Genomic DNA, 143323 nt, shown 5'->3' with positions numbered 1-143323 from the left:
TCTTCGATCTTGTGTGATCCCATTAAAAGCATTGTGACATCTCAGCTTGATCACTGCCCTCCTGACAGAACAAGGAAAGGTCCCTTTCCTCATTTAGCCTTTTGTCTACAACTGATTACCCAATGTAAATTGTCAATATGGTTTTGTATTGTATGTTCTTCAGTTATATAATATCATTATTTGCAGTCCTAAAGCCACATTGGTGATGTGTCCAAATTTGTACCCACATCAACAGTATTGGGTACTATAAGGGGACAAGGCTACAAGTGAAGTCCAGTGTCACCCCTAATAAAATAGGGGTGCATACTTTGCTAATTGTCTTGGCTAAAGAATCAGTAGGAGATTGGATATTATAACAATTCAGGATTCAAATGACAAGCCGGAAAAATGGCATTGTAGAACACACTGATACTGTATGTATGTTTTGGTTGTTTGAAAAACAGGTCAGGCTGAAGCATTTGGAGAACCGTTTAAAAGGGGTTGCCATAATAGCATAACTCATCTGTAACTAATCAAACAAAGTAACAACAGGGAACATAACACATCAACAGGAAAGAGAAAACAACGAGCGACAGGCAACACATGAGCCCAAATTACCTAGCAACCATTTTTCCCTCACTGCAGTTACATGCAAGTATTAACATGTCAGGAATAAATTCTGTTTATTATATGTCTATTATATGTCAACCCTTTCATCAGTATGATGATTTCCCTATATTTTTCTTTTATCGGTTCCTCATGATGAATCCTAAGGTTCCCAGTTGGACAGTATTGCAGTTCCATAATTCTTTTTTCTTGTAAGTCATTCAAAAGCTGGTACTTCACATCCAGAGTTGGATTTAAGGATCAGACTGTTAAGGCATATGTTCTGAGGTTCTACCATGATTACAGATCCCACTTGCAGAGTGGTTTGCCTATAGCAGTACCCTTTCCTGGAACTACAATCATCCACTAGTATTCAGTGGCTCCCAGGACTTCAACTCTAAGTAGTGTAAGCTCAAGATCACAGACATATACTGCAGAGGCAGAACTCTAGGAGGCAACGGAGTCATCTGCCGCCGGGCTCCTGCTCTGAAGGGGGGCACCTCTTCTCCCATTCTGTTGCACCATTGAATTAAGTTAATTGATAGCTGCTGCTGTCTTTTCAGTGGCCGACTATCTCACTGGTCCCTGCACCTTACAAATCACACCCTCTTTATTATACAGAATATACACATTTTACAAGTGTCACACCCAGGATTACAAACCACAACCTATTACGTTGTAAGCAGACACCTTACTGATGAAGCTGTTTGCTCCTGTATAAGAAATATGAGAATTTTAACTATATGAAGATACTTCTTTGACAATTACACGTAACTTCATATAGTTAGAATTCTCATGCTTCCTCTACAGGAGCAAATAACTCCATCAGTAAAGTGTCTGCCGTTAGTGTAACAGGTCATGGGTTCTAATCCTGGGTACGACTGCTAAGAAATGTGTGATTTTAAATAAGACAATTAAATGAAGAAATACAGTATATCATTTTTTTCAGAACACTCCATATACGCACACACACACGCATGCATACATACATACATACATACATACATACATATATTTATCTTAATATAGGAAATAGGGGGCACCAATATTTATCTTGCCTCCGGGCGACTTTGACAAACTTACGCCACTGATATACTGTATATATAAAGGGAACAGGACACCTAAAAACAATACAGAAAATAGCATACCAGATCCTCAGAATAGCACGGCCAATATGACTAGAGAGTATGCTCACCAGTTTTCTAGATAACACTAAAAAATGTTTTGCTGGATAATTCTCTAAAATATTACAAGTCTTTTTCACAACAGAAAACTGATGAGATGTAACAGATTTTTTGGCATGTATAGGTAAATGCCTTGTAGAGAAATATTGCAGAATTCGTTACAATAGCACAAGTAACTTGCACAGCAGCAATCTATTTAGCAGATCTTCACAACACTCCAGATTAATTTCATGATAACGAAATGCGACACAGTTCTATTCAATATGCACAAATCATATCACTGTAGAGAGATACTCAGCAGATCATTCACAGATTTGATGTTAATTTCACCATAGATAAATATCATCAGGTAACGGGCTTTCTAAATGATACAGGCAGATGAACTTTGCTGAGCAGCTCCAAGCATGCATCAGGGCAAGACAGAATCAGACTGATTGCAACCATCAACCATTTCCAAAAATACTCCCTATGAGGGCCTAGATATCCACCGTCGGTATTCTGACAGGACCCTGATACCATCCCATTCAGCAAGCCAATCCACTTGATAAGGCTGGATCTGTTTTTATTCCAATTTGAACTGCATCAGGAAAAATCACTGAACCTGTGTGTTTTCGGAAAAAAGGGCATTTTTAAATAGGCCGATGTCTTACCGCGGCTAATAGGATACGACCTTATGTCTTTTACTAAAGTAATGATCTCAGTTAATAGCATTTCTCTAGTCCTTCTGTAAGTATTTTTTTTTTATATAACTGAGATGCATGAAGAACCATAACTAAATATAATATTATAATGTGTTAGTGTGCAGTTAATATACCATCTGTAAGGTATATCATATGTACTCCAATGTGTTCTATGAGTATAACCCTAAGAAAATTATTCTTTGTCTGTTTAGACATAACATGACTGTGGGGAGCATCAATGGATGGGACCGATGTTTGGGGGGTATGCTAGTTCCGGTAGTGCCATTTGGAGATGCCAGGGGTATCTTCAGATAAGTTAGCTCTCAATTTAGATACATATGTTTAGATGCCATTATTATGTGGCATTATATTTCTTGGAAGGGTTGTTGTTGTTATTATTATTATTAGTACCTACGGTGAGTCTGGGGTGCGGTTCCCCCTGGATTGGTGGGGCTGGGCTGCTTTGGGGTAGAACACTGTGAGAGCTTATTTAGCACCCCCTTAACACTTTAATTAATCCTTAAGGTCTTTTAATTACACCTTCACTAGTATATCACCTTTCATATATAGATTTTGCTTCTTCTTTTTTTATTAACACCTACTAACACGTTATTTCTCACATGTGTGCTGCCCTGGGGTAGCTGGCCTTTGCCCGACTTGTAGGGTTCTGCACCCCAGGCTTAAACCTAGTATTAGGGACAGTGCCGTAACTAGGCATTTTAGCGCTGTGTGCAAGAAACGACAGTGGCGCCCCCCCCCCCCATGTAAGATAGGGGCAGTGCAAAAACATTATAGGGGCGTGGCTTCACGGGAAAGGGGCGTGGTCACAAAATAATAGCAATTCATACTACGGCGCACAGTAGTCTACATTATTCAAATTACGCTGCACAGTAGCGCCACTACACCAGATAGAGCCCCTTTTATACATTACAGCAGACAGTGTCCCCCTTTTTACACATTGCAGCAGCCAGTCCCCCTTTTTACACATTGCGGCAGATAGACCCTTTTTACACATTGCGGCAGCCAGGCCCCCTTTTTACACATTGCAACAGCCAGTCCCCCTTTTTACACATTGCGGCAGCCAGGACCCCTTTTTACACATTGCGGCAGCCAGGACCCCTTTTTATACATTGCAGCAGCCAGGCCCCCTTTTTACACATTGCGGCAGCCAGGACCCCTTTTTATACATTGCAGCAGCCAGGCCCCCTTTTTACACATTGCGGCAGCCAGGACCCCTTTTTACACATTGCGGCAGCCAGTCCCATTTTTTACACATTGCGGCAGCCAGTCCCCCTTTTTAAACATTGCGGCAGCCAGTCCCCCTTTTTACACATTGCGGCAGCCAGTCCCCCTTTTTACACATTGCAGCAGCCAGGCCCCCTTTTTACACATTGCAGCAGCCAGTCCCATTTTTTACACATTGCGGCAGCCAGTCCCATTTTTTACACATTGCGGCAGCCAGTCCCATTTTACACATTGCGGCAGCCAGTCCCATTTTTTACACATTGCGGCAGGCGGTGTCCGAGAGAGAGAGAGAGAGAGAGAAAGAGAGAGAGGGATATACTTACCTTCTCCCCGCTGACAGGCTCCTCGTGCAGCTCCCTCGGTGCAGGCAGTGAGGTGAGAAGAAGGAGGAGGGAGGGGGAGCAGGGAGCCGCAGCAGCGCTATGTTATTGGTAGTAAGCTCCGCTGCAGCATCCCCCTCTCCTTCCGTATTGGCTGCCCGGCAGCCAATACGGAAGGAGAGGGGGATGCTGCAGCGGCGCTTACTACCAATAACATAGCGCTGCTGCGGCTCCCTGCTCCCCCTCCCTCCTCCTTCTCCGCTGCCCGGCGCAGATGTCTTCTATCCTCACAGCGCGGCGCACGGTGCAGAGACTTAGAGACGGCATGTAATGAGTCAATTTGACTCAATACATGCCGCTGGCCGTGCGTCCTCAGGGCAACTGCGCTGTGTGCCAAGCCCACTTGGCACACACGTAGTTACGGCTCTGATTAGGGATCACCAGTATTAGAGGAGTCGTGTCAGGGCCTGGTGGCTTATCATATATTTGCAAATGTATGTAACTGAGACCTCTGAATTTCTATTATATATAGTTTTCAAGTCATGTTACAGGTACAGCTTGGTGTGCTAGGGGACCAGGGGGTTAATCCCTATTCTATTTCTTGCTTAGACTAACCCCTTCCTTCCAAGCACCTGTAGAGTATTTTCTAATGAATATGAGCAACTGATATTTTGTTTCACTGTCATAGAGGTAACTGTTTTTACATATTACAAATGAGTAATGACCCCTGCTGAACCACTTTCACTGAATGCACTCAAGGAGACTGAAGTACTGGAAGTAGAATGTAGCACAGTTATAACATTAAAATTAACATCTTATTATTCAAAGTGCCTGAGAAGAGCTCCCTATTAACACCTAGGCTTTAAATTTTTCTGACTTCTTAGGGCACTTTTTGACCCAATGGGCTTTATTTCTGCACTATAGACATATGCTGGTTTCAGATCGCAAATGCCGGATCCCACCCGGTAAGAGAAACGTGTCCTTACCGGGTGGGATCCGGCATTTGCACTCCTTTGCTGGCTTTCCGACCCGGCAATATACCGGGTCGGTTGCCATAGCAGCGGGGGGCGCAGCAGCAGCAGGGGCGGGGGTGGAGGCGGCGCTGGGAGATGAGCTCATCTCCTGCGCCGCCTCTGCCTATGCTGTGAATGGGAGCCGGAACGGCTCCCATTCACACTGCACCTGACCCGGTATTCAACCGGTAATAACCCTTCTTTTTTACCGGGTTGAATTACCGGGTCAGGCGACCCGCTAATTCAGCAAAGGACCTTTCACATCGCACACTGACCCGTTTCGACACGGCAATATGCCGTGTCGATACCGGGTTATTTGTGCGATGTGAAAGGGGCAATAGGGGCAGATGTACTAAGCCTGGTGAAGTGATAAAGTGGAAGATGATAACGCACCAGCCAATCAGATCCTAACTCTCAAGTTACAGGCTGGGTTTAAAAAATGACAGGAGCTGACTGATTGGTGCGTTATCACCTTCCACTTTATCACTTCAGTTCACTTAATATATCTGCCCCATAGTCCTACACTCTGGCTCCTTCTCTTCTCCTCCAGAGATAATTGTATTGTTCTTCCTGATTCGTGGTTCCTATCACTTGAGAGTAGGGAGGCCAATTTCCGGGCCACTTTTGCAATCCCGGGTATTGGGATTGAAAAATGGTCAATCCCGGGGGATTCCCGAGATACCCAGGATTGGCTTTCTGCTTGTGTGTCCGTCTGGCCGCCCCACCTCTCCCCACCCGCCCCACACATAAATCAACTCACCAAACTGCTGGAGCGCGTGGGAGGGAAACTTCCATCAGCCGCGGTGACTGCAGGGGAAGCCGGGAGGAGGCGGAGGGTGACAGCCGCCTTACCAGCAGCCTCAGCGGCAGGTGACTGCGCAGCATGACCTCACAGTCAGAGGTCACGCTCTGCCGGGGTGCCAAGAGGATGGGGCCAGGCAGCATAGAGCGTCCTGAGGACGCTCAACGCTGCCTGGCATTAAAGGGCCGCCTGATCCCGCAATTCCCAGGATTGGAGCTTCCGATCCCGGGATTGAATCCCGGCCTATTTTTGGCCTAAATCTTGGGATCCTGCCGAGTGACCTTGGATAGGGATGATGATGAGTGTTTATCAATGTTGGTTGTGATAAGACGATAAAACTCTACAACACCCATGAGCATATCACTATTATTGACAGGAGTAAATTTAAAAGGCAATATAATTTCTATTCCCTTACCCAGAGATGTCCTACCATCCAGCTATTTAAAAAAATAAAATAATGCCCTGAAAGATTTTCAAGATCTTTGTAAAAAAACAAAAAAAACAAATAAAGATCTAGGGATACGAAACTTGCTACATGTGTGAAAGAACTGCTCTAAAACAACTCCAGGATAACGATTCCATGATTAGAAAACTGGCTGATAAAGACAGTGGAGTCGTGATCCTGGTCAGACCAGATTATGTTCATGAAGCCTGAGACAGTTAATTGATCCCACTTTTTACTGTATTATACCAAAAGACCCATCATGTATTTTTCTGAAAGAATTGATATCATTACTGGATACTGCACTGGTGAATGTTGTTAATAATTTTTTTATTTTTTTTATTTGTATGACATTCTGTTACCTTGGTGTTTTATTATTTTCCGAAAATGTTCAAGTCTTTAATTTAACCACTGGGGCATCCTATTATTTCAGGTATTTGGTTCAACTAATTTATATTTTTATGTTGATCACTTTCTACAAACTTACGTTGTGTCTCAGATGTCCCATATCCAGGACACCACACATTTATTAAAAAAGTTAGAGAGAATTTCCTGGTGTCCTAGGAATGGGTTCCTTCCCCTTGACATCCAGGCTCTTTACGCTAACATCCTTCCTGAGCCTGGAATTATTGCCTTAAAAAACACACTAGATAAAGATCTGGAAATTTCTGAGACAAAGCATAATTTACTTTTGGATTTGATTAAATAATTTTTGACTAAAAATTATTTTTAACACCACTTACTATTAACATATTCACCATACAACCATGGGCACAAGATACGTCCCAAGCTTTGCTGATTTATATATAGACCGATGTCAGGAATCGACTCACCAAGCTGACATCTGTCCGCCGCTGCGGACTCCGTCCTGGGTCCCTGCGTTCATCTGTCATCCGCGTCTCTGCCATCAGACGCCATCCTGGGCCTGGGAGCGCTCCTGTGATAGCGGGCGTGTAGCACGCCGCGTTCCCGCTAGGCCGCGGCATGGGCGCCGCCATGACAGCCTCCAGCAGTCAGTATACGGCGGCCAATCCGGTGCTTGGCCGCACCAACTTTTCCTCACTCCACCAATGACTGTTCAACAAGGGGTATATATGAAGCTGCAGGATCAGTCTGCAGGCATCCTGAATTTTGTGTCACTCCTGCGACTCATGTGTAAGGATCTGGTTACTGTTTCCTCCGTGTACCTGGATACCTACCTGCTGTTCCGTGTTCCTGGCTTTCTACCTGAGACTTTGTACTCCTGGTTACTTTTCACAGCTCCGTGGAACTTCAAGCCCCAGCAATACCTGCTTCCATCTACAGGCTTCACACTCATCACCATCTCTGTGTGCTTCAGCCTAGCAGTAGAGACTGACTCCAGGTGTGTTCCATCTCTCCACCTGTGATACAGCTTGCTTGCTGCCAGTGCCTCATCACCTGCACTGTGAGTCAGACTCCTGCCTCTGCTACCAGGTTTGCTATACAACACCATCTCTGCTGGTTCCATGTTTTAATCTGCTCTGGTTCCCATACCAGAATATTCTCTGCCAAATTATCACTCATCTGTTATCATCACTACCGGTTATTATTTCATCAGTCACCATTCATTCTGTTACCATAGACTTTCAGCTGTCACGCTGTACAATTGACATTTGCATTTCCTACTGTTATTTTCTGCTGCCGTTTTGTGAACCATCTGTTTAATAAATATCATTGCGCTCATGCGCAGAAACATAATCCAGCCTCCTCGTTTTCTCCCATCCACCTCCACTGACCCACTAGCGCCCCCTCCGGGGACACAGACAAAACCAAGTCTGACAGTAAGTTCAGGATCGATGGACTCGGATGGTGGACGGAGTGTGGGGTCAGAGGCCTTGCAAAATCTGGTCTCCCGTCTGGATGGTCAAGAGGCTGCGCAGCAGCAGATGTTCCAGTTCCTGCAAGGGATGTCCTCCCGGATAGATACACTACAGCAATCCCTGCCTAGTGTACACACTTCTACAGTTCCTGTTACTCCAGCACCTGCCAGTACTGTGAGTTCCTCTATACCGGCTGCATCAGCTCCAGTGTCACGTCTGCACCTGCCCGTGCCAAGCAAGTATGATGGCAGCCCAAAGTTATGTCGCGGGTTTCTCAACCAATGTGAAATCCAGTTTGAATTGTTGTCACATAATTTCCCCACGTCAAGATCCAAGGTTGCCTACATCATCTCTCTACTTTCTGGATCTGCTTTGAGTTGGGTGTCTCCTCTGTGGGAACGTGCCGACCCTCTGATTAACAACTATACAGAATTCGTGTCAACCTTCAGACGGATCTTTGACGAGCCTGGTCGTGCAACATCAGCTTCTGCAGACCTAATCCAACTTCGTCAAGGTACCCGTAGTATGGGACAATATGTCATCCAGTTCCAGACGTTGGCCGCAGAGATTCAGTGGAACAATCAAGCCCTGGTAGCAGCTTTCTGGCATGGACTCTCTGATCGGATCAAGGACGAACTGGCAACCCGCGATCTTCCTGTACAATTGTCTGATTTAATTTCCCTGTGCATCAAGTTGGACTCTCGCATCCGCGAACGCAACAATGAACGTGCTCGGAGTGAGCCACGCAGAGCAAGGATGATACCTTCCGTACAGTTCCAGTCTCCACCTTCTGATGAGCCTATGCAAATAAATAGGTCCCGCCTAACTCCTGAGGAGCGGTCAAGAAGACTTCGTGAGAGACTTTGTCTTTATTGTGCGGCTGCAGGTCACCAGATTAATTCCTGCACAGTGCGTTCGGGAAACGCCAGATCCTGACTTGTAAAGGAGGAGTCAAGTTGGGATCTTCTAGACAAGCTCCTTCTAATCAAGACCTTATCCTTCCTGTGACTTTAGAGACTTCAGTTGGGCTTCAGTCTGCATCAGCATTAGTGGACTGTGGAGCCGCAGGAAATTTCATCACCCAAGCTGCGGTAAATAAATTTTGCTTGCCTGTATGTGAACTTTCTTACCCAGTCTACATTACCGCCGTGGATGGTAGCCGAATCTCCAAGGGGAATATTTCTCACCAAACTGCACCAGTGGTTTTGGGAGTTGGGTTCCTACACTCAGAATTAATAAAGTTCTTAGTCATTCCTCAAGCCACCCAGGAGATCGTTTTGGGCATGCCCTGGCTCCAGCTACACAATCCACAGTTTGACTGGTCAACGTTACAACTTACTTCATGGGGTTCACATTGCCATCAGTCCTGTTTAGCCCAAGTTTGTCCAATCAAGTCTACTGAAGTAAAAACCCAGTCAAGTCTTCCTGCGGCTTATCAAGATTTCTCTGATGTCTTCAGTGAAAAGGCCGCGGATGTCCTGCCGCCCCATAGAGAATGGGATTGTCCCATCGATCTCCTTCCTGGCAAGAAGCCACCTAGGGGGCGTACCTACCCGTTATCTGTTCCTGAAACTGAAGCGATGAGCGATTACATCCGGGAAAATTTACAGAAGGGATTCATCCGTCCTTCATCATCACCCGCTGGTGCAGGCTTCTTCTTTGTTAAAAAGAAGGATGGAGGACTGCGTCCATGCATTGACTACCGGGGTCTCAATGACATTACCATTAAAAATAGTTATCCATTACCACTCATTACCGAATTATTTGACAGAGTTAAAGGAGCCCGCATCTTCACCAAGCTAGATCTCCGCGGTGCCTACAACCTCATCAGAATCCGGAGTGGTGACGAATGGAAGACAGCTTTTAACACTCGAGATGGTCATTACGAGTACCTGGTAATGCCATTCGGGTTGAGTAATGCCCCAGCAGTGTTCCAACACTTTGTGAACGAAATCTTCCGTGACGTTCTGTATAAATACCTCGTTGTTTATCTGGATGATATCCTCATCTTCTCCCAAGATCTTCCCTCTCATCGTCTACAAGTCCGTGAAGTCCTCCGACGTCTTCGTGAGAACCGGCTCTACGGTAAACTATCCAAGTGTACCTTTGAAGTTTCCTCTATACCCTTCCTGGGTTATATAATTTCCGGATCGGATCTCCAGATGGACCCGACAAAGTTGGAAGCCATTGCCAATTGGTCCATTCCAAATTCTCTCAAGTCTATTCAGCGGTTCCTGGGATTTGCCAACTACTATAGGAAATTTATTCGGGGATTCTCCACTCTCATCGCTCCTATTACCAACTTAACTCGGAAAGGGGCAGACCATTCCAACTGGTCAGAAGAGGCTTTAGCGGCCTTCCAGAAGATCAAGCTGGCCTTTATGTCTGCTCCAGTTCTGTCCCAGCCAGATGTAAACAGGCCGTTCGAGTTGGAGGTGGATGCCTCTACAGTTGGAGTTGGAGCTGTTCTCTCCCAGAAGGGAACCGATGGGAAAATCCACCCCTGTGGATTTTATTCTCGTAAATTCCTCCCTGCAGAAGCTAACTACTCCGTTGGAGATCAAGAACTACTGGCGATTAAGCTGGCCCTCGAGGAATGGAGGTATCTCCTGGAAGGGGCCAAACATCCGTTCAACATCTACACGGATCATAAAAATCTGCTATATTTAAAGGCAGCCCAGTGCCTTAATCCTCGCCAGTCCAGGTGGGCTATGTTTTTCTCACGTTTTAACTTTAAGCTTCATTTCCGCCCAGGTTCGCAGAATGTTAAAGCTGACGCCTTATCCCGATCTATGGAATCCGAAGAGGAAACGCCTGACTCAGTTCCACATTCCATCCTGAGTCCAGTGGTATTTGCTGCATCTCAAGTCTCCCCAGCTCCTCCTCCTGGTAAGACTTTTGTTTCCCCAGAACTCCGTCCCAAGTTGCTGTCTTGGGCCCATCAATCCAAGTTCACTGGTCATCCCGGTGTCCTGAAAACCTTCAAGTTCCTCTCTGAGACATACTGGTGGCCAAAGATGAAAGCTGACATCAAGGATTTCGTAGCATCCTGTCCTAAGTGTGTGCAGCATAAGACTCCTCGTCAGTCTCCAGCAGGTCAGTTACAACCATTGTCTATTCCTAGTCGCCCTTGGTCACACCTGTCCATGGACTTTATCTCCGACCTTCCTCCTTCTCAAGGATACAATACCATCTGGGTTGTAGTGGACAGATTTACCAAGATGGCCCATTTTGTTCCTCTCCAGGGTCTCCCTTCTGCCCCAAAACTCGCCCAAATCTTCCTACGGGAGATTTTCCGCTTACATGGTCTACCCTCAGAAATAATATCCGACCGAGGTGTACAGTTTGTAGCGAGGTTTTGGAGGGCTCTCTGTTCTGCCATGCAGGTTAAACTGAAGTTCTCGTCATCTTACCACCCTCAGACGAATGGGCAGACAGAGAGGGTAAATCAAGAACTAGAGACATTTTTAAGATTGTATGTTTCATCTTCTCAGGATGACTGGTTTGATCTGCTCCCATGGGCCGAGTTTGCCCACAACTTCCGCTACCACACTGCTACTGAGACAACTCCATTCTTTGCAGTATATGGGCAACATCCTCGTGTTCCAGACTTCCAAGAACTCCCTCACATGGATGTTCCTGCTGCCACTACTGCCCTGAGTCAGTTTTCTTCAATCTGGAGGAAGATTCACATTTCTCTCAAAAAGGCCTCCAGCCGGTATAAATACTTTGCTGATCGCAAAAGACGCGCAGTTCCTAGCCTGAAACCTGGGGACAAGGTTTGGCTGTCTACCCGGAACCTCCGTCTTAGGGTCCCGTCTATGAAATTTGCACCACGTTTCATTGGCCCCTTTCCTGTCGAAAGAGTCATCAACCCTGTGGCCTACAAGCTGAAGTTACCACCTTCTCTGCGAATACCTAATGCTTTTCATGTTTCTCTCCTCAGACCTTTAGTCCTGAATCATTTCCAAAGAGCTCTTCCAGTTGGCCCCAAAGTTCGAACTCAGCGGGGCGTGGAGTTCGAGATTGGCAAGATTCTGGATTCCCGTTGCCGGTATGGACGTCTTCAATACCTTGTCGATTGGTCCGGTTATGGCCCAGAGGAGAGAAGTTGGGTGAATTCGTTGGATGTCCATGCTCCAAGGTTGGTCCGTGTCTTCCATAACACTCATCCTTCCAAGCCACGTAGGTGTTCGGTGCCCACCCTTAAAGGGGGGGGTACTGTCAGGAATCGACTCACCAAGCTGACATCTGTCCGCCGCTGCGGACTCCGTCCTGGGTCCCTGCGTTCATCTGTCATCCGCGTCTCTGCCATCAGACGCCATCCTGGGCCTGGGAGCGCTCCTGTGATAGCGGGCGTGTAGCACGCCGCGTTCCCGCTAGGCCGCGGCATGGGCGCCGCCATGACAGCCTCCAGCAGTCAGTATACGGCGGCCAATCCGGTGCTTGGCCGCACCCACTTTTCCTCACTCCACCAATGACTGTTCAACAAGGGGTATATATGAAGCTGCAGGATCAGTCTGCAGGCATCCTGAACTTTGTGTCACTCCTGCGACTCATGTGTAAGGATCTGGTTCCTGTTTCCTCCGTGTACCTGGATACCTACCTGCTGTTCCGTGTTCCTGGCTTTCTACCTGAGACTTTGTACTCCTGGTTACTTTTCACAGCTCCGTGGAACTTCAAGCCCCAGCAATACCTGCTTCCATCTACAGGCTTCACACTCATCACCATCTCTGTGTGCTTCAGCCTAGCAGTAGAGACTGACTCCAGGTGTGTTCCATCTCTCCACCTGTGATACAGCTTGCTTGCTGCCAGTGCCTCATCACCTGCACTGTGAGTCAGACTCCTGCCTCTGCTACCAGGTTTGCTATACAACACCATCTCTGCTGGTTCCATGTTTTAATCTGCTCTGGTTCCCATACCAGAATATTCTCTGCCAAATTATCACTCATCTGTTATCATCACTACCGGTTATTATTTCATCAGTCACCATTCATTCTGTTACCATAGACTTTCAGCTGTCACGCTGTACAATTGACATTTGCATTTCCTACTGTTATTTTCTGCTGCCGTTTTGTGAACCATCTGTTTAATAAATATCATTGCGCTCATGCGCAGAAACATAATCCAGCCTCCTCGTTTTCTCCCATCCACCTCCACTGACCCACTAGCGCCCCCTCCGGGGACACAGACAAAACCAAGTCTGACAACCGATTTGAATATCAGTATATTTGGAATGGTACAGGGAGAATCTTGTGTTCTTGGCTAGTATATTGATGATTTGGTTATGATTTTTAATGGAGAATCTTTTTCTCTCACTTCTTTCATGGATTTTTTAAAAAATATGAATTTACAGTTCATCTCACAATTCAGTCATGTATCCACAAAATTTTTTACAAAACCAGTTGACTGCTGCTCCTATCTGCTCTATATTAGGGCACACTATCATCCTTGGATCCACTATATCTCCAAAGGTCACTTGATCTGGTCTTCATTCTTTCCCTCCCTGCTTGACTCATTTCAATCTGTCTTATATCTTCTTCACTCCACTGAAACTATCCTCATGAAAGACAGTCAAAATCTCCATGCTACCAAATCCTAAGGTTACTACTCTGATCATTCATCTTGACCTATCTGCTGCTTTTGACACTGTGGAATACCTTCTCCTCCTGCAAATCATTCAATCCCCTGGTCTACATGAGACTGGCCTCTTCTGGCTATCCACCTACCTATCTGACTGCTTCTTCTCTGTCTCTTCTCATGACACAAATTACCCCTCTCTTCAGCTAATGGTAGTTGTTCCCCAAGGGTCTGTTCTTTGACCTCTCCTACTCTCCCTCTAAAGGTTCTCTATAGGTCAACTCGCGGTTGCACTGCTCACCCGCCGCAAGAAATGGCACTGCCCAAGGGTGTTCGGTAAGGCAGGGCCTAACCTGCTAGTAACAGCCTGTAGGAGCGGCCGGAGGAGCGGCCTGGCCTGGAGTGAAAGCAGAGGGTGGAGCGAGTGCAGCAATCCTGGTAAGGGAAGGAGGCAGTCGGGAGGCAAGGTCAGAGGCGGACCCAGGCGGAGCTTTTGTAAAAAGGCCAGCTTTCCCTTCCCCAGCTCCTGGTGACAGCAGAGAGGACAGCTGCTGGAGACAGAGAGAGAAGATGAGAAGGTTTCCCTGTTAAATGCTGCCAATTCCGGATGTACAGCACAGCTTCTGGAGAGGTCTATAAATCCCCAGTGACAGCACTTCCTACACTGACATCACTCCAGCTGGGTTATATTAGCGTGCAGTCTAGCCCTGTTCGAGTATGCTCCAAGTCACCTGATGTTAGCATATGGGCTAGTATGACCTATCACAGTGATGGCTAACCTTGACTCTCCAGCTGTTGAACTACACATCCCAGCATGCCCTGCATCAGTTTTGCTATTTGGCCATGCTAAAACTGATTCAGGGCATGCTGGGATGTGTACTGTAGTTCAACAACAGCTGGAGTGTCAAGGTTATCAATCACTGACCTATCAGTATAAACTAAGCCGCTAAGTATTATATACTAGACTGGTCGTTCAGGGACACATAGGGGTATATTCAACTAGGGTCGGATCCATTCCGACATGCATTTGTCCTATTCAATCTCATCTCAATTTGACTTTATAAAAGTTGAATTGAGATGAGGGACCCAGAGGAGGAGAGGAGGGGGGGGAAGCTGCGGGGAGACCAGCGGGGACAGCCACGGGCAGATGGAGGAGAGCAGCGCTACAGCAGCTCCACAGAAGGATGTCTCAGAGCCGCCAGACCTCACGGCAGTGTCCACCCGGCTACAGCAAGCATGACCTCACTTGAGCGCCGCGGCTGTGTGACATCCTGCTGTAGCGCTGGGCTGTAGCGCTGCTCTCCCCTGTCTGCCCGCGGCTGTCCCCATCTCCCTGCACCCTCCACCCCCCCTCTCCTCCTCTGGGTCCCACATCTCAGTCCAACTTTTTTTTAATGTCAGACTGAGATGGTCGGAAACGGGGCCAAATCCTGTCAAACTTGGCCCTGTTTCACTCAAAAGTACGTGAATCGGCAGCTATACCGCCGATTCACGTACTATTCAACAAGTCGAATTCCATGACTTGTCGTATAAAAACTGCAGGGATTGAATAGGTCGAATCACGATTCGACCTTAAAAAGTCAAAAACTGCCGTCTTTTTGACAGACGCCAGTTTTCGACCCTAATTGAATATACCCCATAGTCTACATCACTAATGGACAGCTACAGTTGATCAACAGTGGAAGGAATCATCAGCATAGCAGAGAGCACATTAACACATAAGCAGTGATCATGCACTGAGGCTGGAGGGGGGGAGGTTCAGGGGAAATTTGCGGAAAAATTATTTCACAGAAAGAGTAGTGGACAAGTGGAATAGCCTCCCATCGGAGGTGGTAGAGGCTAAGACAGTAGAGCAATTTAAACATGCATGGGATAGACATAAGGATATCCTTACAAAGAAATAAGGATCAAATAAGGTTAGAGATAAAAATAATGTAAAAAAAAAAAAAAGGGGCAGACAAGATGGGCCAAGTGGTTCTTATCTGCCGACAAATTCTATGTTTCTATGTTTCTATGATCTAAAGTGTCCTTCTCCTGAAGGGGATTTAGCACATCACCTCTTAATTCAGTATTTACTCAACTTAAAGTGAAATTCATTAAGCAAACCTAACAATATAAGCTGCCTGGGCTGAATAAAATAGTACTTCACCCTGCAAAGGAGATATATTTAGTCAGCAGAACACTGTACTTTTGACACCCCGAGAGACAGACTTACTGCCGCCGCAGCGCAGACATAGTACTTACTAGTTATCTAAGACGTCCATTTCAGCTGGCTTGTCATCCTCCTTCCAGTACAGCAAGCTAAATTGGATAAAAATACTTGATGTCAGTTCACCAGTTACCCCTAAGGAGTGATAGCCGCTTTCAGCACAGTATAGCCCTAGTTAGACTAATTGCAGTTAATTAAAGCATACTTGCCGACTTTCTGGCTGCTCTCTCCGGGAGAGAGCAGCCAGGTCGGCTCAGCAGGGGGGTGGGCAGTGATGGGACGTGCAGAGGGGGCGGGCCAGAGCTGTGACGGAGGCAGAACGGGGCGTGGCTGCGGGATCGCGTCACGTAAGCCACGCCCCTGCTGTGTAATGCTGCTATTACCGGCATTATACAGCAGGGGGCGTGGCTATGATGACGCGATTCAACAATCGTTGAATCGCGTCATCGCCTGCCTGGACCGCCCACTTTACTCGCTAAGTGGGCGGCCGGGCAGTGGGGAACCCCTGAAATCGGGAGACTTGCCTGTTCTTCCGAGGGGCCGGGAGGGTGACCCGATTTTCGGGAGCCACCAGGCAATTCTGGGAGAGTAGGCAAGTCTGAATTAAAGACATGTGCACACAAGTCACCGCAGATTAGATCTCAGCTACCAAGGGCCTCAGTTAGGGCTCAGTTCTTCCTGGATTTGAGCCATACTTGCCAACCTGACCCTCTCCATGAGGGAGAAAATGCTCTGTTCCTGGACTTTCCTGGTAATGTATGATTGCCAGGGGCGGATCCAGAAGAAAATGATAGGTGGGACACCATGGAAGGGGCAAGTACATTTGCGTGTGGCTTCGGTGCATGTGAAGTGCAGTGTGCAGGGGGCAGCGTTTGAGGGTCAGGGTGCAGTGTGTGAGGTGCTGGGTACAGGGGGCAGTGTATGAGAAGCAGGGGGCAGAGTGTGAGGGGCAGGGTATAGGGGGCAGTGTGTGAGCGGCAGGGGGCAGGGTGTGAGGGGCAGGGGGCAGCGTGTTAGGTGCAGGGGGCAGAAGGCAGCGTGTGGGGGCAGGGGGCAGCGTGTGAGGAACAGGGTGTGAGAGGCAGGGTGCAGTGTGTGAGGGGCAGGGGGCTGTGTGTGAGTGTGGGGTTGAAGAGAACTCTCATGTGTGGGCTGCAGCCAGGGAAGTGAGTAGTGAATTGGTCACAGGGGCTGCCTCTCAGCAGCAAAGCTGGCCAGCCCCCCTCCTGCTTACCTAAGCCTGCTTCCTGGCACCAGTGTCCAGTCTCAGCAGCTGAGGTCGGAAGCTGTTTCTCAGCCATCATACCCGCCGCACTCCGCAGCAGCTCCGGTCTTCAATGTGAGGCGCTCCGTGGTAGGTTGGACTAGTACCAGCAGGATGCCGCCCACTATGCAAATACTCCAGCCGCAGCAGCGCAGTGAGAGGCTGCCAGCCTGGATATGTGGGATGCCCGGCCCCTCACTGCTCTGGCTGCGGCCGGAGTACTTGCATAGTGGGCGGGCGGCAGTGCTTAAAGTGGTCCTAGAGAGGTGGTGGAACTCACCCCCCTCCCCACGGCGCCCAAGTAATAAAGGTATTGCGCGTGCGCCGCAAAAAAGGGGCGTGGTCTCCAAAAGAATGGGGCGTGGTCACACAATAGTAGTAATGCCCATAGTAGTAGCACCCCGCAATACACATAATGCCCACCACAGTAGCGCTTCTTATACAATGCCCACAGTTGTAGCGCAATGTCCACTGTACTGGTAGTGCCCCTTATATAGACCCCATAGTAGTGGTGCCCCTTATGCAATGCCCGTATTGCCCCCAGTAGCAATGTTGCCTGTAGTAATGCCCCCAGTCATTTAGCGCCCTAGTCGTTATGCCCCCAGTGGTAATGCCCCTGCAGTTATGACCCCAGTAGTTTACCCCCCTTTTTAGTTTAGCCTCCCAGTGGTAATGCCCCCAGTAGTTTGCATGCTTGTAGTTTAGGCACCAGTAGTAATGCCCCCCTGTAGTTTGCCCCATTGTAGTTTAGCCCCTGTAGTTAAGCCCCCCTTGTAGTTTAGCCCCCAGCAGTAATGCCCCCAGTAGTTTGGCCCCTGTAGTTATGTATGCCCCCAGTAGTTTGGCCCCCAAGTACTAATGCCCCTGTAGTTACGCCGCCAGTAGTAATGCCCTCCTGTAGTTTGCCCCCAGTAGTTAGCCCTTTGTAGTTTGCCCCCTTGTAGCTTACCCCTAGTAGTTTGCCCCCTTGTAGTTGGCCCCCAGTAATAATGTCCCCCAGTAGTTTGCCCCCAGTAGATGCCCCCCAGTAATAATGTCCCCTAGTAGTTTGCCCCAGTAGATGCCCCCCAGTAATAATGTCCTCCAGTAGTTTGCCCCCAGTAGTAATGCCCCCCAGGAGTTTGCCCCCAATAGATGACCCCCCAGTAGTAATGCCCCCCAGTAATAATGCCCCCCAGTAGTTTGCCCCAGTAGATGCCCCCTCAGTAAAAATGTCCCCCAGTAGCTGCCCCCAGTAGTAATGCCCCAAATAGATGACCCCCCCAGTAGTAATGCCCCCAGTAGATGCCCCCTAGTAGTAATGCCCCCCAGTAGTAATGCTGCTTGTTGATGCCCCCCCGCAGTAGTAATGTCCCTCCGTAGTTTGCCCCCAGTAGATGCCCCTGCTGCACTAAGAAAGAAAAAAAACATCATACTTACCAATCCCCGTTCCCGCTTCCAGACCGCTGCAGTCCTCTCTTGGCATCCACTCCTCAGCACTATGAGAGAGACGTCATGACTGACGTCTCTCCCATAGCGCACGCCGCACAGTGACAGCGCCGGAAGCCGGAGCTCAGTACTGAGCTCCTGTCTCCGGCTTTAGGTGAGGAGAGACGGGCGCCCGCTGGTAACACAATCTCAGCAGGCGCCCGTCATCTCCCTGTGCGGCGCCAGCGCCGGGGGACGGACGGACGGACGGAGGGAGAACTGCCACAAATGACAGGCGGGGCACGGGCCCGAGTGCCCCCCCCCCTGGATCCGCCACTGATGATTGCCATCACCTGTGGTGAGCTAGTTAATTGATAAGAAAGGTGTTTCATTTTCATTTGATTTGATTTTCACCCATTTTAAATCGAGCATAATCGATCTAACTTGACCTTTAGTAAATTTACCCCCCAGTCTCATAAATCCATTTGAGAATGTTGCACTCTTTGCAGAACTTGTCACAGCCTCATAAAACCTTTTGGCACTGGTTACAGTGCAGCGTTAGTCACACAGTCCCATAAATTCCTGCGACATCATTCACAGTTTCATAATTCCTTTTCAGTACTGGTTGTATCATAAATCCCTGCAGCACTGAATATAGGGCGTGATCTATATTTGTAAGCAAACCCCATGGTTATATTAAAGGGTCTGTGCAGGCACTAAACCCATTCTGCAGATGTGCAGAACGGGTCTTCCAATGACATTCTCATCCCCTTCATAGCCGCTACATGATTTTACATGCTGCTGCAATTGGGGGGCATCACCCGGCACCGTTCTTCAAAACAGGGGCGTGGCACACCATTTTGAAGGCACAACGGGTCCAGGATCTTCTCCGGCGGATGCAGAATACCTGGATACGGGTCTCCATACCTGATGGCCAGTCTGAGTAAGTTTCAGCTTGCACAGGCTGGCCAGTTCCTAAAACCTTCAGGAATGTGATCCAGGGCTGTGTCCTCAGATGTAGCACTTGGATCCTCGCAGGAGGCGGCTATCTTCTACAGACGCCTCCTGCTGCATTGGTATTTTAAAGACAGAATTACACAGATGCTTCCTTGCAGCTGTGCAATACCTTACAACACACAAATCAGATCCCTAGTCTCTTAAAACCTTGTAGCACTGACCACATTCTCATATATGTTTATGGTACTGGACCCTTGAAACACTGGTCCCAGTGTCTGATTCTAATTTGTATAGAATTGCACAGCTGCAGGAAAGCCTCTGTGCAATGCCGTGCAAATAAAAAAGCAAATGCAGCAGGAAGCATCTGCAACATCCGAGAGCTGCATCTCAGGATGTAGTATCGAATTGCCATATCCATAGGATCCGGACAAATGGGTCCAGGAAGTCTGAATCTAACAACCAGACCATAGGCCTGACACGCCTAGAAAATGGGGGCCACATGTCCCTATTTTGAAAAACAGTTCCAGTTGCTGCTCCACTCAGAGCCATAACTAGGTGTGTGCAGAAGGTCCATTGCACACAGAGCATTTGCTCTGTGGGTGCACCTTCTATATACACCCCGAATGACGCATATGCCACTCCTCCCGCTCCCCTCTGCCTGGCTCCCGCAGCCCCTAGCTCCGACCAGCAGGAGCCTATGCAGCTGGTCACTGCATATAATCAGCGACAGCGCTGGTCAGTAAATCCCCGGTGTGCTGCGCTCCCACGCCCCGCCCCCTCTCACGGTCTGCAGTGCAGTGTGCAGACGGAGTGAGTTCCGGGTCAGGAGCCGGCAGCAGTGCAGGCAGGATGGAGAAATCATGTAGGTGCCTACACACTACACTACTCTACACTATATTACACTATACTATACTACACTACAGTACACTACACTACACTACACCCTAAGGGTAAGGAAGGGGGGTTGTGAGATGCTCTACCTGCTGTAATGTGTAAAAGGGGACTCTACCTGCCATACTGCGTAAAGCTGGCCATACATTAGGATGACTAGCATCCGATCTGATTCCTCATCCGACTTCCCTTCAATCCCCCAGCATACGATTTGGAGTTTTCTGTGTATATAATGAACCATACAATCTATCAATCGATTGTGTGCCTCACAAAAAGCATGTGATCACCTGGAAGGAAATGCCACTCAAAAAATTTGCTGATCGTATAACATGCATTGTTTGTGCATAAAACAAGGTACGATGTGCATTTGATTATGACGAATAATATGGGCTGCACATATGATCTGAGGATGCGACATTCGACCCACAGGGCTGCGCATCGCATCATAATCATACCCAAAACACATACATCATGCACACAATGCATCATACGACGTGTCTAAATCATACATTCATATGCGATATCGTACTAGTGTATGGCCAGCTTAAAAGGGAGCTCTGCCTGCCGTAATGTGTAAAAGCAGAATCTACCTGTTGTACTGTGTAAAAGGGGACTCTACCTGGTGTACTGTGTAAAAGGGAGCTCTGCCTGCCGTAATGTGTAAAAGCAGACTCTACCTGTTGTACTGTGTAAAAGGGGACTCTACCTGGTGTACTGTGTAAAAGGGAGCTCTGCCTGGTGTACTGTGTAAAAGGAAGCTCTGCCTGCCGTAATGTGTAAAAGCAGACTCTACCTGTTGTACTGTGTAAAAGGGGACTCTACCTGGTGTACTGTGTAAAAGGGAGCTCTGCCTGCCGTAATGTGTAAAAGCAGACTCTACCTGTTGTATTGTGTAAAAGGGGACTCTGCCTGCCGTAATGTGTAAAAGGGGACTCTGCCTGCCGTAATGTGTGATGGGGGTTCTACCTGGAGTAATGTGTAAAATGTAGCTTTAACTGGTGTATTGTGTGACAGGGGCTCTACCTGGCATAATGTTTGACAGGGGACTCTACCTGGCGTAATGTGTAAAAGGGGACTCTACCTGGCGTAATGAGTAAAACAGCATTTTAGCGACTTGCCCACAATAATAATTACACTGTGCTGCAAGGAAGGAAGGAAGGGGAGGAGAGAGTAACAGGCAGCGCTGGATGCATCACAGCATCTGATGTGTCATGTGACTGTCAGTACTGTGTGTGGCCAGTCTGCTTTGGACCTGAGAGAGTAGATTTGCAGGGGCAAAGTGCGAGGATAGTGGCAGCTGCGGCTGGTAAGACTCGCAGCCACTGCTATCATCATGTCGTTCAAAGACTTCCTCCAGTTTTTTGTCATCATTTCACAAACCCACCCACCCAGCCCCTATTTTTCTTTATTATTTTCGAAATACTTTTCTCCATTTAGCCGCATAGTAGCATACCCTCCTACATTTTAGACATAAAGGGGGTCATTCCAAGTTGATCGCTGGCTGCTGATTTTCGCAGCGCAGCGATCAGTAAAAAAAAATGGCAAAACTGCGCATGTGTATGCACCGCAATGCACACGAGCTTCGTACGGGTACAAACAGCATCGTTGCTGTGCAATGCTTCTAGCGAAAAATCCATTCGCACAACCGATCGCAAGGAGATTGACAGGAAGAGGGCGTTTATGGGTGTCAACTGACTATTTTCTGGGAGTGGTAGGGAAAACGTAGGCGTGACCAGGCGTTTGCAGGGCGGTGTCTGACGTCAATTCCGGGACCGGACAGGCTGAAGTGATCTCAAGGGCTATATAAGTCCAGAGCTACTCAGAAACTGCAAAAAACTTTTTTGTCCCGCTCAGCTGCACATGCGATCGCACACTTGCAAAGCAAAAATACACTCCCCCGTGGGCGACGACTATGCGTTTTCACGGCTGCAAAAAGTAGCTAGCGAGCGATCAACTCGGAATGAGGGCCAAAAATCGGTACAAATTAGGAAAGGGGTGTGGTCACGGGTAAAGGCCTTTTCCTATACTTTCAATGGAAAAATGGAGAGTCAAAAATCGGTACAGACCACAGAAAAAAAGGTACTATAGTGGTCATTCCAAGTTGATCGCTCGCTAGCAGTTTTTAGCAGTCGTGCAAACGCTATGCCGCCGCCCTCTGGGAGTGTATTTTAGCTTAGCAGAAGTGCGAACGAACGGATCGCAGAGCGGCTACGAAAAAAAATGTGCAGTTTCAGAGTAGCTCCAGACGTACTCCTAGCTTGCGATCACTTCAAACTGTTCAGTTTCGAATTTGACGTCACAAACACGCCCTGCGTTCGCCCAGCCACGCCTGCATTTTTTGACCACTCCCTGAAAACGGTCAGTTAACACCCAGAAACGCTCCTTTCCTGTCAATCACTCTGCGGCTGCCATTGCGACAGAAAAGCTTCGCTAGACCTTGTGTAAAAAAACTTTGCCCGTTGTGAAAGTACGTCGCGCGTGCGCACTGCGCCGCATTCACATGCGCAGATGTGCTGTTTTTTTTGCATCATCGCTGCACAGCGAACATTTTAAGCTAGCGATCAATGACCCCCCTATACACGCCAAAAAGGTACAGCTGGGGGGTATGTAGTAGGCTAATTAGTTACTATAAAACATAAATTTATTAAGCCAACAGGTAAAAGTAATGGTAAGTGCTTTTGATATCTTTTTAACAATACATCAATAAAAGTTATATTTTATTAACATACAGGAACATGTGCATCCAACAATCCAGTTTATTTCTTTTCACAATTGTTTGGTTCTGGAAATAAATTGCCCCTGAAAACTTCTTCTCTTGTGATACCTGACAGCACCTCACTATAGCATTCCCAGGTAGGTGGGAGCTGCATGAAGTACAGTAAGTGGAACCTGTACAGTAAGTACAGCCATGACAGAGTAGTAAAACCTGTCTGGCAGACAAAGAGCTCTGTCAATAGTAAAATAGAAATAAAGCAAGCCCCGGCATCCCTCCCACACAGCAGCAGCAGTCCCAGGTTGAGAAGGAGGAAGTGAGGAGCAGCAGCAGCACACACTGCGGGCGCCGGAGCAGCAGCAGCACTGAGCTCCCCATGCCTATCTGTAGCACGCTGTTCCCAGTCACCCCCCATGGCGGCACGCTGTGGATGATTCCTGCATAGGGAACCAGCGGCATCGGAATGAACCATACTGGGGGAGCGGGGGAGACCCCGAGCTCTCCGCCTGTAGGCAGCGGTAGGAAGCGGCTGAGCGTGGGAGAGCTCAGGCTGTACTTTGAAGCCCGGTGCTCGGCTGAGCGGGACGGAGACAGGGAGCCCAGGCGGAGGAGGCGGATGGGGAGCGGGAGCTGGCACAGGAGCAATGGGGAGTTCTCCGAGGAGCAGCGGAGGGGGAGCTGGGAGCCCCCGCAGAGCCACGTTCTTATCCCCCAACTCCTGGTGACAAGTTCCGAGGAGCCGACGCCGCTGCCCCCCAGCCCGGCCGCCGTGCTGATAGATCTCCCCGGCTGGAACGGGATGAGGAGCGAGGGCTTGCTGCAGCTCGCCCACCGGAGGCTCTCCGTCTCCAACTCGTCCCTGTCCTCCACCGGCTCCTCTTCCGCGCTGGAGGACTCGGAGGACGATCTGCTCAGCGACTCGGAGAGCAAGAGCCAGGGGAACGTGGACCTGGAGCACAGCGAGGAGCAGAGCCTGGTGAGTGACCGCCTGCTGCCACCCGGGCTATCTGTGCACAGGACGGGGCATGGCAGTGACTGGCACACAGGACGGGGCATGATAGTGACTGGCACACAGGACGGGGCATGATAGTGACTGGCACACAGGACGGGGCATGGCAGTGACTGGCACAGGGCATGGCAGTGACTGGCACAGGGCATGGCAGTGACTGGCACACAGGACGGGGCATGATAGTGACTGGCACACAGGACGGGGCATGGCAGTGACTGGCACAGGGCATGGCAGTGACTGGCACACAAGACGGGGCATGGCAGTGACTGGCACACAGGACGGGGCACGATAATGACTGGCACACAGGACGGGGCATGGCAGTGACTGGCACAGGGCATAACAGTGACTGGCACACAGGACGGGGCATGGCAGTGACTGGGACAGGGCATGGCAGTGACTGGCACACAGGACGGGGCATGGCAGTGACTGGCACAGGGCATGGCAGTGACTGGCACAGGGCATAACAGTGACTGACACACAGGACGGGGCATGGCAGTGACTGGCACAGGGCATGGCAGTGACTGGCACACAGGACGGGGCATGGCAGTGACAGGCGCAGGGCATGGCAGTGACTGGCACACAGGACGGGGCATGGCAGTGACTGGCACAGGGCATGGCAGTGACTGGCGCAGGGCATGGCAGTGACTGGCACAGGGCATGGCAGTGACTGGCACACAGGACGGGGCATGGCAGTGACTGGCGGCATAACAGTGACTGGCACACAGGACGGGGCATGGCAGTGACTGGGACAGGGCATGGCAGTGACTGGCACACAGGACGGGGCATGGCAGAGACTGGCACAGGGCATGGCAGTGACTGGCACAGGGCATAACAGTGACTGACACACAGGACGGGGCATGGCAGTGACTGGCACAGGGCATGGCAGTGACTGGCACACAGGACGGGGCATGGCAGTGACTGGCGCAGGGCATGGCAGTGACTGGCACACAGGACGGGGCATGGCAGTAACTGGCACACAGGGCATGGCAGTGACTGGCGCAGGGCATGGCAGTGACTGGCACAGGGCATGGCAGTGACTGGCACCCAGGACGGGGCATGGCAGTGACTGCCACACAGTACAGAGCATGGGTGGCACACAGGACAGGGCACGAGTGTCTGGCACACAGCATAGGGCATGACAGTGACTGGCATCTAGCACAGGACACGACAGTGACTGGCACGCGGCATGAGTGTCTGATTGGCACCCAGCACTGGGCATGAGTGTCTGACTGGCACACAGCACAGGGTATAATTTGAATGGCACACAGGACAGGGCCAAACAATGACTAGCATACAGGATAGGGCATATGTTGTCTGGCACACAGGACCGGGTATAACAGTGACTGGCATACAGTACATTGACTTGCACACAGGACAGTACATAATACTGTATATGAATGGTACACAGGATAGAGCATAAGCCTCTAACTGGCACACAGGATGGTATGTAGCTGCTGCTGATGGGTATACCAACAAACCAGTGCAACCTCTTATATTGGATACTGACATCTGTGTGGCAGTGGTATCATTGGCTAGTGAGATGACTGATCCTTCATTGTAGCATTTTCCAATGTCTTCTGCCATGTGTAGTCCCTGTTGCTGGCATTTCTGATGGCTATCCGCATGGCTTACTGGCACTTACTGTTAGAACATGGTTGGCAAGGTCTCAGCGGAGGCTCTCGGCCCGGGAGCTGGGTAACCAGTGTGCCTATTACACTTACCACTGCTTTTACTGTTTTGTTTTCTGTTGAAGTCAGTGGTTGTATATCTTCACCCAGCTCCTATGTCTGATACCCTGTGCAAGCCCAGTATATATAATATACGCTTACAGAGCGGGTCACTAACTAACTATACATGACGTACCTGTATATTGAGCAATCCAGAACTGCACATTCATAGGTACACTGGACTCCTCTGCTCTGGTGCTTCATAGGCTGTTGGTAACAAGGATAGTCCGTCATGGGATATGGTCATTATGTCGACATGGAAAAGTGTCGACATGAGTGTTTCACCTTTTTTTAACCTTTTTTTGAACTTTTTCATACTTTACGATCCACGTGGACTACGATTGGGAATAGTAACCTGTGCCGAGCGCAGCGGTAGCTGAGCGAGGCACCTTGCCGTAGTGCGAGCCATGCGAGGGGACACGGTGCACTAATTGGGGTTCCCCGTCACTTTACGAAGAAAACGACACCAAAAACAAAACAAAAAAAACCTCATGTCGAATTTTACTCATGTCGACCAATAGTGGTCGACCTAATGACCCATACCCGTCCATCACAGTGCTATGTGCATCATCAGGAATAGTAATAGTCTAGGACATTGCAGCTTGTACTATTATATGTAGGCCAGTTCCTAGGTGTACTTTATATACTGTACTTTTGCAGTTTCTTACACCGGCCTGTGCACCTCAGACTCCTCTGGTCACTCGTTGAATCATTTCCCATCATACCCTTTTGCATAGCGGTCACTGTGTCCCATACACAGGGCTCCACAAATACCGGTCGCCATGGCAACTAGATTTTCCAGTGGTGTGAAAATCTTCGGAATCGCCAGTGGTCCCTGCATCCTTAGCCATCCCAGAAGCCCCAGCAGAGAATTGCCTCTGTCTGTATTTAAATCACGCCCCTGTTACCTGATACGCCGTAGGCCGGGTTCCTTTGCTGAAGCCAGTAGGAGTGCGGGTTGTTATATCCATTGGACGTAATTTATATATACTGTCTTGAAAGAGGAAACCTCTGTGGTATACGGCGTGTGTTCACAAAATATGGCGTATGAGTGGTATGTAGCAGAATCTAGTATAGTATTTACTGTATTACAGTTGTCACAGTTGTTTGTGTTAAAATGTAGGGAATGATGATGTGAACGAAATGCAATATACCATAAATATTTTGGCAATATAATACCCCTTTTCCACTTGTAGCACGGGTTGCAGCCGGGAGCCTGACACGGCTGCGACCCGTGCTAGAGTCCCCTTCTGCACTCAGCTCACCAAGCTGGCATATTGCCGGGTTGGAGACGCTGCTGCTGACGCGGCTGGGGCGGCGCTGGGAGATCACATGATCTTCCAGCGCCGCCCTTCCATACACTATGAACGGGAGCCGTGTCGCATCGACACGGCTTCCGTTTACACTGCACAGCTTACCGGGTTGAACACGTGTTCAACCCGGCAAGCTACCCAGGTAGGATTCCCGAATCACTTGATCCGGGAATTTGCAGGGGGGGGGGGGTTTCCACTAGGCAAAACCACGATTAAATGCGCCCCCGGGTGCCTGGGAGGGTGCAGGTGGAAATTACAGTAGGTTGTGGTTGGTGATAACGCAGAAACAGGGGAACACAAGGTCCAAGTATCCATCACAGTCTAAGGGGACAGTTCAGTTGTTTTGTGAGAATTAGCTCATTTTAAAGTTTCCGGGAACTAATTCAATTGTTTGTGCTAGTAGCCTCACGCTGGTCGGGACGGTATACTCTCGCCCTAATGCGTATAGTGCTAAATTGCAGGCATGCTGCATTTAGGGCACGCCCGGGACTCACCACCAACCGCAAAGCCCCACTTCTGCTCTCACCTCAGGACTGGTTGTGAGGAGCAAGGCAGAGGACCGCATCCAGCGTAATCCCAAGACCGCAGGTTTGGGACACTGAGGAAATTCTTGTATTAATGGTGAGGGAGACGGGCAGGAGTTGGTGACTCTGGGAAAAGGGAAATTGTAATATAGGGTTATTCTATATGAAAATACCCAGTTGGTCATATGAGATCTTATTGGAGGTGGGGGAGATGTAGGTTTGTGTGTAGGAAACAGATTTTGAGCAGAGGGATGAGAACAAATTTTAGAACTATGATTAAAAACGTTTGATGTGTGGACTTATTTCAGCCCGGTGGTTCTCAACTTCATTCTTCAAGTACCCTCAATGGGTCTTGTTTCTTATAGCCCAGAGGCTCTTAAGTAACCCCAATGGGTCATGTTTTTTGGATTAATCTAGTTTGCTGGTCCAGTAATTATCCTTCCTGCTTCCAAAGACAGAGAGAACCTCAAAACATGACCTGTTGGAAGTGCGTGAGGGTTGGATTTGAGAAACACTGACATAGCCTATAAGTGCTTTTGATGCCAACACTTTTTGATGCTGTTGGGATTCTGAGAATTTCACTGGCTACTTGTTATTCTATCTCTCCCACGTCAAATCTGGGATCTTAGAAGGTGAAGATTGGATTAACTTGATACACACCCTAGAAAGTGAAAAGTGCAATGTTAAACATGCAGTCCAGAGATAAAGTCTGGTAACACAATATTTACTAAACTGTCCTGTTAGAAGGTGGCCTCAGAAAGTGACATTCCATTGTTTGATCCTGGACAAGTTTGTAGTGAAAACAATATTTATCACAATCAACAAAAGTTAATTGAATAGAAAGTCCTTTACCCATCGATTTACAGTATTATAAGTCATAACTACTGAAAAGTATATATAATAACTGTATAAAGTATGTCCTGAGATAAACACGCACAGGACAAATATAAAAAGGCAAAAGTATATTTATAATACAGTAAATAGTGGTTGCCTCAGGCAACAGCAAATGTGGGGATTTAATGTTTATATTTCTGCTAAAATCTAAGCAAGTTTTCGTAGAGCTTCATAAATCTGGTAAAATGTCTACCTTGTATCTAAAGTGTACTACATTGGTAGAAATATTTATATTATTTTTACCATGTTCAGATTGCCATTGCCGGGTCACAAACGGGAATTGGATACGGGTCCTTCCTGGGTGTGACCCGGCATTTGACCTGTGCAGTGTGAACGGGGTGGCTTCCCGGCCCTGCAATAGGCTGGGTCGCCATCTGGGGACGGGGCCAGAGGGACATCGGGGGCAGGTGCGGAGGCTTCGCCGGAGCCGCCTCTTCCTATGCTGTGAACGGGTGGCGGGTCGTATTGACCTGGGTAACTCGTTCAGACTGCGCCTGACCCGGGAATAACCCTTCGTTATTCCCGGGTTAAATTACCGGTCAGGCGACCCGGGAATTCGGCAGTGACCCATTCACACTGCACATCGACCCGGCAAAATACTGGGTTGATAGCAGGTTTTTTTGTGCAGTGTGAACGGGTTATTAGAGTAAGGAAATGTTTCCCAACCCCAGTCCTCTGGGACCATTAACAGTGGATATTTCCCATATGGTGCACAGGTGTACTCATGGCTGGCCGACACATTTTACCGGCAGCTACTAGAAGGTGCCTGAAAGGCGCTATTCAATTGTAGCTCCGTTTAGGAGAGATGGCTGCCGGCGTTGGCATTTCAGCTCACACCCCCCGTTTGGCGATCATGTCCAGCATTTTGGTCCATTTTTAACTGCTTTACATGGCTAAACACGGCTATGGGAGCAATCAGCGCGAAACCGGAAACAATTGAATAATGGCCGCACAATCTCTCGTCTCTACACAGGAGATTGGGCGCGATAATCAATTGAATTTCACCCACAGTGGTGTTAATTATCTCACTTGTGATCCTGAGAAGATCTGTAATACATGCGCTGTTGGGAGTTCCTGGGGACTGGAGTTGGGAAACACCTGGGGGTAAATTTACTAAGGTGGGAGTTCTATTTTAAGATGGGATGTTGCCCATAGCAACCAATCAGATTCTACTTCTCATTTATGTGGCACCTTCTAGAAGATAAAACCTGGAATCTGATTGGTTGCTATGGGCAACATCCCATCTTAAATAGAACTCCCATCTTAGGGGTAAATTTACTAAGAAGGGAGTTCTGTTTAAGATGGGAAGTTGCCCATAGCAACCAATCAGATTCCACTTCTCATTTATCTAGTACCTTCTAGAATATAATACCTGGACTCTGATTGGTTGCTATGGGCAACATCCCATTTTAAATAGAACTCCCATCTTAGTAAATTTCCCCCCTGGTATAAGGGATCCTTTTGCTTGCGTCCTCAGGCAGTGCAATGATTGGAAGTGTAGTGCTGGCTCCAGGCACATACTCTGTAATAACATGATCCATGGATCTCTGTTCCTCTTTCTTAATTTGTTTTTCATTCGGTAATTAATGTCTGTAAGTGAAGCCACTGATTTTTTATAGGAATATAGGTAAATGTAGTCCTGCCCCTGGTAAGGCAGTGTGATGTCATGGACTGCCAACTGGCCAAATATTTGTTACCCGACAGCATTTGAATGTCAGAGAACTCCGCAGGGCAATAGAGACTTCTCTGCACTTGTATACAGTAAATCACAAAGTGTGAGACAATGTGTTCCCTTCATGGCTATGCCAATTCTTTGAGGGATTAGACTAGAACATAAGCAAATTTAAGACACAATCTAAATATAGCCACTTGTCATTTGTTTAGTTTCAGCAACCACTTGGAAAGCGTAACTGGAAAATAGATTTACTGTTGCAGATATAGCTTTTCCATTTGTTTTTCTTTTTGTTGACGTAAATTAAATATTCCTATAGAAAAAACTAATTGTACCGTGCACTGCTTACCGTAGTTCTCAGAGTCTGTATGGCGATCACAGGTCCGTAGGTCAATGGTTCTGTGCCGTGTTTATAGTTCCCAATCTATCTTGTGCAGCCTGCAAGGTAACAGAGGTGATGAGTCTGCAGACCCCTGATGTCGCTCGCAGTGACCCCTAAGCCACGATCTGATTGGCAGGCTCTGGCCATTTGAGGTCAGAGACAGGAAGCGTTTCCCAAACGTGGGCGTACTGAGGCCAGTGTGTGCTTCCACCGATGCAGATTTACTGGCTGCTGCAATGTGAATTCTCCGGTCATCGTGAGTAACCTGGGGGGTTATTCAGATGGGCGCTGTTTACGCAGAGTGATCCGGTGCTGCGTCTTTGAATACAGCAGTGGATGCATGCGGCGCCTATTACCACAAGACTTCTCCTGTAGCAGTAGTATATGTTATGCATCCAAAGACTCTTACTGCGACCATCATTATGGTTTTGTGGATTAGGGGTAGGGGAATTTGAATGTAACTGGTCCGCAGATTTGAAAATTATTGCGCGAGCTTATTCCTCAATGGTGTATAACAATGACAATGACCTAGAACATAGAAGCAGCAGCGACAACACTAATATGACAACGCAGCGGGGGTGTCGCGCCTTGTGCTGCATTAATGATCCGAACTGTGACCACGGACAAAGTGTCGGATCTTCCCCAACAGCATCGGGTACCCCCGCCCGTCACAGAGGCCAGGAAATCTCTGTGCAACGATGGAGATCCCCGGTCTCTTCTCTCCCGCTAAACAGCGGCGGCACGCTTCCGTTTTCACAAATGGAGGCCGTCGCCGCCCCCAACAAGATCAGACTGTCAATCACTGACAGCTTGATGTCGTTCCTGTGTTGCAGGATGCGCAGAACGGGCACAAAGTAGCGAACGTCTGTACTTTGCACATCTGGGCGCCCCTCCAGCCACAGCTGAATGAGGGCCAGAGAGAGATGCAAGTGATGGAATTGAGTGCGAGTGCTCGCAATGTAGGTCTCCTTGTTGGAATGTTCATATTGGCTTTAGGCGCTGTACTGCATCGGTCAGCACCATGGCTAGTTATGCTAAGGGTGCTGTTGAAGACTGTTGCTCTGAATCCGTGTCTGCCGTAACATGCTGAACCGGTTTGTCTGGGATAGTTTGTGTTAAATGAACACTGGCCGCACAAGCATCCGAAGAGAAGCCCAAGCTTTTTGTGGTGCAAAAAACATAAGATGTTTATTCAGTCACTGTTACCATAGCGCCCTACATTCCTTTCAACCCCTCCAACATGGTTATCCTCAGGGGCCACGGTCAGGAGCATGGTGCAGAGGCTTGTGTGCACCAAAACGGCTGCCGGGCCGCCTACTATACAGACTTACTAATATGTCTGTTACCAATAAACAGCAAGCATTTTTCTGCACTTTTTTTTTTTTATGTTGTTGTTGCAACTGATGGTTTTGCACACGTGCTGGTTTTTTATGTGTTATAAATATGTCATTTAACAAAGTGCTGACTTTTTTTGGTTTTCAAGTGGATACAGGTGGATTCTTACTACCTGTCGATAAGCACCTGTAACTTTTTAAAAAAACACAGTTGAGTGTTCATAACTAGTTCTAATTTTATTTTTTATGTGCTGATCAGTGAGGGTGGCACATTTTAATATTGGGGTCTTCCCTGCTTAAACCATGCCCCATCCTCGCTATTTAATTTTGGTGCTCTGAAATACTGCAGGAATTCCATGTTTTATAAATGGGCTGGGCGCTGTCCTCTGCTAATGTATAAATTCAGAAATATACATACGTAATGTACATACCGATTGTTTGGGTAAAAAAGTATTTTCATCCTACCCCTAAGCCTAACCCTAACCTCTCCCTCCCGCAGCCTATGGTGGTAACTCCATATAACAGTCACGTGCCAGATGAAAACTTTAAAGCAGGGATGGGGAACCTTTGGCCCTCCGGCTGTTGTTGAACTACACATACCAGCATGCCCTGCTACAATTTTGCAATTCAACCGTGCTAAAACTGTTACAGGGCATGCTGGGATGTGTAGTTCAACAACAGCTGGAGGGCCAAAGGTTCTCTATCCCTGCTTTAAAGGATGAGCACAGGACACGCCGCTATAAAGTTTATTCTTAACCAAGAAATGTGTTTATTTGCGTAAGGCAACGTTTTAGGTCCGTGTTAGACCTATAATCTACAGTACTCCCTAGTCAAAGAGTAAATATAAGCTTACAATAGCGCCTGCTGATAATGTCATTATTAATTCAAATAAACAGTATAGGCAAGAAAATGACTAGTAAAACGTCTCAAAACTGTTGTGAATGAGGGCACAAACGTAGTTAACCATATTGTATCAATGTAAGCAACATACGTTGTAACAAAAATGTACCAACATGAAGAAATGTCATTATGGGAAACAAAATAATTCTAGACAGCAACTTCTGGAAATAACAATTGCATAACATCACAGGAAAGCTCAAGAACCATATTAGTAATTTAAAACATTCGGTTGAGCGCACAAGCAAAATCTGACCTCACATAACTAATAATGAATGGTCCAGTACACAAATTACAATGACAACAAAAAAGCTGAAGGGAAACTTTTATCTCGCAAAAGAGCAAATAAGTCAGAACACCAGCAAAATGTTTTTTTACAGAGTTATAAAACCAGGCCAAGATGGGTTTACCTTCTGTTTGTCATCCGGCAGCCAATTGCTGCAAAAGCTGCTGCAAAGCTGTTTCCTTTACTGTAATGTCAATGGAAAGCCATTGTGTCGATGGATGGAAAGTAGCACAGGGATCAAATCTTTTTATACTCCCAGTGTGCAATTATGTCATAATCGGGGGTAGATCAGTTAAATGCGGTATTACAAAGATATGTTATTGTAGTATAGACCAGGGGTTCTCAAACGGTGTGCCCTGACACCCTGGGGTGCCGCAGGTTGGTGGTCAAGGACCAAATCAAGTTATTTATGGTCAAAGTGATAGGCAAAACCAGTGCTAGTGGCTGCCAATCATAAAATATGTGGACAAACAGAAGCTAATCTTGTCTCTCACCACACAACTGAACCTAAGGATGACATATAAACACAATTTACTTAATTTAATATTTCTTTCTAAGTTTCCCAATAAGAAACTTTTCGCCTAGGGGTGCCGTTAAAAAAAAATTCTTATACTCTAGGACGCCATGAGTCAAAAAAGTGTGGGAACCACTGGTGTAGACATTATACCACCTCTCTGGTATCTGGTATGTACATGTAAACTCTACACCCATGTCGGAGCAAACTTGCAAATAATACAGACTAATTTGGGTTATATAACAGCAAATAATTATTGGTAACGGACAAAATTGTTGGAGTGTTTAAAAATATCCCGTTAATATTGATGTAATGTTATCCTTGGGAATTCTAGTGAGCGCATACAAACTGTACACCAATGTGAAAATATTTATTGGATTCCCCAATTGTATATTCTTCACAATCTATGTAAAGTTGACCAAAGTGTAAAAAAAAGGTGATCTTTTTTTTATTAGTGATTGAAAGGAAATGGACATTACAATAATGCAAAGCAATTAGAGTACCTGAAATATGGTACACGAGTAATAGAGACTGGACCCATAGGGGGTCATTCTGATCCGGTCGCTGGCTGCTTTTTGTCGCAGCCGAGCGAATGGGTCCCTACTGCGCATGCACCGGCGCCGTAGTGCCCCGGGGCATGCCAGACGGCCGTAGCAGGGCTGCGATCGCCTCTGCCTGATTGCTGGGCGGGAGGGGGCGGAGCGGCGGTGTTTGGCTGCCATTTCGTGGGAGCGGTCCAGCCAACGCAGGTGCGGCCGGACCAAACGTGGGGCAGGTCGCAGCGGCTGCGTGACGTCACACGCAGCCGCTGCGGGCTGGGGAGCGATGAGTAGCTCCCGGCCAGCACGCTAAAGCTGCGCTGGCTGGGAGCTACTCTTGAAGTGCAAAGGCATCACCGCTGTGCAATGCCTTTGCACTTCTGCGGGGAGGGGTGGGGGGCAGTGGCACCGACATGCGGGGCGGACTAGCCCTGCGCTGGTCATCCCCCCCCCCCCCCCCCCGCATGTCAGTGTGATTGATCGTAGCTGTGCATAATTTAGCACAGCTACGATAAACTCGGAATGACCCCCATAGTTGCCCAAAACTTTACTGTTATACTTTAGAACTTCTTAGTTGTTTAACTGTATTCCTTATGTGTCTATGATTACAGTGAAATGTTTTTACATTGTACTTTCTGGCAGTGTGTCAGTGTAAACTCGGTGGATTAGCACCATTGGGATAATAGATCATTCCCACCTCTATAAGAATGGGGGATGTATCCCTAATCCCTGCTTCATAAATACATTTGAAGCATGTGTTAATACTGTACCTATATTTATTTTTGTTAGAATCTAAATTAGTAAATGTCTGAATCCTACCTCCGGTATTGCTTTATATGTACCCGCTGCATTTTAGCAGCAGAAAACCTGATGTTTGAATGTTTTACAATATGTATATTTACAAATCACATGTTTTCCTGCAAGTGTGAACGGGCTCCAAGCCTAGGTTTGTGTTAGGTTTAGTTTATTTAACAGAGTCCACAAATCCATTAGTCCAAGTGCTCTAGATACTGTGTTAATTCCAAATACGTGTCTCCATTGCAAAACAATGTGCTTGCTTAACTAAACATTTAATTGTGCTTTTAGTTGGGCTTCTTGCAATGTTTGAAACTGCCATCCATATAGAAGCCAGAATTACTCTCTAGGGAGCGTCAGATTTTTCTAGATGGATACATTAAAACATGAAGTAACTTTTAGCAATTACATTTCTACTCCTGCTGAATCCGCCTCCTCTTTTCCTTTGTGTGCAGGAGTGACGGCTTGTTTCACAAGACTCTATGGGAATAGGGGAAACTGTAAAAAATAAATGTTGAAATATTTACTGTTAGAATTCTATATGAACGCTGAGTTTATTCAGGAGAGGCGGTTTCCTCCAATTGCTTAAAAAAAACAAAAAACCACCATGCTGGATATATACATTCTGGTAAACTGGCCCTAGAGTATTGGCGCATTGTAAGGAAATTGTATCTTTACGTAGAGGAAGGATATAGATGAAAGATAAATAGTGTGTAAATATATTATGTGTGTGTAAAATATTCATATGTATATTTATACTTCTTGCTACTAATTTTTTATTGGACGGGTTCAGTACGCAAGATTGTAACAATGGCCCTCATTCCGAGTTGTTCGCTCGCTAGCTGCTTTTAGCAGCATTGCACACGCTAGGCCGCCGCCCTCTGGGAGTGTATCTTGGCTTAGCAGAATAGCGAACGAAACATTAGCAGAATTGCGAATAGAAAATTCGTAGCAGTTTCTGAGTAGCTCCAGACCTACTCCTACACTGCGATCAGCGCAGTCCGTTTAGTTCCTGGTTTGACGTCACAAACACGCCCTGCGTTCGGCCAGCCACTCCCCTGTTTCTCCAGACACTCCCGCGTTTTTCCCTGACACGCCTGCGTTTTTAGCACACTCTCGGGAAAACGCTCAGTTACCTCCCAGAAACGCCCCTTTCCTGTCAATCATTCACCGATCAGCAGTGCGGCTGAAAAGCGTCGTATGAACACCAGCAAATCTACTAAGTTTTTAGTTAAATAATTTAGCGCATGCGCGCTGCGTACCATGCGCATTTAGCAGCAAATCGCAGCATAGTGAAAATCGGCAACGAGCGAACAACTCGGAATGACCACCAATGTGAGAAGTAGCAAGCAAGTAGAAAGTGAATTTACAATAATTGTGCAACAACAAATGCAAGTGAAATGTTACATAATAGTAATATTCATATAGCACTTTTCCCCATCAGTACCCTGTCACTTTACAGAAACAAAGCGCAAGGTTTAGTATTACAGAAAGAAGAAGAAAAAAAAAACAAATACTGAACGTAACATGTACAATGGACATAGGGCCTAATTCAAGGTTGATTGCAAAATACATTTTTCCTCTAATGGGCAAAACCATGTGCACTAAAGGTGGGGCAGATATAACATGTGCAGAGAGAGTTAGATTTGGGTGGGTTATTTTGTTTCTGTGCAGGGTAAATACTGGCTGCTTTATTTTTACACTGCAATTTAGATTTCAGTTTGAACACACCCCACCCAAATCTAACTCTCTCTGCACATGTTACATCTGCCCCACCTGCAGTGCACATGGTTTTGCCCATCAGAGGACAATGTTATTTTGCAATCAACCTTGAATTAGACACATAATGCAGGGATTGGTGTAGCCATTCTGGGTAATAACATCCCAGGGTTATATCTCTCTCTAAGCAGTTGAAATATTCACTACAAAATCACTCAAATGTTTATTTCCTTTGAGGTGGTCTCAGATAATTATTTCAGAGAGCAATGCCAACACATGCCATCACACGGTACATATCTAACCATACTTCAGTGCAGCGGGTGTGGTTCATCAAATCGACAGTGTCTAGGTCGACCACTATAGGTCGACAGTCACTAGGTCGACATGGATGGAAGGTCGACAGGGTTTCTAGGTCGACATGTGCTAGGTCGACAGGTCTAAAGGTCGACATGAGGATTTTTTATTTTTTTTGGTGTCGTTTTCTTCGTAGAGTGACCGGGATCCCAAATTAGTGCACCACGTCCCCTCGCATGGTGCCTTCGCTCTGCTACCGCTTCGCTCGGCACACTTGACCGTTCCAATCGTAGTCCACGTGGATCGTTAAGTATGAAAAAATTCAAAAAAAGTTAAAAAATGTGAAAAACTCATGTCGACCTTTAGACCTGTCGACCTAGCACATGTCGACCTAGAAACCATGTCGACCTAGTGACTGTCGACCTATAGTGTGGTCGACCTAAACATTGTCGACCTAGACACTGTCGATCTTCAGACCGGATCCCCAGTGCAGCACCACTAGAGCACTGTGATATCCCGCCAGTGATTGGCTGTAAGGATGCAGGAGGCAGATGTCTAGACTTTCTCACATAAATGCCCCCACACTATGCATATTCACATGTCCAGAAGTGCAGAGAATCACCTTCTGCATTATCAATACATGTTGCTAACTAAAAAGAGCAATATTGTAATTTTGTACAAATATCTATTACACATTGCATTTTAATGAGCAGTTGTAACTAACCGTATTGTGTGGCAGTCTGAATATAAATTGCATTAGTGAGACACGCATTCTGTGTGGGGCAGGAGGGATCCGCCGGCACAGGCAGGTGTTGCGCACACCTAATGGCTGCAGCTGGAGTGTCTGACGGGGTCATTCCGAGTTGATCACTCGCTAGCAACTTTTTGCAGCGATGCGATCAGGTTAAAACGCGGCAAAACTGCGCATGCGTATGCACCGTAACGGGTACAAAGAGGATCGGTGCTGGGCGATGCATTTAATGAAGACTCCATTCACACAGCCGATCACAAGGAGATTGACAGGAAGAAGGCGTTTGTGGGTGTCAACTGACCGTTTTTTGGGAGTGTTTGGAAAAACACAGGCGTGTCCAGGCGTTTGCAGGGCGGGTGTCTGACGTCAATTTCGGGACCAAAAAGTCTGAAGTGATCGCAGCGGCTGAGTAAGTCGTCCAGAGCTACTCAGAAACTGCAAAAAACTTTGTGCCGTCGGCTGCAAAAGCGTTCGCACACTTGCAAAGTGAAAATACACTCCCCATAGGCGGCGACTATCTGATCGCAGCTCTGCAAAAAGTTTCTAGCGAGCAATCGGCTCGGAATGACCCCCTGAGTGAGACTGTTACAGCCAGTGAAGGCTGTTACCCTGGTGGGATAGAGCCCAGGTGGGGCTGGAGCGGACACACAGTCCAAGTGGGACTGCAGTCAGAGCTGAGTGTGCTTGGAGGCTACTGAAGGCCAGGAGGCCAGTCCAGACCTAAATGTGGCAGGGTGGGCTACCAAGCTCTGTGGATAAACTGCACTTTTGAAGCTATGGCAGCCTGCCAAGATAGGCTGGAGCCTGCGTTAACCTGCAGGTAGCAGGCAAGACAGTGAGAGACTTTGTTGCAGAGTAGCTGCCCATATAGGGGGTAATTCTGAGTTGATCGCAGCAGCAAGTTTGTTAGCAGTTGGGCAAAACCATGTGCACTGCAGGGGAGGCAGATATAACATTTGCAGAGAGAGTTAGATTTGGGTGGGGTATATTGTTTCTGTGCAGGTTAAATACTGGCTGCTTTATTTTTACACTGCAATTTAGATGGCAGATTGAACACACCCCACCCAAATCTATCTCTCTCTGCACATGTTATATCTGCCGCCCCCCCCCCCCTGCAGTGCACATGGTTTTGCCCAACTGCTAACAAATTTGCTGCTGCGATCAGGTCTGAATTAGGCCCAGTGTGAGGTGCCTTACACAAGTGCTAGGCTGTTTATTATTTTCTTGTTTGGTTATGCTGACCGTTAAGCACCATTTAATTCAGTCACCGGAAAAGCTGTGTTTGGATACTGATTAATCACCTAGACACTGTACCAATACACCCCTCTACCGAGCTAATTACCCCATATCACAGCAGTAGTAAGCAGTGAATATGCCCCAAGATACACCAAAACCCATTCCGAAAGCCCTGCATAAGAAACAGGTCGCGATTCTTAAGTTAAAGTGGTTCGGCAACTGGAAACCACTACTCTAAACTGAAAGTCCCCGTTTTTATCCGTTTTCTAGTTAAGTGAATGTTCAGTGTTGTTTTTGTGTGTGCAATTCGTGAGTCTTTTTATCTATTATGAGTAGTTGGGATGAGATAAGATCACATTTTAGGTCAAAGTATTCTAATAAATACATAGGCCAAGGGCTTACTAACTTTTTTAGTCTTGTATAATAAAAATACTGCACCTTTTTTATTTTATTTCACCGTTTTATTGCTTCCAGTGTACTGAATATAATTCTGACTCATTGTGACCTTGAGCGGTGTATTATCTTGTATTCTGCAGTCCGTTTCATTATCCTTCTGTAAGCCCACAGAGAGACCAAATCCCTCATCTGTTTAAATGGGACACGAGTCGGGACTTTGTGACTCATATTTAATTTGGGCAATTTATTATATCAACCTGTTTGTAGGAGAAACATGATAAGTTTACATTTCCTAAAACAAGCCCAGATTTATTGCAGATCAGGCATTATGAAGCAGATGTATTAAGCCTGGAGGAGGGATAAAGCAGTGATAAGTGATGCACCAGCCAATCAGCTCCTAACTGTCAATTTACATATTGGAGCTGATTGGCTGCTGCGTTATCACCTTGCACTTATAACTGCTTTATCACTTCTCCAGGCTTAATACATCTGCCCCTATAAACTTAAATGGACATACCCAAAAAGCAAATGATGTGAAATACTAAATATTTTCCGTCATTGTTGCTGGGTGAGAGAAGGGCATTCATCTTTAGGGAGTCTCTTTGAATTTTAGTCCTTCATTAACTTTGTGCATCTATTCTTACATTAACAAAGATAGGCGGCACTAGGTTCTTCACCAAAGACGGATACCTAAAAAACATAGGTGGCGCTAGATTTTTGTAGTTTATTGTAGCCTTACCGTTACTGTTCTCTGATTTGGTCACTATGGCTGGTTCAATGGTTAAATCTAACCAATGAAGATATGCAGATCAATAGCCTGAGTTGAACACAAAAGTGAGTGCGTTTATATTTGGCAAACATGTGCATCTGTCCTTATCTCCAAACAAATCTGAGTCGGATGGAAATCACCTTTTTTCTTTTGTCCGTGAAATTGGGATTACAGAATAATCCGGCGGCATGTGAACATATTCTTGTAAGAAAGCCATTATTTGGGCATGTTGCCGGTTACGCTAAATTGTGAGTTGTGCAGCCCGGAAATCTAGATGCACATATTAAATTCCATACAGAATAATATTACAATACTTGTAAGCATGAGCCTTAATAACAAGATTTCTAGTGTAGGACTGACCAGATGGGAAAAATGTTGTCGCAGTTGGCCAGCTAAAAAGAAATGACAATATGTTCCACTAACATTCCCTATTATGCAGAATACAGCTTGGAGCGTTCATGGTGTATCAGAGTGCACAGTTTATTTCAAAATTCACATATAAGATCTATCCCAGGTTTGTGAAATCAGGCATTGCTGCAGTTAGGACTCCGGGGGGTGGGGTCTTTGAGGGTGAAGGTTAGGCACTAGAGGGGGTTAGGGCTAGGCACTAGGGCAGGTATTCCCAACCACGGTCCTCAAGGCACGCCAACAGTGCAGGTTTTAGTGATATCCAGGCTGCAGCACAGATGGTTAAATCAAAATAACTGAGCTACTAATTAAGTCACCTGTGCTCAAGCCTGGATATCACTAAAACCTGCACTGTTGGTGTGCCTTGAGGACCGTGGTTGGAAATGCCTGCACTAGGGGATTGTTTAGCCATACCCTCCCACGTAGCCAACACCCCCAGGCGGCTATGGTTATAAGAGGGGAAGGGGGGGGAGGAGAGTTAACAGTACTTATCTCATCCACAGTTGGGATCTTCAATGTCAGTTTGCTAGTGTCAATCATGTGACCTCCGGCAATCCAATCGCCGGTATTAAACACCGAACCACCTGTATTACAGATTTATTATTATTTATTTGTATTTTCGCAGCTGTATTTGTATAATATATTGTGTAGACTATCATGCAAACGTTTCAAAAGGCCACCTAATTTACAAGCATATTTGAATTTATAATCTGAAAGCCAATTAAAATAAGATTTTACTTACCGATAAATCTATTTCTCGTAGTCCGTAGTGGATGCTAGGGACTCCGTCAGGACCATGGGGAATAGCGGCTCCGCAGGAGACAGGGCACAAAACTAAAGCTTTAGGATCAGGTGGTGTGTACTGGCTCCTCCCCCTATGACCCTCCTCCAAGCCTCAGTCAGGATACTGTGCCCGGACGAGCGTACACAATAAGGAAGGATTTTGAATCCCGGGTAAGACTCATACCAGCCACACCAATCACACTGTACAACCTGTGATCTGAACCCAGTTAACAGCATGATAACAGCGGAGCCTCTGAAAAGATGGCTCACAACAATAATAACCCGATTTTTTTTTTTGTAACAATAACTATGTACAAGTATTGCAGACAATCCGCACTTGGGATGGGCGCCCAGCATCCACTACGGACTACGAGAAATAAATTTATCGGTAAGTAAAATCTTATTTTCTCTGACGTCCTAAGTGGATGCTGGGGACTCCGTCAGGACCATGGGGATTATACCAAAGCTCCCAAACGGGCGGGAGAGTGCGGATGACTCTGCAGCACCGAGTGAGAGAACTCCAGGTCCTCCTCAGCCAGGGTGTGCCCCTGACCAAGTAGCAGCTCGGCAAAGTTGTAAAGCCGAGACCCCTCGGGCAGTCGCCCAAGATGAGCCCACCTTCCTTGTGGAATGGGCATTTATATATTTTGGCTGTGGCAGTCCTGCCACAGAATGTGCAAGCTGAATTGTACTACACATTCAACTAGCAATCGTCTGCTTAGAAGCAAGAGCACCCAGTTTTTTGGGTGCATACAGGATAACAGCAAGTCAGTTTTCCTGACTCCAGCCGTCCTGGAAATCTATATTTTCAGGTCCCTGACAACATCTAGCAACTTGGAGTCCTCCAAGTCTCTAGTAGCCGCAGGTACCACAATAAGCTGGTTCAGATGAAACGCTGACACCACCTTAGGGAGAAACTGGGGACGAGTCCGCAGCTCTGCCCTGTCCGAATGGACAATCAGATATGGGCTTTTGTGAGACAAAGCCGCCAATTCTGACACTCGCCTGGCCGAGGCCAGGGCCAACATCATGGTCACTTTCCATGTGAGATATTTCAAATCCACAGATTTGAGCGGTTTAAACCAACGTGATTTGAGGAATCCCAGGACTACGTTGAGATCCCACAGTGCCACTGGAGGCACAAAAGGGGGTTGTATATGCAGTACTCCCTTGTCAAATTTCTGGACTTCAGGAACTGAAGCCAATTCTTTCTGGAAGAAAATCGACAGGGCCGAAATTTGAACCTTAATGGACCCCAATTTGAGGCCCATAGACACTCCTGTTTGCAGGAAATGCAGGAATCGACCGAGTTGAAATTTCTTCGTGGGGCCTTCCTGGCCTCACACCACGCAACATATTTTCGCCACATGTGGTGATAATGTTGTGCGGTCACCTCCTTCCTGGCTTTGACCAGGGTAGGAATGACCTCTTCCGGAATGCCTTTTTCCCTTAGGATCCGGCGTTCAACCGCCATGCCGTCAAACGCAGCCGCGGTAAGTCTTGGAACAGACATGGTACTTGCTGAAGCAAGTCCCTTCTTATCGGCAGAGGCCCTGAGTCCTCTGTGAGCATCTCTTGAAGTTCCGGGTACCAAGTCCTTCTTGGCCCATCCGGAGCCACGAGTATAGTTCTTACTCCTCTACGTCTTATAATTCTCAGTACCTTTGGTATGAGAAGCAGAGGAGGGAACACATACACCGACTGGTACACCCATGGTGTTACCAGAACGTCCACAGCTATTGCCTGAGGGTCTCTTGACCTGGCGCAATACCTGTCCAGTTTTTTGTTCAGGCGGGACGCCATCATGTCCACCTTTGGTCTTTCCCAACGGTGCACAATCATGTGGAAAAAACTTCTCGATGAAGTCCCCACTCTCCCGGGTGGAGGTCGTGCTGAGGAAGTCTGCTTCCCAGTTGTCCACTCCCGGAATGAAAACTGCTGACAGTGCTATCACATGATTTTCCGCCCAGCGAAGAATCCTTGCAGTTTCTGCCATTGTCCTCCTGCTTCTTGTGCCGCCCTGTCTGTTTACGTGGGCGACTGCCGTGATGTTGTCCCACTGGATCAATACCGGCTGACCTTGAAGCAGAGGTCTTGCTAAGCTTAGAGCATTGTAAATTGCTCTTAGCTCCAGTATATTTATGCGGAGAGAAGTCCCCAGACTTGATCACACTCCCTGGAAATTTTTTCCCTGTGTGACTGCTCCCCAGCCTTTCAAGCTGGAATCCGTGGTCACCAGGACCCAGTCCTGAATGCATAACTGTGGCCCTTTAGTAGATGAGCACTCTGCAGCCACCACAGAAGAGACACCCTTGTCCTTGGAGACAGGGTTATCCGCTGATGCATCTGAAGATGCGATCCGGACCATTTGTCCAGCAGATCCCACTGAAAAGTTTTTGCGTGAAATCTGCCGAATGGAATCGCTTCGTAAGAAGCCACCATTTTTCCCAGGACCCTTGTGCAATGATGCACTGACACTTTTCCTGGTTTTTGGAGGTTCCTGACTAGCTCGGATAACTCCCTGGCTTTCTCCTCCGGGAGAAACACCTTTTTCTGGACTGTGTCCAGAATCATCCCTAGGGACAGCAGACGTGTCGTCGGAGACAGCTGCGATTTTGGAATATTTAGAATCCACCCGTGCTGTCGTAGAACTACTTGAGATAGTGCTACTCAGACCTCCAACTGTTCTCTGGACCTTGCCCTTATCAGGAGATCGTCCAAGTAAGGAATAATTAAGACGCCTTATCTTTGAAGAAGAATCATCATTTCGGCCATTACCTTGGTAAAGACCCGGGGTGCCGTGGACAATCCAAACGGCAGCGTCTGAAACTGATAGTGACAGTTTTGTACCACGAACCTGAGGTACCCTTTGTGAGAAGGGCAAATTTGGACATGGAGGTAAGCATCCTTGATGTCCAGGGACACCATATAGTCCCCTTCTTCCTGGTTCGCTATCACTGCTCTGAGTGACTCCATTTAGAATAGGTCTCACCGAGCCGTCTGGCTTCAGTACCACAATATAGTGTGGAATAATACCCCTTTACTTGTTGTAGGAGGGGTACTTTAATTATCACCTGCTGGGAATACAGCTTGTGAATTGTTTCCAATACTGCCTCCCTGTCGGAGGTAGACGTTGGTAAAGCAAACTTCAGGAACCTGCGAGGGGGAGACGTCTCGAATTTCCAATCTGTACCCCTGGGATACTACTTGTAGGATCCAGGGGTCCACTTGCGAGTGAGCCCACTGCGTGCTGAAACTCTTGAGACGACCCCCCACCGCACCTGTTTGTACGGCCCCAGCGTCATGCTGAAGACTTGGCAGAAGCGGTGGAAGGCTTCTGTTCCTGGGAATGGGCTGCCTGCTGCAGTCTTCTTCCCTTACCTCTATCCCTGGGCAGATATTATGGGGACGAAAGGACTGAGGCTGAAAAGACTATGTCTTTTTCTGCTGAGATGTGACTTGGGGTAAAAAAGGTGGATTTTCTAGCTGTTGCCGTGGCCACCAGGTCCGATGGACCGACCCCAAATAACTCCTCCCCTTTATACGGCAATACTTCCATGTGCCGTTTGGAATCTGCATCACCTGACCACTGTCGTGTCCATAAACATCGTCTGGCAGATATGGACATCGCACTTACTCTTGATGCCAGAGTTTCGCATATATAGAAATGCATCTTTTAAATGCTCTATAGTCAATAAAATACTGTCCCTGTCAAGGGTATCAATATTTCCAGTCAGGGAATCCGACCAAGCCACCCCAGCGCTGCCCATCCAGGCTGAGGCGATCGCTGGTCGCAGTATAACACCAGTATGTGTGTATATACTTTTTAGGATATTTTCCAACCTCCTATCAGTTGGCTCCTTGAGGGCGTCCGTATCTGGAGACGGTAACGCCACTTGTTTTGATAAGCGTGTGAGCGCCTTATCCACCCTAAGGTGTGTTTCCCAACGCGCCATAACTTCTAGCGGGAAAGGGTATACCGCCAATAATTTTCTATCGGGGGAAACCCACGCATCATCACACACTTCATTTAATTTATCTGATTCAGAAAAAACCACATGTAGTTTTTTCACACTCCACATAATACCCTTTTTTGTGGTACTTGTAGTATCAGAAATATGTAACATCTCCTTCATTGCCCTTAACAAGTAACGTGTGGCCCTAAAGGAAAATACGTTTGTTTCTTCACCGTCGACACTGGAGTCAGTGTCCGTGTCTGTGTCTGTGTCGACCGACTGAGGTAAAAGGACGTTTTAACGCCCCTGACGGTGTTTTAGACGCCTGGACAGGTACTAATTGGTTTGCCGGCCGTCTCATGTCGTCAACCGACCTTGCAGCGTGTTGACATTATCACGTAATTCCTTAAATAAGCCATCCATTCCGGTGTCGACTCCCTAGAGAGTGACATCACCATTACCGGCAATTGCTCCGCCTCCTCACCAACATCGTCCTCATACATGTCGACACACAAGTACCGACACACAGCACACACACAGGGAATGCTCTGATAGAGGACAGGACCCCACTAGCCCTTTGGGGAGACAGAGGGAGAGTTTGCCAGCACACACCAAAAACGCTATATTATACAGGGACAACCTTTATATAAGTGTTTTTCCCTTATAGCATTTTAATATATATATACATATCGCCAAATAAGTGCCCCCCTCTCTGTTTTAACCCTGTTTCTGTAGTGCAGTGCAGGGGAGAGCCTGGGAGCCTTCCCACCAGCATTTCTGTGAGGGAAAATGGCGCTGTGTGCTGAGGAGAATAGGCCCCGCCCCCTTTTCGGCGGGCTTCTTCTCCCGTTTTTCTGAGACCTGGCAGGGGTTAAATACATCAATATAGCCTCCAGGGGCTATATGTGATGTATTTTTAGCCAGAATAAGGTATTATACATTGCTGCCCAGGGCGCCCCCAGCAACGCCCTGCACCCTCCGTGACCGTTGGTGTGAAGTGTGTGACAACAATGGCGCACAGCTGCAGTGCTGTGCGCTACCTTCATGAAGACTGAAAAGCCTTCTGCCGCCGGTTTCTGGACCTTCAATCTTCAGCATCTGCAAGGGGGGTCGGCGGCGCGGCTCCGGGACGAACCCCAGGGTGAGACCTGTGTTCCGACTCCCTCTGGAGCTAATGGTGTCCAGTAGCCTAAGAAGCCAATCCATCCTGCACGCAGGTGAGTTGAACTTCTCTCCCCTAATTCCCTCGATGCAGTGAGCCTGTTGCCAGCAGGACTCACTGAAAATAAGAAACCTAAAACTTTTTCTAAGCAGCTCCTTAAGAGAGCCACCTAGATTGCACCCTGCTCGGACGGGCACAAAAACCTAACTGAGGCTTGGAGGGGGGTCATAGGGGGAGGAGCCAGTACACACCACCTGATCCTAAAGCTTTAGTTTTGTGCCCTGTCTCCTGCGGAGCCGCTATTCCCCATGGTCCTGACGGAGTCCCCAGCATCCACTTAGGACGTCAGAGAAATTTAGTTTAAATGGATCTGTACACGTTTCTGATTAATGTGGGCTGCATCTTACGGTATTTCATGTCCCATTTCGATGTTGCCTACAGCATTCAGAAGCGACGCTGCAAAAATAAATTGGAGTTCTATGGGAATACCCATCAATGTACATTCTATAAAAGCTTTATATACAAACTTTATACAAAGCATCGGGTTGTGTCCCTGCTATAACTACCATTTTTTTCCAACGGTCTTGTGTACACAGCTTAAGACCGTCACAGTGAAAGCCTTGGCATTAAAGTTTTATATCACATATGTTTGAACCAAGCAAAGGTAGAGTTGTTTAACGATGACTGTGTAACCACATTTTGCCTGGTGATTGGGTAATTGTGCTCTCTACACCCATATACACATTGGTATGAAAATGTTACAAGACGGCTTTGTAAAATAAACCTCGGCTCTGCACATGCATACACAGATTACTCATACCTCCCAACATGACCCTGTCCAGGAGGGACACAATGCTCTGCTCCTGGACTTCCCTCTTACAGTATGATTGCCGGCACCTGTGTTGAACAGGTTAATGGATAAGAAAGGTGTTTCACCACAGGTGATGGCAATCATACAGTAAGAGGGAAGTCCTGGAGCAGAGCGTTTTTTCCCTCCTGGAGAGGGTCATGTTGGGAGGTATAGTTTACTTGGTGCTGCTGTGTCAGGGTACAGTGCCAGCAATAGACTATCATTGGAGGAAAATGTGTTCTGCTTTTAACACTAGGAATGTACCTTGTAGTAAAAAAAAGTCAGGTTTATTTACAATTCTCAGGGATTTATTACTACTGCCTCACCTGTTACACTGTGCCTCTCTATGTCAGAGGTTCCCAAACTGTGTGCATAGGCACTCACGGGTGCCGCAAATCTCTTGTAGGGGCGCCTTGGGTTGGTGGCCAGGGACCAAATCAAATTATTTACGGTCAAAATAACTGAACCTAAGGACCCATACCTCCAAATATGACCTGTTCCAGGAGGGACACACTGCTCTGTTCCTGGACTTCGCTCTTCATTTATGATTGCCTTCACCTGTGCTAAACAGGTTAATTGATAAGAAAGGTGTTTCACCACAGGGGATGACAGTCATAAAATAAGAGGGAAGTCCTGGAGCAGAACATTCTGTCCCTCCTGGGATAGGTTATGTTGGGAGGTATGTAAGGATGGCAGGTAGGCACAATGTACTTTCATTATAAGATTTTTTTTCCAGAATTAATCAATAAAAATCTTTTATCTTTGGGGTGCTGTGAAGAAAACGCTGATACTCCAGGTCACCGTGATTCAAGAAAGTTTGGGAACCACTGCTTTATTTAATACATTTGTTTCTGGGGATTGTAGAATGTTGCAGAATTAGCCAGGGCCATCGCCAGAACTTTGTGGGCCCAATAGCAACATTTTGAAGGTACCCTGCTATCACAATGCTTCTAGCAGCTGGTTGGATGCTTATTGCTCACCCCTGTTTTATCGTAAACCTCTCCCATGCAGTTAATTTTATTCCCCATAATAACGCCCTCAAATTTTATAGGCCCCATAGTAGTGCCCTATTTTATTTTATGGACCATAGTAGTTCCCTGTTTCACATGATGTCACATTGTAGGGCTGCAAGCACATTATGCCACACAGTACCCCCAATTCACATTACGACATAGTATCCCCAGTACACATTATGCCACATTACAATGAGCATTTCACATTATGCCACATTACAGTGCCCCCTTACCCGTATAGCATCCACTACACACACCTCTCACTGAAAATAGAATGTCACCCCATTCAGGCTGGGCAACAGGTTACCAGGCACATCCAGGAAATTGGTATGCAATATAATCTTGGTCCAGGACCCCCTTAGTCTCTGGGCCCCATTGCAGTGCAGTGGCACCCCCTATAGCTATGCCCTTGCCTGTAGCTATTGATCTACTGTCGAACTACAAAACCAAGCATTCTCAGTTACCGTTTCACACAGCAGTCTGGTCATACCCAGATGTGCAATATCCACTTCTAGCAATGTTGCTTGCTTCTGTAATACATTTACCTTTGGGCCACTGGACGAGACCTTAAATAGAGTTCCAGGTAATGACGACTGTTTAAGGGAGATAATAAGGGTGCTTTGGTCGTAGTTATCTGCTGTTCTTTAACAAGACACTACTTTCTTTCCAAAAGGATCAATGTAGCCTTAATATTGTATGGGTTATGATAACCAAGATCAAAAAGTAATATTTAGTAACAGTTGTAGTATTCCTTTATAACATTTAGTCCAAGCTCAAATCTGAAGTATAACCATTTTATTGTTTGTTTATAGAGTATTTAGACTGAAAACCATAACAGTGCATTAATCCCATACAAATGAAGTGTAACGATAACTAAACAGCTATTCAAGTAACGTAATACAATCATATAAAACAAGCGATGATACACAGGAGAATGCGTCATACTTAAGGCGTTCAAAGGCAAGAAATGCGTCCAGGCAAGGCACTTCAACTCCGTCACTGAAATTATAATCTTAACATGCATTTGATCTAGTTCAACTCTAAAACAAGTTATTCCTGACAAAGATCCTTAATTTACCAGCACAGAAGCCTTGGGCCAGGTTTAAGCATCAGCCCAAACACAACAGACAAGACCCACAGTACAAGGGTGATCAAATTGTTCTAGGTCTGAAAGCTGGATACAATACCTAAAGATGGGTGGTCTTCTGTATGCCGGCGGTCGGGCTCCCGGCGCTCAGTATACCGGCGCCGGGAGCCCGACAACCGGCATACCGACACTTATTTTCCCTCGTGGGGGTCCACGACCCCCATAGAGGGAGAATAAAATAGTGTGGCGCGCGTAGCGCGCCACCGTGCCCGCATCGTGGCGAGCGCAGCGAGCCCGCAAGGGGCTCATTTGCGCTCGCCACGCTGTCGGTAAGCCGGCGGTCGGGCTCCCGGCGCCGGGATGCTGGTCGCCAGGAGCCCGACCGCCGGCCAGCCGTAGTGAACCCACCTAAAGATATATCGGTCCAATCTGGCTGGTTGGAACAAAAATCTGGTAATTTATGGGACCAAATGGCAATCAACAAATTTGCTGCAAAATGCCAGAAAATGGACAAAAACAGTCATTGATACCCCGTTCACACTGCACAAATAACACGGTATCGACCTGATATTTTGCCGGGTCGACACAAGTCGCTGTGCGGTGTGAACGGGTCACTGCTGAATTCCCAGGTCGCCTGACCCGGTAAAAACCCTTCTTAATTCCTGGGTTGAATTACCGGGTCAGGCGACCTGGGTATTCAGCAGTGACCCGTTCACACCGCACAGCGACTTGTGTCGACCCGGTAATTCAACACAGGAATTAAGAAGGGTTTTTACCGGGTCATGCGCAGTGTGATCGGGTTACCCGGGTTGATGCGACCAGGTACCCATTCACAGCGTAGGGAGAGGCGGTGCGGAGATAATCTCATCTCCAGCACCGCCTCCGCACCTGCCACTGATGCCACCACGGTCCCCTCCCCCAATGGCAACCTGACCCGGCATATTGCCGGGTCGGGAAGCCACCCCGTTCACACTGTAGAGGTCCAATGCCAGGTCGCACCCGGGAAGGACCCATATCCAATTCCCAGGTGCGACCCAGCAATGGCAATCTGAATGGGGTGTTAGATGAATTTAAGTCATTTAGAGGTCACTAATTTGTCTAAAGGAACATTTTTGCCCGTTTTCCAGTGTTTGGGAGCAGATGATTGATTGTCATTTGTTCCTATACAATGACCAGATTTTGGGTTCCAACCAGCCAGATTGGACAGATAAGACGTTAGAGCTTCAGTGTTTCATCTCTTAACTCTTTAAAAAAAAAAATTGATTTGGGGTGCTATAGGACTGGAAAAAATGTGATACTGTCTGATTATGGCATTCCTACAATTACTACGAGACTCCATGTTTACAAGTATGTCAATGAGAAAATCCTTTCAAGTGCAGAGGCAATTGTGTTTTTATGTTTCAGTTGTCAAATGTTTGTTTAAAAAGGAATCATTGAGTGTGAGTCTGCTTCTAGTGGCTGTCACCTGTTGTCAGTGGCGGTTGGAGAACATTCACTGATAAAAGAATGTCTGTTTACAACCTTCTCAAAGTGTTGAACACAGATGTTGCTGATGTAACAGATTTTACTGGCTCTTATTTCTGTTTTTTAATCTATGACAATACTGTAAGTAGTTCCTATCCCCAACTATATGTATGAATTGTATTCTGTTGTCGATTTCATTCACTTCCTCAAGCCTGTTTATGGGGTGTGGTTCATTAGGTCAACATACATTGGGTCGACCACTGAAGTTCGACATGGTCATTGGGTCGACCTGGAAAAAGGTCGACATGAGTTTTTTGACTATTTTTGGTGTCGTTTTCTTTGTAAAATGACGGGGAACCCCAATTAGTGCGTCGCCTCGCATGGCTCGCCTCGGGAAAGGTGCCTCGCTGCGCTCTGCACAGGTTACCGTTCCCACCCAATTGTAGTCCATGTGGATCATTAAGTATGAAAAAATGAAAAAAAATTGTGAAAAACTCATGTCGGCCTTTTTGCGTGTCCACCTAGTGGCCATGTCCACCTTCAGTGGTCGCCACAATGTATGTCGACCTAATGCTTGTCGACCTAACGACCGCCTCCCCTGTTCATGTTCACATTCACACTTAGCTGGCTTTATTTGGAAAAATAAATGTTTTTCCATTTCTTATTTTTGCTTTGAATCATGCACATGTTTTTCATAATAGGGCTATGTATTTATGAATTGTATCTTTAAGTTGTAGCCATTTTGTCAAATCCTGTTTTTCACTGAAGATTTGTATATTTTATGTTTTTGCATGATTTTTAAGACTATATTAAGCTTTTTAAACATTTCTTATGCTTTGCAGTATTAGAAATCGTACCAATCTACAATAATTCCTAATATAAATGCTATCAGATTACCTAAACCAAATAAACCAATGTTCTGGCTGGTTCACTATGCAGAACTCGCTTTGCCTGGCTGCGGCACAGTGATGGGGCATTTGTCCTCAAACCGCTCCACTCTCTGAAGCCGTATGAATGGCGTTTACTGTTCAGCCTAAGTAAACTTGAATACACTCCACTAGAGAGTGTATCTAAGAACTGATTGGTTGGGTGTACTATTTTATTAAAATCACTTTTTTGGGGGTTTGTTTTAGGACCTTAAAGATGAGCATTATATATAAAAATATCATTTTAAAATGACCCACAATAGTGGCTGTACAGTAGCTGATAAATTGGGGCGTTCCCACCATACTACTTTCATCCTATTCTGCCATTTCTGCTCACTGATAATATCATTTGGGAGTTCCTAATAATTACTTATAGAGAAGTTCAGGGTCTTTAACCTACGATCCATTATGGCCAGGCTGGATCGCTATGAAATACCTCCAATCAAAATCCCGACAGTAATTGATCGACAGTCAAAATCCCGACATGGACAAAATACGACATTTAAAATACCGACAAGGTCAAAATACCGACATGTGTTTTTCATTGGGTTTTTGTATGTGTCGACATAGGTTGACATGGACACCATATAAGTGTACCGCGAAAACTGTGCCCAAAACTCAGGAACATTAGAGCAGCCCAGGAAATGACATGGTGCAGTGTAGGGTTCTATGCGCCCTTCCCCCATTCTGGATGGTTCTGGAGATTTGTATACTCATGTAAATGTGTTGTATCTGGTATATAGGGATAGTGATAATTGGCGTGCACGCTCACCTTTACACATATGTATATATTAAATGTATTTAGATTTTTGATGGTGTATGTGTAAGGATTGCTTATGGAGAACTCCTAAAAGTATGCGCCAATCTGGATGTTACTTTATAGTACTTTGCATTCTCTGTTCTGTTCAGTTGTAGATCATATGATATATATGTATATGCGTTTCCATCCTATGTCATCAGCTATAGAGGGGAAATGTTAAGGGAACTGCTGCACTGTCATCTCCAGGGACACAGAGAGTAACACCAGGCCTTGGTACTATCACCCCCTCTCATAGCTGCACACACAGCGTAGGAGGGGCTTAACCGCTGGGAAAAATAGGAAGCTATTGTCCCATATGGTCAATTTCCATAGACTTTAATGGGGTTCAGATGGGATGTAGTTAATTCCTAATATGATCTACTAACACTGGGTCCCTAACGGATGCTTAGGCACTTTGTAAATGCCCTACTGCCTCCGAGCCCCACGGTCATTTTATAGTTCTGCACAAACATTTGTATTTGTAGAGTAGTATGACTTATAGTAGTCTACAGAAGAGGACGTGTGAAACGTTCTATCTATCTATCTATCTATTCTATCTATTCTATCGATCTATCCACGCTAGGCTGTTTTAAAGGAAGAACTTGGGGGAAGCCCAGCACCTCCGTATGTTTCATGACCACATATATTGGAAGTAGTGTATGTATACACAAGATGCATTCTGTTCCGTGTCTACCTTACACTGTGGCGTCTTCATGGAGACAGATCGAGCAGTGTGCATATTTTGTTGTGCATATGTCACAGTTACAGTAGCGGCTCAGACAGCTCACGATAACCAGAACACACTTGTGAACAGCAGGTTGTGCTTTTATTTATACAGAAACAGTGTTGCCGGTAACCGCTCACAGGAAGAACCTTACTTGAATTTCAAATGAAACAATTAGTGTCTGCGGTTATAACAACTTGTTTTAAATATTCTGTTCCCACACCAGGCAAAGCAGGGTTTGTCCTGGCATTGTAGACGGAGGCTCCCTGATTGTGACAGCTCTCACAGATGGGTAATGGCCATCGCTATTCTGTCTCTGCCACCAGTGTTCTCTCTGCACATGTACTCTGTGCCAAGGCTTTTCTTTCCTTAGCTTCTCATTGATTTTCTCTCTGGTTCTACTGCTTGCTGTTTCTCCAGTGCCTGCAAGGGGAAAGGCAGGAGAATATGCTCCGCTACACAAACACGTTACATAACCGCACATAACAGAACACACTCCCCGTCACATTACATACACACTATGTACCCTCTGCACATGCTTTCAGGTTTCTGATGTGTTACAGTACAATGTGATGACAATGTAAACCACAGTATAACGGGTGTGGTTCATCAAATCGACAGTGTCTAGGTCGACCACTATAGGTCGACAGTCACTAGGTCGACATGGATGGAAGGTCGACAGGGTTTCTAGGTCGACATGTGCTAGGTCGACAGGTCTAAAGGTCGACATGAGGATTTTTTTTTTTTTGTGTCGTTTTCTTCGTAGAGTGACCGGGATCCCAAATTAGTGCACCGCGTCCCCTCGCATGGCTCGCTTCGCTCGCCATGCTTCGGGCATGGTGCCTTCGCTCCGCTACCGCTTTGCTCGGCACACTTTACCGTTCCAATCGTAGTCCACGTGGATCGTTAAGTATTAAAAAATTTAAAAAAAGAAAAAAAATGTGAAAAACTCATGTCGACCTTTAGACCTGTCGACCTAGCACATGTCGACCTAGAAACCCTGTCGACCTTCCATCCATGTCGACCTAGTGACTGTCGACCTATAGTGGTCGACCTAAGCATTGTCGACCTAGACACTGTCGATCTTCAGACCGGATCCCAGTATAACACCACTTCTGTATAGGATGTGTGGCCTATACATGCAACATACAAACAGAGAATGTGACGGCAGATAAGAACCTCTTGGTCGTCCCAGTCAACTGTAGGTGTCAAATATTTATTTGCAAGTTGGTAGCAATTTACATAATGCAGTCTGCTATATTTGTCTTACCTGTATGTCAGTGTACTTTAGAAAAAAAATTATATATATATAAAATATTTATTTTTGGTTTAATTTAATATTTTTCTGTACGTTGTTATGGATTATAGAAGTAGAATCTTTCAGACAAATTATACAGATATGATTGCAGAGCAAGGTCCAAAATATGGCATTGTAAAAGAGGCAACAGTCAATTAGGTTTTTAATTACAGTGAATTTTAATGACCAGTACGTGTGTGTGTGTGTGTGTGTGTGTGTGTGTGTGTGTGTGTGTGTGTGTGTGTGTGTGTGTGTGTGTGGGTGGAGTGGGGGTAATGTTTGTTATCCTAGCACTATACTTTTATTCTGTTGGATAGTGACACCTTACACCAGGGATGGGGAACCTTTCGGCCCTCCAGCTATTGTTGAACTACACATCTCAGCATACCCTGCAACCGTTTTAGCATGGCCAAATAGCAAAACTGTAGCAGGGCATGCTGGTATGTGTAGTTTAACTACAGCTGGAGGTCCAAAGTTTCCCCACTCCTGTCTTGCACTATATGCACTCATTGTAAGTTTCGATTTCTATGGTTTGACACTGAAGGGTTTATTTACTAAAATGCGGGTTTTTGGAAGTGGAGATGTTTCCCTAGTTCTGGTTTAAACACCGGCAACAGCACCCGACCTTGCACCCTTTTGCAGGCTGGTTTTAGCCCGAACTTGCACACAACTGTTTGGAGTTCCGTGGGGCTGAGAGCACTTTTGTGCGAATTCCGGCTGCCGTAGAGTGCTGCTGCGATGATTTGCACCCGCGATATCATCGCAGCTAATAGGATCGACCCTCTCTGTGTTCCGGACGCTCAAGTGGTCTCTGTGGCTCCTAGTCATCTCCCCTCCATCTTTCCATTGCGGAGGAGGATGCTGGGTGGGGAGGTGGCTGCTGGGAAATGTAGTTCTCTCTGTTGCTGCCTTCGGACACACTTGGGGGTGTCACACACCTGACAGGGGTTCACTGGGGTCTCCCACACATATTACACAGTCCAGCCCGTTGGGATCCAGAGGAAGAAGGCACCGCTTTAGAAGGTGAGTAATTAAGGCCTAATTAAACTTATTGGAAACTCACAGTTGCTTAATTAGTCATGGGGGGAGGGGGGGAGGTGGGGGTAGGGGTTCCAGAGCAAGTCATGATTATTTTTCTTAAAAAATAATGATTTTAGGAAAAATTAGGCTGGCTCTGGTGCTGCGAGAAAAAAAGATGTAAATCACCACTGCTCATTTTCTCACCTTCAATTAAATAGGAAAAACCTCCCGGCTCATTTTTTCACCTTCAATTAAATAGGAGAAAACTCTTGCCTCATTTTCTCACAACCACGCGCCGCAGGGTTTTTGAAAAAGAAGCGCACAGATGAATATGTCCCTATGGGAACACATACGTTGCTGCATATTTTGAAGCATAACTGTTACCGCACTGTCGGGGAAATATATGATTCTGCGAGCATAAACGTCACTAAATTTACCGGAGCATAATTGTCACGGCATTCTATGCTTGCACGCTCCCCCCCCCACCCCCCCGTGATATAAATGATTGTATGACATTAACGCTAATGCATCATTAACTGCAGGTGTGTAAGCTTCTTAACCCTCAGCAAACATGATTGAATTGTGGTTCTGTTAAAACCTTTGTGATCAAAATATATTTAGTTTCTTTTGTTTTGACAACCTAATTTGTATCTCTGGGTATGTTACCATAGCCCTTACATGTATAACAATATTGTTTGCATACATTAGGATCAGTTGTTTGATCTGTTTAAACTATGTAAGGGACTCAAAACACAACATTGTGATTGAATACAATTACTTGCTGTTCCTGGAAAGCTACCTGACTAATCTATGATTTATGATTATGGTCCAACTGTTTTTAGCGAAACATTGAATTAGTCCTAATTGGGCTGAGATCAGACATATAATATATGTTGGCATTTATGATCTTTTCACCTAACAGTGGGGGAAAGTCTATTGAATGCAATGTTGTTTAGTTCTGGGGATGAGTGCCTGGAGCTATTCAAATGTCTGCATCGTGTCCGGCACTTAAGTCGGGAGCGGTAGTTTATTGTAACTAATGCCCTTAACTGAGTCGTGGTAAACTGCATTTTCCGACTTAAGTGGTGGGCGCTAAGCTGTTAGCGCATGCGGTAAGCCGGCCACTAGCATTGCGGCACTAGTTTAGTCGGATTTCTGATCGCACCTCGGGAGGGTGCGAGCAGAAATCCTCTAGTAACTGGTTTACAGCACAGCTAATTGAATTGCTCAAAGTCGCATTCAATTGAATTCCCCCTATACGTTGTGTCTTTTCTGTTGATGTGTTTGTTTACTGTACCTAACTAATACCCCTTTTACACTCGCACACCCGGGTCACTCCCGGGATGCCCCCCAGGATGCATTACCGGGACTGACCCCTTTCACACTGCACTAAGATCTGGGATCGACCCGGGACAGCCCCATTTACACTGATCCCGGGATATCCCTGCAACATGCACTATAACCATACAGCATGCAGCAACACTGTATATATGCTCAGTGTCACATACAGCCCACATGCCTGCAGCCACCCCTCACAGCGGCCAGAGCTCTCGGGGATGGGGCGTACGGGGCTGCCAGGGATGAGGCACCGGGGATGCGGCATATGAGGCATCGAAGGCATGCCCAGCAGCACCGCACGGAGACAATGAGGGGGAGGCTGCGGCATGCACAGGGCAGGTCCCCCCTCCTGCTAGCAGTGGGCACCGAGCACTCCCTCCGGCTGCCCCCCACCTCCGTTCCCAGCTGACCCCACGGCTGCCAGATACCGGGCACCCGGGGGCACACGTCCCGGACACTCGGCGCGTACAGCCCGGGGTAATGCAGCACATCGCACCCCGCCCCGGGAACCCCTGCCTGCCGCACGCGGTTTACACCAGAATGGAGACTAGGAGCTAAATCGCCGGGCCTTGCCGCACCGTATCCCCGGAGCCTGCGAGGGGAGAGCTTGGTGAGGGCAGCCGGGCTGCTGACAATGGATGACAAGCCCAAGAAAGCTCCAATCCGAGGGCTTTTAACAGTCCCAGGTAGTGAATACCGGGACGGGCCCTTTCACACTACACAGCTTCCCGGGACGGTCCCGGATTCAACCCTGGTCGAGACCTGGGTTGAAATCCCTGGATGCTCGACCCGGGAAATTGTCCCTGTACCCTTTCACACTGAGAAAAATCCCGGGATGATGCGCGTTCACGTGCAATATCCTGGGATTTTCATGCGAGTGTAAAAGGGGTATTAGGGGTCTATTTACTAAGCCATAGATGGAGATAAAGTACCAGACAATTGGCTCCTAACTGTCTTTTTTCAAACACAAATTAGAAAAAAGATGGTGGGGGTAGATATGGCGCTGTATGGGATCTAGAGCAAGCCCGGAAGGGGAAGGGAATCCCCTAATTGCAACACAGCCTGTGGGAATGCAGTTAGGAGCTGATTGTCTGGTACTTAATCTTAGTAAATAGACCCCTTACCCTATTTATAGGGATATCTATAAACATTTATATTTTATTACATCTACTATTTTGGGGTCTATTCATTAAGCAGTGAAAAGTGTGGAGAGGTGGGTGAGTGGAGAAGTTGCCCATGGCAACCAATCAGCTGCTACATATAATTTTATAGAATGCACTTGATAAATGTTACCTCAACACTTATTGGTTGCAATGGGCAACTTCTCCACTGACTCACTTTTCACTGCTTCTCATAAACCCGCCCCCCAAAACTGTTGCCACTATTCCCTGTGCTACCGTTGATGCCGATGCAGTAATGGATGCGTTCTGTTTCTTACTACGCAGGTTGGTGACAATCAGGGCCGGTTCTTGCCCTTGCGGCGCCCCGGGCAAAAGTTAGGGGCGTGGCTTAACATGGGGCGTGGTCAGTCACGCCCCCCATTTGCAGCGCCGCTGAAAAAAAAAAGAAAAAAAAAAAGTATACTTACTGTACCCCGCTCCTGTTTCCAGACCCTGCAGACCGGCGCCGCTCTTCTCCTCGGATCTATGGGAGAGACGTCAGTCATGACGTCTCTCCCATAGCACAGCATAAGCGCTAGAGGTCAATTATGACCCCTAGCGTCTATGCCACAATGCTGTGCGGTGCGCGATGACGTCATCGCGCACCGCACACCAAAGGTCCTCTCCATGAAGGGAAACTAGACGCTTAGCGTCTGATTCCCTTCAGAGCGGGGGAGGACCAGCGCCACGAAGGGAAACCAGACGCATAGCGTCTGGTTCCCTTCTCACAGCGGGAGGGGGGGCACAGCGGGGGGACACTGCTGGGGCGCACACTGACAGTGGAGGATCTTGCCATGGTGCGGCGCCCTCCGGATGGCGCCGGCACCCTCCGGAAGGCGGCGCCCCGGGCAAAAGTCCTGCTTGCCCGTGGCAAGATCCGCCACTGGTGACAATGCAGCCATAAACCACACATAGCAAAAGGAAAGTGAAACATCTTTAGTATATTCTATCTGCAGAAAAAAAGGAATTGTTGAATATAATTTAGAATATTGTCCCTAATATATTAGCAGGCAGTACTAGAGATGTGTCTTCCTTTACATGTATCAAAATGCACATTTACCTAATTTGTAGATCACAAACCCACAAACTGCTTAAGCAGAAGTGTGAGAGTTTATACCTTTTTATGCTCTGTATGCTAAAAACAGAAGCAGTTCCGGAAATTGCATTTACTGCTAACAGATATAGGTAAACCCTAGCAGTAAAGCAGCAGCAAAACAAGGATCTGTATTCCCCAATACGTTACTGGGGATCCGGACTGAAAGTCGACAGTAACTAGGTCGACAATGTCTAGGTCGACCACTATTGGTCGACAGTAACTAGGTCGACAGGGTGTCTATGTCGACAGGGTCTTTAGGTCGACATGTTCTAGGTCGACAGGTCAAAAGGTCGACATGAGTTTTTCACAATTTTTTTCTTTTTTTGAACCTTTTCATACTTAGCGATCCACGTGGACTACGATTGGAACGGTAATCTGTGCCGAGCGAAGCGGTAGCGGAGCGAAGGCACCATGCCCGAAGCATGGCGAGCGAAGCGAGCCATGCGATGGGACGCTGTGCACTAATTGGGGTTCCCGGTCACTCTACGAAGAAAAGGACACCAAAATAACATTAAAAACTCATGTCGACCTTTTGACCTGTCGACCTAGACCCTGTCGACCTAAAGACCCTGTCGACCTAGACACCCTGTCGACCTAGTTACTGTCGACCAATAGTGGTCGACCTAGACATTGTCGACCTAGTTACTGTCGACTTTCAATACCACACCCACGTTACTGTTACTTCTCTTCCCTGGGCCGATGTGACATCAAAGATAGGAAAATGCATGTTCTGCTGTACCTGGGGGAAAAAGTGCTTTCACTGCACAAAATACAACACCTACACAGTGAGCCAGAATAAGCAACACCTGCTCACTGTTACACAGGCAGAAGCAGCAGTGAAATAAAATTGCTGAGTCTATGTGGAAGGAGGAAGCAAAAAATTCATTTAAATCGTAAGCAACACCATCCGTGTAAAACTATAGGAACGCTCTTTTCTTCTTAGGGAATTATTTATTAAAGCGTTAGCATAAGACGTGAAACCGGGATGATTATAGTAAAATTAAAATGACGTCTGTTTATTATTCTTGTAATGTGGGAGGTATCACTGATTTATCTGTCACTTAGTAACCTTTCAATCGCTGGCACACAGCTCGATAATTCTCAGTGGTTCCCAATTGTAAAGCGCAATGGAATAAGCTGCGCTATATAAGAAACGCTTAACCTAATTTCTTCCCCGTTATTATTTAACAAGCTTAGTAAAGATGAGCTTTTTTCTGGTCCCCAATTCAAACGCTGCTTTATATATGTATATAACGTGCTGTAACATGCAGTACTGTGCAAAAGTTTTAGGCAGGTGTGGAAAAGTGCTGCAATGTAAGAATGCTTTCAAAAATAGACGTGATAATAGTTCATTTCTTATAAAATACAACAGAATAGAAATTAAATCAGTTCAATATTTGGTGTGACCACCCTTCCATCAATTCTTCTAGGTACACTTGCACACAGTTTTTGAAGGAACTCAGCAGAGAGGTTGTTCCAGACATCTTGGAGAACTAACCACAGATCTTCTGTAGATGTAGGCTTTCTCACATCCTGCTGTCTCTTCATGTAACCCCAGACAGACTCGCTGATTTTGAGATCAGGCGTCTGTGGGGGCCATATCATCACTTCCAGAACTCCTCGTTCTACTTTATACTGAAGATAGTTCTTAATGACATTGGTTGTATGTTTGGGGTTGTTGTCCTGCTGCAGAGTACATTTGGAGCCAATCAGACGCCTCCCTCATGGTATTGCATGATGGATAAGCACCTTCATGTATTTTCATTGTCTTGTATGTTGGCTTCCTTCTTATTATAGTATCTTTGGTTTGCAAAATGATCCCCGAATTTCCTGCTGCAGACAGACAAACAGCAAAACAAGCATTTTTCCCCTTAAAACATTAACCAATGGTCCCCACACCATTCTTACCAGTGCACACATGTGACATCATAGATGGGAAAATAAATTGTATTAAACCGTACAACTTTATAATATATTTATTCTTCGGTGTATAACTGCGACGTGAACCGTGAAGGCAATCCATGTATATCCAGAATCCAGCTATTTATTGTCTGAAATTAGAGCTTTAAGCTGTTCCAGCGCTTGGAGATGGCGGAGTCTTAACGTCTAGCTAAATCCACGCAACAGTGCAGACGTGCGATGGATTGTGGGTGACAGGTGGCGTTTGCCTGATGGGCATGGAAAGTTAAGCATTGAGTGCTGTGTTCTCACTTGTCTGCTCATCACTCTAGGCATATTCCAGGATCCGTGCTGGTGACTGCGCACTGTACCATGAAACTCTATGTTTGATCATCTTGTTTTACATACTTGAAGCAATTTGTGTGCTTTCAAAACATTTGCTACATGCCTGGAAACAAGTGTTCCGCTCAGATACCTAAATTTGTTCCCTGAAAACAGCTGAACAGCTGAAACACTGCATGGCTTTATCACATGGCAGACTGGCAGAAAAGTAAATGTTACAGGTTTAAATAATATATAAGAAAATCATCATGGATGAGGTATACTGTATAGGATCTTTCCCAAGTACACATCACTAAGGGGTCTATTCATGAAGCAGTGATAAGAGTGGAGAAGTGAGCCAGTGGAGAAGTTGCCCATGGCGACCAATCAGCATTGAAGTAACATTTATAATTTCTCTAACGTCCTAAGTGGATGCTGGGGACTCCGTAAGGACCATGGGGAATAGCGGCTCCGCAGGAGACTGGGCACATCTAAAGAAAGCTTTAGGACTAACTGGTGTGCACTGGCTCCTCCCCCTATGACCCTCCTCCAAGCCTCAGTTAGATTTCTGTGCCCGACGAGAAGGGTGCACACTAGGTGCTCTCCTGAGCTTCTTAGTGAAAGTTTTAGTTTAGGTTTGTTATTTTCAGTGAGACCTGCTGGCAACAGGCTCACTGCATCGAGGGACTAAGGGGAGAAGAAGCGAACTCACCTGCATGCAGAGTGGATTGGGCTTCTTGGCTACTGGACATTAGCTCCAGAGGGACGATCACAGGTTCAGCCTGGATGGGTCCCGGAGCCGCGCCACCGGCCCCCTTACAGAGCCAGAAGAGCGAAGAGGTCCGGAAAAATCGGCGGCAGAAGACGTTCCTGTCTTCAATAAGGTAGCGCACAGCACTGCAGCTGTGCGCCATTGCTCTCAGCACACTTCATACTCCGGTCACTGAGGGTGCAGGGCGCTGGGGGGGGCGCCCTGAGACGCAATAAAACATGATAAAAATACCTTACATGGCAAAAAATGCATCACATATAGCTCCTGGGCTATATGGATGCATTTAACCCCTGCCAGAATATACAGAAAAACGGGTGATAGGCTCCGCCCCCTTTTCGGCGGCCTTATCTCCTCAGCACACTGGCGCCATTTTCCCTCCCAGCTCAGTTGGAGGGAAGCTCCCTGGCTCTTCCCTGCACTACAGAAAGGGTTAAAAAAAAGAGAGGGGGGCACTAATTAGGCGCAGTATTAAAACATACAGCAGCTATAAGGGGAAAAACACTTATATAAGGTTATCCCTGTATATATATATAGCGCTCTGGTGTGTGCTGGCATACTCTCCCTCTGTCTCCCCAAAGGGCTAGTGGGGTCCTGTCCTCTATCAGAGCATTCCCTGTGTGTGTGCTGTGTGTCGGTACGTTTGTGTCGACATGTATGAGGAGAAAAATGATGTGGAGACGGAGCAGAGTGTCTGTAACAGTGATGTCACCACCTAGGGGGTCGACACCTGAGTGGATGTACTGTTGAAAATTACGTGACAGTGTCAGCTCTATATAAAAAAAACAGTGGTTGACATGAGACAGCCGGCTACTCAGCTTGTGCCTGTCCAGACGTCTCATAGGCCGTCAGGGGCTCTAAAGCGCCCGTTACCTCAGATGGCAGATACAGACGCCGACACGGATACTGACTCCTGTGTCGACGGTGAAGAGACAACCGTGATTTCCAGTAGGGCCACACGTTACATGATTGAGACAATGGAAAATGTTTTATACATTTCTGATAATACGAGTACCACCAAAAAGGGGTATTATGTTCGGTGAGGGAAAAACTACCTGTAGTTTTCCTGAATCTGAAAAATAAAATGAGGTGTGTGATGATACGTGGGTTTCCCCCCGATAACAATTGATAATTTCTTAAAAAGTATTGGCTGTACAGTGTATACCCTTTAGGTTAGGGTGCGTTGGGAAACACCCCCTAGGGAGGATAAGGCGCTCACACGCTTGTAAGAACAAGGGCTCTACCTTCTCATGAGATGGCCGCCCTTAAGGATCCTGCTGATAGAAAGCAGGAGGGTATCCAAAAATGTATTCACACACATACTGGTGTTATACTGCGACCAGCAATCGCCTCAGCCTGGAGGTGCAGTGCTGGGTTGGCATGGTCGGATTCCCTGACTGGAAATATTGGTATCCTAGATAAGGATAGTATATTATTGCCTATAGAGCATTTAAAAGATGCATTTCTATATATGCATGATGCACAGCGGAATATTTGCCGACTGGCATCAAGTATAAGTGCATTGTCCAATTCTACCAGTAAAATGGTCAGGTGATGCGGATTACAAACGGCATTTGGAAGTATTGCCTTTAAAAGGGGACATTTGGGGTCGGTCTTTTAGACCTGGTGGCCACGGCAACAACTGGGAAATCCACGTTTGTACCCCAGGTCGCCTCTCAAAATAAGACGCCGTATTATCAGGCGCAGTCCTTTGTTGGCAAGCGGACAAAAGGTTCCTCTTTTCTGCTCGTGACAGAGGGAGAGGAAAAAGGCTGAAGAGATTACCCAGTTCCCAGGAACAGAAATCCTTTCCCGCCTCTGCAAAAGCCCTCAGTAGGACGCTAGGGCCTTACAAACTCAGGCACGGTGGGGGCCCATTCTCAATGAATTTCAGTGTGCATTGGGCTCACTCGCAAGTAGACCCCTGGATCCTTCAGGTAATATCTCAAGGGTACATATTGAAATTCGAGACGTCTCCCCCTCGCCGTTTCCAAAAGTCGGCTTTACCGACGTCTCCCTCTGACAGGGAGGCAGTTTTGGAAGCCATTCACCCAGCAGGTGATAATCAAGTACCCCACCTGCAACAGGGAACGGGGTATTATTCCACACTATTGTGGTACCGAAGCCAGACGGCCCGGTGAAACCGATTCTAAATCTAAAATCTTTGAACACTTACATACAGAGGTTCAAATTCAAGATTGAGTCACTCAGAGCAGTGATTGCGAACCTGGAAGAAGGGGACTACATGATGTCTTGGGACATCAAGGATGCTTACCTTCATGTCAAAGTTTACCCTTCTCACCAAGGGTACCTCAGGTTATGGTACAGAACTGTCACTATCAGTTCAGACGCTGCCGTAGGGATGGTCCACGGCACCCCGGGTCTTTACCAAGGTAATGGCCGAAATGATATCCCTTCGAAGGAAGGGAATTTTAGTTATCCCTTACTTGGACGATTCCCTGATAAGGGTAAGATCCAGGGAACAGTTGGAAGTCGGTGTAGCACTATCTCAGGTAGTGTTGCGGCAGCACGATTGGATTCTCAATATTCCAAAATCGCAGCTGGTTCCGACGATTTGTCTTCTGTTTCCTAGGGATGTTCCTGGACACAGTCCAGAAAAAAAAAAGGTGTTTCTCCCGGAAGAGAAAACCAGGGAGTTATCCGAGCTAGTCAGGAACCTCCTAAAACCGAACCAAGTCTCAGTGCATCAATGCACAAGGGTTCTGGGTAAAAATGGTGGCTTCCTACGAAGCAATCCCATTCGTTAGATTCCACGCAAGAACTTTCCAGTGGAAACTACTGGACAAATGGTCCGGGTCGCATTTTCAGATGCATCAGCGGATAACCCTGTCACCAAGGACAAGGGTATCCATCATGTGGTGGTTGTAGAGTGCTCATCTTCTAGAGGGCCGCAGATTCGGCATTCAGGACTGGGTCCTGGTGACCACGGATGCCAGCCTGCGAGGCTGGGGAGCAGTCACACAGGGAAGGAATATCCAGGGCTTAGGGTCAAGCCTGGATACATCACTTCACATAAATATCCTGAAGCTAAGGGCCATTTATAATGCTCTAAGCTTAGCAAGACCTCTGCTTCAAGGTCAGCCGGTGTTGATCCAGTCGGACAACATCATGGCAGTCACCCACGTAAACAGACAGGGTGGCACAAGAAGCAGGAGGGCAATGGCAGAAGCTGCAGGGATTCTTCGCTGGGCGGAAAATCGTGATAGCACTGTCAACAGTATTCATTCCGGGAGTGGACAACTGGGAAGCAGACTTCCTCAGCACGACCTCCACCCGGGAGAGTGGGGACTTCACCCAGAAGTCGTCCACATGATTAAAAAACTCGACAGGTATTGCGCCAGGTCAAGAGACCCTCAGGCAATAGTTGTAGACGCTCTGGTAACACCGTGGGTGTACCAGTCAGTGTATGTGTTCCCTCCTCTGCCTCTCATACCCAAGGTACTGAGATTGATAAGATGGAGAGGAGAAAGCACTATATTCGTGGCTCCGGATTGGCCAAGAAGGACTTGGTAACCGGAACTTCAAGAGATGCTCACGGAGGATCCGTGGCCTCTACCTCTAAGAAGGGACCTGCTCCAGCAAGGACCCTGTCTGTTCCAAGACTTACCGCGGCTGCGTTTGACGGCATGGCGGTTGAACGCCGGATCCTGAAGGAAAAAAGGCATTCCGGATGAAGTCATCCCTATCCTGATCAAAGCCAGGAAGGATGTAACCGCAAAAACATTATCACCGCAATTGGCGAAAATATGTTGCGTGGTGCGAGGCCAGTAAGGCCCGACGGAGGAAATTCAACTGGGTCGATTCCTACATTTCCTGCAAACAGGAGTGTCTATGGGCCTGAAATTGGGGTCCATTAAGGTTCAAATTTGCGGCCCTGTCAATTTTCTTCCAAAAAGAACTAGCTTCAGTCCCTGAAGTTCAGACGTTTGTAAAAGGGGTACTGCATATACAGCCTCCTTTTGTGCCTCCAGTGGCACTTTGGGATCTCAATGTAGTTTTGGGTTCCAAAAGTCACATTGGTTTGAACCACTTAAATCTGTGGAGTTAAAATATCTCACATGGAAAGTGGTCATGCTGTTGGCCCTGGCCTGGGCCAGGCGCGTGTCAGAATTGGCGGCTTTATCCTGAAAAGCCCTTATCTGATTTTCCATTCGGACAGGGCGGAATTGAGGACTCGTCCTCAGTTTCTCCCCAAGGTGGTTTCAGCGTCTCACCTGAACCAACCTATTGGTGGTGCCTGCGGCTACTAGGGACTTGGAGGCCTCCAAGTTGCTAGACGTTGTCAGTGCCCTGAAAATATATGTTTCCAGGACGGCTGGAGTCAGGAAATCTGACTCGCTGTTTATCCTGTGTGCACCCAACAAGCTGGGTGCTCCTGCTTCTAAGCAGACTATTGCTCGTTGGATTTGTAGTACAATTCAGCTTGCACATTCTGTGGCAGGCCTGCCACAACCAAAAATCTGTAAATGCCCACTCCACAAGGAAGGTGGGCTCATCTTGGGCGGCTGCCCGAGGGGTCTCGGCTTTACAACTTTGCCGAGCAGCTACTTGGTCAGGAGCAAATACGTTTGTAAAATTCTACAAAATTAATATCCTGGCTGAGGAGGACCTGGAGTTCTCTTATTTGGTGCTGCAGAGTCATCCGCACTCTCCCGCCCGTTTGGGAGCTTTGGTATAATCCCCATGGTCCTTACGGAGTCCCCAGCATCCACTTAGGACGTTAGAGAAAATAAGAATTTACTTACCGATAATTCTATTTCTCATAGTCCGTAGTGGATGCTGGGCGCCCATCCCAAGTGCGGATTGTCTGCAATACTTGTACATAGTTATTGTTACAAAAATCGGGTTATTAATGTTGTGAGCCATCTTTCAGAGGCTCTTCTGTTATCATACTGTTAACTGGGTTCAGATCACAGGTTATACGGTGTGATTGGTGTGGCTGGTATGAGTCTTACCCGGGATTCAAAATCCTTCCTTATTGTGTACGCTCGTCCGGGCACAGTATCCTAACTGAGGCTTGGAGGAGGGTCATAGGGGGAGGAGCCAGTGCACACCAGTTAGTCCTAAAGCTTTCTTTAGATGTGCCCAGTCTCCTGCGGAGCCGCTATTCCCCATGGTCCTTACGGAGTCCCCAGCATCCACTACGGACTATGAGAAATAGAATTATCGGTAAGTAAATTCTTATTAAAGTTTTTATAAAATATTTGTCGTTTTTTGTTTTTCTATCCTCCATCCACACTTACATATATGCTTTGATGTTCTAGTGCGGTTTTATCCCACCGCATACTTAACATGTCATGCAGAGTGCGTAAAACAAAAAGAAGCCTTGATGTTGAGGTGTCCTTTATAGGTCAACTCCTATAAAAGAATGAACCCTGAATGGGGTCATCCCTTCACCCTTGCCAGGCTGCATAAGTGAACCCTGTGGGCCATTTGTGGGAGTTCTATTTAAGATGGGATGTTGCCCATAGCAACCAATAATATTCTACTTCTCATTTATTCGCACCTTCTAGAAGATAATACCTGGAATGTGATTGGTTGCTATAGGCAACATCCCATTTTAAATAGAACTGCCATCTTAGTAAATTTACCCCCTGGTGTTTTTTCCCATGTTTACTTGTATACTATATAAACAGTCCTTGTACACACACAGATGACCCGGACGGCCAAATCACTGCCACTCCTAGGACGTCTGTGGGGGAACAATCGTTCAGGCGCACCACTATTTAAAAATCTAACAGAGCGTGTCCCAATTAAAAGAAAAAAAAGGGACTATTAATTCTATACTAATTGCCTCTTAATGAAAACAAGCTGCTCCCACTTTATAGCTAGAAGTAGACTATACGCGATTGCCAAATATATATTTTAGAGAGAGCGCTAGGCACCTTCAATATCTATTATTCAGTTGTGCAGTTTCAAATAATAATTATGCCACCATAAGCCTATACAAGAGAGTACATAAAAAAATAATAATTTAAGAACAATTTATTACACATAAAAAGCTAAATATTATATTACTTGACGAGCTTTTTTGTTAATTACTTATTCACATGCATGAAAACACCTAAAAAGCTACATAAGCAATGTATTATAAATAATAATCTAATGGTAAAAGTAGCTATTGAGACAGTGCTTAGTATCCAACTCCAATGAGATACATATGTTTCCACTCTTTATAGAGAGAATGTTACTTTGTGTCTAGAAACCGTTTAGTTAGTATATCTGTACCATTACTGTGTCCAAATCCGGTTCTAGTAATAAACTGTTGGATAATTGTTTATAATAAACAGCTGATGTTGTACTTTTGTATTAGAAGAAAATTCTTGCCAGTAAAGAAATCTGTGCATTTGTAGAGCTCACCTCCCCATCACCAGAGACCCAAATATTGTACTCCGGAAAAAAGCAGTGCCGGCTGCGGCAGCACGCCGCTGGATGTTCCCCTGCCGGAGTCGCGTATTTCCCGGAGTAATAAGAGCTTCACGGTCTGGCCTCAGTACTTCCAATTAGAGGGTGAGGGAGCGGCTCCCGGTTGCGGCTGCATGCCGCTCAGCTTCTCCTCGTCGGTGCTGTTTAGGGAGCTCCTCACCGAGATATATATTGGAGATGCTCTGGCAGGATAGTGGATACAGCGTTCCCAAGCATAGGTGTTCCCAAGTAGGATGTAGAAGTGTCCTTAACGCGTTTATCCGTTATGACGTTCGAACGGTTTCATCAGAAGGTATACACTAATTGTTCACATCCTGATTTTTTAAGCACCATCTCCACCAATCATGTACTAGCACTCATTATAGCATACAGGTGTACTACAGGTATTATCTAAATAAATGATCTTCAATCTAAGGCAATCTTCAGTATAACAATACATTATGGGAACCATGTCCCTTATAAATATCTCCATGCAGTATAATACACATATTATAATTTTAATATACTTTAAAAATCAAATAACTATACATAATAGACATTTAAAAAATCAACATTAAAAAAGCTGGCAACACGTATTACTTATATTACTTATGCATGTGAATAAGTAATTAACAAAAAAGCTCGTCAAGTAATATAATATTTAGCTTTTTATGTGTAATTGTTCTTAAATTTAATTTTTTTATGTACTCTTGTATATGCTTATGTTGGCATAATTATTATTTCAAACTGCACAACTGAATAATAGATATTGCAGGTGCCTAGCGCTCTCTCTAAAATATATATTTACTTGTATACTGCATATTGGTTCACCCTAGGGACACATTATTGCAAGTCTGTGGTGGTCCTACAAGTATCTTGTAATTGCTGTAGGTAAGTACAAATCTGTAAATAGCGTAAGACAGTCTCTGGCACAGAAGGGCCTTGTGGTATATCAGTGACTCCGTTCACCAATAAGGTAATCCCCTTCTTAAATCATCACGCTCTGTTTTTGCCATCATGCTGTCTGTTGCATAATGCGATGACTAAGCGCAGTATCACTTTGAGACTCTACTTTTTAGGTAATTCTCCTCTGACCTGAGTAATGAATCAGCGTTGGTGATTGCCGGGGTTTGTGTGTATGTTCCTGTGATTTCCCCTTTCCTTTATGTCACTAGTGTTTTATCAGTTTATACAAAGGCGGGTAATGAGTAGTAAACACTTGATGCGCATACAGATTTGCAACATATGGCCTGCATTTTTTAAATATCTACATCAGCGGTGGCCAACCAGTGGCTCTTGAGCCGCATGAGGCTCTTTCTTTATTTAAATGTGGCTCCAAACACTCTAAATTATGTGACCACAACAGATACAGAAACTGCTGCACTCCATCCAGACACGCAGCAGCACTACAGGGACTAAAAATTGAAGGAGCCAGATACTAGAGGTGAGACACCCCACAAGCAAACAGAGGACACATTAGGGGCTGCAGCAATGGCACGAGTTGGTGGGGGAACTTTAGTGACACATGAGGGTGGGCTAGAGTGACACAAGGCGGAGCTGGCTGGAGTGACACAGAAGGGTCCTGGCAGGAGTGACACATGGAGGAGCTGACTGGAGTGATGAAGGAGGGTGGTAGCAGGAGTGACACATGGGAGAGCTGGCTAGAGTGACATAGGAGGGTGGTAGCAGGAGTGACACATGGGAGAGCGGGCTGGAGTGACAGGAGGGTGGTAGCAGGAGTGACACATGGGAGAGCTGGCTGGAGTGACATAGGAGGGTGCTAGCAGGAGTGTCACATGGAAGAGCTGGCTGGAGTGACATGGGGGGTGATGGCAGGCGTGACATAGGAGGGTGCTAGCAGGAGTGTCGCATGGGGAGCTGGCTGGAGTGACATAGGAGGGTGCTAGCAGGAGTGTCACATGGGGAGCTGGCTGGAGTGACATAGGAGGGTGTTAGCAGGAGTGTCACATGGGGAGCTGGCTGGAGTGACACATGGGGGACTTAAGTTTATTATGTAAATCTGGCTTTTTCAGTTATTTTATGTGAAAGTGGCTTTTTCAATGGATCTGACTTTAAATTTTTTTATTTTATGTCGTTCTGGCTTTTTCAATGTATTTTATACCAGGGGCGTGGTCTAGCAGGCACAAGGCCATGTTCCATTTTTGCATGCGCACCTTCGGCTCGATGTCGGCTCTTTGACGTACCTAACAAGGTTTTTTACCTCTTTGTCACTGACTGGTTGGCCACCCCTGATCTACATTCTGTAAACATTTTAGTTTTTGACTGTATGGTAAAACAAAGGGGGCATTTTATCCAAAGGAACTTGCACCTGTTGCACTTGTAGCCCATCCCAACACCCGTCAGAATACAGATGCCGGAATCTTGACAGCAGGTGTCCCAACCGGGAGTATAGCAGGAGGGGAGGGAGGGGGTTAGGTTTAGCCACCAACCCGGGAGGTTAGGATTAGACTGCGTGACGGGGGGGGGGGGGGGGGGGGGGTAGGAGCTTAGGGTTAGGCACCAAAGGGGAAGGTTAGGGTAGGGCTGCGGGAAGGGAGGATTAGGGGGTAGGGGACAGTGGAGAACATAGGTAGCTCACCCCTGTCGGCATTTCAATTGTTGGGATGCCGGCATCTATATACTGAATGCCGGCCTCCCCAGCTATTGACCTCACTACATGTCACTACCTTTAAGGACCCCCTAGATGCAATGTAGGAAAGATTAGCCCTAGCGCCACCCTGTTACACCAGCCCAAAATCAACAGGCTTCCTTTTCAATCTCAGCAGCTAAACTAAGTAGGGGAGCACTAAACCTCTCTCACCCAATAAGAATAGACCAGCGACAGAAAGGTGGCGCTTATGGAAATAAAGCAGAGTCTGAATAGTACTATTTACTGATATACTTCTTTATATAGGGACACAGTGTTGCAATTGTAACAAAACACGTGACTTAGTCATTGACGCAATAATGTGTCCACACGTTTTATAACAAGAAGAGAAGGCAGACCCCCTCAAATAGCCGGACTTTAGCCTGAAGGAGAACCAAACTAGTAACCTGCAAACTCCGGCTTATTAAATAAGCGCAATTGTACGCCAAATAAGAAAAGTCCCAATATAAGGTAAATGACTGGATTATTAGCGCTTCATTTTATAGACCTAGTGCTAAATAGTCAGGTGGGATTCAGTATGATATCCCTATAGACGGGATGCCGGGGGTCAGAATACCGATAGCGGTATATCGACCAATTATAATCCTGACAGCCCTCTGAAAAGTACCCTAACCCTCCCCTGCCCCCTACCCTAACCCTCCTCTGCCCACTACCCTAACCCTCCCCTGCCCACTACCCTAACCCTCCTCTGCCCACTACCCTAACCCTCCCCTGCCCACTACCCTAACCCTCCCCTGCCCACTACCCTAACCCTCCTCTGCCCACTACCCTCACCCTCCCCTGCCCACTACCCTAACCCTCCTCTGCCCACTACCCTAACCCTCCTCTGCCCACTACCCTAACCCTCCCCTGCCCACTACCCTAACCCTCCCCTGCCCACTACCCTAACCCTCCTCTGCCCACTACCCTAACCCTCCTCTGCCCACTACCCTAACCCTCCCCTGCCCACTACCCTAACCCTCCCCTGCCCACTACCCTAACCCTCCCCTGCCCACTACCCTAACCCTCCTCTGCCCACTACCCTAACCCTCCCCTGCCCCCTACCCTAACCCTCCCCTGCCCCCTACCCTAACCCTCCCCTGCCCACTACCCTAACCCTCCCCTGCCCACTACCCTAACCCTCCCCTGCCAACTACCCTAACCCTCCCCTGCCCACTACCCTAACCCTCCCCTGCCCCCTACCCTAACCCTCCCCTGCCCCCTACCCTAACCCTCCCCTGCCCACTACCCTAACCCTCCCCTACCCTAACCCTCCCCTGCCCACTACCCTAACCCTCCCCTGCCAACTACCCTAACCCTCCACTACCCTAACCCTCCCCTGCCCACTACCCTAACCCTCCCCTGCCCACTACCCTAACCCTCCCCTGCCCACTACCCTAACCCTCCCCTGCCCCCTACCCTAACCCTCCCCTGCCCCCTACCCTAACCCTCCCCTGCCCACTACGCTAACCCTCCCCTGCCAACTAACCCTCCCCGGCCCACTACCCTAACCCTCCCCTGCCAACTACCCTAACCCTCCCCTGCCCACTACGCTAACCCTCCCCTGCCAACTAACCCTCCCCTGCCCACTACCCTAACCCTCCCCTGCCCCCTACCCTAACCCTCCTTTCCCTGCTGCCTAAATCTAACCCTCCCCACTTGGTGCCTAACCCTCCCTCTCCGGTACCAAACCATACCTTTCCCGTCCCTGTACCCTAACACTAACCCCCCTTCTAATGCCTTAGCCCCCCTCCAGCACAGCAGGATGCCAGTGCTTCCCGCTGGAAGAACGATCGGGATTCCAGCTGTCTGCATTTTGGCGCCGGGTTCCTGAGCACCGTCTGGTTTTAGACACCGGGCTTATGGCGTCCTTTGGGATTGCGGTGTTGGTGTATCGAACACCAGGATCCCGTCCGTCAGGATATTAACTGCATCCCATCAAGTGCTGATAATCGAGTCCTTAACTTTGTATTGGGACTCTTCTTCGTTTGGTGTGGAATTGCTCTAATTGAATAAGTCGGCGTTTGGGACTGGTGCAGTCTGTGCGATCGATTTGCCCACCGCCCAGTTCATATCCTGAAACACCTTATTTGGGTGGTCTTCTGTATGCCGACTGACGGGATCCCGGCGCACAGTATACCGGCGCCGGGATCCCGACAGCCGGCATACGACACTAATTCTCCCTCGTGGGGGTCCACGACCCCCCTAGAGGGAGAATAAAACAGTGTGGCGCGCGTAGCACCCGCAAGGGGCCCATTTGCGCTCGCCACACTGTCGGTAAGCCGGCGGTCGGGCTCCCGGCGCCGGTATGCTGGTCGCCGGGAGCCCGACCACCGGCATATCGTAGTGAACCCCCTTATTTCATGGAATCTATCCAAATTGCATCTGACTCAGGGTAGCACAGACATAGGCAAAAACATGTAAATTCACTTCCGAGCATGCTAAAGCTGCCTACTTGTGTCCATAATTAGGGCTGTCAGTGTGTTCGTGTGATGACTGCATACATCAGTTCAGTATACAGATTTGTGTTTATTATATAAAGAGCTGGCATTTATATTTTGGTGCTTCATTGCTGTGTCATAGTTTTCTGTAATCGTTCTGTGTTGTGTATTGTTCTAGTTTCAAGGTCTCAGCTTCAGTATCCTTCAGTATGTTTTTTCTCAGAGTCGGTGTGTGCGTTTTCTATAACCACCTCTTGTGAGTGTGTGTACTGCAGAGCCAATGCCAGCACTTCATGCCTGCCAGCTCTGCTTCTCTTGGAGGTCGATTCAATTCGGCAATTTAAGAATAGCGCCGGGAATTAGCTCTCGACGCTATTCAATTCAGCTGCTAGTGACCCGCAATTGTCGGGAATTCTTCTCTCATCCCCGGGGGATGAGAGAAGAAACCCGACAAAAGTGCTGCCTCGCGACCGGCGCTAAGCTGATTCTGTCGGGAATCAGCCTCGCGCCGGGGAGTTAAGTCGGAGAATGCCCGTTCTCCCGACAATTCAACCTGTTTAGTCGGCGAGAACGGGCCATCGCCGACTTAACTGGAGCTGAATTGAATAGCGTCGGGAGCTAATTAAGTTGCCGAATTTAATTGACCCCATGGAGTACAAATGAAAAGAAGGTGAAGGAAATGTTTTCCCATATTGTGTTAACTATTAAACTAATGCAGTGGGGCCCCAACTTTTTTGAATGACGGGTCCTAGATTATCAGCTATTTTCTTCTCCCTGCACCCCTAAGACAAAAGTGGTATCCGGATGATAGGTCGACAGTAACTGTTGGTCTACATTGTAAAAAAAACGACGTGGGAAAGAGGACGACATGGTAATGGTCGCCGCTGGAAATAGTTGACATGAGGTTTTTTTTTTGTTTTGTTTTTTACAATTTCTTTTCATTTTCAACTTTTTCATACTTTATCATCCACTTGGACTACGATTGGGAATAGTTACCTGTCCCGAGTGGAGCGAGGCACCTTGCCCACCATTCATGGGGACATGGTGCACTAATTGGGGTTCCCGGTTCTTCTACAGAGAAAACAACACCAAAACTTGTAAAAACTCATGTCGACCTTTTCATGTGTCAACTTTTTTTTACCATGGCCACCCATCCACCATCTATCTACTGTCCGTCTTGATCCTGGACAGTAGATAGATGGTGAATGGGTGGCCAGAAAGGCTCAGAAGGGAGTTATGATGGCTGAAGACTTTTATGTAGCAAATCCTGAGGGCTCATTTGAAGGCACACAGGCTTACAGAAAGCCCAACAGAGCGTTCCAGAAAACTGGGGCAGCATGAGAGAAATCTTGGATGCAGGAGTGAAAGGAGGTGATCAGAGTGAAGGTTATGGACCCGACAAACCATAAATCTGAACAGAAACGCTATAGAGAAATACTATTTATCAGTTAGGCCTATGCAAATCATGAAGTGTTTATTGCACCGCTTAGAGTAAAGTCTCATTTGCAAGTATTCAAACTCATGTAAATCAAATTATTGTACAAGTTGACTGTGAAATGAAAGGGCGCACTTATTGTACATGCCATTATGCAGTGGACACAGAAATGTTTTGCGACCTATAATTTCACATACAGAGGTATTATCCCAAATTTGTTATCCCTTTACCACAGATATAAACCTCAGATCAACTCAGTCCCCAAATCTCCCACGTGCAAAGACTGAGGGGGTCATTCCGACCCGATCGCACGCAGTGGTTCTTTGCTGCGGTGCGAACGGGTCGGAAAAGCTCACGCGCGGCAGTTGCTTTGCAATGCCGCCACCAACGACAAATGTGATTGCAGTGGCGATCGCAAAAAGATGGAAAGGTGGGAGGCGTTCCGGGGAGGATACTCACCGTTTCCAGCCGTTTTCGGGGAGTGGTAAGAGAAACGCAGGTGTGTCCAGGAGAACGGAGGGCGGATGTCTGACGTCACAGCTGGGACTTGCATCGCCGAAACCGTCGCACTGGGTAAGTAGGTCTAAGGCTGGTCTTGTTTTGAGTGAAACTTTTTTAGCATAGCGGGGCTGCACAAGCGATCGCAGCCCTGCTAAGCTAAAATACACTCCCCCATAGGCGACGTCAGGTTGATCGCACGAGCAGCAAAAAGTTGCTGCGTGCGATCAACTCGGAATGACCCCCATATATATATATATATATTTATATATTTATAAATAAAGAGAGATACTGTAGAGGAATTTAAGTTGCATAAGCCATATTTAATATCCTAGTTTGAATGCCAAAGCTAAGATCTCATTGGTTGTTACAAGCGTTCCCACCATGGGGGTCATTCAGAGTTGAACGTAGCTGTGCTAAATTTAGCACAGCTACGATCATTCACACTGACATGCGGGGGGACACCCAGCACAGAGCTAGTTCGCCCCGCATGTCAGTGCCGGCCCCCCCGCAGAAGTGCAAAGGCATCGCACAGCGGCGATGCCTTTGCACTTCAAGAGTAGCTCCCGACTAGCGCAGCTTTAGCGTGCTGGCCAGGAGCTACTCGTTGCTCCCCGGCCCGCAGCGACTGCTTGTTACATCACGCAACCGCTGCGGCTTGCCACCCCCCTCCCCCCCCAACGGTCCGGTCACCGTTGGCCGGACCGCTCCCCCTAAACGGCGGCTTAACGCCGCCGTCCAGCCCCCTCTCGCTCAGCGACCGCCTCTGTCTCAGAGGCGATTGCTAGGCAACGACAGCTGCCATGCGCTGGTGCACTACGGCGCGGGCGCATGCGCATTTCCGACCTGATTGCTACGCTGCGACAAACTGCAGAGAGCGATCGGGTTGGAATGACCCCCCATGTACAGTAAGTGTATTAAACTTTTGTATGTTTTTGTTGTTGTTGTTTTGCACAACCAGGATACAGTCACAGTTTTTTAAACAACCATTATCAGGATATGAGGGTAATTAAGGCACTAGTGGTTTATCAGGGCAGTTTCATTTGCAGTCTCGGGTATTTTAGGAACCTGCGGCTATATTTCAATGTTTGAAGTGAAAAAAAAAAAAAAAAAGAACAAGCACAAGAAGCGTGACCAGAGAATCTGGGAAAGTGGCTGCAAAGGAGTTTCTTTTCTTGTATACATGTGTCTCTCTGAGGCCAATCATACCATTAATGTGACTTACTTAACGGAGCTGTAGATGGTGATTACTGAAGGATGTGTTTTTTCCTAAGGTAAACACACCGCCCCATGCAGATAACAATGCCATCAGCTCTGTTGACATTACACACCTCCCAAGAGGCTGGGTCTGATTACACAGAAGCTGACAAGAAACGTTGCAACTAACTGGCCGGAACCCTGAATACATACAGTGTGCTTCTTTGAAGAGCAGATGAAGTCTTGGCCTCTACTGTGACATTGAGGATCAATAGTTAATGAATCATGATGAAATCCTAGTGTAATCTGTTATTGTATATTATAAAGTGTAAATTCCATGCTATGCCTACTGTAGGTATTCGAAGTAAAAAAGTAAAAAATCAGCAATGTTCTATGCAACCAGGGGGTAAATTTACTAAGATGGGAGTTCTATTTAAGATGGAATGTTGCCCATAGCAACCAATCAGATTCTACTTCTCATTTATCTAGCACAGAGGCGGCCAAAACGTCGATCGCGATCACCGGTAGATCGCGATCCAAGTGTAACTTGCTGCCTCTGCCCGGAGCGTTCCCAATGATGCATTGCGCGGGTGACGTCATGATGTCAGCCGCGCACCCGCGCAATGCGCGATTGGGAACGCGATGTGAGGAGCCTGTGCGGCTGCTGGATCTGGGTTGATCCAGTCAGCGCCAGTGGCCGCAGGACAGCAGCAGCGGCAGGAAGCGGGAGCAGGATCCAGCCAGCGGGGAGACAGCGAGACAGCCAGCGGGGATCCAGCCAGCTAAAGTAAGTATATCTGGCACTGTGGGCACATGGCACTGTGAGGGCATATGTGGCACTGTGGGCACATGGCACTGTGGGGGCATATGTGGCACTGTGGGCACATGGCACTGTGGGGGCATATGTGGCACTGTGGGCACATGGCACTGTGGGGGCATATGTGGCACTGTGGGCACATGGCACTGTGGGGGCATATGTGGCACTGTGGGGGCATATGTGGCACTGTGGGCACATGGCACTGTGGGGTCATATGTGGTACTGTGGGCATATGTGGCACTGTGGGGGCATATCTGGCACTGTGGGAGCATATGTGGCACTGTGGAGGCATATCTGGCACTGGGGGCATATGTGTATCTGGCATTGTAGGGGCATATGTGGCACTGTCGACACATGGCACTGTGGGGGCACATATGTCACTGTGGGGTCATATGTGGTACTGTGGGGTCATATGTGGTACTGTGGGCATATGTGGCACTGTGGGAGCATATGTGGCACTGTGGGGGCATATGTGGCACTGTGGGGGCATATGTGGCACTGTGGGGGCATATGTGGCACTGGGGGCATATGTGTATGTGGCACTGTGGGGGCATATGTGTATGTGGCACTGTGGGGGCATATGTGGCACATGGCACTGGGGGCGTATTTGGCACTGTGGGCACATGGCACTGTGGGGGCATATGTGTATCTGGCACTGTGGGGGCATATCTGGTACTGTGGGGGCATATGTGTAACTGGCACTGTGGGGGCATATATATTTGAGGTTTTTACCTGTGGGGGGCCATTGAGTGATTTCATGCGAGACGGTCATAACACCCAGTGCAGCAAGGATACGCCCCTTTTGTGGCGCACGCCTGCGGCGCGCAAAATTGTCCCGCATGAGTAGATCACAAAAGCTTTTCAGCTTTCAAAGTAGATCACTGACTCCAAAAGTCTGGCCACCCCTGATCTAGCACCTTCTAGAAGATAATACCTGGTATCTGATTGGTTGCTATGGGCAACATCCCATCTTAAATAGAACTCCCATCTTAAATAGAACTCCCATCTTAGTAAATTTACCCCTAGGACTGTTTCATGAAATTCAGTACCACTATATTGTTGGGAGCATACAACATAAAATAAAAACACAGTATGGTCTAAACGACAGTACGCATTGTAAGGAGTTGGATGAATGGAAATAAATAAGTGTCAAAACATATAGGGGGGAATTGAATCCCTGACATCGATGATGTGCCATTCCGGAAGGAAACATTGCTTCTTACTGGCATCACAAAACTTGCAATATCGGCACTACTTCAGGCAAGGTTCCTCGCTCCGCTACCGCTGCGCACGGCACAGGTTACTATTCCCAATCGTAGTCCACGTGGATCGTCAAGTATGAAAAAGTTCAAAAATTAAAAAAAAAATGTGAAAACTCATGTCGACCTTTTTTCATGTGTCGACCTAATGATCATGTCGCCCTAACAAGTGTCGACCTAAAGACCGGATACCATCAAACACTTTCTAGTGCAGGAATCCATCTCCCTTTTCCTAGTAGTACCACTCTATTGCTCTAAAAATGCTTGACAATGTTAAGGTCGACACTCATTAGGCCGACCACTATTGGACGACATGGACAAATGGTCGACACATGAAAAAGGTAAACACATGAGAGGTCGACATGAGTTTTTTTTGTGTGTGTGTGTCGTTTTCTGTGTAAAGTGACGGGGAACCCCAGTTAGTGCACCGCGTACCCTCGCATGGCTCGCTTCGCTCGCCATGCTTCGGGCAAGGTGCCTCGCTCCGCTACTGCTTCGCTCGGCACAGGTTACCGTTCCCAATTGTAGTCCGCATGGATCGTAAAGTATGAAAAAGTTCCAAAAATGAAAATGAGAAAAATGCATGTCGACCTTTTCACGTGTCGACCGTTTGACCACTTGACCATGTCGACCACGTCAATGTCGACCTTAACATTGTCGACTATCTGAATGGATACCGGTTAGGAGGGTGTAATATGAGTGGCCGACGATCGGGATCTCGACCGCCGCGGCAGTGGGGCAATCACAAATGAGATCCTTGCGGGCTCGCCACGCTGCGGGCACGGTGGCGCGCTACGCTATTTATTCTCCCTCCAGGGGGGGTTGTGGACCCCCAAGAGGGAAAATAGTTGTCGCATACTGAATACCACCCGGTTAGGAGAGAGGTAGATGTGTTTGTACCAGCCGGTCATTTGTAAATGAAATGCCTTTTTTTAAACACTATAAAGAACTGAGCATTTACCTCTAGGGCTGAATGTCCGGGTCTGTTGGCGCTTTAGTAGAATGATCAGACAGTGATTTCATACATGATCAGATTCAGCCATAATCAAACTTCTATCTATTATCTGCCCAGTTTGACAACTTATGCCTCCAGATCAGTTGTAGATCGGGCTGTATGTTTCTGTACGGGCAGCCGGGCACTTTTCAGGCTTGGAGGCATGAACAGTAAAGGTGGTTGTGACAGGACGGTCCCGTACGAAAGCACTCGCCGCTTTCGCGTCCCGTTGGCTGCGCACACAATGGAAGGTCAAGTCACACGAGGCCTGACCACATAGGGGATTCCCGCTTACCGTCAGTAACCGCCTGTTACTGACTCCACCCACTGCGTTGTGGGCGGGTTTATGCTGCCACCACCAAACTCCTAACCTGCCGTGGCGTTTGGAACCACGGTTCTGCTCTGTATGTGCCGACGCACTGCCTTACCACACCTGTGTGGTGCTGACGAATCCCCACTAGCCACTTGCTAGGCCTCTACCGGTAGCTGGCGGAAGGCGGAACTTGGAGACGTTTAGGTGCTTCCCTGGACAGCCGGAGGACGGGGCTAGGTTTGGCCTAACCCTGTAGGTCACAAGATGAAGCAGTCTTCTTGAGGCAATGATGTTTATTTGCTCAATAGTTCTAAAGAGAACTCTTCCCTATTGCTAGGGGCAACAGCATACAATCGGATGTTTCAGCAGAATAAAGATGGTACAACTACCTGGAGGCTCACAGGCATCCTCTTTTTATCTCAGTTCTACACACAGTACCACAGGGGGTAAGCCCTCCCTGTCTTCTCCAACCAATCAGGTTATCGCAGAAAATATAAAGAAATACAAGATACATTTCAAAAGTTAAGAATTAGATAAAGCACATTCCTGCTCCTCTTCATATATAACGAAACCAGTGGGCTTTCCCAAACACAATCTGATTATCATCTTCCTGTCTCTTTCACAAATGTAAATGTAACTTGCATTTCAATTGCATTCACCCTCTCACACATAGACAACGTTCTTATACTGTAAATTAAACATAATCTGCATCACACATAATGCAGCCTAAGAAATGTTACATCAAACTGTTGTTGAATGAAACCCACTAGTTTGCATTTGTAAAACAATCTGATCAACATGTTCCTGTCTCTCTAACATCTCCATGCAAACCCAGTTCACACAATATTCAGAGAAGACAGCAACAAATCCTTTCACCTGCATGTGTCTATAAAGTTACACAGAGACACATCTCAATCTCAAAGAAATGGCTTGTCCATACACCCCTTTCCAGGTGCCAGGGTCATCAGCATCTCAATTCCTAGGTGAGAAGCTTCCAAGCCATTTGTCCTCAAACGTAAATGCATTTTAAAACCAGCACAGCTTACACATTCCTTCTAAGTGCTGGCATTTGCATGCAATGTAAATGTGCAATCTTACAACTGTGCCTATTGCATTAAATATAACATTGGTGAAAACACAGTATTAAATATATTTTTAAATACCTGGTGCCTAGCACCCACACTACATTTTAAGATGGCGCTTAGCACCAGTGCACAGTTTAAAAGTGGCGCCAAGCGCCCATTGTCCTTGTAATGGCGCCGGGCACTAGGGGTTAACCCCTTCAGTGCCGCGGCGGCCATTTCACGTGTGGCTGGTTAGTCTCTCCGGTCACAGTGGTTTATCACTTTTTATATAATTTTTAATTGTATACTGTCATCTTCATAGAGTTCAAATGACAGAACTAAGCATGGCTGCCAGCTTTCTTTATGAGTCCCGATATAGAGAGAGAGGCATTTCTGCTGCGTTGCACTTGCCCCCTTCGCACTTAATTGAATTGAGCCCTATAATCATTGCCACTTAAGGTATTCACATACGAAGGTTACTGCAGCCCACCATCCAGTGAAGACAACAGGGTAGAGATATCTGTAGTAATGAAGCAAATTGCTGGTTTTTGATGTATTTTTGTGCTTGTCTTTGTTATACTGCAGATTTGGAAGGTGAACAGAAGCCAGGCTAGAACTCCTGTATCTGACGTAGCTCGTGTGAGTTTATAGTGTACACCAGCTGCAGTTGTGGTGCAAACAGGATGTGAGGAAAGGATACACCTGGTGCGCTGTTCTTTTCTTGATCTTCATAATGAAGGGTAGTTTTCAACCTTGGCTTCTTCACTGAGCAGTGACTAGAGAGAAAGGTCAAAGTTCGTGTCCTGTTTATTATTCTTATTCTATTGTGTAAGTCGCTCAGTTTAAGTGGAAAATGGTGTTAAGCACTGTGGCTGAAGGCAGTACCATATGTGCACACTGCCGGCTGCTTATACCAAAGACAGATAGCTGGTCAGTGCAAATGTGTGTCTTTCTGCCACTTGTGTGCACCTGAATGGGTGACGCGGGTGTTGTAATATACTGCAGCATAAGTACGTTCAGGTTGTGATCACAGAAATATGAATACATGCATTCAGGGATTACAGAGTGTTAAGTTCAGATGATGCATAAGAGCGATTACATTTTCTGCATATAAAATAAATAGATTACAGCTTACTGTAAGTGCAAGTCAGATGTAAGTGTCTGGTGTGTGCCTGGCATTTTACCAAGTCCCCCACTTCCCCTTCATTCTTCTATATCTGGCTGTCACACGTATTAAGATTGATACTGCTTTGCAGATGTCACACCCCCCCCCCGACATTTTCCGTTATTCCTGCTCACCTCTGTGGGTTGCGAGGCAGGACCCGTGATGTGCTGCTCCAGAATGGCAGTGAGTGAGACCATTGTGTGGAATTGACTGCCCCCCGATTTATGCTTGTGATTCATAGAGCAGGCGTTGGCACCTCTGCCTCAGGCCATAAAGAGGGTTTGCTATTGATGGGGGGACTTGTGAGGACTTAAGCAGGTACTGACTGTGGAAGCTTTAGTTCTTAAAGACAGGCGGTTAAAGTGGTGACTCGAGGCAGATCTGGGAGTGGGAGGCGGTAAAAGTAGGAACTGGAGCTGGGAGTGTCAGGCAGTAAAAGTAGGGACTGGAGCTGGGAGTGGGAGGCGGTAAAAGTGGGGACTGGAGCTCCGAGTGGCAGACTGTAAAAGTGGGGACTAGAGCTGGGAATGGCAGGCGGTGAAAGTAGGGACAGGAGCTGGAAGTGTCAGGCGGTAAAAGTGGGGACTTGGAGCTAGGAGTGACAGGCGGTAAAAGTTGGGACAGGAGCTGGGAGTGGCAGGCGGTAAAAGTGGGGACAGGAGCTGGAAGTGTCAGGCGGTAAAAGTGGAGACTGGAGCTTGGAGTGGCAGGCAGTAAAAGTTGGGACAGGAGCTAGGAGTGGCAGGCGGTAAAAGTGTTGACAGGAGCTGGGAGTGGCAGGCGGTCAAAGTGGGGACTGGAGCTGGGAGTGGCAAGCGGTGAAAGTAGGGATCGGAGCTGGGAGTGGCAGGCAGTAAAAGTAGGGACTGGAGCTGGGAGTGGCAGGCAGTGAAAGTGGGGACAAGAGCTGGGAGTGGCAGGCGGTAAAAGTAAGGACAGGAGCTGGGAGTGGGAGGTGGTAAAACTGGGGACAGGAGCTAGGAGTGGCAGGCGGTAAAAGTGGGGTCAGGAGCTGGGAGTGGCAAGCGGTAAAAATGGGGACAGGAGCTGGGAGTGGGAGGCGGTAAAACTGGGGACAGGAGCTGGGCGTGGCAGGCGGTGAAAGTGGGGACAGGAGCTAGGAGTGGCAGGCGGTAAAAGTGGGGACAGGAGCTGGGAGTGGCAGGCAGTAAAAGTAGGGACTGGGAGTGGGAGGTGGTAAAAGTAGGGACTGGAGCTGGGAGTGGGAGGTGGTAAAAGTGGGGACTGGAGCTCCGAGTGGCAGACTGTAAAAGTGGGGACTAGAGCTGGGAATGGCAGGCGGTAAAAGTAGGGATAGGAGCTGGAAGTGTCAGGCGGTAAAAGTGGGGACTGGAGCTTGGAGTGGCAGGCGGTAAAAGTTGGGACAGGAGCTGGGAGTGGCAGGCGGTAAAAGTGGGGACAGGAGCTGGGAGTGGCAGGTGGTAAAAGTGGGGACAGGAGCTGGGAGTGGCAGGCGGTAAAAGTGGGGACAGGAGCTAGGAGTGGGAGGCGGTAAAACTGGGGACAGGAGCTAGGAGTGGCAGGCGGTAAAAGTGGGGACAGGAGCTGGGAGTGGCAGGCGGTAAAAGTGGGGACAGGAGCTGGGAGTGGGAGGCGGTAAAACTGGGGACAGGAGCTGGGCGTGGCAGGCGGTAAAAGTGGGGACAGGAGCTAGGAGTGGCAGGCGGTAAAAGTAGGGATAGGAGCTGGGAGTGGCAGGCGGTAAAAGTGGGGACAGGAGCTGGGAGTGGGAGGCGGTAAAAGTGGGGACAGGAGCTGGGAGTGGCAGGTGGTAAAAGTGGGGACTGGAGCTTGGAGTGGCAGGCGGTAAAAGTTGGGACAGGAGCTGGGAGTGGCAGGCGGTAAAAGTGGGGACAGGAGCTGGGAGTGGCAGGTGGTAAAAGTAGGGACAGGAGCTGGGAGTGGCAGGCGGTAAAAGTGGGGACAGGAGCTAGGAGTGGGAGGCGGTAAAACTGGGGACAGGAGCTAGGAGTGGCAGGCGGTAAAAGTGGGGACAGGAGCTGGGAGTGGCAGGCGGTAAAAGTGGGGACAGGAGCTGGGAGTGGGAGGCGGTAAAACTGGGGACAGGAGCTGGGCGTGGCAGGCGGTAAAAGTGGGGACAGGAGCTAGGAGTGGCAGGCGGTAAAAGTAGGGATAGGAGCTGGGAGTGGCAGGCGGTAAAAGTGGGGACAGGAGCTGGGAGTGGGAGGCGGTAAAAGTGGGGACAGGAGCTGGGAGTGGCAGGCGGTAAAAGTGGGGACAGGAGCTGGGAGTGGCAGGCGGTAAAAGTGGGGACAGGAGCTGGGAGTGGCCGGCGGTAAAAGTGGGGACAGGAGCTGGGAGTGGCCGGCGGAAAAGTTGGGACAGGAGCTAGGAGTGGCAGGCGGTAAAAGTGTTGACAGGAGCTGGGAGTGGCAGGCGGTAAAAGTGGGGACTGGAGCTGGGAGTGGCAGGCAGTGAAAGTGGGGACAAGAGCTGGGAGTGGCAGGCGGTAAAAGTAAGGACAGGAGCAAGGAGTGGCAGGCGGTAAAAGTGGGGACAGGAGCTGGGAGTGGCAGGCGGTAAGAGTGGGGACAGGAGCTAGGAGTGGGAGGCGGTAAAACTGGGGACAGGAGCTAGGAGTGGCAGGCGGTAAAAGTGGGGGACAGGAGCTAGGAGTGGCAGGCGGTAAAAGTGGGGACAGGAGCTGGGAGTGGGAGGTGGTAAAACTGGGGACGAGCTGGGCTTGGCAGGCGGTAAAAGTGGGGACAGGAGCTAGGAGTGGCAGGCGGTAAAAGTGGGGACAGGAGCTGGGAGTGGGAGGCGGTAAAAGTGGGGACAGGAGCTGGGAGTGGCAGGCGGTAAAAGTGGGGACAGGAGCTGGGAGTGGCAGGCGGTAAAAGTGGGGACAGGAGCTGGGAGTGGCAGGCTGTAAAAGTGGGGACAGGAGCTGGGAGTGGCAGGCTGTAAAAGTGGGGACAGGAGCTGGGAGTGGCAGGCGGTAAAAGTGGGGACAGGAGCTAGGAGTGGCAGGCGGTAAAAGTGGGAACAGGAGCTGGAAGTGTCAGGTGGTAAAAGTGGGGACAGGAGCTGGGAGTGGCAGGCGGTAAAAGTAGGGATAGGAGCTGGGAGTGGCAGGCGGTAAAAGTGGGGACAGGAGCTGGGAGTGGCAGGCGGTAAAAGTGGGGACAGGAGCTGGGAGTGGGAGGCGGTAAAAGTGGGGACAGGAGCTGGGAGTGGCAGGCGGTAAAAGTGGGGACAGGAGCTGGGAGTGGCAGGCGGTAAAAGTGGGGACAGGAGCTGGGAGTGGCCGGCGGTAAAAGTTGGGACAGGAGCTAGGAGTGGCAGGCGGTAAAAGTGTTGACAGGAGCTGGGAGTGGCAGGCGGTAAAAGTGGGGACTGGAGCAGGGAGTGGAAAGCGGTAAAAGTAGGGATCGGAGCCGGGAGTGGCAGGCGGTTAAAGTAGGGACTGGAGCTGGGAGTGGCAGGCAGTAAAAGTTGGGACTGGAGCTGGGAGTGGCAGGCAGTGAAAGTGGGGACAAGAGCTGGGAGTGGCAGGCGGTAAAGGTAAGGACAGGAGCAAGGAGTGGCAGGCGGTAAAAGTGGGGACAGGAGCTGGGAGTGGCAGGCGGTAAAAGTGGGGACAGGAGCTAGGAGTGGGAGGCGGTAAAACTGGGGACAGGAGCTAGGAGTGGTAGGCGGTAAAAGTGGGGACAGGAGCTGGGAGTGGCAGGCGGTAAAAGTGGGGACAGGAGCTGGGAGTGGGAGGCGGTAAAACTGGGGACAGGAGCTGGGCGTGGCAGGCGGTAAAAGTGGGGACAGGAGCTAGGAGTAGCAGGCGGTTAAAGTGGGGACAGGAGCTGGGAGTGGGAGGCGGTAAAAGTGGGGACAGGAGCTGGGAGTGGCAGGCGGTAAAAGTGGGGACAGGAGCTGGGAGTGGCAGGCTGTAAAAGGGGACAGGAGCTGGGAGTGGCAGGCTGTAAAAGTGGGGACAGGAGCTGGGAGTGGCAGGCGGTAAAAGTGGGGACAGGAGCTAGGAGTGGCAGGCGGTAAAAGTGGGGACAGGAGCTGGAAGTGTCAGACGGTGAAAGTGGGGACAGGAGCTGGGAGTGGGAGGCTGTAAAACTGGGGACAGGAGCTGGGAGTGGGAGGCATTTAAAAGTGGAGACACGAGTTCTGGGATTGGCAAGTAGTGAAAGTGAGGAAATACTGGAATTGCAGGCCTTAGTACATATGGCAAATGCGGGTAAAGCCCTAAAAACGTGAGTGTTCGTGTTTTGGCCCACATTTTCCCTTTAGTACATTCCGCCCACTGTAAATTGGGAATGGCATCTCTACCACCTTCACAATCTCCCTCTCTTCACCCTGTCTCTCTCCACCCCCCTCTCTGGTTATTCTACCCCCTCCCCATGCTCTTTCTCATCCTCACACTTTCTCTTGCAGGGGGGCCCTATCAGAATTTTACTATGGAGCCCACGGAGGTCTAGTTATGCCCCTGCCAGTGAAGGGAGTTGCCCTGAGGAAACTCCGGGTCGTTGTATAAAGGAATTAAGAGGACCAGGGTGGAGAGCTACATCAAAATTGTATTTCTGCAGCGGGGTACACTGTGTTCCACAGGGAATACATCGGGGTGTAGAGATGGATCTTGATCCAGAGGCACCAAGCAGGCTAAAGCTTTAGACTGTCCCAGAATGCATTGTGGGGCCTCCTCTATAACCCTGCCTCCAGACACTGTGAGCTCAGTTTTAGAGTTGGTGCCTGCATGAAGCAGGTCACTTAATAGGGGGGCTGCACTAGGCAGCTCTGAAAAAACTTTTTAGAAGACTTCAAGGGCTGCAGCACTTCATATGTCAGTGTGACATACTGTGTTAAAGCTCCATCACCTCCCCAGCGGCGTTGCATACTCCCGCTGGCTCTGTTCCCTGGTACTTGCGGCGGAGGCGCTCCGTTTCCTAGCTCTAATCCCATCAACAAATTTACAAACAAAACCCAACTGATCAAGAACCTAAAACATGAAGGGCTATCAGATGCGGTCAAACACTTTTTCTGCATCAAGAGCGGTGACTATGGAAGGGGTTTCCTGTGCATGTATTAGGTCGGTTGTTCATCGGGTTTTACCCGAGGCCTGACTACCAGGAATGAAGCGGACTTGATCGGGTTGGATCAAAGAGGGGTATAGTGGGATAAGTCTATTCACCAGAATTTTAGCAAATATTTTAAGGTCGACGTTCAAGCGGGAGATAGGTCTATAATTTGCACAGTAGGCTGGATAGCGTCCTGGCTTTGGCATCATTACGATGTCTCCCAAAGTAGTCACGCTATCAAAAGATGACCCCGCCGGGATCCATTTTAAAAAGAGATTCACTGGGGTACTAAAGGTATGACAATTATTTTCCTAATTTTGGGGCGTAAATAGGGTTGCCCCCTCATCCCTTTAATCCCGGAGACCTATGAATAATACAGGTTCTGTGTCTGATTAAATTCAAGCCTGCATTCCACCTGGTTTTAATCAGCCACAAAACCTGTGTAAATCACAGGACTCCAGGATTAAAGGGATGAGGGGGCAACCCTGGGCGTAAACCCATCAGGACCAGGAGCTGACGAGGCTTTGAGGCCTCTGATCGCAGCCAAGGTTTCATCAGTGGTAATATCTGCATTCAAAAGGCTGAGTTGTGAGTCCGAAGTAGGCCCAGAGTCAAATAATGCTCCATATCCTCGTACATGAACAATGAGGGGGGGACACCTAGTGCAGAGTTTCTTCCTTAGTTTGGCTGCCAGAAGTTAATCCATCTGTCCTATCTATCGTAAAATCTGTGTTGAAGCTTTTGGATGGGTACGAGCCGCTCTACAGGATAAATGTTGTTTAGTTGGGCCTTAAGAGAGACAACGCGTGTTTGAATCTCTCAGGAGGAAGATAGGATTGATTCTTAAGTATGTTGTTGTTCTTTTTACATTTCCAGTAAGGCAAGCTGGTTATTTTATGTATTTAAAGTATCCAGACTGATATGAATAATGGGTATAAAGTTTGCACAGCCTGAATGTCAAGGTAAAAACTCAAACAGTGAATGTCAAAGTCTCTGTTTTCATGAGTTATATTTACAAGAATTACAAGTATTTTTCCATGTAGATCTTACTAAGCATCAAAAAATGACAACCTTTTATATCCTACTTTGAGTGGGGCATATAGTGTAATGTCCCACTGGAGGAATGTGGTGCCAAAAAGTAATTCTGTGCTAAACTGTAAGCATGTACTAATATTTACTGCATTTACAGAGCAGAATATTATATTGGTGTTGCTAATATCACTCATGGTGCTTGATTGCTTTCATTGTGCTTCTCTTCTGCATTCCTCTCATTCTCCACAGAGTCCATACATTGTCCATACATTGTCCATACATTGTCCATACATTGTCCATACATTGTCCATACATTGTCCATACATTGTCCATACATTGTCCATACATTGTCCATACATTGTCCATACATTGTCCATACATTGTCCATACATTGTCATAAACTCTGGTTACCTCTAGAAGCCAGGCCATTGATTTATAGGAAATGTAATTGTTGTGTTTAGATCTCCTAATGTAAAGGGGACACTCAATGATGGGAATAGTGGTAATAAATCTCAATGACTTCTAATCCTTTTATATTAAAATATTTATCATGTGTCTGATAGCAAAGATATGATTAGCCTTTGTGTAAATTTGCTTATTTTACGGAGATTGTTTATGTATGGTGTACAGAATTGCTTCTTAATTCAGGTACTATGGTCTGTAAAGTGCCCCTTTCTACCACATCTGGTGGATGTGCCCCAAAATCTTTGGTAAAAGATCTACACTCAAAGTCATCTTCACGTCAGTCTTGATTTGTGTATTATTTATTTATGGGCCTCCTGTCTCTTTTGGGAGGTCTTTCATGCCTATATAGTTCCAACCATGTTCCAACCTCCACTCCATCTCCCCACTGTGAGAAGGGAGGGTTAGGGTTAGTTTAGTTATGGGCACCTGATAATGCACCAGTTAATCCACTCCTAACTGTTAATTTACATATTGGAGCTGATTGGCTGGTGCGTTATCACCTTGCACTTATCATTGCTTTATCACTTCTCAAGGCCTAATACGTCTACCCCAGTGTGACGTGCGGCATGTGGTGTCTCATACAGATGGGTCCACATTTATCTTGACCTTTAATAGGATTAACTGAGACTGGCCAGTCGGACTTAATCCCCTGCTGTATTCTCTGTATTGTATTGCAGTTGAGAACAATAGATGAAGGGTTTATGCTAATAAGTCATGTTGTACCTAGGCACAGATAACTAGTCAATATAACGGTGGACCCATCTGTAGTTACATAGTTTGTGAGGTTGAAAAAAGACATGCGTCCATCGAGTTCAACCTATTTGTGTTCTCCTATTTTCAGGAGTAATTTTATCTGTTGATAAAGTCGTCCGTTGTGTTGTATTCCATCATTTTATTATAACTAGGATCTATCCTCCATAACCCGGTTTATCTTTATCCATTAGGAATTTATCTAGGCCATTCTTAAAAGTATAGACCGAGTCTGCCATTACTACTCTCTCAGGCAGGGAATTCCAAACTCGTATTGTCCGTACTGTGAAAAAACCTTCTCCCTCTGTGTGTGTGGAATCTCCTCTCCTCTAACCAAAGTGGGTGTCCACGTGTTTTCTGTGCAGGTATCCCGAAAGCTCTGTCTATTGTCCCCTTAAATATTTATAAATGTTGATCATGTCCCCTCTTAATATCTTCTTTTCTAGTGTTAACATGTCAAGCCTTGCAAGTCTTTCCTGGTATTCCAGCGTCTCTATCCCCCTAATTAGTTCGGTCGCCCGCCTCTGAACCTTTTCTAGTTCCAGGATATCCTTTTTGTAGTAGGGTGCCCAAAATTGTGCGCAGTATTCCAGATAGGGCCTCACTAGGGCTTTATATAATGGGAGTATCACACTCTCATCCCTTGCATCAATACCCCTCTTTATGCATGCTAGTACTTTGTTTGCCTTTTTTGCCGCTATCCTGCATTGGGTGCTGCTGCTTAGTTTATCTATATGAACACCTAAATCTTTTTCCAGTACAGAGTCCCCAAAAAACACCCCATTAAGTGTGTAGGTGTAATTTTTGTTCTTGCTACCCAGGTGCATTACCTTACACTTGTCTGTATTAAACCTCATTCTCCGTTTTGCTGCCCATGATTCCAGTTTAAATAGGTCGTTCTGGAGAGACTCAGCGTCTCCCTCCGAATTTATAACCTTACATAGTTTGGTATCCTCTGCAAAATGTGACACCATGCTCTCTAGACCTTCCGCTAGATCGCTAATGAAAATGTTGAGCAATAGTTGTCCTAGAACAGACCCTTGTGGCACCTGACTTAGAACTTTAGTCCAATTCGAAAAAGTTCCATTTACCACAACTCGCTGCTCCCTTTTATCTAACCAGTTACTAACCCAAGTGCGTATTGTGCTCCCTAGCCCCAGTTCTTGTAACTTATAGATAAGTCTCATGTGCGGTACTGTGCCGAAAGCTTTAGCAAAGTCTAAAAAGATTACATCCATAACTTTTCTGGCTAGCTCACACTGGTTTAGAATGTTTTCTTTTTTTTAATGTGATTCTTTGTTCCGCATGGAACAAATACACGATCTGTCAGATAGAGAGGGAACTTCAGTGTGCATAGAAATCACGTTGTCATGTATTTGGGGAAATGGAATAATTTATCAGTCGGTCTATTTATCACCCTTGTAACTCGCCTGTACCTATGAAGATCACTGCATAGGATAGTCACACTGAGTTCTGTTCTGTGTACGCGCCACACACACAACTGCTGCCATATGAATAAGAGCCCTTTTATTATCCTCTTCCATGTTACTAGGCTGACGGCCTCCGATACCCCTTAGGGGTAGTGTAGTAGGTGGAGTGTATTTGGTGACTGTCTGTAATCAGGGTCGGTGCAAGGTTTCTCTGCACCCTAGGCAAAACTTCAGCCTACTGCCCCCAACCAACCTCAATACCCACTTACCAGCCCTTCAGAGGAAAGAGTGACTTATAAGATCCACAGCCACCACTGGCATTAAGTACAACAAGGATGTTTCAGAGACATCCTTCATTTTGTGATAAGCAGACTCAGTTGCACCCCCACCCCAGCACCCTAGGCAGCTGCCCAGTGGTAGAGTTGGCCTTGTCTGTACTACATTATCATTAGTAAGTAGCAGTCATAATTATTACTTTCTGATTTTAACTTTTGTGGATAATGGGTGTGGATCATAGGCTCAACAGTGTCTAGGTCAACCACTATTGGTCGATAGTAACTAAGTCGACACCTAAAATGGGTCAAAGTTTTTTTTATTTTTTTTGTGTAGTTTTCTCCGTACAGTGAAGGGGGACCCCAATTTGCGCACTGTGTTCCCTCGCATGGCTCGCTGTGCTTGCCATGCTTCGGGCAAGGTGCCTTGATGCTGCGCTTGGCATGTTACCATTCCCAATTGTAGTCCACGTGGATCGAAAAGTATGAAAAAGTAAAATAACTGAAAAAAATTGTGGGGGAAAAAAACATGTTGACCTTTTGTCATGTAGACCTAGAACACGTCGACTTAGAAACCATGTCGACATAATGTGATCGACCTAATGCATGTCGACCTAGAGACCGGATACCATAAAAATATCTAGAAAGAGGAACGTCTGCCCTTCTATCTACGTACCCTATAGAATGACAACCCTCTGTATGCAGGGGTGGTATTCAGTATGCCGGCTGTTGGGATCCCGGCACTCAGTATACCTGAGCCGACATACCACCAAATATTCTCCCTCTTGGCGGTCCACGACCCCCCTGGAGGGAGAACAAATAGTGTGACGCGTGCCACCGTGCCCGCAGCGAGCTCGCAAGGTGCTTATTTGCGCTCACTCCGCTGCCGGCATTTTGGCGGTCAGGATACCGGCACCTGTCTGCTGGGCACCGGGATCCTGACTGCCGGCCACTCATAATACACCCGTATGCAGTACAGGTTGAGTCTCCCTTATCCAAAATGCTTGGGACCAGAGGTATTTTGGATATGGGATTTTTCCATATTTTGGAATAATTGCCTAACATAATGAGATATCATGGTGATGGGACCTAAATCTAAGCACAGAATACATTTATGTTACATATACACCTTATACACACAGCCTGAAGGTCATTTTAGCCAATATTTTTTATAACTGTGTGCATTAAACAAAGTGTGTCTACATTCACACAATTCATTTATGTTTCATATACACCTTATACACACAGCCTGAGGGTCATTCAATACAATATTTTTAATAACTTTGTGTATTAAACAAAGTTTGTGTACATTGAGCCATCAAAAAACAAAGGTTTCACTATCTCACTCTCACTCAAAAAAGTCCGTATTTCGGAATATTCCGTATTTCGGAATATTTGGATATGGGATACTCAACCTGTATTATGTAATAGCATGGAACATCTAGCTGTGTACACACTGATATCCAGCAGACACCAAGCAAATAGTCGGCGGTTGTGGTAGTTGTAAGTTGTGCCATCATGTCAGTATTGCTGCTGCAAGATGCCTGGGAGAGACGGGAACTGTAATAATGGGCTATTGGTAATGATAGAGCCTAAACGCAGCAATTTTATAAAATAATACTAATGTTTTTTGTTTTTGTTTTCAGATAATGAAAGCTTTCCATGTATTGTACTTTATCCAGATGTTTCTGATGCACAGTTAATCTGTTGTTTTTCCATCACATATGGCTGGTTTTGCTGTGTCTGCATGTATAAAATAAATGCAACAAAATCCTAAAGCAAAAATTCTGCAACCTTCATACCAGAGGTGTAACTGTGGGAGGCAACGGAGTCAGCTGCCGCCGGGCTCCTGCTCTGTGGGGGGGCACCTGTCCTCCCGTTCAGTGTGTTCAGGGACACCATTCAATTAATTGACAGCCATCGCTATCTCCCTGCACCTTACAAGTCACACCCTCTTTATTATAGATACACATTTTACAAGTGTCATACCCAAAATTAGAAGCCACAACCTATTACACTGGAAGCAGACCCCTTACTAATGGAGCTATTTGCTCCTCTATAGAAAGCATGATAATTCTAACTATGGGGTCGATTCAATTCACCAACAGTTCCCGGCGCTATTCATTTCAGCTCAAGTTAAGTCGGCGAAGGCCTGTTCTCCCGGACTTAACAGGTTGATTTGTCGGGAGAACGGGTATTCTCCGACTTAACTCCCCGCCGTGATGCTGATTCCCGACAGAATCAGCCTCACGCCAGCCTCGCGGCAGCACTTTCGTCGGATTTCTTCTCCCATCCCCCGGGGGTGAGAGAAGAATTCCCGACAATTGAGTGTCACTTGGCGCTGTATTGAATAGCGCCGGGCGCGAACTCCCGGAGCTATTCAACTGCCGGTGAATTGAATCGACCCCTATATGAAGTTACTTCTCTGACAATTCCAAGTAACTTCATATAGTTAGAATTATCACGCTTCCTATACAGAAGCAAATAGCTCCATCAGTGAGGCGCATGTTTCCAGTGTAATAGGTTGTGGGTTCTAATCCTGGCTATGACACTAGCAAAATAAATTGTCAGATAAATAATCAGTATTGTGAAATACTAAGAATATCTATGTAGTGTGTGGCTACACTGTGCACACTACAATAGATCTGCCTAGTTACAATGGTTTTGAACTGACAATTCTATGTAGCAGATTCATATTGTTAGAATTTGCAATCTTGCAATGTAGGAACAAATAGCTCTATCAGTAAGGGGTCTGGTTTCAGTGTAACAGGTCATGGGTTGTAATCCTGGGTATGACTGCTAAGAAATGTGTGATTTAAAATACATATAGCCTCCTGGCAACTGGGACAATCTTATGCCACTGCTTCATGCCCCATTTGCCATACAGGTTGTGCTGATGAATCTGTCATATGGAGGAGGCATAGGGGGCTATTCAGAGTTGGTCGCAGATTTTGCTCTCACCATATACTCACTCGCTCTGGACCCGCACAGGGCAAGGCTGCCCAGCTTGTGTGGTGCTGCCCTGCGATGCGATCACAATGTAATTCCGATCGCATCGAATATAGGTAGACCCCTGCCATGTTTCCATACGCAGGCAACGTCCCAGGCTGGCCCCGGAATGACCACTCCTGCGTTTCCTGATTTCCGCCCGCTTCCCTCCCAATGCCGGATCACCGCCCCCAGATGCCGGTCGCATGCCATTCAACATGTGATCGCACCCCCTTCCACGATGTGATCGCAGGGTGAAGGGCCGCACACTGTGGGGGTAATTCAGACCTGATCGCAGCAGCAAATTTGTTAGCAGTTCGGCAAAACCATGTGCACTGCAAGGGGGGGGGGGGCAGATATAACATGTGCAGAGAGAGTTAGATTTGGGTGGGTTATATTGTTTCTGTGCAGGGTAAATACTGGTTGCTTTATTTTTACACTGCAATTTAGATTTCAGTTTGAACACACCACACCAAAATCTTACTCTCTCTCACATGTTATATCTTCCCCACCTGCAGTGCACATGGGTTTGCCCAACTGCTAACAAATTTGTGCAAACCCCATAGTTGCGGCTGCATACATGTCTCGTTAACAGCTGTTTCAGCGCAGAACAAAAGCACATTTTGCAGATCTATTCTGTGCATAGGGAATATATGTATGTGTGTGTATATACACACACACACACACACACACACACACACACACACACACACACACACACACACGTGTGTATTAGTTGCAATTGACCACTTTTTGCCCTGTAGCAGAATGTGTTTTCTGCAGTCACCTGTCTGTTCTTGCTCCATACTACATTCCTTTAGGTTAGTCATGAATGCCTCACCCAAAGGTGTAGCAGTCGTGGACAGTCAAACACGCCTTACTTAGCCGTATAAGGAGGGCAGCAGAATTTTACACTGCCAAGAATAGGAGTGGTGCAAAAAAAACAGATTCCTAGCTGGGTTACATATCCTCTTTCTCACCGGCTTACCTTAAAGTGACACTTAAGTCATAGTATGTCATTATTAGCTACAAGGGCAGTCTTGGCCAAATTGTGGCCCTGTTGTGGGACTGGGGCCCGGCACACCTTGTCTGTCTTACACCTATGTCTCAGGAAAAATCTGCTATTGAATTACACCAACCAAAATTATTATTATTATTATTATTATTATTATTATTATTATTATTTGATGCTATAATGCAGCATGTAAAGTCTAAGAGAATAATATTAGTTTTCTTTTGTTCATTTTAAATTGCTGATGTGATCATTTTCATTGTGTATAGCAAAAATAATATTATTGGGAGGTTTTCTCTGATGCAATGCAACATATTCAATGAAAGAGCATTGCTGCCAAGTTAACCAGATCTCTTTGGCATATTCAGGATGTCGACAGTGATGGGAGGTTATTTCGACAGGCCGCATGCATTGTTCTATAGACATTTTAATTACACTTAACCTTAACCGCAGCTTAAAGCTAACCCTAACATCGGCTGTTGACATTCACTATGATGACTGTCTGTTATGGTTAATGTTGACCTGTTGTTTTCTCGACATTCTATCCATGTTGATGTTCTGAATGCCGATAGACTCATACAGCCATTGTGGTTTGTGAATGCAGAGACCATGGAGGTATTTGGACTGTTCTTATTTCTAGTTGGCGCTCCAATTAATGTTTTCCAAAGCGCTTCATGCTTCAGTGACGGTTCTGACGCGTCCAGTAACTTTCTTCATGGTAACGCAGATTGTTACACAGTTTGGTATTTGTACTGGCAAATTTTAATTGTTTTCCTTCTCATTCAAAAACGCTAACCGGGCATCAACCGCTGTGGCCGGACGCCAGCTGGATGCACAACTTTTAATAAAACAACATTGTACATCTACATTTTAAAAAGAAAGCGTTTACACGCGGTCACGGTTATGCTCCTAGCAGGGATATTAGCCTAACCATTTTGCGGTGTACTACTCTCATCTCTGATATTGGGGTAAATTCAATTCTCCGACAGTTGAATAGCGCCGGGAATTAGCTTCCGGCGCTATTCAATACAGCGCCATGTGCCACTCAATTGTTGGTAATTCTTCTCTCACCCTCGGGGGATGCAAGAGGAAACCCGACAAAAGTGCTGCTGCGAGGCTGATTCTGTCGGGAATCAGCATAGCACCGGGGAGTTAAGTCGGAGAATGCCCGTTCTCCCAACAAATCAACCTGTTAAGTCCGGGAGAACGGGCATTCACCGACTTAACATGAGCTGAATTGAATAGCGACAGGAGCTAATTCCCGGCGCTATTCAACTGTCGGAGAATTGAATCGACCCCAATGATGCCTGATGCGTCATTCCCCGACTTATACTTACCAATATATGCCTTCTGTAACTTTTTTCTTTTTTTATGTGAGCAATGTAATACTGGACCTTCTAATTCCCGTTTATCAAACCCCTGTTTTTAATTTCCCTTTCTCTTTTTTTTTTTTTTCTTTTTTCTTTACCCCCATTTACTTTATATTGGGCTCGATTCAGTTGAACGTGAATTGAATAGCCCTAGGAAAGAGGTCCCGCTGCTATTCAATACAGCGCACTGTTTAGTCCGAGTAGTGGATTTCTGCTTGCACCCCTGTGGGGGTGCGAGCAGAAATCCGACAAAACTATGTCCGCGGTGCTGTTTTGTGCCCTAGCGCAGTGCAAACAGCATCACGGCGGGGCATGTTGGAGAATGCCTGTCCTCGCACCTAAGCACCCTGTTTAAGGCACGAGTATGGGTATTCTCCGACAAAGCAGCACACTGAATTGAATAGTGTCGGAACTTTCTTCCCGGCGCTATTCAAATTGCTTTCAATTGAATCGACCCCATCGAAAACAATAATAATTATTATGGGGCTAAAAATATAGCATTTCCTGGCATCGGTGGAGCAATCTTGTGTAATTTAATTGTTCTGGATAAAATATGCTTATCTGCAGCTATTTAGTTGTCGGGCCCACTCTCTTCAGTTCCCATGCTGTGTTACCTCTTCTGCAGCTGGTAGGCGTGCTTTGGCAGGATTCAAACGCTCTCCAATCTGGCAACTTGGTGGCGATGTTACTAATGAGAGGCAGGGGTTGGGTATGGGGTGCCGGCGGTTAGAATACAGACACCAGCATCCCTGTGCCAAAATCCCGACATGGCCCGAGGAACTAAACTAACTTTAATCTTCCCCCTAACTCTCCCTTCTCCCAGCCTAATCCTAACACACCCTCAAATTCCGTCATCTGCATTCTGACAGTTGTCCGGAGTCCGGCGCCTCAATTCTGACCACCAGGATCCCATCCGTTGGAGTTACCACTACATCCCAGAGCACAGATCGATATTGTTATACACCATGAGCCAATTGAGTAGTTGGAATAATCAAGTCAGTTTGCACTTTTTCTCTCATAAGAACACTACACAATACATAAAGCATATGTGTTTAATATTGAAACACAGAAACATTATTGAAGTTGCTTACTAACAAAATTACCTAATATGATGATCAATACATTTCTTGACTGTCTCATGCGCCTGAGAAATGCTTATTCACTGACCAGTCTTTCAGTATCTTATAATATAGATCTTTCATTGTAATAACTTTTCCGTATACATTTTTATAGAACACATTGTCTATACCTGCAATATGCTGTATTTCAGTGTTCCCGAATTGGACCTACAGTATTCTATTTCAAAGTAACTGGTGTGGGGGGGAAACAAATCTGAAATTGAAGCATAGATAAAGAATACAGATAAGTCGATATAGGGGTTTAATTCCCACTACCAGCGCTTCATATCAGAATTTTTCAGAAGTATTTTTTCTGGCCAAAGTGCACCATCCCAATTAAACGTTGACTGGCACATATTTTGCCCTAGTTTCTTGCTCTTTGGGGAGCATCATTAATTAAAGCTATTTCCACGACTATTTTAAAACTGGCAATAGAGACTTGTAATTACAATGCTTGATTAATGAGAGCATATCCGATTTTGAGATGGCAGTGACTTTTTTTTATTTTAGGCTAAAGACTCCGGGGGAAAGATATATATTGAAAGATCTGATTAGTCTTCCCAGAGACTTGACACAAAATAGCGAGAAAATGAGGCGATGCAGTTATAGTTTCTAGGTGTTGGGGTTTAAAGAATGGATACGGAGGCTGAAGTTGTTTCTGTAGATCCTGGGGTAATGAATATCCATGTTGTACAAAGCCTGGAAAATAAGGTAATCTGTTTTTTGTGTGTTTACGGCACCTTTTTTACCCTGCGTTGAGTCTTAGTAAATGTTTAGATCTGATTCTATTATTGATTCTCCAGATGCTGTACTGCCTCCTGTAATGCACCGTTTGAGAGGGAGTCATATCTTTTAGAACTTGATAAATGTAAGAGCTTGGATACAGTGGTCACCCAGATACAGTCCTTACCTTTATCTTGTGAGGCCTGGCATGGTAAATTATTTTACAGGTGTTTTATAGGATGCGTGAATGTATTTTTATATAATAAGTTATTATGTAGAATAACTACAGCTATTGTGAGGAACACAAATGCCCGTGTTCTAGTGGGTGTGGTTCATTAGGTCGTCCCTTACTAGGTCGACAGTCATTAGGTTGACCACTATAGGTCGACAGTGAGTAGGTCGACACCTGAAATAGGTCAGGTATGACTGGTTGGGTACGGGATCCCGTCTGTAGGGGATACCGGCAGTTAGGATTCCAGTGATCATCCCATTATGACATATTCAAAGTCTGGAATGATAAGGTGCCCAAACCCTGCTATTACAAAGGCCGCACATTAATAATCACGCATTTTAACTTACATTGACCGATACAAATAAAACCGAATATGGGAATATTGCCCATCATAAGAAATGCACTTGGATTAATAGACGTGTGTATGTGTGTGTGTGCGTGTGTGTTTGTGTGTAATGGCTCACGGACTTCTGTGGTATCATAACGTTCTAAATAAGAATGAGCACTTTTAAATGTTACCTTTTGGTAGTTTTGCACTGTATTTGAATTCAAGATAGTTATCTAAATTGTATTGTTACCAATTGTGTAATGTTATTTGTGTGGTAGGGACATCATGACAGAAGAGTTTCAACACTCAATTTGGTATAATGGACAGAATGTTCTAGATGTGTAATTACTGCTCTTACTCTGCAATTATTTCTGCATATTCCTGTCAGAAGTAAACTTGAAAGAATTGTAAAAATATATCAAATAGTTTTCATAGCGTTTTGATTTATTGTCCCTGATTTCCACTGATACTGTTTGCTGAACGAGACAGAAGTTCTATAAAAGCCTCCAGTAGCCTACTGCAGCCCAATAATTGTGCAGCGGTCAGCCTCGGCCACGTGATTGGTCAGCAGCTAAGGGAACCTCTTCCCCGCATATGTTGCCGGTAGACCTTTCATGAGCAGTAATGACCAAATTTTAGGAATGTTTTGTCCAGTTAGTGTGCTTATATACAGCATGCTTGGTTAGCCATTCATTAAGATATAACGGGGTCTACTTACTAAGCCGTGGACGGAGATGAAGTACCAGCCAATCAGTGTCTAACTGCCATGTCACAGGCTGGCTTTGAAAAATGACAGGAGCTGATTGGCTGGTACTTTATCTCCATCCGAGGCTTAGTAATTAGACCCCTTAGTATTCCTAGTAACTGCAATACCATTTCTATAGTATTATTTTTTTCATTTGTGTGTTTGAATTACTCGTATAATGTTCATTGTTACGGACTCCGGTTTACTACACGGACACTATGGGCTCTCCTTTACTTAGTAATAATAATGTGCTTATCAATTTATTGACCCAAAGGAAGAGATCGATTTGCCTTGGTGTCACTGTGAAGTATCTACAGATCTTGTGTTACCTCATGGCACCCTGCATGAGGTAAAAGGGAACCTGGTGGACATACTTAGTTAAGTTCAAGTCCTCCATTTACTTTATCATCTTATTCATTCTATTAATACTCACCTTTTGTTGAAATGCTGTATATTAATGTCAAACAGAAGCTTTCCTTGTTTGTTTTTTTATCTCACCTGAGTGTCCTTTGTATTCATCGCAAAAACCTGTCAGGTGAGTTAGAGGATGTTATTGATCACTTAAATAAAATAAAAGCACCTTAAGCTGGAATTCAGTGGAACCGGTCGCCCGATCATTTCACACTGAGACACTGCAAATTATGTAACGCAAACTGCTTCATGTAAAAATACTAAAACATTGTGTTAACGGGTTCAGTATGATATACCGATGGACGGGATGCCGGCTGTCAGTATACGGACAGCGGCATCCGTCCATCATAATCCCGACAGCCCCCCATTTAGCCCCCTATCCCTCACCTTTTCCCTTCCCTAACCCTCCCTTGAGGGTGCCTAATCCTATCCCTCCTTGGTGGTGCCTAACCCGACCCGCTAGGAGCCTAACCCCAACTCTCCCTTCCCTGCTGCATAAACATAACCCTCCGCGCTAGGTGCCCAACCCTAACCCTCCCTTGTGCCGCAATAACGTATTGTTGGGGTAACCCGAGTCACGGCATGGTGTATTAGGGTCTATAAAAAATTAACCCGGATCCAGTTATTTGGAATCTGACCGTGGTAGCTACCGTGGTCAATACGGGTAGCCTTAAGTGTAAATGGGTGATGTTATCTACAAGTGGCGTCAGCCACCCGGGTCCAGCCTGCGGTTTGAACCGGGTTTCAAGCTGCTGTGACGTGACTTAAAACAGTTTTAATTTGCCCGGTACGACCCACGTTTTTTTGGGTTGGGATTGAAATGCCGGTATTTGGGATACCGACGGTCACAATGCCCGACCGCAGCATCCCAATGTTAAGGATTCTTGTCATACTGTGTGTCATACTGTAACAAGAGGAAGGTAAAACAATACTGGTAGTACAGCTACAGATATTCAGTCACTACAAATACAGTAATGCAGAAGTGCTGACTGTACATTAACATTCTTTACAGTACTTCAGCTTACACTTGGAAAGGTCAAGGTTTGGGAAGAGGAATTGCAAGTGACTTTCAGTATAATATTTACTGTTTTCTCATAAAGTTATATCCTCTGTTGTGCATTGGGACGCTGCAGACAGCTGCCTGGAGACTGGTCAGTACTGCCTTCCATGAAGGAATCCCAAACCACACCTGGGAATGGACTATATACTGTAGCAGCTGTGTACTGATGTATAAGTAATAGTAGTGTTCTTTAGTGCATTCAATTAGCTTCAGCACACTGGGCTGGTTGCAGAGTTGGACGCGAGTCCATGTGTGCAGTGCACATTGGGGGTCATTCCGAGTTGATCGCTCGCTGACGTTTTTCGCAGAATAGCGATCAGGCTAAAAATCGTCTGTTCTGCACATGTGTATGGGCCGCAGGGCGCACGCGCCAAGTAATTTCACACAAAACTAAGAAATTTTACACAGGGGCGAGCAACGCTTTTCAGTCGCTCTGCTGATCGGTGAGTGATTGACAGGAAGTAGGTATTTCTGGGTGGTAACTGACCGTTTTCCGGGAGTGTGCTAAAAACGCAGGCGTGTCAGGCTAAAACGCGGGAGTGGCTGGAGAAACGGGGGAGTGGCTGGCCGAACGCAGGGCGTGTATGTGACGTCAAACCAGGAACTAAACGGACTGAGGTGATTGCAATCTAGGAGTAGGTCTGGAGCTACTCAGAAACTGCAGGAAAAGATTTTCGAGCAGTTCTGCTAAGATACACTCCCAGAGGGCGGCGGCCTAGCGTGTGCAATGCTGCTAAAAGCAGCTAGAAAGCGATCATCTCGGAATGAGGGCCATTGTGCGCAGTTGGGTACTGGTACTAAGGGCGGTCTGGCTGCAAGACATCTCTGCATACAGGAGAATCTGCGTATTCATTTCTGTGCGTGCAATCCGGGAGCGTCCAGCTCTGCATTGACACCTTTATGTGCTATTTTGCCATTTTACCAGGTAACTGCGTTGTGTATGACATCTGGGGCACCAAGACGGGCCCAGCGACCTTGCATGGGATCTCGGCACAATACACATTATCTGCAAAACATGTTTGAAAGGGGTTATTACTTTTAACTTCATTCTCCAGTTTCATGTGTTACATATATAATGACCAGTAGATTAGGTATACAGTCTTATAGAGTGTTGGGGTCATATAATTACCTACGCAGATTGACCCTCCTGTTGCATCAGTCCTGATATTCTCCTGGCTGATTATAAGCTCACGCACAAGCAGGACCCTCCCTACCCTATCTCTACATGTGTGCAATCTCTCCGGAGCTGTGAGCACTGTGGAGTCTTACATGCTGCAACAATAATAATAATGAATTGCTTGAACAACCTTTACTGTACTGTATATGTTTTATGTTCTATACCAATGTTCTACCTTTCGCTTGCAGAACAAATCCTGGCAGAAGATAAGGACCATTGTGAATATTCCTGTGATTAGCCCTTTCAAGAGACGGTGGGTGCAGCTTGCCGGCCACACAGGTGAGTGAATTAAAGATATGCGGTCCGTGATGTCATATCACAATTGTCCATGGAATCCCTAGCCATTCAGAATATGGTGCGGCTTACCAAGAGAGGTGGTGACTGCCAATTCATTACATGAATCTGTCCATGGATCAATCATACCCATAATTATAATGGGGATCAGTATGATTTTGCGATGGACGGGATGCCGGCTGTCCGTATACGGACAGTGGCATCCCGTCCATCAGAATCCCAACAGACCCCCATTAATCCTCCTAACCCTCACCTTTTCCCTACGCTAAACCTCCCTTGTGGGTGCCTAACCCTAACCCTCCCTTCCCCGCTACCTAAATCTAACACTCCCCGCTTGATGCCTAACCCTAATCTCCCCTTCTGAGTGCCTAAACCTAACCCTCCCTCCCCGATCCCTAACCCTAACCTTCCCGTCCCTGTCTCCTAACCCTAACTGCCCTTCTCCTGCCTAAACCTAACCTCCCACCCCCTGTGGCAGGACGCCAGCGCGTCCTGCTGTGAGGGCGATCGGGATGCTGGCTGTTGGTAATGTGACGCAAACATCCCGAGCGGCGTCAGTATGTAGACGCCGGCATTGCGCCGTCCCTCGGGGATCCCGGCGCCGGTATATTGACTGCCGGGAAGCTAACTGCTTCCCATTATAACAATGTGTTATTGGAGAAGTTGATCCAGGTAATTAATCAGATTGCCATTTATGGGGTCAGGAAGGATTTCCCACCTGGAAGGGTGGTGTGGCAGCTCTTTGCTTGGTATCATCTTGTGGATCACCACTCCTACATCGGATAAGAATAGGTTAAAGCTGATGCGACCATGTCAGGGAGAGCACAGCCTGGTGTGGTCGCAGCAGATGAAGCCATGCCAGGCCAGTGGGTAAAGCACTTTCTATAACCCTTGTGTTTTGCCATTGCCAGCTCCATGTAGAACACAATACGTACACCTATAGCAAATCATACCAGTCCTTTTCTGCTGCGGTGTAAAAAGTTAAAAGGAATCTATCATTGTTTTCTGTTTTTATAAATGAATTTAACTTGTGGTACTAAAATAAACAATTTTTTAAATAATAAAATGTACTTTTTGATTTATTTATTTGTGTTCTTACATATTTCTGGAACCAGTCCTATGCTGACCTTCCCCAGGCCCTGGCTGCACGGGTCCCAATGTATAGGTCTATGATGTCTAGCTTGATAAGTCAGTAGGTCGACCCCATATGGTTGACATGCATTAGGTTGACAGGTACGACATAGTCAAAAGGTCAACATGACAATGGTCAATAAACAAATGGTCGACACAAGTTTTTTGTGTGTTTTTTCCTTCCCCCCCCCCCCAACTTTTTGATTGATTTATTACGGGACCAGTGACCGGCCCCATGTAATGAACAGAGTCCTGGTGGTCTGTGGAGCTGTAGAGACTTTATGGTGTCATTACATCCTGCCACCCTGTTAATGTTACGCGGTTCTCAGCTAAAATTGTGGTTTCACTGCTCCACCCGCTGCTGCTGCTGTGTGTTAGCTCTCTGTAATCTTAATACTTAAGGGTTTTGTGACCTTCAACACATGCTGTATATTTTGCCGTAAGAGGTGAAGAGGATGTCCGTGAGAATTATGGGGCAGATGTATTAACCTGGAGAAGGCATAAGGAAGTGATAAACCAGTGATATGTGCAAGGTGATACACGCACCAGCCAATCAGCTCCTAACTGTTAATTTACATATTGGAGCTGATTGGCTAGTTCATTTATCACCTTGCACATAGCACTGGTTTATCACTTCCTTATGCCTTCTCCAGGTTAATACATCTGCCCCTATATTCCCATTCTTGCAATGCCCCTTGATATTAGATTGGTGTCTGTGATACCGGAGCTTGGTCACACTCCTCTGAAATAGAAGCGTCCCATCTTCTAACAGCTTGGTTCCATGCCGTCATAGTAACAGCCACACGTCTGACTGTATAGCAGTGAAACTAGACCTATTTGTACATGACTATTACTATTCTTATTATCCTTTAATTGTATGGTGCCACACGGGTTCCGCAGCCACAATGGTTCCACAGCGCCTAACCAAGAAACAAGAAAAACAGCGACTTAGAGTACAAGACAATGTAGGGACAAGTACAAGGTATATAAACATTGCTGCATCAGCAGATATGACACTGACATAAGCAGCAGGGAGGCCAAAGAGCAAAACCGAGGGCTAGGTGCCAATATAAGGAGTATGGAGTAGATAGTCCTAAGTAAGAGAAGGAAAAGCACATGAGGGGGGAGGGCCCTGCTCGTGAGAGCTTACATTCTAAAGGGGAGGGGCAGACAGACAAGGGTAAGGTGAATGGGGTAGTTAGTGTGCATGGAAGAGAGGGTTGGTATGAGAGACGGCTAGGCTGGATGAAGAAGTGGGTCTTAAGAGCCCTTTTGAAGTTTTGTGGAGAGTCTGATAGGGAGAGGTAGAGTTTGCAGGAGAGGCGGCGTACGTTTGTGGAGAGAAGAGGACGGGAGTGTAATGGGAGAAAAGGTCAGATATGTAAATGGGAGAGGAGTGGGTGAGGCCTTATAGGTGACTGTGAGAAGCTTGAGTTGGATTCTGAAGGGGATGGGGAGCCGGTGTAGTGCTTGTAAGAGACGTGAGGCAGACATAGTATGTTTGGAGATGAAGATAAGCTGGGCAGCATCATTGAGGATAGATTTGAGTAATAGAGACAGTTGTCAGGGAGGCCAGATAGGAACAGATTACAGTAGTCCAATCTGGAAATGACCAGTGAGTGATGAAGGTCTTAGTAGCACCCCATCTGAGAGAGGGTCTGTGGCTGCACTATGCACTGACTGACACAGGCCCATTTTCTTGGAGACCAAGCCTAGCTGAGGGGTTGCCATCGTTAGCAGATTCAGGCCCATGACATTGTACATTCCTGACAAACAAAACCGTAACGTGTGGAAACATGGACCATGGTCTCTGGTGACATGACTTTCCTTGATACTTGTGACTCTCTTTACATGCCTCTCTATTAAGGGGAATTACTTGTATGCAGCCTTCATCTGAAAGCCAGGGATATCCTAAAACCTGGACTGTTGTTTTGCCATGAGGACTGCTTTTGGGAACCACTGACCTATAATTTAACCCTAAGTATCAGTCGGTTTATTGATTACAGAGGCTTCTGGTCCACACAATTATGGGCGTTAAGGGTCAAATCGTCAGGGGCAGTGGAGGAATGAAAGGATAAAATCTCTGCAAACAAAGCTGGCAACCCATCGATATTTGCACTTGCTGGTGTAACGGATACCCCTGTCGGACATGCTTGCCAGGAATTTGCCGGGTCTAGCAAGCTGGTAAATTCCTATGTCTCAGCTCAGGCCCTGGATAAGAACAGGTTCCGGATCCCAGCCGTCTGCTTTCACACAAGCAGAAATCCCGATTTGATGTCCACTTGCTTTCGATCTGTTCTGGGGTGGGGTTCCTCTGAGCTTTCTTTACCTAAACAGAATCCTGTTGTATCTTAATTGTGTTCTTCAGTTCCGGAATTTCCTTTCCTATACTCCTTCTTGCTCAGTAGGGCTGGGGAATGTATAAAAGGTGTGGTGGGAAAACAGCTGGAGTCACCAACACCGTGCTGTTACATTTCTCATGTAAGGAAACCGTAATATGTCATCTAGCTGATAAGATAAGCAAAGAGCCGAGCTAACTCAGTCACTGATTGGCAGAATATATATATATCTATAAAAAATAAAAAGCAGAGAAACTTCTCATTCAATCTAATCTTTCTCCTTCGCCGGTGTAGAATATAAATGTTATTCGTCTGACCGGCCCAACTCTTGTCGCTACCCATGTGTTTATCCGGGCTGTACGTGGTACTTGCGTTCTTACAGATTAAGAGCGTTGGGGAGCACCTGGCGTGTTCATGGTTCTAACCTTGGCCGGTGGTTAATGATTTACTCCCCTGCACAGGTTGTGCTCAGGAAACCAAGGCAATTAATCTACAGTGATGTATAAAAAAACCAAAAAAACCATCAGAAGCAAATGAGTGACATTAAAAGAAATATACGAATGACCTTGATAACATTTGTTTCGATGTTATGATAGTGATGATGTGCTTCTTATAATGTGTCTGTCAGTTATTTATTTTAAGACAAAGGAACCACCCTAGGGCTGAGAACAAATATCGGCGAGTCCGGAGGTACCGTAAGCGCGGCATATAGCCAAACTTGCTAGTGCCATTTTGAAGGCTAAAAGTAATGAACCCTTAATAGGATCTACCCCTAAATGGGGCATTCAATTAGCGGCTAATTGCAGCGCTGGAGGTATTCAGTTAGCGGGGGCTTACCCACAGCGCCGGTTCCCGCAGTCAGACTGAGCCTCGCAGTTCCTGGAGCTGTGGGGTAAAGTCTGCTGAAAAATACACAAAATTGGGTTCGCCCTGGAAAAAAACACATTAATTCTGCAGTTTTCGCATGATCAGTGGGTTTTTACGCCACAGTACCAATTTTTGGCACAGGGCATTTGTAATTGAGTAGTCTTTGGGATTTTTGCCTGCAATTAGTCACTGGGTAAATCTTGGGAATACCCCCCCAAGTACGTGTTGTTTCCCGGTTCCACTAGTAAATTCAGTTATAAGGAAGCACTGATAAGTATATATAACCATAGGCAAACACAGAGGTTACGGTTGCCCAGAAACCCCCCTCCTCTTGGCCTGCAGCTAAAATTATGACATAAATAACAATAGTATAGTAAAATTACTAGAGCTGCCGCCACAACATGCAGTGCAAGGGACAGAGCAGAGCTGCTGCTCATGCACAGGGGTAGCAGCTTCTTCTACTAAGTTTGCTGTATGTGTGGCTCTGAGTCCTTAATCGGTGCACTGGACCAGAGAGTAGCTGCCAGCAAAAAGAGACAGGAGCCTTACCATGAGGTGGGAGAATGTGCGCTTTGAAAGTGCTGTTCTGTAGTTTATTTTCTCTTACGTCCTAGAGGATGCTGGGGACTCCAAAAGGACCATGGGGTATAGACGGGATCCGCAGGAGCTTGGTCACACTAAAAAGACTTTGACTGGGTGTGAACTGACTCCTCCCTCTATGCCCCTCCCCCAGACCTCAGTTAGACTTTGTGCCCAGGAGTGACTGGACACACACTAGGGGAGCTCTACTGAGTTTCTCTAGAAAGACTTTTGTTAGGTTTTTTATTTTCAGAGAGACCTGCTGGCTACAGGCTCCCTGCATCGTGGATCGTGGGACTGAGGGGAGAGAAGTCAGACCTACTTCTTCTTAGTTAAGGGCTCTGCTTCTTAGGCTACTGGACACCATTAGCTCTAGAGGGTTCGATCACTTGGTTCGCCTAGCTGCTTGTTCCTGGAGCCGCGCCGTCACCCCCCTCACAGAAGCCAGAAGAAAGAAGCCGGGTGAGTATGAGAAGAACAGAAGACTTCAGTGACGGCAGAAGACTTCAGTAACGGAGGTACAGCGCAGCGGTCGCTCTGCGCTCCATGCTCCCACACACCAACTGCACTCACCGGGTGCAGGGAGCTGGGGAAGAGCGCCCTGGGCAGCAGTTACTAGGGTCAATAGGACTGGCTAAAGGCATATTCGGTGCCCGGGCACTGTATATCAGAGGTTCTCAAACTCGGTCCTCGGGGGCACACACAGTGCATGTTTTGCAGGTCACCCAGCAGGTGCACAGGTGTATTAATTACTCACTGACACATTTTAAAAGGTCCACAGATTCTGTGAGGAGACCCGCAAAACATGCACTGTGTGTGCCCCCGAGGACAGAGTTTGAGAAGCTCTGCTGTATATAATACCCCCGCCAGTATAAAAATTTTCAAATTTGAGCAGGACTGAAGCGCGCCGGGAAGGGGCGGGGCTTAGCCGCACAGCTCACCAGCGCCATTTTCTTCTCTCCACAGCCGCTGCAGAGACGCTGGCCCGGTCCTCCAAGCTCCTCACAAGTAAAAGGGAGCAAAACGGGGGGGGTGGCCACAGAAAAATTGGTGCTTTCTTATTAAGCAGCGCTACTATCATATATTATAGTTGTGTGGTATATGGGCGCTGGCGTGTGAGCTGGCATACTCCCTCTGTGTTTCTCTCTCCAGGCTTCCCTGTAGGCTGTCCCCTTATTTGGCCAGTGTGAGTGTGGGGGTGTCGGTACTACGTGTCGGCATGTCTAAGGCTGAGTGTTCCTCCCCGGAGGCAATTACTGGGGGCACAGAAAAGGAGCTGGAAATGGCTCTGTCGGCACAGCCGACTGCTGATTGGGTTACTATGTTAAGTACACTTAATGCTAATGTGGCTTTATTGTCTAAGAGGCTGGATAAATCTGATTCTCAGACACAAGCATGGAGAAAATCCATGGAGGATGCTTTGGCTCAGGTACAGACCCCCTCAGGGTCACAAAAACGTTCATTTACCCAGATGGTAGATACTGATGCTGACACGGACTCTGATTCCGATGTCGATTTCAATGAGGCTACTTTACACCGAAGGGTAGTTAGGAGTATTCAGTACATGATTGTGGCTATTAAAGATGTTTTACATATCTCTGACGAACCTGCTGTTCGGGACACAAGGATTTGCCTATTTAAAGGAAAAAAACCTGAGGTGAAATTTCCCCCCTCTTATGAAATGAATGCTCTTTGTGAAAAAGCTTGGGAGTCGCCGGACAAGAGGTGGCAGATTCCCAAGAGAATTTTTATGGTGTATCCTTTCCCCTCTGATGACAGGGAAAAATGGGAGTCGTCTCCAAATGTCGACAAGGCTCTATCCCGTTTGTCCAAGAAGGTGGCGCTTCCGTCCCCTGACACGGCTGCTCTCAAGGATCCGGCGGATCGCAAACTGGAGACGTCTTTGAAGGCCATTTTCGTTAATACTGGTGCATTGCTCAGACCTGCTGTGGCGTCGGTATGGGTGAGTAGTGCTATTGCTAAATGGGCTGATAATTTCGCTTCTGCTAAGGATACCCTTGATAAGGATAACATTCTTTTGACTCTTGGTTATATCAAGGACGCTGCAGATTACCTAAAGGATGTGGCGAGGGATGTTGGCCTCTTGGGATCAAGAGCCAATGCCATGGCGGTCTCGGCCAGGAGGGTGCTGTGGATCCATCAATGGAATGCTGATGCCGACTCCAAGAAAAATATGGAAGCTCTCCCCTTCAAAGGTAGTGTCTTGTTTGGTGACGGCCTTGCTGACCTGGTGTCTACCGCTACTGCGGGTAAGTCATCTTTTCTTCCTTATGTTCCCACTCAACAGAAAAAGGTGCCTCATCAGCAGATGCAGTCCTTTCGGCCTAATAAATACAGAAGAGGCAAGGGCTCGTCCTTCCTCGCTTCAAAGGGTAGAGGAAGGGGAAAGAAGTCGCCTGCAGTGTCAGGCACCCATGACCAAAAGTCCTCCCCCGCCTCTACCAAGTCCACCGCATGACGCTGGGGCTCCCCTGCGGGAGTCCGTGCCGGTGGGGGGCCGTCTCCGAATCTTCAGTCAGGCCTGGTTTCAATCAGCCCTGGATCCTTGGGTCTTAGACATAGTGTCCCAAGGGTACAAGCTGGAGTTTCAGGAGATACCCCCCCCCCCCCCCCCCCCCCCGCCGCTTTTTCAAATCGGCCTTGACAGTTTCTCTTCCAGAAAGAGAAGTGGTAAATGCTGCAATACAAAAGTTGTGTCAACAGAGGGTCATTTTACCTGTTCCCCCGTCCCAACGGGGGGGAGGGTTCTATTCGAGCCTCTTTGTCGTACCGAAGCCGGACGGTTCGGTCAGACCGATTCTGAACCTGAAATCCCTCAATCCATACTTGAAAACTTTCAAGTTCAAGATGGAATCTCTTCGAGCTGTGATCTCCAGCCTAGAAGGGGGGGATTTTATGGCGTCAGTCGACATAAAGGATGCCTACTTGCACATCCCGATATATATCCTCCGCTTCAGGCCTTCCTAAGATTTGCGGTGCAGGATTGTCATTACCAATGTCAGACGTTGCCGACGACTCGGCTGCCCTTCCTGGACATGATCCTAGACACGGAACTACAGAGAGTGTTTCTTCCGGCGGACAAAGCTCTGGAAATACAGACCATGGTCAAGGAGTTTCTGAGACCGGCAAGAGTGTCAATTCATCAATGCACTCGAGTGCTAGGGAAGATGGTGGCGGCTTACGAAGCCATTCCATTTGTCAGGTTTCATGCCAGGGTGGACAAATGTTCCGGGTCTCACCTACACATGCACTGGAAAATAAGTCTATCTTCCAGGGCCAGGATTTCTCTCTTGTGGTGGCTGCAAGGCTCTCACCTTCTAGAGGGACGCCGTTTCGGAATCCAGGACTGGGTCCTGCTGATCACAGATGCAAGTCTCCGAGGCTGGGGCGCAGTAGCACAGGGAAGAAGTTTCCAGGGAAAATGGTCAAGCCAGGAATCTTCTCTCCACATAAATGTTCTCGAGTTAAGAGCCATTTACAACGGCCTCCTGCAAGCGTAGAGCTTTCTTCAGGGTCTCCCTGTCCTGATCCAGTCGGACAACATAACAGCGGTGGCGTACGTAAACCGCCAAGGCGGAACAAGGAGCAGGGCGGCAATGGCGGAAGCCACAAGAATACTCCGCTGGGCGGAACAGCACGTGAGCGCTCTGTCAGCAGTCTTCCTCCCGGGCGTGGACAACTGGGAAGCAGACTTTCTCAGCAGACATGATCTCCATCCAGGAGAGTGGGCTCTTCATCAAGAGGTTTTGGCAGAAGTGACAAGACGTTGGGGAACTCCTCTGATAGACATGATGGCGTCTCGCCTCAACAAGAAGCTTCCGAAGTATTGTTCCAGGTCAAGGGACCCCCAAGCCTGTGCGGTGGACGCCCTGGTGACTCCGTGGGTGTTTCAGTCGGTGTATGTTTTCCCTCCGCTTCCTCTCATTCCAAAGGTGTTGAGGATCATAAGGCGAACAAGGGTTCAGGCAATACTCGTCGCTCCAGATTGGCCACTGAGGGCCTGGTATCCGGATCTTCAGGAATTACTAGTGGAAGATCCCTGGCCGCTTCCTCTAAGAGAAGACCTGTTACTGCAGGGGCCCTGCCTGTTTCTGGACTTATCGCAGCTGCGTTTGACGGCGTGGAAGTTGAACGCAAAATTTTAGTTCGGAAGGGTATTCCCGGGGAGGTCATCCCCACTCTCCTTAAGGCTAGGAAGGAAGTCACGGCGAAACATTATCACCGTATTTGGAGAAAGTATGTGTCGTGGTGTGAAACCAAAGCAGCTCCTGCGGAGGAGTTTCACTTGGGTCGTTTCCTCCATTTTTTGCAGGCAGGCGTGGATGCAGGCCTGAAATTGGGTTCCATCAAAGTGCAGATTTCGGCTTTATCTATTTTCTTTCAAAAGGAATTTGCCGTCCTTCCTGAGGTTCAGACTTTCGTGAAGGGAGTGCTGCATATCCATCCTCCATTTGTGCCACCCGGGGCGCCGTGGGATCTTGAAGTGGTCTTGCAGTTTCTTATGTCTCACTGGTTTGTGCCTTTGCGTAAGGTTGAGTTAAAGTTTCTCACTTGGAAAGTGGTCATGCTTTTGGCTCTGGCATCTGCCAAACGAGTGTCCGAGCTGGCGGCTTTGTCTCACAAGAGCCCATATTTGATCTTTTATTCGGATAGAGCGGAATTGAGGACTCGTCAAAAATTTCTGCCGAAGGTGGTTTCTTCGTTTCACATAAACCAACCTATTGTGGTACCTGTGGCTACGGATGCTGTGGCGGTCCCAAAATCTCTTGATGTTGTAAGAGCTTTGAATATTTATGTCGCCAGAACGGCTCTTACTAGGAAGACAGAGGCCCTGTTTGTCCTGTATGCTTCCAACAAGATTGGTAATCCTGCTTCTAAGCAAACTATTGCACGCTGGATTTGTAATACGATTCAGCAAGCTCATTCTTCGGCTGGGCTACCGTTGCCGAAGTCCGTAAAGGCCCATTCTACCAGGAAGGTGGGCTCATCTTGGGCGGCTGCCCGAGGGGTCTCGGCACTTCAACTTTGCCGAGCAGCTACGTGGTCGGGTTCAAACACTTTTGCTAAGTTCTACAAGTTTGATACCCTGGCTGATGAGGACCTCATGTTTGCTCAGTCGGTGCTGCAGAGTCGTCCGCACTCTCCTGCCCGCTCTAGAGCTTTGGTATAGACCCCATGGTCCTTTTGGAGTCCCCAGCATCCTGTAGGACGTAAGAGAAAATAGGATTTTAATACCTACCGGTAAATCCTTTTCTCCTAGTCCGTAGAGGATGCTGGGCGCCCATCCCAGTGCGGACTGTTCCTTGCAGTTGTATTGATACTGGTTATTTTCGGTTACACGTGGTTTGTGTATCAGTTATATTCAGCTTGTTGCTGTTGTTAGTTCATACTGTTATCTGGTTTCCTGCTGATCCAGTTGTACGGTGTGTTTGTGGTGTGGGCTGGTATGTTTTTCGCCCTTAGTTTAACAAAAATCCTTTCCTCGAAATGTCCGTCTCTCCTGGGCACAGTTCCTATAACTGAGGTCTGGGGGAGGGGCATAGAGGGAGGAGCCAGTTCACACCCAGTCAAAGTCTTTTTAGTGTGCCCAAGCTCCTGCGGATCCCGTCTATACCCCCATGGTCCTTTTGGAGTCCCCAGCATCCTCTACGGACTAGGAGAAAAGGATTTACCGGTAGGTATTAAAATCCTATTTATTATGGGATGTTTAACCTTTTCCTGGCCACTTATGTTATTTATATTAAACGTGTTTGATACAGCGTATATTATAGACCATCTATAGTGTTTAAATATTAATATTGTATTCATACAGTAAGCAGTGTATAAAAATACCAATGTGTACATTTATGTCCAGGGTCATTACTCTGTTCTTCTACAGCTCCCCCAGACTCCCGCACTTGCTCCAATGTTCCGCAGAGTGGGAGATTGTGGATTGTATTTGGAAGCCCATCTCAAGAAATCCTGAATACATAATTGGGGGTATTCAATTATTTGAAAAGTCAGTTGGGAGTCTGTTTTTTCCTATCTTATAGACAGGGAAAAAACAGACCCCCAACCGACTTTTCAAACAATTGAATTCCACCCATTGTGTGTACAGTAATACACACATGTTATAGTATAAGGATACAATATTGATATATTTGGTAAATGAGTTTGAGGTGTATTCTCATATTCTAAGTAAAAGTAAGTGAAAATTCACTTATTCGTGATTACTTGGCAGAATAGACGGGAGCGTGAAATTAAACAATTCATGTACTATATAAATGGATTAATACATGTACTTTTTTTAGAGATAATTGATCACTCCAGTAGTAATTGATTGTAACGCAACAGGACATATTAAGGTGAAGCAGCATGCATTATTAGTTTAATAATACTGCAGATATTTATTCTATAATGTATAGTTGCTGGTTACATTATCTCTATGGTTAGACTTCTGTTCTCCATTTTTAAGGACTGACTGCCATGTTTCTATTGTACATTGTAGGAACCGTACCCCTATTGTTTATTTAAGGGAGGGGGGGTTAGGTTTAGGTACCACCCGGGGAGGTTAGGGTTAGGCACTAAGGGGGGACGGTAAAGGCCCATACACACTGGGCGATTTTTGAGCTGAAAGCAGGTCACTTTTGGTGTGTTGAGCTGCTTCCAGCTCAAAACCGCCCAGTGTGTATGCCCCGCTTCATCGCCAGCGGCCGCTGTTCATCTGCTGCTATTACCAGTAGATGAACTGCGGGGTGGACAGCCTTCCATAGTGTCCTGCTATAGAAAGCCACTCACCCCAGCTGACATCGCTGGGCAGGGCGAAAATCGCCCAGTGTGTATGCACCTTTAGGGTTAGGCTGCAGGAGAGGGGGGGGTTAGGTTTAGGTTCCACCCGCGGGGGTAACACATACCGAACCCACCTGAAGACACCGTTCTCCAGTGCTTGAAAATCCTTCTTTAGGCTTAATGAAATGTTATGTACCGGTAATTGAAAAGATGACGTTTTTGAAGGGATGTAGTTAAGAGACCAGCGGTCAGCATACCGACGTCGGGATCCCGACCGCCAGAATGCCGACAGGGGGCTGAGGGCTATTCCCACTCGCGGGTGTCCACGACACCCATGGAATGGGAAAAGAACCTATGGCGAACGTAGCGAGTTACGTTGCGCTCGGCCCGCTTTCGACATTCTGGCGGTTGGGATCCCGGAGTCTGTATGCTGATCGCCGGGATCCCAACTGTCGGTCTCACATACCCAACCCATAATGTACACTAGATCACCTGCACTTTCTGCACAGTCATAATCTAGCAGTATGGCATGGTGTATAACGGAGAACTCCTTCCAGTTGTTTTGTGAGTATTATTTTTTTCTTTAAGGACAATGAAGCTCTGATCTCTAACCAGTCAGGGTATTAACTTCTACTCTCTCTAAGGCACAGCCATTCACTTTCATGTACAAAAATCCCCATCAAGAAATGTTGCTAATATTGGCTGCGTTGTCGTGTTTTGGTATTACAAATACTTCTGTGTGAGAAACATTAACTTATAAAGCCAATGACATTTGTATCCAGTAATTCAGCGTCTTGCTCAGTTGGTAAATTCTGAAAGCAAGGGCAGTTCTCAGGGACAAAAAATACCCGGGAACAAGATCCTTTTGTCTGGTTACTATGGCACCCCATCAACAACTCTGTTTTGTAATTCTGCCAGATCCCAAAACGACAAGGTCTGGAAAGATCCTAACTCGCCATGTCTTAATCCATTGATTTACTGCAGTGATGAAAGTCTGATTGCTTTGTTACTCTTTTCCCCCAAAATAACCACTCCCTGGCACCACTCACTTCCATAAATCGGAATAAGGCGCTTCCTTCTTACAATTCCCCTCTTTGCCTGTGTCTGGCAAGCCGCTCTGATCCCAGAGACGACCACCCCCTTTCCTCCACCTCTTATAAAAAGTTGATACTTTAAGCTTTGTTTATGTGCTACAGGCCCTCATTCCGAGTCGATCGCTAGCTGCCAGTGTTCGCTGCGTAGCGATCATTTAAAAAAAGGCAAAACTACGTATGCGTATGGGCCGCAATATGCACGCGTGGCATACGGGTACAAAGAGCATCATTATTTAGTACTGCTTCTAGCGACGATTCCATTTGCACAGCCGATCGCAAGGAGATTGACAAGAAGTGGGAGTTTATGGGTGTCAACTGACCGTTTTCTGGGAGTGTTTGGAATAACGCAGGCGTGTCCAGGCGCTTGCAGGGCGGGTATCTGACGTCAATTCCGGGACCTTCGTCGCAGCAATCATCGCACAGAATAAGTAACTACAGGGCTGGTCTTGTTTTGCACAAAATGTTTTTGTACCGCTCGGCTGCACAGGCGTTCGCACTCTTGCAAAGCGAAAATACACTCCCCCGTGGGCGGCGACTATGCGTTTGCACGGCTGCTAAAAGTAGCTAGCGAGCGATCAACTCGGAATGAGGGCCACAGTTCTCACAGCTGTGATAGATTAGTCATTTCTCACTAGTGGGGATACGTATCGAACCTTGGAGAAAGTTAAAGTGGAGTGAGTTAAAGTACCAACCAATCAGCTTCTAACTGTACAGTGACAGTGAAGGGCTGGTCTGTACTGTATCTCTTTCCAAGTTTTGACATATCTCCTCCTGGGTAAATTTTCATTGTTTGCTGTCAGTGTAATGCTGCTGTTAAATAAATAAAAAGATTGTAAAACTATATGAATATATCCAGGAACCAGTTTTTTCAGCTGTTGGTAACTATGACTCACGATAATACATTTGGTTTCCACATAAGAATTATTATTTACAGCTGATATCACTATGATGCAAAAAGTAGGGGGGGGGGGGGGGGTTGTTTTGTTTTGTATTTTACTAGTAACAACAAAGTTCTGTTGTGTTGTGTGTGTCAGGGGTACCATACTCACAACCGGTATTCTCATCCGTGCGCTATATAAAGCGCTGATTGAACAAAAGTGATCCAGGCAGCGCAATGGTCCGATATCCGCATTATACATAATTCAAGGTCTATAGGTAAACAAAGAGCTGGAAATTCCATTTATATATAGCTACATTGTATGTGTACATTTTACCTTATCTATTAAGCTTTTTAAATATTTGATAATATTAAGAAAGTTTTATTTTTTGTTTATTTATGTTTATCCGCTAACATTGAATTACTAATATGTTAAAAAAAAAAACCTGGCCTTTGATCTTACCACTGTAACAAAAAATTTAGCATAGACCTGATAAAGCCTGGGGGATTATATAAATGTGTTTTAGATTAAAGAAAGATATAATCTATGACATATTAGTTATTTTTACATGCTGAAAATGTTTAAACCATTGCAATATTTTCTACTTGCTACAGTACTACATGATTTTGCAACATTACAGAAGTGAAAGTTCTTAGGAGAGGAAAGCTATAATACAGGGGTGCGGGTGCTCATAGTTTGAGAAACTGATCACACCAGTAAGGCAAGAAACATTACAAAGAATGGGCTCCGTTTTGTATACTAGCCACCAGAATTGGATTGTGTACTAGCCACTGGTAATCAATTAGGGCTCCATTCAATAGTCAAGTGGGGTTCAATTTTCTAAAGCTCATAAGGTCTGGTTCAGTAGTTTTTTTGGGTTCCCATCAGAGCAATTCAATTGTTGCTCTGATTGGGTGCCCATTACTTTTTAAGTGCCCAAATACACAGGTTGTATAGCGGCTAATCCCATCTAAAGTAGTCTCCACAATACGAAAAATCCCATTAGGGTGCCCAAACACTGTTCACACATATCTGCTTGCCACCTAGAAATGTTAGAGCCAGATCACGCCAGAATGGCAGAACAATTGAATTGCTGCCGTCAGCCATTGCTCCTAAAACACGGTTGAATTGCCCTCATACAGACCTAATCTGTATTAGATTGTAGCACTTAGAAAACAGCTGGTAATTGTAAAGTGGCAAGCACAGATGGGTAATAGACATCCGTGCACAGAAGCAGAGGATTATTGGACGCAACAATAGATGTAAGATACTAAAGATCTGTTTAGTGTCCATTATAAAACCTCTCACCCAGTTCTTCAATGTTCCATAAAATAAGTGCTGGTTATTGCTGTGTTCCACAGGCGGTCATCACAGTCTTAATAGAATGTGCTACAGGCACAAGAAAATTGACTCTGCACAGGTTACAATAGGAAATTCTTGAAATTGTGGCTATTTATAATGAAAGTGCCTTTTTTCATGGCTATTTTTACATGTCTTTCAGCATTTGTGTTTCATCATTTCTTTACAAATTGTATTAGAATTACTGCTATTATTTGTATACACGACGTCTCCAGTTTTGTTCCACTTTCAAACATCCCTTTTCATGTTGACAGTAAACGTATATTTTTCCCCCCCAGAAAATAAATGCATTGTCTTAGCTAGTGTGGACAGCAGTAGAATGACACAATGTACAATTCCACAATGCTGATATATATTTTTGTAATATCTTCTTCCCTAGGGAGCTTCAAAGCAGCGGCAGGGGGAACTATTTTAAAGCGCTACTCTGAAAATGAGAAAATTTGCTTTGAGCTACTCATGAATGACTCGCTTGCTGTCTGCGTTCCCAGATTCCATGGGGTGACGGAAAGAGATGGGGAAAGTTACATCCAGCTGGATGATCTTCTAAATGACTTTGATGAGCCCTGTGTCATGGACTGTAAAATGGGGATCAGGTGGGAAGTTTCAAAATATGTATGTTTTTTAATTAATATTCCTGTGGATGTTCTACTTTTCATTAGTTTAAACACAGAATTTAACACAGAAAATCGGGTGGCCCTCTCGGCCGAGTCTCCCGCTTTCCCTGCCAGCTCCTCTGCCCCCCCGCCCCCCCGTCCCCACAGCAGAAAACAAGTGGGCAGTCCAAGGGTATCCGATGACACGTGCCTATAGCGGGAAGGGGGTGGGGTGGCACGCCCCCAGGAAGGAGGGGGCCGCAAAGTAGTCAAATCTGCCCTATACACATGTACACGCACACACTAATACACACTAGGGTTATTTTATTTTTTTTGGTGGGGGGAGCAAATTAACCTACTACTATATTTTGGAGTGTGGTAGGAAAACCGGAGTACCTGGAGGAAACCCACCCAAGCAAGGGGAGAATATACAAACTCCACACAGTTAAGGCTGTGGTGGGAATTGAACCCATGACCTCAGTGGTGTGAGGCAGTGATACTGTTACAGCATCTGAACGTGTTATACAATAATCAGCTTCTTCTTTCCTGTGCCCCCTCTCTGCCCACACAATGACATTTTGAAAACTTGCAAATTAATACCACAGTTACCGAATAATGAAGACCAAGGCCACAGTTCTGATTTATAAATGATCACCATAGTAACTGTGCACAAGGTTAGAGGCCAGACAATGACTCTTGTTTGCTTTCTGCTATTTTATTTGAAGGAAAACTTCCAGCCAATATTTTATAGCCACATGTTAATATATAATAACAATATAATATGTTAATATTATTCTTATGCCGCTCTGCATATTTCAGTGCGCAGTGCCATAACAAGGCACTAGTGCGCCCTGGGGCGGCAATCCTGCCTACTCACACATATGATGTCACAGCAAGGGGGGGGGGGGGGCAGCGGCCAGGAAGCTGAGCACTGGGCGCACCGTAATGATGCATCCTGTGGCTCTCCAGGCTGTAAGGTGCCATCCCGGGCACCCTACAAGCCTCGTATATGTGGCACTGGGGCAGGGGCGGTGCCACCCCCACAGTCTATTGTTTCGGGTGGTGGTACCACTCACACACCCTTAGTTACAGCCCTGCCAGTGTGATCTATAATAAAACACCCTATTTCAGCATTTAAGTATATCAGAAGGGCAGATGTGTCTAATAGACTGGCTACTTATTGTACGGGTTTGTGGTATGGGTGTTACACACCCCCTTATCATAAGCTTTTTTTTTGTCCAGACTCCGTTAAAGTTGATGGTCTAATAGCACCTTGCACAATATGGGTTATGCTCTAAGTGGCAATTACTCCACAGTCGCCTATACTAACCGAATAGCTATCGCACTTTAGCAACGTAATGGCTCCAGTGAATTCCCCTTATGTTCGCCTGAAGGTGGGTACACGCTAGGCGACGTGCTCTGAGAGACGTTGTTTAGTGTTTCCCCCTCCCGGGCAGTCGGTGGCAGTTCATACACACCGAGCGATATGACGACCATATTGCTCAGTGACGTCGCGCCGCGGCCGGGCAGTGCATGCAGCTCCAGATTGAGCATGCATGCACGGCCGACAGAGAGGGTCAGTTTCGACCTGCAGGACTGCGCATCAGTCGTCGTCGCCAGCATACACACTTGCCGAGAAAGTGAATTCCCGTCGCTTAGGAAGGGTGAAAATCAGCAACATCGTTCATTTTATCGGCATGGGTGTATGCATCGTAAGACACAACCCATGGGTTGATTTTTTTTTAACCAAAACTGGAGAAGCAATAGAAGGCCGGTTACATAATACAATCGGAACAGAACTTTTTTTTATTTATCACAACATTAAAGAAAGCACTATGCGACTTCAATGAAACCATTCAGGGTATATTTCATGGAGTAAGAAATGTCCATTTTAGAATATATTCTTGGACGGATAAGTTATAAAGTTGAACGGTTTGGCGTTTACAGTGTGATAACTCAAAGGGAGCGATTCACTTGTTTTTGCATGCCCGATCTCCCTTCTAAAGTGACGGGAGATCGGGAGTTTCAATTCAAATGTTTGTTTTTTTCTCACACGGATTGATCCGATGTAGAGTTTACCCGCGAACAACTCTCGTTTGGGCGCCTAAACCACAGACTTTGCACACATTCCTTCTCACATCTCAGGAGGTTGTGAGGAAAAATGTCTCCACAACAGCTCATGGGCATCTGAATTGCTCTGTTTTGCACCCCCTAGCGATAGCTGCGGAGCAAAACAATTGAATCGCCCCCAGTATGTGCAGAGTGTATACGGTGGAGGTAGACGTTTTGTGTCCTGAACTAATATTCATGAGACTACAGTCTGTCACCCCAGTCATGTCACTACTTCCTGGTGAATCTTTAAAGCTAGAGGTCTAATTCAGACCTGATCGTAGCAGCAAATTTGTTAGCGGTTGGGCAAAACCATGTACACTGCAGGGGGGGCAGATATAACATGTGCAGAGAAAGTTAGATTTGGGTGGGGTGTGTTCAAACTGAATCTAAATTGCCGTGTAAAAATAAAGCAGCCAGTATTTACCCTGCACAGAAACAAAATAACCCACCCAAATCTAACTCTCTCTGCACATGTTATATCTGCCCCACCTGCATTGTACATGGTTTTGCCCATTAGAGAATAAATTTGCTGCTGCTATCAGGTCTGTATTAGGCCCTAGGTTTAGACCACATTGGAGGTTATTTCCAAGGCACATAAAAAAAATCACCTTGTTTTTCATGGCGTCACTAAGGGGGGATATCCGTTTTTGCCAATAAAAACTGCATTATTGCGGTATCCAATTAGAGCTAGTTTTTATCTGATGAAAATGGACCCACGATCGTGCAATAACACATGGGATGCAGGATAAGTTCCCGATCTCATGTGTTATTGCGGCCCCGGTGGCCGCTTGTCCCAGAGGAACCCAAAGCATAATTCCCGATAAGTGCCGGCATCACGGAGAGGAGTGCACCTCTTCGGAGCTAATTGGATAGCCCCCAGCCAACCTATTAGCAGCGGTAAATTTACCACTACCAATAGGATACCCCCCTGAGTGGTCCACCAAGCAAATCTCTCTGGGTACCAAACACGCATCAAGGTGCACACTTCCTTTATGCAAAAATAAAAATCTTCAGGGGCTTTCCAGCACAACCTCCTACCGCTTTATTACCACCTCTTTCATTTAGATTAAGTTTTCTGGTTGTCTTCCACAATACTGTCAGCCATACATAGGGCTTCAGTAAATTATGATATCGAGGGGACAGCGGAACGGTTTCTATTGTGCATTATGTATGTGTATATGATGGCTTTTATTACACTGCTGGAAGGTTGCCTAGAAACTCACTTCTCTGTCAAAGGAACAGCACATACTGTACTGTTAATATAAGCAAGTAAACGGGCAGCTTACTCTTCATACTGTATCTTCATCAGTCCCCAGACAGCCTGAGCTGAATTCCTCTAGAGCCGAGAGTACACCGCCACTGCAAGAACCAACCTCAGACTGGCCAGCAGAGGACTAGTGCCCCTGGTGGTGGGTGACAGTAACACAAATTCTCCCCTTTTTCCAGCAACCCAGCTGAAGGCTTGTGAATAGGAGTCCCAGTTAATCCAGCCTATGATCGCTTTGTCGGCTGTATTAGGCAGATGTTATGTTTTGTTTTTGATGGGCCTTTTTCAGAGTTTGGCTATGGGAACCACATGCAGTGAAACCTGCTAGTAAGCTGCAATGTATGCTTTTCTGCTGCTAAGCTGTATAGCACTGAGCTAATCACCCAATATACTGTACATTGTTCCGTATTATCCACCCTCCTACATTTCCCCAATTATCACAATGAGACCCCTGCAGAGGTGCGTAGGCGATAAGTAAATTATAATGTTTGAGCTGCTTTATATTCTGTCACTGCGTTCATTTCTTCTGTTAATAAAAGTTTAATCATTTATAAAGGTGTATGTAGAAGTGGTTAATTAGTTTAGTTGACTGGGTGTATAGCGGGATCACGCCCTGAATTTATGCAGTCATTAAAGTTCACATTCGAGGCTAAGCAAGGAAGAGATAACTAATGACTTTCTCAAGTCGGTTCCTGCAATAACACATTAACTTTGATAGCTACAATACAGAAAATGTATGTGCTTTTATTGTTGACATAACTTATGTACTGTGGGTGTGTGAGCTGATCAGGATTATTGTTTTACTTTCAAAACAAAAATAGATGGCTATTAAATGTGTAATGTGTTCCTTGTGTTCTTTTCTCCTGAGACATTTTGCAGTTTTTCAATATAAATCCAGAAAATTAAGTATTTATGGCAAAAAAGGAAAGGTACCCAGGGGTGGGTATTAGGGTAAAATGGAGAATTAGGTATTCATGGGTGAATTCTAGGGTGAAATGGTGATCTAGGTACCCAGGTAAGGGTGCTAGGGTGGAATGGTGAGCTAGGTACCCAGGGAAGGGTGCTAGGGTGAAATGGTGAGCTAGGTACCCAGGAATGAGTGCTAGGGTAAAATAATGAGCTAGGTACCCAAGGGTGGGTGCTAGGGTGGAACAGTGAGCTACAGGTATCCAAGGGTGGATGTTTGGGGGAAATGGTGAGCTATAGGTACACAGGGGTGGATGCTAGGGTGAAATGGTGAATTGGTTATCCAGGGATGGGTGCTAGGGTAAAAAGGGGAGCTAGGTACCCATGGGTGAATGCTATGGTGAAATGGTGAATTGGGTATCCAGGGATGGGTGCTAGGGTAAAATGGTGAGCTAGGTACCCAGGGGTAGATGCTAGGGTGAAAATAGTGAGCTACAGGTACCCAGGGGTGGATGTTTGGGGTAAATGATGAGCTATAGGTACACAGGAGTGGGTACTATGGTGAAATGGTGAGCTTAGGTACCCAGGGGTGGGTGCTAGGGTGAAATGGTGAGCTAGGTACCCAGGGGTGGGTATTAGGATAAAGTGGTGAGCTAGGTACCCAGGTTAGGTTTAGGAGCCGCCCAGGGGGGTTAGGGTTAGGCCAGTGATGGCTAATCTTGACACTCCAGTTGTTGTTGAACTACACATCCCAGCATGCCCTGCAACAGTTTTAGCATGGCCAAATAGCAAAACTGTAGCAAGGCATGCTAGGTATGTGTAGTTCAACAACAACGGGAGTGTCAAGGTTAGCCATCACTGGGTTAGGCAGTCAGTATAAATAATTAGTACTCAGAAGCTGTGCCTGATATATAGAATCTATACTGATGTAATTTGAGAATGTGCGATTTATGGTTCCCTGTAATGAGGGAATGTGTCTCCGTTGAGAAAAGACTATAAGAAACCCATATACTGCTTTGTTGTTATAACAAGTGTATATTTAATTTATTTATAGTATATGTAACACCTAGGGATGCTTTCTTGCTGTTTCTCCAGGGAGTTTTTAGTAACCATTGCCCTTGTCCGGTGTAACTACACCTTTGTAGAGTACAGTCTTTCATTTCTTGAAACCTCATAACAAAGTCGTTTTGCTTTCCAGTGTGATAGAGAAGTCACAGTAAAGGCACAAGTGTAAGCGTATTTGTTATATTGAGTTTTTCCTACATTTGCATCCAGTCTGTGTAATTGTTATCCTGTCGCCTCTGCTTGCTGTGCAGTTACACTGTGTGCCTAATTTCCATAACTCCTTACACCTGCAGGACGTATTTGGAAGAAGAATTAACAAAAGCCCGCGGAAAGCCAAAACTGCGAAAGGACATGTATAAGAAAATGATTGAGGTGGACCCTTATGCCCCCACACAGGAGGAGAGCACTCAGCAAGCGGTAACCAAACCTCGATACATGCAATGGAGAGAGACCATCAGCTCAACGTCAACGCTTGGCTTCAGGATTGAGGGAATAAAGGTCAGCAGATTACATAGGTAGAACATCGGATGCAAGTGGGTGTTTTCCATCTGTGCATGCGTTCCGTTGATTACCGTTCAAAGACTCAGATTGAAACTGCACATGGATGTAAGTTCTGCAGGCGTTTCTGGGTGGTAACAGACGTGGGCGTGTTGCGTCACTTACACAGGCAGCCAAGTTCAGACGGCGTTTCTGAACCTCCATAGTGCTTGTGCGACCGATGGTGCATCTCAATGCGCACTATAGTGGATAAGTGTCGCAGCCAGCGGGCATCTCAATAGAAAGTTCTGCGAGCGTATTAGTATAAAGATGCAGTACCAGGGTTGCGCCGGGAAACGCAGTCACAGGTTAATCTGCGCCCTCCTCTGAATCGGCCCCGTAGTGTTTAATTGTACCGTATCCACTTTTTAGCACTGATTAGCTTCTAAAGCTGGAGCCTATTTAAACTGTCTATCTTGTTCATTAAAAGTTAGTGTCTCCGCTTCAAGTCATTATATATACTCTCCTGTATTTTGGCACCGATCACCACGAGCTGCCTGAGGCCATCAGTGCATCGTATTGAAAGAGCACATCACCAGGTTACTGTAAACCACTCACATTCTCACTCAATGTACCAATTCATTGCGGAGTGTGTGGTTGTTTGAAGCCTTGTTCTGTTGGGTTTTTTTTTTTCTTCCACGGAGCACTAGGGCATTGTTTGAGAAAGTGGCTGGTGTGAAACAGGTGGTGCTGGAATCCAGGAACAGAGACGTGAGAGGTATACGGCGCTGGTGAAACGCGCAGGGTACATTCCAGTGGGTGGAGGAGTTTTGTTTAGGTGGAAACATTTCAAAGTTTCTACGTGGAGAAATTAACAATGTGCTCTGTTCACAACAGATCTGCCTTGTGTGAGGTCTGTTCTCATTCTTGGGAAAGATGCAACAAATTAGCTAATGTGTAGCATCACCGAGTCACGTAGAGCGTCCATCTTCATTGTGCAAAACTCTAAAAGACGAAGGTTAAAACTGTTGTATTTCTCGGGGGCACGTATTCATTGTTCAATTAATTATTAATTTTGCACAAATGTGTGTGTGTGTGTGTATATATATATATATATATAATAAATATATATATATATATTTATATTTGTACACACATACACACACATATTTGTGCTATATATTGTTTATGTACTCTGTAATTGGGCGCTGCGGAACCCTTGTGGCGCCATATAAATAAAGGATAATAATAATATATATGTGTGTGTATGTATGTATGTATGTATGTATGTATGTATGTACATACATACAGGTGAAACTCCAAAAATGAGAATATCGTGCAAAAGTTAGTTTATTTCAGTAATTCAACTTAAAGGGTGAAACTAATATATTATATAGACTCATTACATGCAAAGTCAGATATTTCAAGCCTTTATTTGTTATAATTTGGATGATTGTGGTTTACAGGTTAAGCAAACCCTAAATCCAAAATCTCAGAAAATTAGAATATTGTGAAAAGGTTCAAAATTGTAGGCTCAAAGTGTCACACCGTAATCCGCTAATTAATCCAAACCACCTGCAAAAGGTTCCTGAGCCTTTAAATGGTCTGTCTGGTTCAGTACAATTCACAAACATGGGGAAAACTGCTGACCTGACAGTTGTACAGAAAACCATCATTGAAAGCCTCAAAAGGAAATTGCAAAAGAAGTTGGATGTTCTCAAAGCACATTAATAGAAAGTTAAGTGGAAGGGAAAAGTGTGGAAGAAAAAGGTGCACAAGCAGCAGGGATGACCTCAGCCTGGAGAGAATTGTCAGGAAAAGGCCATTCAAAAGTGTGTGGTTGGGGGTGGGGGGGCGGGGGGGGGATTTGGCTTCACAAGGAGTGGACTGAGGCTGGAGTTAGAGCATCAAGAGCCATCACGCACAGACGGATCCTGGACATATGCTTCAAATGTTTTATTCCTCTTGTCAAGCCACTCCTGAGCAACAAACGTCAGGAGCGTCTTACCTGGGCTAAAGAAAAAAAGAACTGGTCTGTTGCTCAGTGGTCCAAAGTCCTCTTTTCTGATGAGAGCAAATTTTGCATCTAATTTGGAAACCAAGGTCCCAGAGTATGGAGGAAGATTGGAGAAGCACACAATCCAAGATGCTTGAAGTCCAGTGTGAAGTTTCCACAGTCTGTGTTGAATTGGGGAGACATGTCATCTGCTGGTGTTGGTCCACTGTGCTTAAGTCCAGAGTCAACGCACCTGTCTATCAGGACATTTTAGAGCACTTCATATTTCCTTCAGCAGACCAGCTTTGTGGAGAAGCTGACTTCATTTTCCAGCAGGACTTGGCACCTGCCCACACTGCCAAAAGTACCAAAACCTGGTTCAATGACCGTGGGATTACTGTGCTGGATTGGACAGCAAACTCGCCTGACCTGAACCCCATAGAGAATCTATGGGGCATTGCCAAGAGAAAGATGATAGACCTGAGACCGAACAATGCAGAAGAGCTGAAGGCCGCTATTGAAGCATCCTGGTCTTCCATAACCCTTCAGCAGTGCCACAGGCTGGTAGAATCCATGCTACGCCGCATTGAGGCTGTAATTCATGCAATAGGGGTCCAAACCAAGTACTGAGTACATATGTATGATTATACTTTTCAGAGGGCTGACATTTCTGTATTTAAAATTATTTTCTTACTGATTTTATGTAATATTCTAATTTTCTGAGATTTTGAATTTGGGGTTTTCTTAAGCTGTAAGCCACAATCATCAAAATTATAACAAATAAAGGCTTGAAATATCTCGCTTTGCATGTAATGAGTCTATATAATATATTAGTGTCACCTTTTAAGTTGAATTACTGAAACAATTGAACTTTTGCACGATATTCTAATTTTCTGAGTTTCACCTGTATGTATTAAGAAAAAGGTGAGCTACATAGGGCTTAAAAGCTTTAATAGGTCTGATTACACCATTTAGAAATAAAGCATACATTTGCAGTAAAACAAAATTACATTTGTACCAATGTTTACAATAAGAAAAGCATATCACCATTCCACAGCAATTCATTAGCACACTGGAACAGCTTGCTACGATTATTGGTCTTCGGACTGGGACCTCACCCTCCTTACACTATGAGGCGGTGCTTCATGCTGATTATATAGCTCAGCGGGAGCACTCGTTAATATACAGGGTGTTTAAGAAAGATGGACCCAATTTCAAAGCAATACATTTTACGACGGCAACGTGTTACAAACGGTTTAATGAGTCAACAGGTCTTACTACCCATTTTATAAATGCTCTATGTCCCCTCCACCTGCTGTATGGACAACATTTGAGATGACGGTTGAATTTGTCCCAATGGAATTTGTGTTGCAGGGTTGCCATAGTGCAATCAACTGATGCTAGCCAGACATCAGAACGATATCGTTCCAACCAGCCAACTTTTTGGCTGGTTGGAACAATAATCTGGCAGTGTATGTATGGAAGGAAAGGATAATCAGTCTCACACCTCTGTCTTTTTCTTTCTCCTCTATTTCTTTTTTCTATTTCCCTCCTTCTTTCTCATTCACTTCACCTCCTCTCTATCCCATTTTGTTCTCCTCTCGCTCTGCTTCCTATCTCTCTCCTTTGTAAACTTCTGTAGCTCCTCCGCAGGCCTGTCTTCAGTTCTTCCCAACTTAAAGCGCTTGCATGTACCCTTGGATTGTGTGTTTAGTTTCTAAGGATGTTATTTGGTATTTGTCAAGGGGAGAGGTGGGTGGTCAGAGTATGTAAAACGACACAATTGGTCCGACATGCATGCATGTAAATTTAAATGCCATCTATATACAAAATTAGAATGTAACATAGTATCTAAGGTTGAAAAAAGACAATTGTCCATCGGGTTCAACATATTTGTGGTCTCCTATGCACGATTATTTTGTATCAAATTTTGACTGAAGTTGCTAACTGCCGTTCCGATTAACCCCTCTTTTTTATAATAACCATAGTGCGTGACTATGCCCCGTAACCCTGGATATCCTTATCCATTAGGAATTTATCTAACCCATTCTTAAAGATGTTGACAGATTCCGCCATTACAACTCCCTCAGGCAGGGAATTCCAAACGTGTATCGTCCTTACTGTAAAAAAGCCTTTACGCCGTATTGTGCGGAATCTCCTCTCCTCTAACCTGAGCGAGTGTCCACGAGTTCTCTGTGTTGATCTAACCAAAAACAGGTCCTGCGCAAGATCTGTATATTGTCCCCTTATATATTTGTAAATGTTGATCATGTCCCCTCTTAATCTCCTCTTTTCCAGTGTAAACATGCCTAGTCTTGCAAGCCTTTCTTTGCACGTCACTTTCTACAGCAGTTTTGTTTATTAGTGTAGTGCTGATTTCTCTTGTCCCAGTAATGTATAACTAGAAACACATCCCTAACTTGTAACCAAGGGGTAGATTTATTAAAGTTTAGAAAGTAGTAATGGCAGACTCGGCCTATACTTTTAAGAATGGCCTAGTTAATTCCTAATGGATAAAGATAAACAGGGTTATGGAGGATAGATCACGTACTATAGTTATAATAAAATGTGGGAATACAACACAACACAACGGCCGACTTTATCAACAGATAAAATTAATGCTGAAAATAATACTGAGTAGGAGAACACAAATAGGTTGAACTCCATGGACCGATGTCTTTTTTTTCAACCTCACAAACTATGTGTATATATATATATATATATAAAGGGGTCTATTTACTAAGTCATGGAGAGAGATAAGCAACCAACCAACCAGCCCTTCACTGTCATTTTTTTTCAAACACAGCCTGTAACATGGCAGTAAGTAGCTGATTGGTTGGTACTTACTCTTCGTCCACTTTATCTCTCTCTATGGGGGAATTGTACTGAGCAGTGATAAGAGTGGCGAAGTGAGCCAGTGGAGAAGTTTCCCAGGGCAACCAATCAGCTGCTCCGTATAATGTTATAGTATGCAAATTAGAAATGTTACTTCAATGCTGATTGGTTGCCATGGTCAACTTCTCCACTGGCTCACTTCTCCTCTCTTATCACTGCTCAAGACATCTCCCCCCAAAGGCTTAATAAATAGACACCATAGTACCAACCAATCAGCCCCGCACTGTCATTTTTTTTTTCAAACACGGCCTGTAAAGTGACAGGAGCTGATTGCTTGGTACATTATCTCTCTACACTATTATCTCTATTATCTCTGCCAGGTGCACATGTGCCCCCACCGTGCCAGGTGCACATGTGCCCCCACCGTGCCAGGTGCACATGTGCCCCCACCGTGCCAGGTGCACATGTGCCCCCAGTAGTGCCACCGCTGCTCACCGGGCTGGCTGTACTCCTCTGTTGGAAGGGGGGTATAGGAGGGGATGCCGTTTTATACTACTGTGTGTGTATGTTTCCTGTTCAATCCTAGGATTGGGATTTATGCAATCCCGGCTTCTGGAAATTACAAAAATGGGCTGGGATTGGTTTTCCTACCGTTGACAGAACTTGACATCAATCCAATTATTTTCATGCTGCAAAATGAGGGAATTGTCCAAAAATCTGGTTATACCCCGTTTAGCTAGAGCCATTCTCTAGAATTTCTGCACCTAGAAAACAGCCTAGAAATAGTATTTTATGACTGTACCACAATTATTTGTGTTTTTTGCCCTTTTTTATTTTTTTTCCGTTTGTTTTTATTATATGCACCATCGCATTGTTGTGGAACCACAATATACTGCTGACATATAGTGGGCAATTCAATTTCAGGAGATGTGCTGCAGGACCACACTCTATTTGTCCTATACGGTGCTGCAACATCACAGGTTTTCCTCGTACCTCTAGGGGGTACGAGATAAAATTGTCGCTGTCGCTGGACATGATGTGCTCTTCTGGAACGCATGTAATCGAGTCTCCGCCAGAGCTAGCAAACTTCCAATAACCTCATGAAAACATTCTATTCGCAGCATCCCGTATTGTTTGATGTAAACATGACATCTGAAACGTTTCTTCTGTTTTTCCAGAAGGGTGACGGAACATGCAGCACAAAGTTCAAAACAACAAAGACTCGCGATCAGATTCACAAAGCTTTCTTTCAATTTATCGATGGCAACAAAAGTATTTTGGTATGTAGACTTGCAATATAATTCATACCTCCTAATTATTGTGTAAACCTGTTCAATAGGGCTTTCTTTCCACACAGGAACCCACATTAGGCACGAAAACACCAAGAAACAGACCTATTTCAGTTGTTACCTTGAAGTTAGGGACTGGGCACCTTTGGTAGCCTGTGTCGTGACATTTTTCCTAAACCTGAAAGCAAAATGTAGTTGAATGGGGGAAAAAGGGAACATTTGGAGGTGTTTCACTTTGAACGGTTTCCTTGTGTCCTAAATCATTACTATCAGTCGATTTACTAACGTTTCTAAAAAAAAGGGAAAGTGGAGGTGTGGCCTACAACGTCTAATCAGATTTAAGCTATCATCTTCTAGACTGTACTAGATAAATTGTAGCTCAGTTCTGATTGGTGGCTATTGGCCACACCTCCACTTCTCCTTTTCAAGAGGTTAGGTAAATCCACCTGTGTGTTCTCCAAACTTATTTTATTGTAACATTTTTATTTTCTTGCAGAATAAATATCTGAACAGACTACAGGAGATCAGGGCTGTTGTGGAGTCTTCGGAGTTCTTCAAGCATCATGAGGTATGAGGGGCTTTACAGTACATGTGTAGTATTGGCAGGAAGCTTCCACTAACACATAGACTATACAGCAGTGATAAGAAACCTTAAGCTTCGAGGACTGCATGTGCAGCCCCCAAACCATCATCTCATTTCACTCAATCTCATAAATACGTTAAACAATACATTTTCTTAAATCATGTTTTCATTGCGTTCTCCCAAAGCAATATATACAAAGGTTTGCAATAATAGTGATTTGGTTAAACGGCAACATATTACATCATACAAAAGATCAAAATAAGAGTTAAGTATGAACAGATGTAACAGTACATTCTTCACAGTACACACAGGGCTTAATCCAATTAGCTACACGTTCAAACGCACTTACAGTACATATGGACACTCATTTTTGTTTGCAGCCCCATAGGGCTGCGTACAGAATTCTGTCCCGAGAGGGATCGGGCTACGAGAGGAGCTAGTTGCGGTGCCGTTGCTGGCGTTTTATGCACTTGCAACGGCATGTCTCCCCCTTCACAGCTAATTGGATTGGCTCCGCAGACTATTATGGTAAATTTCAATAATAAGGAAATAGTCATATGTGCAATGAAGAACGTGGAAAATATATTTATGTTGATGCTCAGAAAAAGCATAATTGCAAGCCCACCGGAAAGGTAATACCCACAGCATCAACAGGCATTTTAATGTACAATACGTTGTACAAGCTATAACAACAGATCTTTGTGCTGGGGGAATTGAATTTTTATCTTATTTTGCACCGGCTTATGAAAGTCAGATGTAAGGATGGAATAGGTGCGATGCAATTCTGCAGAGGTTTCCATACAGTATACGTTTTCTCTCTGTATTAAAATGTGCTCCATGATGGAGACTAAGGGGGAAATTTCATTACCTAAAGTGAATTACAGTACCATGGGCAAATACGGGAGGTAGCACCAGCTTTAACGCCGGAGGCTATTCAATTGCACTCCTGATTTCCCCCCGATAGCCATGTTAATGCCCATTAAAGTAGCTTGTTAATGGGCGTTAGTACGGGTTAGCAGAAGTTCATGCAAAATCAATTAACTTTTCACGGATTCTGTGCACGAACAGCAGCAGAACGCTGAGGCAGGTGAAAAAAATCCCAGATGACTCCTGGTTTCGAGGCTAATTGAATAACCCATAGAGATCAATTAGTCCGCAGTATTCTACCACGGATAAATTAATTCCACCCTATACGTTCATATGTGTAAGTGGAACCGAAAATAGACTGTTTGCCTCACACAGCTCTATTCCGCAGAGTAGATGGAAAACCAATGGATAGATTTACTAACCTGCAGTTGGTCAAACTTGCTGATGGTCAGCTGCTTTGACTGGTGGATTTAAAGCGGCACCAGAAATCAAAGCTAAATAAGGCAGGTTTATCATTAATTCCTGTTGCTGTTTTAAAACTATCTGCCACAGCTGCAGAAAAACAGTGGCTTGACATACCACGGGTTAAGTCTATCCTTGTGTGGAGGAGACTCCACGTTTCACCTCCTCTAATGTCGCATATGCAGATGATGCGGCATAAATCCTAGAGCAGGGGTTCTCAAACTCGGTCCTCAGGGGCGCACACAGTGCATATTTTGCAGGTAACCCAGCAAGTGCACAGGTGTATTAATTACTCACAGACACATTTTAAAAGGTCCACAGATGGAGCTAATTATTTCACTTGTGATTCTGTGAGGAGACCTGCAAAACATGCACAAGCTTTTTCCATACCTTTGTATATTTGTTGGTATTCACAAATATTCTGCCTGGTATATTTCATATCGTCTTTGCTTTATTTTAGGTGATTGGAAGCTCCTTGCTGTTTGTGCATGACAAGAAAGGCAAGTGTAATGTATGGCTTATTGATTTTGGAAAAACAACATGCCTACCTGAGGGGCAAACTCTGGACCATCGTATTCCCTGGCAAGAGGGGAACCGGGAAGATGGTTACCTTTATGGATTTGACAATCTAATTGATATCTTATCTAGTATCATATCCTGATAAGGAAAAATCAGTGAATCGCCTGACCACTACATAAGGATTATTCATATGAACTTTATCTATTGCCGTTTACTGTTTGGGATGGATTTTATCTACTGGTGATGGAACTAAAGATGCTTTTAACTTAGGAATCACAAAGCTTACAATGTACAGCCTCTCTATGCAACAGTATGGTTCTGTGAATTCATGGAGACGTTCTCGAACCTGTGGATTCCTGTTTAACTCTAGAATAATTCCTGATGACTTGTGCTGAAAGCCAAACGTTTCTGTGAGGAAAACTTTCTTGCTCTCTGTGATGAAACCTATTTAAAAAAAAATATATAAAAATAAACAGGGTAGGTTCTTATTTTTATCTCTGCTGTACAACATTGGGACTTGAGTGAACTCGTAGTGAATTTATAATGGTAATGAAATGTAAGAGCACAGTTTGTGAACCTAATATAACCGTATACTGCAGAAAATGTTAAGTCATTTTGCTACCAGTGGTTCAGCAACCTAATTTTACATAATGCAGATCAAATTGCCCAATCATTATTTTTATTTTTTTAGGTTTGGTACAGACCCATCTCTTGGCTTAGGTCTGTTTCCTTAAAAAAAAAAAAAAAAGATGCAAATAACAAGGTTATCCACTTACATATGTTAAATATGTTCATATGTAGTTAATATACTGTAGTATTTTTTTTGCAGTCTACAGGTTTGACTGTTGACAAGTTTTGATAGGTTGGTCATAGATTAATGTGGTCATGGACAATTAAGTTGACAGTTCTACCTGATAGCTACTGGACCTCTATCTAAGATAACGTTCGTTTAACACTTTTGAAAACTGTGTTTTCTACATCTACTTATAAGAGTTTATTAACATTTTTTTTCTAACTGACTAAACACATGGCTTGAGTAGAAACGTCATTTATTACGTTTGTCAGGAATATAAGGCAGATTTATTAAAGCTTGAAGAGAGATACAAAGTGGAGAGATATAGGGGGATATTCAATTGTTTGAAAAGTCGGTTGGATATCTGTCTGTTCCTGTCTATTAGATAGGGAAAAACAGACATCAAGTGACTTTTTAAACAATTGAATATCCCCCATAGAGTAGTAACCAACCAGCTTCAGTTACATTACAGGCTGTGTTTGGAAAATGGTTAGGATCTGATTGGCTCGTACATTATCTCTCTCCAAGTTTTGATAAATCTTTCCCTGTGGGGAAGATTTATCAAAGCTTAGAGAGAGAGAGAGAAAAAGTGGACAGAGATGACGTATCAACCAATCAGCTCCTAACTGTTGTTTTTTATTTAAACACTGCCTGTAAAATGGCAGGAGACAATTGGTTGGAACTTCATCTCTCTCCAAGCCTTGATAAATCTATCCTGTGTGTGTGTGAATAAGCTCTCACCCATCGAGCAATGTTGTCTTTGTTTTTTGGCTCATGTTTTTAATTGTTTTTAAAGTGTTTTTAGATTTTATATTCACACACAAGAATTCTGCGCATCAATAAGCTTTATGAACAGAAATCCAAACAATTGGATAAAAAAATCAGATTATGGGGGGTATCCAATTAGCTACGAATAAGCATCGGGAGTGAAAAACTGAAGTTTTAATCAATTTTTCCTTTTTTTTTTTTTTTTTTTGTGCTATCCTATTATGATCACCCGGAAAAAAAAAAATCTCCCAAAAACAGCTTCAGTGAAACCTGTGTGTTTTAGCTGGCCGCAGACCCTTTTCCGCATGACAACGGGGCTGCATTCGGGGTTATGGCTTTGCCTGCCTGAGGCAGGTGAAACCTAATCCCAGATAAGCCACAGCCCTCACTGGTTTATCGGCGCTAATTGGATAGCCCCCGGCGATACAATTACCGGTGGTAATTTATCACGGGTAATTGGATACCTCCCTTTATGTTTAAGGGGGCGATTTATCAAAACTTGAAGAGAAATAAAGTGGAGAACGATTACGTACTAACCAGTCATCTTTTAGATGTCATTTCACAGGCTGTGCTTGCAAAATGACAGGATCTGATTGGTTGTGCCAATATTTAGTAGCAGGAAACAATAAAGCTTCATAAAATGCAGCGGGAGAATGCATTACTACAGTGTTAGAATATATATTTATATACAATATTCCATATATATGGAAGTGAATAAAGGACACTGTAGTAATGCATTCTCCCCCTTTATTCACTTCCATATATACGGAATATTGTATATAAATATATATTCTAAGAGAGACGGCACTATTGAGATGTTTAAATAGCTTTTTATGACCGCATCCTAAAGCAAGAATCCTTAATAGGCCAATATAAAGTCTTATCTATTGTAGTAACCTGGTTCATCAGCAGAAAATGCTCAACTTTATCATTATCCTATAATTCACATATGACGTTTATATCTGTGGAATGCTGTTGGCGTATCAGTATTTATTAAGAACACTCATGTAATATATGCACTAGCAAATAATGTATATTATAAGGTTACTTAACCTATTGAAACCCATCGTACAAATATTTAGATTTTCTAAATATTTATTGATAAATTTACTCAAACATTCTACCCATGAATGACTATATTTTTGCAAATTAAGGCCCATGCACACTTGCCGATAAAATGAGCGGCATCGCTCATTTAATCAGCAAGTGTGTATGCCGCCAGCGACGACTGATGCGCGGCCCCTCCGGTCGGCAACGATCGTCGCTGACGCCAGTGCATGCATGCAGGATCTGGACTGTCGTCCATGACCTGCATGCAGGGCTGGCGGAGGCGTGACGTCACTGAGCGATATGAGCGGTCATATCGCTCAGTGTGTACAGGTGGCCGTCGACCGGCCGAGCCGGGAGGGGAAACATTAGACGACGTCGCTCACAGAGCAACATTGTCTAATGTGTACGGACCTTTAGGCCCCAGTTACACAATTATTGTCCTATGTATAGGACATTGTGTCTATATGTATACAAATATGTATGAATAGTATTTTGTGTGCATAAATGTATAATTATATTAATAGGACAATGGGTCTTAACAGGTTAAAGCCGCCTTGAGGTTCTCTGCTCTGTATAAAACACTGCATGTATATTTATAGTGGGCTTCTACTATACAGTACTTGTAATATACAGTATGGGGTGATGGCGTGATACGCTATAAAGCTGACTTTGGTTCTGTAAATGGAACAACCTGACTGCCGCTGCCAGATTATTTACAGCCCCTGCCGCTCAGAATGCTGGAATCAGTCCATCAGCCCTGGTCATTAACAGCCAATCGTACTGGGCACCGCTGCACTTCCCTCACCGCAGCAGATTGCCAGTAACAAGAGACGGAACTTTAGCAATGGGATGTTTTGTAATTGGCGGAACGGGCCATGCTGATAGTTGTAATATATGTCTTCCTGTCATCGAAGGATTCCAGGATATAGCTGAATCAGCATAGGTGCAGTTAACAAAGGTTGGGTACGGGATCCCGACAGTCAGGATGCTGGCGATCAGAAAACCGACAGTTATAATCCCGACACATTTAGCAAAGTAAGGCTAACCTTCCCTACCTGCAACCTAACCCTCCCCCTAGTGCCTAACCCTCCCCCTAGTGCCTAACCCTCCCCTCCTGCAGCCTAACCCTCCAACTCCCGTAGCCTAACCCTCCCACTAATGCCCAACCGTCCCTCCCGCAGCCAAAACCCTCCCCCTAGTGCCTAACCCTCCCCTCCGGCAGCCTAACCCTCTCCCTAGTGCCTAACCCTCCCCTCCTGCAGCCTAACCCTCCCCCTAGTGCCTAACCCTCCCTCCTGCAGCCTAACCCTCCCCTCCCGCAGCCCTCCCCCTAATGCTCAACCCTCCCCTTCCGCAGCCTAACCCTCCCCTAGTGCCCAACCCTCCCTACCTGCAGTCTAACCCTCCTGCTAACCCTCCCCCTAGTGCCTAACCCTCCCTACATGCAGCCTAACCCTCCTGCTAACCCTCCCCCTAGTGCCTAACCCTCCCCCTAGTGCCTAACCCTAATCCTCTCCTCTCCTCTAACCCTCCCATCCCGCAGCCTAAACCTAACGCTCCCCCTAGTGCCTAAGCCTAATCCTCCCCTCCCACAGCCTAACCCTACACCTAGTGCCTAACCATCCCCTCCCGCAGCCTTACCCTCCCCCTAGTGCTTAACCCTCCCTCCCCCTAGTGCCTAACCCTCCCCTAGTGCCTAACCCTCCCCTCCCGCAGCCTAACCCTCCTGCTAACCCTCCCCCTAGTGCCTAACCCTCCCCCTAGTGCCTAACCCTATTCCTCTCCTCCCACAGTCTAACCCTCCCATCCCGCAGCCTAAACCTAACACTCCCCCTAGTGCCTAAGATTAATCCTCCCCTCCCACAGCCTAACCCTACACCTAGTGCCTAACCATCCCCTCCCGCAGCCTTACCCTCCCCCTAGTGCTTAACCCTCCCTCCCCCTAGTGCCTAACCCTCCCCTAGTGCCTAACCCTCCCCTCCCGCAACCTAACCCTCCCCCTAGTGCCTAACCCTAATCCTCCCCTCCCGCAGTTTAACCTTCCCCCTAGTGCCTAACCCTCCCCTCTCGCAGCCTAACCCTCCACCTATTATTATTATTATGATTATTATATTTTATTTATAAGGCTCCACAAGTGTTTCACAGCGCCGTACAAAGGACAGTACAGGGAGACAAAACTTAGCATAACAGTAAATAAATAACAAAAAGGGAGTGCAGGTAACAAAGATAACCATAATTCTCAAAACATAATACAGCTAAGATGTAAGTAGCAAGGGAGTGATCATCGTACTACTTGGGGCTGGTGGCCATAGATGGAGATGAGCCTTTACCAGCATTAGAGAAAGCGGGTGAAGATGGTCGCTGAGTAGGAGAGAGCTGTGAGTGAAATGTGTTGAGAAGAGGGTTTTGACAACAAAAGGAAAGAGGGCCCTGCTCTGAAGAGCTAACAATCTAGTGGGAAGGGCAACAGACAGATGACATGAGGTGCGAGCAGACAGGATGTAAGCAAAGCTGAGATGTTCAAGGCATGAGGCAGGGGGATGGAAGAGCAGCCTCAGGACTAGGTTATGCATCGGGAGGGTATGCTTTGATGAATAGGTGGGTTTTTAGTGCCCGTTTGAAGCTTTGCAAGGTCGGCGAGAGTCTAATGGAGCGGGGGAGCGCGTTCCACTGAAGGGGTGCAGCACGTGCATCTTGAACTCGTGCATGGGAAGCAGTGACCAGGGCAGTCGAGAGGCGACTGTCATTGGCCAACCGTAGGGTCGGGAGGGATTATGAAGGGAGAGGAGGTTAGAGATGTAGGGAGCAGTGGAATTAGAGATGGCCTTGTATGTAAGGGTGAGGAGTTTGAAGAGGATTCTGTAGGGGAGTGGGAGCTAGTGTTAGATGTGGAGCAGCGGGAGAGGAAGATAAGCCTAGCTGCGGAGTTCAGGACAGATTGGAGGGGAGCAAAATGGGAGAAAGCGAGGCCAGTGAGGAGAACATTGCAGTAGTCAAGTCGTGAGATGACCAGCGAGTGGATGATAAGTTTAGTTGCACTCTGGGAGAGAAATGGCATAATGCGAACAATGTTGTGTACAGTAGCTGGAACCGACAGGATTGTGCCAGAGCTTGGATGTGGGGTGCAAAGGAGAGGGAGGAGTCAAGAGTGACGCCCAAGCAGCGGAGTTGGGGAACGGGGGAGATGGTGGTGTTGTCAAACGTGATAGAGATATTGGTAGGGGGTGTTGCTCTAGGTGGGGGTAAGATGATGAGTTCAGTTTTGTCCATGTTGAGCTTCATAGAGCGCTCAGACATCCAGGAGGAGATTGCGGAGAGGCAGCTGGAAACCTGAGGGTGGACAGAGGGGGACAGATCAGGAGATGAGAGGTAGAGTTGTGTGTCATCAGCATAGAGGTGGTAATGAAGGCCAAAGGAGTTAATGAGTGCACCCAGGGAAGAGGTGTACAGGGAGAACAGTAGGGGGCCTAGGACAGAACCCTGAGGGACACCAACAGGAAGGATGGAATGGTGTGAGGTGGTGCCAGAGGCAGAGTGCCTAACCCTTCCCTACTACAGCCTAATCCTTGCCTAACCCTAACTTCCCCTCTCACAGCCTAACCCTCCCCCAAGTGCCTAACCCTCACCCTCGTACTTACGTTCGGGATTGGGATTGTTGAGATTCCGGTGCCGGGATTCTGATGGCAACTATATCCCGTTAACACTGCATAAATTATTGTGACACATGCATCTAAACTAACAAGCAAACCGGCTGCCACCTTTGATAGTATATATGTACCTGGGTACATATCAAGCTCTTATAAGGCCGTCTTTCCAGATAGCGGTGCCTGTAAGCTCTGAGAACTCTCCTGGTTGACCAAAACAACGTTCATATAGAACTATTGAGTAATAAGGGGATTTTAGTGCTTAGATGTGCTGGCATTATTTTAAGATCCTGAAAGCTGCTCGCTGAAGCCTGCTAACGTCTAAATGTTAAGCCTAAATGAACCAGTCTTTTTGATTAGTTTGAGCAAATAATCACTGAACATTAATCTCTCTGCTGTCTCATTACAGAGGTCAGAGTAGCGTGTTCAGCCCTTAACAATCGCATGTGTGAGCATATTACAGTCAGTGGATGAGATTAATCAGTGGAATTTCATACAGCGTGGGTACATTGTGAAAGAACGCAATGGTTATGCTATACAAGCGATTAAAACATCTGCCGTTTAGATTACCCCATAGGAAACAAACTGTTGCAAAATGAGCACTAGTTAGCCTTCAATAACCTGCAACCGAGCAACTGAACGTTTATCCCTATAATACATTTATTTTTTAAACATTTTGTGGAAATTTTAATTGTTACAGAATACATAATCCACTTCCCTGATGTAAAATGCAGACAACTTTTTTTAGGGTTTTTTTTTTAATGTTACTATACACCTGCAGATTAATCAATGGCAACACACAATGCTGAGTATATAAATGGCGTTGGACGCAGTACTCCCGAAGGTGCAACCTGATTGGCAGGCTGCATCCGTGTGGGGACGGTAATGGAGAGCGTTTTCGGAAACAGGCTCACATCAGCTCATTTTCCAGGCATGCTTAGGCCACTGTCCTAGCCTTCCATCATAGCTTCACTTGCAGGCAGGGTTGTGAACTGGGAGAAGAGAATGAAAAAGCGGAGAAACTGCCCCGGATCCCCAAAAAGTGACTGCTGAGATAGCAGAACATAGGGGGTCGTTCCGAGTTGATCGCTCACTAGCTGTTTTTAGCAGCTGTGCAAACGCTATGCCGCCGCCCACTGGGAGTGTATTTTAGCTTAGCAGAAGTGCGAACGAAAGGATCGCAGAGCGGCTACAAATTTTCTATGTGTAGTTTCTGAGTAGCTCTAAACCTACTCGGCGCTTGCGATCACTTCAGACTGTTCAGTTCCTGTTTTGACGTCACAAACACGCCCTGCGTTCACCCAGCCACGCCTGCGTGGTTTTTTTTTTTTTTTAACACTCCTTGAAAACGGTCAGTTGACACCCAGAAACGCCCACTTCATGTCAATCACTCTGCGGCCAGCAGTCCGACTGAAAAGCTTCGCTAGACCCTATGTGAAACGATATCGTTCGTTGTAGTAGCACGTTGTGCGTGCGCATTGTGCCGCATGCGCGGAAGTGCCGTTTTTTTGCCTCACCGCTGCACAGTCAACGAATGCAGCTAGCGATCAACTCAGAATGACCCCCACAGAGCAAGCAGAAAAAATAGGAAACATTTCTATTTTACGGAATTTGAAACCAATGTACACTGTTTCAAGAAATGATGATTATTAATAAATTATTAATAAATTATTAATAAATCTATTATTTTTATTTCAAATAAATACTATCTGGGCTGTACAAAATTAATTTGGGGTATTTTGTGGCGCTATATATATATATATATATATATATATATATATAATATAATATATTTTTTACTCCAATAATGACATGCAATTATTGGCCAACTTAAGTGAACCGAAGAATTCCAATTGCCCAATTAGTCATTAGAAAAGGGGTTGGGGGTCCAATGGGTTCTGAAGCAAGTCCCAACATTTTAAACTTAAAATAAGGATTTTCTCCACTTTTTCACCTGCTCAGGGTGGTACGCACTTGCACTAAAAAGTGCGATTTGGCAAGGAGAATAGAAAATGAGTTGGTTGCACCTTGCAGTCGCTGTGCAAATTTGCCATGAAACCGGCTCGCATAAGCCAACTCGTGTCTAATTGGATTGACCACTATGAACGCAATTTCTGGATAGCTAAACACGTAAGCAGGGATGTACATCTTTTAATATGTGCAAAATATAAGGGCTGTACAGTGCACATATGACTTAACTCTAGATCTTTTTTCATTTTATAATATGGGGGTATATTTAAATATCAGAGCTACAAATGTACAGTATCTTGTGGTATGCTGGGAGAGCACTGTAATAACCTGTAAAATGTAGAACCTATAGATCTATGTCCCATCTTGTGAAAGGCTGGGAAAGCACTGTAATTACAAACAACCTGTGAAGTGTAATGTATTAAATGCGCTATTTTTTCATTGAGCAGATATAATTACTGTTTTTCGGAATATTTTTGTTTATAACAACAGACAGTGGAGAGGCACAACACACACTGTAACACTTAATGAATGTTAGCAATGTATAAAAGAAATATTTTAAGTAAAAAAAAAAAGATACAATAAGGTATTGCACCATGTGTACACATGATATCCATGGATTTCTTTGATTCTTGATAAATTACTACAGGTTGCGTCTCCCATATCCAAAACACAGAATATATCATAATACAGAATTTTTGGAGATAGATGTTGCAATGTACACAACCTTGGCTTAATGCACAAAATTATTAAACCTCTTGTATATTTTTACCTTCAGGCTGTGTGTATAAGGTGTATATGAAACATAAATGCATTCTGTGCTTAGACTTGGGTCCCATCCCCAAGATATCTCATTGTTATATGCAAATATCCCAAAATATGGAAAAATCCAATATCCAAAATTCTTCCGATCCCAAACATTTTGGATATGGGAGACTTAACCTGTACACACACACTCTTCCGTTATTCATTTGTGTATGGATTTTAAACACTAAACTGCAGTGACTATAATTTGTAATACCTGCTGCTGTATATTGTTCATAAAATATGTTTGGCATGTATAAATGCATTGCTGAGATGTTTTAGAATAAATTGCTTTCAAATTCTTAACATTTGTGGTTTTTCTATAGACTATTTAAGTAGCCTGCATTGTATGCAATAACTTAAGTAACAAGACACTCTTTACAAAACCAAAATAGGTAGGTAGAAAAAGTACGCATTTTGCAGGCTAGTTGGGAATATGTAAATGGATAATGTATGGTTGCTTCTTCACAGTGTTTAATGGGGATAAATTTGGCATCTCGGCGGTCAAGTAACCGACTCTGGAATCCCGACACTGCTCAGTAGACCTGTGCCGGGGCACTGACAGCCGACATCCCACCGATAAATATCGGGGTAGGTGTTAGGGTCAGGCACTAGGGGGGTGGTTAGCCGTAGCTGCCTCCCCCCTAAATTTAGACTTAGCCGCCACCAAAGGAGGGTTAGGGTAGTTCAGGGGTTGGGTTAGGGTAGTTAACCCCAAAACCTGTCGGAATTCTCAGATTCAGCATACCGAGGTCGGTCATGTGATCATCGGCATCCCAAACGCCGGCTAAATGTATTGCACCCATTTAATGTGGACAGGATCGATTACTTGAACCATTACACACATCTGGGGTCTTGCCTGGCCCACTAGTGCCTGTACTATACTTTTGGGTCTATTTACTAAGCCTTGGAAAGAGATAAAGTACCAACCAGCAAGCTCCTCTGTCATTTTTCAAACACTGCCGTTAACACGGCAGTAAGGAGCTGATTGGTTGGTACTTTATCTCTCTCCAAGACTTAATAAATAGACCCCATTGTTTCAGGTCACCTAATTCAGTCCAGCACATGCAAGGTTTTTAATTGTAACGTGATTATTGTCTGGAGTGGTAACTGCAGGCAAATGCGGAATAGCAAGGAAACCGTTAACAGGTGAATGACTGAAACTGTTAACAGGTTAATGGAATACCAGATGTGTTCAGGATTCTGGAGCAAGATATGACAGGGATCTCCCAGCATAGTAATATGAAAACTGTGAATGTGGACTTTTCCTTAGGATAGTATTGTGAGATCTGGAATGCAGTACAACA

At 46.1% G+C, this 143323-nt stretch overlaps 1 protein-coding gene across 1 annotated transcript; it reads left to right on the top strand.

Moving 5' to 3' along the window:
• Positions 1-23430: 23430 nt before the first annotated feature.
• On the top strand, positions 23431-142322 carry LOC134980388 (inositol-trisphosphate 3-kinase A-like). The gene is made up of 7 exons (XM_063947191.1): positions 23431-24109; positions 102877-102967; positions 118398-118611; positions 124255-124459; positions 130448-130549; positions 131055-131126; positions 132931-142322. The coding sequence occupies exons 1-7, from the start codon at positions 23597-23599 to the stop codon at positions 133129-133131; spliced, it is 1398 nt and encodes a 465-aa protein (XP_063803261.1). The 5' UTR covers positions 23431-23596; the 3' UTR covers positions 133132-142322.
• The last annotated feature ends 1001 nt before the right edge of the window (positions 142323-143323 follow it).

Source organism: Pseudophryne corroboree, chromosome 12 (genome assembly GCF_028390025.1).
Source record: "Pseudophryne corroboree isolate aPseCor3 chromosome 12, aPseCor3.hap2, whole genome shotgun sequence".
Classification (NCBI taxonomy): domain Eukaryota; kingdom Metazoa; phylum Chordata; class Amphibia; order Anura; family Myobatrachidae; genus Pseudophryne; species Pseudophryne corroboree.
Note: the sequence above shows the minus strand (reverse complement) of the source record. Positions and strands in the feature narration are given on the sequence as shown.

Bases quoted from the DNA above. Each gene is read 5' to 3' on its own strand.
- LOC134980388 (XM_063947191.1), top strand. From the start codon at position 23,597: ATGAACCATACTGGGGGAGCGGGGGAGACCCCGAGCTCTCCGCCTGTA. The intron at 102,968-118,397 runs GTGAGTGAATTA...CTTCTTCCCTAG, and splicing joins GCAGCTTGCCGGCCACACAG to GGAGCTTCAAAGCAGCGGCA. The intron at 131,127-132,930 runs GTATGAGGGGCT...GCTTTATTTTAG, and splicing joins AGTTCTTCAAGCATCATGAG to GTGATTGGAAGCTCCTTGCT.